The 144,179-nt window shown below is 42.7% G+C and overlaps 2 protein-coding genes across 4 annotated transcripts; both read left to right on the forward strand.

Moving 5' to 3' along the window:
* Positions 1-16,948: 16,948 nt before the first annotated feature.
* LOC117551052 (kinase non-catalytic C-lobe domain-containing protein 1) lies at positions 16,949-118,900 on the forward strand. 3 transcript variants are annotated; one of them, XM_034223744.1, is made up of 31 exons: positions 16,949-17,174; positions 38,361-38,559; positions 43,135-43,193; positions 44,395-44,541; positions 48,585-48,702; positions 48,792-48,931; positions 61,625-62,239; positions 63,387-63,501; positions 64,018-64,089; positions 64,204-64,265; positions 65,024-65,182; positions 70,189-70,266; positions 71,146-71,230; positions 72,356-72,548; positions 73,201-73,892; positions 74,925-75,063; positions 77,364-77,623; positions 83,207-83,562; positions 85,174-85,267; positions 87,391-87,488; positions 87,589-87,773; positions 95,167-95,277; positions 99,436-99,583; positions 107,318-107,473; positions 108,132-108,338; positions 109,036-109,118; positions 109,651-109,804; positions 112,371-112,493; positions 112,837-112,896; positions 114,689-114,846; positions 116,214-118,900. In XM_034223744.1, exons 1-31 carry the CDS (start codon positions 16,992-16,994, stop codon positions 116,440-116,442), a joined length of 5,478 nt encoding a protein of 1,825 aa, XP_034079635.1. In that variant the 5' UTR covers positions 16,949-16,991; the 3' UTR covers positions 116,443-118,900. The 3 variants fall into 3 exon arrangements, with proteins under 3 accessions (XP_034079635.1, XP_034079626.1, XP_034079617.1); XM_034223735.1 differs by having other exon boundaries at positions 16,950-17,174; positions 109,648-109,804; XM_034223726.1 differs by having other exon boundaries at positions 16,951-17,174; positions 109,627-109,804.
* An 8,660-nt stretch (positions 118,901-127,560) lies between these two features.
* Positions 127,561-128,729, forward strand: LOC117551174 (homeobox protein pv.1-like). Its single transcript, XM_034223924.1, has 3 exons — positions 127,561-127,875; positions 127,986-128,218; positions 128,324-128,729. Exons 1-3 carry the CDS (start codon positions 127,635-127,637, stop codon positions 128,567-128,569), a joined length of 720 nt encoding a protein of 239 aa, XP_034079815.1. The 5' UTR covers positions 127,561-127,634; the 3' UTR covers positions 128,570-128,729.
* The last annotated feature ends 15,450 nt before the right edge of the window (positions 128,730-144,179 follow it).

The raw sequence follows: 144,179 nt of genomic DNA on the forward strand, positions 1-144,179 counted from the left end.
AATTGAAGTAACGTGATACAGCAAAAAGTTTAATACAGCTTATTTTTGGTATATTCATTTTAATGTCACCTGATATATAAGAAGTGTGGTTTTATATATTCCTCTGTGTAAAATTTGAAGGGACAAAGTACATTTTTTCCTCTTAATTATAGAGAGGTTTTTATATATTCCTGAAACAATGTCCCCTTTTTAGTAAAAGTAGATTAGCGCAATAGTCTTTTTCTTCCACTTTTATGTATAATCAAAAGGGTGGTTTTTTGGCTATTTGTAAGGTGCAGTATAACTTGTGATTTCTGTTTTGAGTGAAAAGATTACCGGTTGAGAAGTATTTTTCAGAAAGTCTTGTTGCAGTTTCCAGATGTCAGGAGAGGCCCATAAGTCTCTTTGTTAATCATCAATGGTTTTTGCAAATGAACAGGGGAACTCCAAGAGAAATCTTCCTCAGATATAATCCAGTTGAAGTCTTGTTGGTTAATGATTCATTTCCTGCAAGGCTCACAACGAGGGCCTGAGGGTATGGGAACCTTTAGCCTTTATTGGTTGACTGATCCTGGGGAGGTCATGGGAAAGGGACGGTTAAAACCTATCCAAGCATAGCTTTCAGAGAGGAAAGCAGGTGACATTTGTGTGGGGGGCTGCATAATGAAATGAGTGTGTGTTCTCTATATATGTTTATGTGAGAGTTCTACTTTTTCACTGCTTGAGAGCAGAGGTAATGTTTTCCTCGTTATTATTGATATTAAGGTAATTTACATGTATCGCTTGTATTGGCCAAATTATAAACCTACTGTGTGTGGGTTAAACTGATGGGGGAGGGGGAGCAGAGAGGGAAGTCTATGCAGAAAATATGTGTGTGCAGGAATGTGAGACAACGGACACCAGATGTGTTTGTTTTGCCCTCAAACTGAAGAGACTCTTTTTCCTTTCTGCCTCCTGGCTGGCTCGCGCTGATTCGCTACGACACGCCATCGTTTTGCATCTCCCAATGAGATGACCTGGAAGGAGGAGCATCTGACACAGCTCCTCCTGTTTTTTTTTTGTATGTAAGCCTGTTCTGTCTTTGGTTCGTTCTCTCTTCCTCCTGCTGACAAGACAAGTAAGTAAGATTTCCCAGCGGGAGGAACCAGAGCCGGGGTAATCCGGATTACTTCGTAATGTTGTGTTATTGTGTCTTTTGCCATTAAATCAGCATATTTGTTATAACCTTACCCTGGTTGCTTTGAATTCTTCCTCTGTTAATCTGACCCATTCACAAAAGGATGCGCAGAGGCAGAGGGGGGGGCCTCAGAGCCCCCGCCAGAGTGTGACTCCTGTGGCTTGCTCCTGCCCCAACATGATTGACATATCTTTTTAACCGTTAGAGCCAATAGAATTGAGGGAAAGTTCCTAAAATCCATCTAAACATTACCCATTGGTGAATAGAGTGATGCGTAGCCAGAATGCTCAAACCCGGAAGCTGTCATACAGTCTCGTAGCTATCATAATAGATATGAAAACTCAGTTTTTGCCATAAATATGACGATGGATTATCAGTAATCATTTCAAAGTGACAAAGACACATTGGATTAACCTATGGATTAACCTTCAGCAGGGTTTTTATCGTTTTAATGCCATTGAACACAACTTTAGATCAGAACAACAGCAAAGGTAAGACAATGTCCCGTTTTTGCTCCGTAATGCTACGTAGTGTGATGTCTGGGTTTGCTTCCCCTGCCGCGAGTTTTGATCGTTCAATGAATATACTTATACCCCTATAATCTTTGGAATCTCAGCTTGCTAGCTGATATCTTGTTTGTGCAGATCCGATAAGTAATAAGGTATCTCTACCGTGAGTTCTGTGCTAAGTGCGTTAGCATTTTTCCGCTCAGGGCTCATTTAGACGCTTCTTGTGAGACTTGTGTTTTGTTTCGGTAAAAATGGTTCGTATCGTCAGTTAGCTGAGTTTCCTCCCGTTACGACACATTAATAGGTTTTTAAATTTTAAGAAGCCCTGAGACCAGGCCCGGTTCCAGAACAAAATGACTCAGGGTACATCTGAGATTAGGCAAGGCAAGGCAAATTTATTTATATAGCACTTTTCTGTACGCAACAATTCAAAGTACTTAGATTAGAGAGGGGTGCAGTGGTAAAGTGCTTTTTGTTTAAGTTAAAAGCATCAACCTGGTGCACTTTGAGAGCAAAATGAAGAGATCTATGGATACATCCCAACACCCATATGAAACAGAACTGTAAACAGATTGACTTTTTCTTTATGGATATTTTACAAATCACAGACCGAAATGTCTACATGCATAGCAGAAGATGGCATCTTTTTTACAGGAATATTCCAGCCAATCTCTGTTTTGAAACCATGAGCTGCAAAATGAGCGCCTTGCCCCACTGTACAGGCGAGTTGGGTACTTTTTTAAATATACCTGGGCAGGCTCTGTTTTGCCGAGGTCCTCTGGCACTTGCGGGCCTCCAAGGGGTGGCGGTGTTTGGGGAAACGAAGACGGCTGCGGCTGCTCCGCCTCCGTGGGCGAGGCGGGAAAAGCCGGCGAGTCGGGCGGGAGGACGTTAGTGTCCATGACAGTGGCCGCGGGTAACGTAATGTCCCCATGATCTGAACTGTTATTACCTGCAGTCATGGGTGTGGGAAGGGGGGTGCTGAGGGTGCTGCAGCACCCCCTAGTGGCAGGCAGGCGGTGCGGAGCTCCCCTGTCTGAATTATCTGTAGCCCGGACAATTCTACCCTCATAATATAATACATTAACCGTGCTTTACGTGAACCTCATCATGACACTAGAGAGGACGGCAGGCCTGTAATTTCCCGTGTTCAGTGAATGCAACAGAGGCAAGACACAAGACCAATCAGAGAGTTGCATGGAAATAAAAGTGTGGTTGTGTCACTCAAGCTCGGCTCTGTGTGTGTATGTGTGTGTGTGTGTGTGTGTGTGTGTGTGTGTGTGTGTGTGTGTGTGTGTGTGTGTGTGTAGTGTGTGGTGTGTGTGTGTGTGTGTGTGTAGGTGTGTGTGTGTGTGTGTGTGTGTGTGTGTGTGTGTGTGTGTGTGTGTGTGGAAATAGCGCATTTAGTGTGTGAGGGAGAGAGAGGAAGAGAGCGAGAGGAAGAGAGAGAGAGGGACCGATGCCAGCAGGGGCCGTGTTGTTAGCATCTGGTTAGCTAGCTGCACTAATGGACATAAGGAGCTGTTTGTTCCACAACAAGCTGGAGGAGAGTCCTCTCCTCTCAGCCTGAGAGACTCAGGTGAGCTAAAGGACTCTCTGAGGGTTTAGTTAACTTTAGTCTAAGTTATTTCAGTGGGTCTCAAACGGTTTGGTCACAAATTATTCAAAAGATTATTTCCGCGGCACACCTTCATATGATCATTATCGTTATAACAAAACAAGAGAATAAAGGAAAAACAGTTATGAAATTCTATATGGCAGCAAAACAAGAATACAGTTTGAAAGGGGAGTGATTTGTTAAATATCCATAAAGAAAAAGAACATCTGATTACAGTTGTGTTTCATATGGATGTTGAGAGATGTATCCATAGATCTCTTAATGTTGCTCTCAAAGTGCACCAGATTGATGCTTTTAACTTTAAAAATCTTCCCGGGGGAACATCCCCCCGGACCCCCCTAGAGGAGGTGAGGTCCGCTCCCCTCTCGTAAAAAATAGCACTTTACCCCTGCCTATATGCCGTGAGCTGATTATCGAGCCTTCATTGTAACAGTCGCGGGTGTACTGTGTGTTTGCGTGTGGGGAGTGATGCAGTAGAACATTCCACTGTAGTGCCCCTGGTGCTCGCGCTTTTGTGCGTGCTCTAGTCCAGTGATTCTCAAATTGGGGTACGCGGACCCCTGGGGGTACGTTGGGGTACTGCAAGGGGTACGTGAGATTTAAAAAAAAAAAAAAAGAAAAAAAAAAAAGGTTAATAATCTTAGTAAAATAAGTTAAATAGAAAACACAATTGTATATAAAACATTCCTAGAACCACCAAGGGGGTCCTCATATAAACATGTCAAATGTGTGTATTGTATTTTATAGTTTTTCACAATAAAATATTAAAACTCCTTTTTTATAAAAGTTTTTATAAAATGTTTTTTTTCATGCATAAAATGAAAATATCCTTAGTTTGTTGTAATGCATACCACGAAGGAATTAATACATCACACACTGAGGGAACATCACTATATTGTAATCATTTATATAGGCTTTTTCAAACAAAAATGTTCGGGATCGGTCAGGGGGTACTTGGCTGAGAAAATTTTTCAAAGGGGGTACATTACTGAAAAAAGTTTGAGAAGCACTGCTCTAGTCTATACTATAGTGCCCATAATAGTGTTCACTGGAGTCCAGCACCTCAGCACCCCCACTCAAAATACCTTCCCGCGCCTCTGCCTGCAGTAGATGCAGTGTTACTGCTGATGATAACCCTTACGAAAAAACACTATAGTATTACTATTGAGAATTACTATAGAAATACCACAAAAAACTGCTTTAGTATTTCTATGGTGTTTTGGGACACACTATAGAGAATTACTTTAGTAATACTATAGTTGGCTATGGTGATCTTATAGTGAAGTTACAGTTATACTATAGTGTTTCCTGTAGTATTTCTATGGTTTTTCGGCCACTATAGGAAATTACTATAGCTATACTATTGAGTTTTATATAGTATCACTATAGTGCTTTATATATTATTTCTATGGTTTTTTGGAACACACTACAGAAAATTACTATAGTAATACTATAGAGTTGGCTATGGTGATCTTATAGTGAATCTATAGTTAATTAGCTTTAATAATGATGTATTCATCCCTATAGTAAGTATGGTATCAACAAATACAAGTTAGCAAGCAGAGCAGTTTCAATTTGAAAGATAGCGACTTTATTAACAAAATAAAATACATTGTTCACAGAATATGAATACGAATAACTTAAATGTAAAAAATGTACAAGAACAATTTCAGGCCGGAAACAGAAATGGTTGGGCAATGAAATTAAGGGAAAAGTGTCCCAACCCCTATATAAACATATTTCACATGTATACTTACAACCCATGCCTCTCCACCAAGTCAGAGATGCAAATTTTGACAAGTTTGAGGCTGGTCTTCTCGGTAAGAATGGCATTAGTTTGCAGTTCATCAAATACTTCTGGAATGTTCTTCTTAAGTAGATCAGTTAGGCCATTCAGAAGAACTGGTTCTTGGCTGAACAAAACAATAAGAGCAAGCACAGCACAAAGTAAAGTTCTGGCCTGTGTGATTTTTTGAAACACAATTTAACAAGCATGGTACATGTATACCTGAGTTTGACAGACTTCTCTTAGGACAGGCTGAAGATCCGGTGCTTCAGAAAAGTGCACTTGGAATCTGTCAAAGTTACTGATGTTCTCACTTCTATCAAGAGCTATAAACTCTTTGAAGTCTGTGTTGTATTTTAAAATCCTATCCAGGACAAATCCAAATTCACCTGTTACTTCCAGGAGATGGTTTGTGCTTTGGACACTGTAGATTTTTCTTTTAATTTCCTTTTTTCTAGGACTTTAACAGATTCCTGCAGCTCGTTCCCGCTTCCTGTAATTATAAGAAAAAGACAAATTCATCCTGATGTTGACTAATCATATTATGCCAGATTAAATTAAATGCCATCATCTATCATCTTCTAGTTAAACCCATTAACCTTATACAAATGATAAGCAGTATCGTAATTTTAAGTGAATTAACTTCATCCATAAAGACAACTTCTAGAGAAGCACAGGGGATATTCTGCTCAGCCTCCAGTGGCGTTTTCTCCTGGAGGCTGGGTATTTCTTCATATTTTTTATTTGTATTAAAAAACATCTCTCCGCTGTTGTCAGTGAGTATTTTACAAAGACTGAAACAGCGCCCCTCTAAATTAATGTGTGATGAAACACAGTATTGCACGCTACACTCACTCTATACTACACCCGCAGTCTGCTGTGTCAGGGACATGTCAAGGAAAGCCCGCCGGCCTTCCCTCCCAACGATTTGATTAGTCGGAAGGAAAGCGTGCGTGACGCTGCATCTCACATACACAAGTTGCCTTAGCGACAAGAGGCAGATATGAAATATCCCTTCTACACAATATAATACTTGCAAGTATAGAGTAGTGGCTTATGTTTTAGTCAGAAACAGGTCAACTGTAGTGTACACGTACTACTAATAACTTTAGTGCGAGTAAGTTACCTATTTGCACTGTAAGAGACTGTATATCAACGCAGCCTCTGTCGGTCTTCTCACTCGCACTTTCCCGCCACATCTGGCCGAACAATGAAACCTAGCCAAAGTAGCTAGATAGCATTAAACATATAGCTGCTAATGCTATCAATATAATGCCGATTGAAGAATCATGGTCACAGAAAAGAGTGTAAGCTACATTAAGTTAAGATAAAATAAATATAATAAAAAAGAAGAACGGCTTAAAGGAAAATAATTGTCATCCAGGCAGCTAAACTCAAACAATAGTTAGCTGTTCAACATTGGCAAAACATATTTATTTAAGTTTAAAAATATGTATTTAGACCCCTAGCTTGCTCACATTATGACAATATATCTGCTCACTTTGTTAAAAACGTTTTGTTTCTGTAACTTACCTAGAGTTAGACTCTCCTCCGCTGACATCCATCCTCCACAGCAGCCAGAGGTGAAATGGCAGTTGGGACATTTGATGGAAAGTTGGATAGTTGAAAAATGATACATTTGAAATAACTCACCAGTGATTGGGCAGGACAGTGCCCAATGACAGTGCCTAATGTTAGCCCAGTGTTAGTCAAAACTAATGTGTTGACTATGTGCATTTTTATTTTTTCAAGTACACACGTGTGTAAAATAGTTCAGAAATGACACTGAATGTGTTGAATTGCCTTTGACACAGCAGTGTGTTAAAACAAAAATGACACATTAATTCTAGGAGTGTAATACTTTTACAAACACTATGGTAATAATATGCATTCATTATGACAATATCATATTACTATAGGAGTGGTCTATAGTGTGTTCAAAAAACAACTAGAGAAACACTATATATTATACTATAGCTATAATATTGAAAATAATATAGGAATACTACAAAGATCTAGATACATAGTATTACTATTGAAATATTATAGGGCTACTATAGCTAGTAAAATGGCACTACAGAAAGGACTATAGTAATACGATAGCTGGTGAAAAATACTATAGAACTCTACAAACTTACTATAGGATACTATACAACTCTTATAGTATACTATAGTAATACTATAGTTCATTTTCGTAAGGGTAGGGCTGGTTGTTTTAACCATTTTCTGATGTCCATCATTGACTGCTGCAAATGACGAACAAGCAGGGGCACAGGTCACGCGCACCTGACATAATAACGTTACTTACCGTTTAAATTGACCAAATAAATGCAGCAGACAATGTTATTTAACCACAATTACAATTTATTTTATTTCAACTATATTGTTCTTCTTCTTATTACTACTATTATTATTGTTATTATATGTAATATTTTTCACTTAGAATTTTTGCTTCACTTTGAATTTTTCAAATGAGGGTGCATAACGACTCAACTGAGGGTGCAATGCACCCTTATGCACCCCCGTAGAACCGAGCCTGCCTGAGACACAGTTTTGTGAGAAAAAACCTGCAGCCCCCGGGTTTAACAGGTTAAACTAAATTCAGTTGAATTATATTAATACAAAAAATAGGCCATAGAAAATGTTTAATTGTGTATTTCAGTAGAGCAGGGTGTCATGGTGCTGCTGGACCTTGAGGTTCTGACCGGGGCTGAAGTCGAATAGTCCGTTTTGCTTAGGAACCTTCCTAACGGAGTGAAATTACCCGGAAGTCCCTCAGTGGCAGCCAAAGAACCGTTTAAATTCTCTAGATGATAGGAAAGGAGGTTTCAAACTTCCTTTATAACCTCCTTTAGCTTAGGAACTACTGGACCTTCCTTTACGAAAGAAAAGGAGACTGGGTTGGAGTCTGAGATCCTCAGCTATTGTGTGTGGTTTCTTGCACTTTGCAATTCTGTATGCAACTACTGTAAGTATGACGCCAATTGTGCTTTGCTGTTCACTGATGCAGCTTTTACCATGCGATTTCCTTGGTTATGGTATTCGCTTAATTTTGCCTTGAAGAAGTCGAGTGGCTTCTTGACGTGACTGGGGTGTGATGTCTCTGTGTCTTCTCAATTTGTTGGGTTTCATACTGTCCGTCGCAAGGGTTTTCAGACATAAAACACACATGGGTCTCTCCTCACCTCCCACCACATTCTTCGTGAAGCCAAGTGCAGCATAATCTTCGTCATATTTTCTCGACTTGGTTTTGGGTTGAGTAACGTTACCGTCACACGTGTTTGCATCGCCAGTTTTTCTTTTCGTCCCTGTCAAATATTTCTCCATTCTGTAGGTTCCTTTACATTTAACTTTATTCTTCTTTTACCTTCACCTTCCATCCTCAGCATGTACATTCCACACCTATGTCATACAGCGCCCTCATGCGCTTCGAAGTGTAACTACACGACAAAACAGTTTAGTGTTCATTTATTTATTTTTTTATCATAAAATGTTTTCCTCCTAGTCTCTCGCGCCCCCCCTGTCATGCCTCTGCACCCCACACTTTGAGAACCACTGGCCTAGCATAACATTTATTCAGCAGGCTACTTAGTGTGCTTTCGTAGTTCAATACACTGTTCTTGCTTTCTTTAAAATACAACACATCAAAGCCTGCATAACTCAGCATCCCAAAGCCTTGCTCAGTCAGATATTCTCCCAGGAGTTTCCCCCCCGCTGAGACACAACCCTGAGCTGCACTTTAAAATACTGGAACTGTCGACTCTAGGGACTTTTGACACATCACATGTTTTTTTGTGGGGGACATCTGCCAGTATTCTCTGTTCCCAAAGGGCTGTCAATGGTCCACATGCTTGACCTTCCAGCTTCTTCATTGTTCGGCCTTTTAACAATACTGTTCAGCCTGCATATGTCAGCCAGTCTGGAATAAACACAGGAATCCAATAGAGTGGTGCAGAGATCAGGGCCGTCCCTGGCCAACTTGTGGCCCCACGCAAAGTTAGGTGATGAGGCCCTCTGTGTCGCGATCGTCGTCGTCGGTGCTAGTGGAGCCCGCTTACAGTAGGTGCGCCACATATGCGCTTGGGATGAGGCTGCCTCTGCTAGATGAGGCCCTCTCCGCGAGGTGAGGCCCCACGCAGTCTGCGTGATCTGAGAGTAGGGAGGGGCGGCCCTGGCAGTGATGACTAATTTAGTTGGCGGACAAATAATTTAGCATTGCAAGGGCTCCCTTAACAAAAAGCCATGGGATTTTTTTGGAATATTGCAAACAATGATGTTTTAATGGCACATGTTATAATACTGGCATGTTTTATTGACTGATTAATCAATTGACTGATTGATTGCTTGACTTGAATTCAAAACCACTGAGCTAAAGGCGGACTTGTTTGGCATGATGATGTTTAGTAGTCTTGCTTAGCCAAAGAAACCACAGTTTTTAGGACACTTAGAAGCATTAAATTATTAACTGACATATTTTATCTCGTAGGACAAAATGTGAAAATCTCTTCAGCTTGTGTTAACCTCCAACCTTACTTCAGGCATCTAACTGAGGGGCTCCTCCCATCAGCTGTGAAAGACAAACCAAATGCTGAGACATCATTGATCGTGGGCTGTGGTATCAAGTCGAACACTGCTTACATTTTAAAAAAAATATGTATGACAACAGATTGAGTGGTCTTAATACAATCAGTTAACTTCAGATACTATTGGCGTCAGGGCATTCACCACTGCAACCCAGATGCAGGTCCATGAGTCAGGTTTGTGGCAGGATTGTTGGGGGCATCTCCAGATGGTCTGGTAGGGTCTTCCGCTGTGCTGGAGGTAAAGTGTCCCTACGGAGCCAGGGAAATGACAATTAGTGAAGCATTGCAAATCAAGGGCTTCTGTGTCAGTAAGGAAGGAGAAACATTCAGCCTGCGTGAGGAACATCCTTACTGGCCCCAAGTGCAAGGTCAGCTTCACCTCACTGCAAGATAGACTTGCTACTTTGTGGTCTGGACTACGAAAAGACAATGTCATCATTCCGATAGCCCGAGATGACAATTGGCAGCCTAACCTGTTGGCTCTTGAGGATTTTTTCAAGGCCCACATGCTTCCAAAGCTGGCACTGCCGAAATAATCACTGTTGTCATTGTTGTGGTTATTTTCTGAAAAAGACAGAAAAACAAAAAGGCATATTAATTTACTTGTTCTGAATTCAGAGAGCTCAGCTTCAGGATGTTATGGTTCCCCTTTGAAGATCTTTCTTGTAGCTGCTGCGATCCTTGTTTGAGTCGTTCATATGTTCGATGAAAAATATCATAAATCTATCATTTTCAAATATAGTACTTTTAAGAAATTGTGAATCGTTTTTAATTTACATTTACTCGCCTTTGCAATGTTGTGGTTGTTAGAGTGTTAGGTTTCCTGTCAGCTCGTCTGTTGGGAAGATATAAAATATTAGTTTCATGGAAGTCACACCGTCACATATAAGAGCATTAAGACATACAGTACATAGGCTAAAACAAAAACATCTAAATATATAACATTGCACTTTGTCTCGTGAACATTTTCACTATTTTGACATTTTTATAGATCAAAATTGAACTAAAGAAATAAATGGTAGATTAATCCATATTGAAAATAGGTGTCAGCTGCTACACTAATTATAATAGTTAGATTTTTTAATTAAGATAATATATTACTTTATTGATCCCAATTTGGGAAATGTTTTTGTTGCAGCAGCATAACAAGAAAAACTAAATATAAGTTATTATATATACAAAAGCATGTGAGGGATGGAATATTAAATATTAAATGTAATATAAATGTAAAATGTACATGTGATTTTACGTCCAAGAGAAGCTATGGAGCAGAGAGTTCTCTGCCAGCCAGAGGTGATTTGTTATTAGTTCAATATGTCAAACTGATTTCCCTGACTACAATCTTTAGTTACATGGTGAAACGTTATGTTACTTGTAGCCTACTAATTAGACTTATCATATAAGCCACACAGGTTTTAATTCATTATCTTTACTTATGTTGCAGTCTTTTCAGCAGCGCCATCTCTAAAACGGCGATACAGTCACTACCCATCATTTAAATTTCACCGTGACATGGACAAAAATGTAACGTCAGCTTACCTCATGGCACGAATCCAGACTCTCCTTTGGAAAACATTGACCGGGAAACGATAGAACGAGCACGTTTCATGCAAAGACCTGTGGCTGCAACCCGGAGCAAAGCAACAAACCATTGCGTAGCTAACTAGTAGCGCTAGCTTTAGCTAACGTTAGCTAACGAAACGAACTGCCCAGTAAAATTGGAGAACACTGGTAATTCATTATTCTATAATTTGTAAAACGGTGTTAAAAACGTCAATTCCAAAAATACAGATTCTAATGGTCAGATATAGATATACAGATACTAAAGATACTACAGATACTACAGATAGGCAGGTACTTGCTTTCAAGCAGAACACGGGGGGAAACAAACTTAGCGGGAGTGTTTACGTGTTCGGCGTAATGACGTACAACGGCCTCGACAACTTCTGTAGTCCTATTCAGCCACTTGTTAACAACCATCCTTTTTCAGACACGTAAACTCTTCAGAAATCACCAGTGGGGTCACTGCTGATGTATTTAATGTCGTAGAACAAAACGTGATCTATCTCTTCAATTTGTGTCAACCACAGACCTTATTTCGAGCTATTTTCCAAAACCCTATGGAGAAAATGCATTGGTTTTTGACGAAGGAACCGGAAGTGGTAAAAATGCTAACTTACTTCCGGGTTTTAGGATGCGTCACTGCGGTTCTCTATTGTGGTGTGGCAAGTAAACATTTTTCCCAAAAAACTGTCAAAGTAAATGTTCTAGATGTCAGCTGTCATGTCAAACCAAATAGGCTATCCAGGTTTAAAAACATGTATTGAATATGTTGATGTGTTGGCAGCGTATTAAACCATGTGAATCATTAAGCTAAAGATGACTCTGAATTGTTAAGCTAGGCAATTATTTCTAAAATGGTGGCTATGGGGTAAAGTGAACCATGGGCCTTGGGGTAAGTTGAGCCAGTTTTTCAATGGGGTAGCACAATGAAAGTAGGCCCAGTTGATAATAAGAGCTCATTGTAGGCTACAATCAAAGTTGAATTTACCCTGTGTTTGATTGGTAAGATGTATGAAATTGTATCACCATTTGTATGATTACTTTTCCTTTTAACATGTTAAAAAAAAATCAATCAATTCAATCGAAATTTATATTAAAATATTTGAAAAACTAAACTGGTATTTGGTTTGTTATTTATTGTTTAAAGTTACCTTTAAGATTTTGTGTAGGTATGCCCAAGTTTAAACTGGAAAAAATGAAAAAGTGAAGTGGTTCAATGTACCCCCTGACCTGGATCAACTTACCCCTACACTGGGGCAAGTTGACCCACAAGACCACTTTTTTTTAGAAGTAATATTTTCACTGCCCTTCATCAAATATGAATTATTATCATTGCCATTGATAGGAGACATCCTGAATTATAGGTGTGTGCTTTCATTTTTACTATGTGTAATTTCTCCTTGCTTAGAGGACAGCATAACAAAAAAAATGGCTCAACTTACTTACCTCACTCTCCCAGTAAATGACAGTAAAACAAGAATACAGTTTAAAAAGGGGAGTGATTTGTAAAATATCCATAAAGAAAAAGAAAATCTGTTCACAGTTCTGTTTCATATGGGTGTTGAGAGATGTATCAAGATCTCTTCATTTTGCTCTCAAAGTGCGCAGATTGATGCTTTTAACTTCAATATTTAAAAAAAAATCTTCCCGGGTGAGCTTGCCCCCGGACCCCCCTAGAGGAGGTGAAGTCCGCCCTCCAATTATAAAAAATAGTACTTTACCCCTGCTTACACCCGGGGCGGACTGGGGGGGAAAAGTGGCCCGGGATTAATTGACAGACAGGCCCACTTAATGCGCGGCATGTATCGGCCGGCCGGCGACGAAAGTATGTTACTTAACAAAAAACCCTATGCATTTTATGTTATTTTGGACAATTATTCATATAGTAATCACATTACCTGAGCCCTTGAGTTGCCTAGAGCAAAATAGTTACGGCATATATTTAGTGATTTTAATGTTAACAGATCATTGATGCAATAACATTTTGACCCAATTTGCCTGACTTGACACATGGAGGAAGGAAGGAAGGAAGCATCCAGCTGTTTTATAGAAGGAAAACCTCCTTCACTTCATGAAATCTCTGCAGCACCAGGAGGCAGCGGGAGGGTTAACTCAGCCTCTGAGAAGAGGAGCGCGCAGTGCCTTTCACGCACCGCCTTCACTGTGTTTACCTTCAGAATCATTAGAAAGGCCTAAAGAGCGGTGTGTCTGATGTGTTTTAACCACACCCACCTCTACACACACACACACACACACACACACACACACACACACACACACACACCACACACACACACACACACACACACACACACGATTTAAACGCAGACTTTTGTTCCTCCATGTTACGTTGTTATTGTTTCACTGAGCGGACCCGCACATTTTTTTCAAACGCTCCCCTTTTTGGTCCATCTGTGCGGTTTTGTGCGCTGTGATGATTCGGCTGTACCTTTAGTAATGAATATTAAATGTTGTGAGGAAATCTTTCCACCAATAATTTCAATAAGTAATCCAAAATGTATTCACTTCAGGTTTACGAAAGTAACTGTAATCAGATTACTCGTTTTTCAAATGTAACGCGAGCTGAATACAGTTACTTGATTTTTGTATTCTGATTACGTAACACCGTTACATGTATTCCGTTACAACCCAACCCTGGCCACACCCCACTGGGCTGGGCTGGGCCGGAACACTTACAAATGTGGGCCGGTAGGATTTAGGTAAGCAAAAAAAAAAAGGGAGTGGCCGGAACACTTACAAATGTGGGTCGGTAGGATTTAGGCAGGATTTTTTTTTGGCCCTCCGGCCCACACACAGCACCGGTGTTACCGAACAAGATGTGGGCCGAACAACTGGTGATATTCTATAACGGTATAGGCAGATGTATCTGGGGCGTGGCCTTTGTCGAATAACCAGGAAATACACATTTCGATCGCTTCTTCTGTCGTTTACATAAATCTTTTGGTATATTTAGCTCCATAGGAACACTTTGATGCACTTTCAGTACCAGTGTGTGAGGTTTGTGGTTGCGATGCCGATATGCGGACGCGTACAGCGAGGACTACAAAAGACACATGAGGTGAACTGGGGATGTGTGTTCAATACATTGCAAGTTGAATAAATAATTTAAACCATTTATTTTTGCCAGACTTATTACTGAATATCATGCTTAATGTGATACCAAGTCCATCTGAGACCTGTGTACACCTTCAGACAGCCTCCAAGTGAAGCACACATTGTTTACTCACAGTTTGAAAGCAGCGTGGAGAAGTCTTCAGCTGTGGAGAGCTCCGCCCAGGATAAACTGTGATACGACTTCTGTGGTTTGTACTTGTTGTCAGTCTTATATTTGTATCATGTATCAGATTCATTATTAATATGATGTCGAGTTGATTTGAGACCCGTTTATACTTTCATACCATCTGTTAGTGAAACATACAGTCTGTCTGAGCTGTTTACACGCAGCGTGGAGAGCTGTGGTAAACAGTGATCCGCTCAGATTAAACTGTGATACGACTTCTGTGGCTATCAACCAGCGATCATGTTTAATATTAAAGACTGCACACATGTATCCCTTATCAAAACGGTATTCTCCACTTTGCCGCACTTATCCAGATGAGATGTGACTGTTTACTCTGTTAAATTTCGATACAGCGACACCCAATGACGAGGGTACTCACATAGGCTACGTTGAGAACTAGAAACACATATATTCATACTTTTTCACACTGTTGTTAACATGTTTTCATTTCTAACTTAACGTCTATGCGGTCTTTGTTCTCATGTGTTTTATCTATTTCTGTGTAACTTGGTAATATTAATATGAATTCCTTGTTATTGTTGTATTTCCATGACAGGTGATGATTATAGCTACTACATAACGAAACACATGGCCTGATTTGCATATGTGAACTTAATGTGTGCACTAGAATCTGACTAGAATACATAATACGTAAAATGACCACTTATCACAACGTAATGTAGGCTCGCAGGCTGATGAACTAGGATATCTGATCTCGGTGGGTCTCAATGATGCTCAGTCAGTATACTATTTCAAAGCAAATGCCTATGACTATAATATTTATATTATATGGCTTAAAGTGTAGGCCCTACATACATTTGCTCACATTATAAAAGATGGTCGGGTTGAATTGCTCTGACTCTTTTAACAATGTTAATGTGAGAAAATAACCTGTGATGATAAAATTCATCGTATTGATCCGTGGCTCACTCATATGGCACGAAGGATTTTTGCTATTGGGACTCGGGTTTGAGTCCAGCATGAACTTTTTTGTTATTTTCATGTCGATGGACACTGAATAATATTTTTGAATAGAGGATTCATAATATTGTTTGCCTAGAACAAAATTAACGATCAAGCAGCATTTTAAATTCTAAATATCCCTGCAAATGTAGCAATGACATTTCTGCTTCTATCTTTGCAAAACGAGTAAACAGTCAAATTTGATCTGGATAAGTGCGGCAAAGTGCAGAATACCGTTTTGATAAGGGATACATGTGTGTAGTCTTTAATATTAAACATGATCGCTGGTTGATAGCCACAGAACTCCTATCACAGTTTAATCTGAGCGGATCACTGTTTACCACAGCTCTCCACGCTGCGTTGGAGATGGGTGCAAACAACTCAGACAGACTGTATGTTTCAGATGGTATGAAAGTATAAACGGGTCTCAAATCAACTCGACATCATATTAATAACGATACATGATACAAATATAAGACTGACAACAAGAACAAGCCACATAAGTCGTATCACAGCTGGGCGGAGCTCTCCACAGCTGAAGACTTCTCCACGCTGCTTTCAAACTGTGAGTAAACACTGTGTGCTTCACTTGGAGGCTGTCTGAAGGTGTGCACAGGTCTCAGATGGACTTGGTATCACATTAAGCATGATATTCAGTAATAAGTCTGGCAACAATAAATGGTTTAAATTATTTATTCAAGCTTGCAATGTATTGAACACACATCCCCAGTCACCTCGTGTGTCTTTTTGTAGTCCTCGCTGTACGCGTGCGCATATCGGCATCGCAACCACAACCTCACACACTGGTACTGAAAGTGCATCAAAGTGTTCCTATGGAGCCAAATATACCAAAATATTTATATATGAAGAAGCGATCGAAATGTGTATTTCCTGGTTATTCGACAAAGGCCACGCCCCTGATACATCTGCCTATACCGTTATAGAATATCACCAGTTGTTCGGCCCACATCTTGTTCGGTAACACCGGCACACCGGGGAAACTCCCGGTATTCCCAATGGCCAGTCCGCCCCTGCTTACACCTATATGCCGTGAGCTGATCACGAGCCTTCAAGTCGCGGGTACACTGTGCGTGTGGGGAGTGTGGCAATAGAAAATTAAACTGTAGCACCCGGTACCTTAATGGGAAACCCTACATGTTTGAGCACCCTAGCTATGAAACGTCAAGCTACCCCTCAGCACCCCCAAAAGAAAATCTCTGGCGACACAACTGTGGGCTAAGCCCCTAATGTTTCCAGGTCCAGGAAACGCCCCTGAAGAATCACACATTTGTAGCTGAGGATCGCCTTCTGTCTGTTTCTGTTTCTGTGTAGCAGCTACTATGACAGCCACCAACCGCGGCCAGAAACCCCCCCCCCCCCAGCCTGCGGTAGACTCGGCGCATTGCTGCGAGCCCGCCTGTTTATCCGGTGTTGTTTTGGACCCGCAGTGACCATCAGCTGCAGGAAGTAGTCGGGCCCCGCTTGTCCTCGGGCTGCAGGGAGATTACAGGCATGCCATCCGATCCGTATCCACTGGAAACACCGCTGCCTGCTCCCACACTGTGCTCAGCTCCTGAAGGAACCACAGCTGCTGCAATGGACACTTCGGGGAGCGATGCTGCGTTCACATACTTCGGGAAAGCTGAGGAAAGGTTTTATGATCTGGAGCATCTGCCTCCACTGCTGGAGGACGAGGTGAGGCGAGGCTGTTTGAGATAATAGCGTATAGAAAATTGTTTCTTGTGTTTTATGTTTAAAAGGTAACTCAACAGGTGTTATTGTAGAATAGGCTACACCTTAAATACACACCTTATGTTTCTATGCTATTCAGAGGAGGAAGTATAGGTCTACTCAGATCTGTATTTAAAGTAGAACTAGCCTCGACTTAAAATACTCTTATTACAGGAAAAATGCTGAATTAAAATGTTACCTAAATAGAAGTACAGTTCGTATTATCAACAAAAAGGGAAGTAGAACGGCTCTGTTATGGCATTTATTTGGTCTCTTTTTATCATAACAAACACTGGATGTCATTTATTGTTGTTGAATTCATTATAAAAAAAAAAATAATGTCAACAAATGTAAGCATTGTATGTCAATGTGGATTACATTTTACAACGCTTGGTAGATTGTTAGTACTGTTTCTTATGATATGCATGTGTTTTACATTTTTATATGTAAATAGTAACTATGAGTGTTATCTAAACTAAAGTAAATTATTGGCATCTGAAATGTGGTGCAGTAGACGTGTAGCATTTAACGAAAAATAATGTAGCCTACTAGAAGTTTGTCAAAATAGTACTAAGTAGTACTCGGTAAATGTACTATGTTATGCACAACTGGTGGTAGGCATATTACATCACTGTAACTAAGTTTAAGTTAGATAATGTGAGGCCACTGAGGATTGTTTTCCTCTTTCAGGAACAAGGATTCAAACTGCAAAGTGATTCTTTCAGTTTGAATTATTCAAATGTTAGATTTTAGGACTAAATGATCAAGACTGGAGAAATTGTGTTCATGTCTGCACCAAATCTGGAGAGACTCCAAGATGATTATTTAAGTAGAGCAGAAGAAAGATTCTGCTACATGTCTTTGCTTTTTTTGGTGAAATAGTCGATAATTAAACAGCTATCTTGATACCATCTGAGATGTTTAAAGAGGACAATATGATACTCCTTTTCAGTTTCACATTTGTTTTTAGTATCTATACTGTCACATGTCTCCATGCACACAGGGATTTTAGCCTTTGCAGACCATTTACATGCACACAAACCTATAGAACACACTACAGGAGAGGGAAAACCATGAATTAAAAGAATAATAGGGCCTCTTTAAGTCCTTCTTTATTGTGACTTCTTACAACTCGTAGAGGTCTAACATGTTGAAATTCAATTAATATTTGTATTATATTTTAAGACAGTCACAACAAGAAAAACAGCAGCATACTACTAGGACAATGTTTACGCACAAACAAGAAAAGTGGGGTGGGGGAGGGATTGCAGTGTTTATTTTATTCATGTGTTTCGATTTAACAAACAGTGTAGCCATAGAAACACACTCCAAAATATAAATCGACTTCCATCTTATTACACTTTTTCCCTTACCCCTGATCGATGGATCTGAAATGTAACTTCAGATAACCATAGTCAAGTTAAACGCACAATATATCCCTATATAAAGTAACTTAGAAAGTACATATTTAAGTGTAGGGAAATGCACTAAAATATAAACACATTGACTACTGACACTTAATTTTACTGTCCTCGTATCAGAACCTTGGAGCTCAGAGGCAAACTTATGTAGGACAGCATTTTTAACTTTGGTGGGGGGGGGGAAGGGGGGGGGACTTCCAGCTTTCCTCTGCACCGTTCTCGGGGGAAGCTTTCTATTTATGGGGCTGCTGCTGCTTGAAGTGGCATTTTCTCCCCTATAATTGTGCTCTACCCAGAAGATCCCATCGATACGCTTTGTTCACAATCTGCTGCAACTGAAAAGAGCAGTGCAGCACTCACAATGTTTTGGCTTATTGATAACTAATTTACCGGCAGGAGTTTTAGCTTTTTTTGTTTGTTTTGTAATTTTTGAAAGCACTCAGAGTAAGTCACTTTGGATAAAAGCATCAGCATTACGAATCATTTGAAATGGCCACTTTTTTCCCCACCAATGTTCCGGAAAAGAGTGTGCCCAAGGAGATGTAATACATGAGAACAATTTGGAAAAGGTTTATTTGCACAAGATGTACCATCTACTGTAGACAGTTTGTTTGTTCACATTTGGTGGGAGTATTTCTGGGAACTCAAGTTGGTGTAATTTGGACATGTGACACTTTTTACATTAGTTTACTTTGAAAAGAAAACTAAACTAAATTAAACGTAAAAAAATTAAAGAAATCAAAAGATAGGTGGAATGACCCCCAGCCTACGGAAGAGGATTAGGGCCACATGTAAACACTTTTTTCAAGATCTGCCAAAAACTTTTTTTTTAAAGAGATTAAGAGTCAGAACTCTGAGACAAAAGTCCAAATTTTTGAGAAAAGTAATCTAAATTTTCACTTAAATCTCAGAATTCTGAGAAATAGGGACACTTTATTTTACTGTCCTCGTATTAGAACCTTGGAGCTCAGAGGCAAACTTATGTAGGACAGCATTTTTAACTTTGGTGGGGGTGGATAGTGTGCTGGACTTCAAATCAAGGGATAGCAAGTTCAAGTCCCACTGCAGTCAGCATGTCGTTGTGTCCCTGGACAAGACACTTCACCCCAAATTGCTCCTGTGGGGATTGTCCACAGTACTGAATGTATGTAAGTCACTTTGGATAAAAGCGTCTAACAATGACATGTAATGTAGAAATAAATCACAAAATGCAGAATTATTCTAAGAATTCAGAGATTAAACTGAGAATTCTGACTCTAATCTCATAATGTTGACTTCAATCTAAAAAATAAAAAATAACTTTTGGTCAGATCATGCAAAAAAATCACATGGGGCCTTAATCTTCTTCCGTACCAGCCCCTGCAGTCAACATGTTGATGTTCGGAAAGACACCTATCCCCAAGTTTCACCCAATGGTACAGCTAACGGTGTGTGAATGTGTGTCTGCCTCTAAAACACTTGAAGGGGTCGGAAAAACTGGAGAAGGTCTATAATGCATTCCATTTACTTTGTGGTAAAAATGATGTAATGGAAGAGAAAGAAGTTCATGGTAATGGAAGAACTGGACATAGTGTTTGACAGATGCTGCTTTGTGATGCCTCTCACTCCCCACTTGTCTAATTTAGGGCAGGCTTTTGTGTCCTTGTAGAGCGAACAGAGGATCCTGTAATGATCCGAGCGCAGCATTAGACTGTGTGGAATCTCTGAGATCACTGCATCTGACACCAGACTTGCCAACCTTGAGACCTCAGAAACCGGGAGAATCACCGCGGGGGGGGGGGGGGGGGGGGGTTCACCGGAGCTGTATTAGATTAACATCTGCACATGCTTATTGTAGTTGTAAGAAGTGCACTGTCTTGAAGCCTGTAGCGTGTGGGCTGGACCTGTATTTTTCAGGAAAGGAGTGAGCAGAGGGCAGGGCCGCCTTAATGCACGGGCTGACTTGGGCTGAAGCCCAGGGGCCTACGGAGATCAGGGGCCTATCATGAGCCAATAAAAAAGTAAAAAAAAAAAAAAAAGTAAATTAAAAAAAAAAAGTTTTTTATTTCGGATGTTTTTAAAAAACATTTAAATAAACAACGTCTTGGCTTTCAGAATATGAAACTTTTCTTTTCAAAATCACACGATAAATACATTTTTGAAGCTTGTAAAGGGAAGATGACAGCTCTCACTCGCCACTCACTCCCCCTCCCTCCGGCTGAAATTATGAATGTAAGGCGTATAGTAATCATAGATAACACGACAGGGTCCGTTACAGTTTGTTTTCATCTGGTTTCAAATAAACAAAGTCTTGGCTTTCAGAATATTAAACTTCTTTCGGAAAATTCAGATGATAAATACAACTTTGAAGCTTCGGCATAATTACAAGCGGAGAACGGAGTAACTTGACGTCACAGCAGGCATAACAACAGCCGGTGTTTCTCGTGAGTGTTTTCCCCGGGAAACAAACACAATACACACAAACGCAAAAACACACACACACACACACAACACACACACAACACACACACACACACACAACACACACACACACACACACACACCACACACACACACACACACACACACACACACACACACACACACACACACACACACACACCACACACACACACACACACACACACACACACACACGTGAGCTTCCCCCAGACCAGTAATCCAAAAGAAAATATCTTCCCTCCGTAGTATTTTGATCATTTGCTCCGCTAATCAATCAGATCGATGGATTCCAGAGATTTTTCTCAAAAATGATGACTCCGAAACAGTCAGTGGGCACCACTTAACAGCCAATCAGAATGAGAATATGTTTCACATGTGACTTATTCAAATTGCGAGTGATTGAGTGACAGATGAAGGTTGTTTAGGAGAAAAAGTTTGAGAAGAAAAAGTTTGAGAGTGGCGCTCGGAAAAGGAAATTGTTGAGGGAAAAGTAGTTTCGAGACAAGCAGCTATTACAAAAAATGCCGAAGCTTACAGGTTATTTTAAACCTGTAGGCCAGGATGAGGAGGAAGGACAGATTAGTTCTGTACCGAGCGGTAGCGGTGCCGGCCGCGGGGCTTCGGAGCCAAGTAGGCCATCTGGTTCTGATAGCGATGGAGTAGCGGGAGAGGAAAAACAGACAGGAGGGATGTTGGAGGAGATGGAGAGGACGACGAGGACTTGCTACGTGGAGGGGAGCCAACGGCAACCGGACAAATACATGAGGGAGGCCCGATACGTCACTCATCTGGAGGAGAGGACCAGGCGCGCATAGAGCAGAGTGGAGAAGTGCGATCACAGAGCCTGCCGAGGCTATAAATGACTTTGATTTGTTGTTTAAATAGGGGGCCTACAAAACCATCAGCCCCAGGGCCTGATGGCAGGTTAAGGCGGGCCTGGCAGAGGGTATAGTTGTCGATTCTTGTTCTGTTTTCTGTGACTATCAGCTCACCCTCTCAGACTCTCAGTTGCGCGCGCTACTAAAGAGACGCGCTACCACGGAAACCAAACAATGGTGTAGCTGTATTAAAGTCCGAGTGGAAACAGTCCTGAGTAAATCTGATTTTGTCAGAAATCGGGAGAAATGCGGGAGAAATATAACCCCGGGAGGAAACCGGGAGAGGGCAATGAAATCGGGAGTCTCCCGCGAAAATCGGGAGGGTTGGCAAGTATGTCTGACACAGTAAACAGGGCCACTTCGTACGCTGTACTATGTGTTCCAAATACCCTTGCAACTAAGGAGAACTCAGGGTTTTCTGCAACTTTGTGAAAATTAGGTCACTTTTCAAGGTGATTTATTTAAAACAGTTTACCCAGGCAGCTGTTTTCACAGTTTCTAAAATTAAGATTTATATAATAACTTAGCTCTCAAGCTGTCATGTTCCTCTGAAGAAATGATTTTCACCAAGATAAGACCTCTAGCAGTGATGCTGTGCTTTTGATAAGATAAGATAAAACAAGACTAGGGCTGCACGATTTGGAGAAATAATCTAATTGCGATTTTCTGACAGATATTGCGATTGCGATTCAATTTGCGATATTATTTTTTTAAAAGCGTCCCTACGGAAGTTTATTGTAAAATGCGGCCATATGTCCGGCTAGGAAGGTCGTATCAACGTGCAGTTTGTCTGTGCGTGTTCATGGGACGTTGGAGCACAGATTGGCTCCCGTCTCTAGAACCCCCACAGCCCGAGCTACGAGTGAAAGAACCAAACTTACATGAAACTTCCATTGGGTTGCTTCAAAGTCGAGCTTCAGTTTAAGATTCACCCTGTAATAGATGTAAAACATGTGATGGAGCTAACCTGACTCAGATGGTTTGTTTCACCAAACCATCTAGGAAAGCTCCATTGGAAGCTATTTGGAAAAGGGCAGGCACTTTAAAAAATACTTGGCAGGTGATTGGATGAATCTGTCTATCACCTTCTATCATGGGCTAATTTCAGAGAGCCTTACCACATGATACCATCAAACTATTATCTGCTCTAATTCTAATGCAAGGATGAGAACGTACAACATATTTATTGGAAACATATTTGGAACAACATATGTATTTATATATTTTTTTAAACAGCTTCCATTTTGTTTCTCTCAACAAGTCTTAAACACAACTTTAAATTCACAAAAATGGAACAATTCCAATATAAAAATAAAATAGGACCTTTCTGCAAACAAGGTTATTCAAGTATGGCTCAGGAGCAGCATCTACATATTGCAAATACTGCAATCAAGTTAAGTAAAGTGATAATACAAATTGAATTGAAATAGATAAAGTGCAGAACAAATAAAATAGTAATTGCCACTTCCCTGAAATCTACTTCTCAAAACTAATTTTTCCAGATTTTTTGTCAAGAAAACCAGCATGTCAACCTTTGCTGGTTTCACACATGAACGCTGACATGTGACCACGTTGCCTCCAGCACTAAACACTCTTTTGATGGGGAACTTGTGGCTGGTATACACAAGAATTTGCGAGCCAGCTTGCTCAGCATCGGAAAGTTAACACGGTGTACCTTCCACCAGGCCAGGGGATCCTCCTCTCCATCGATGGTGGGAGTCATTAGGTAGGTGTTCACCTCAGCTTCTATGGTACCCTCCAACTGCACAGCGGTTGAAGCAGGGGGCACAACAGCGCTGCTCTTAAAGAAGCTGCCCAATGACCGCTTTGCCTTCTTCGAAGTGGATGGCTCTACCTCTCCTGCACTCAGAAGCAGTCTGTGGTGCTGGCATGAGCCCTCTTCTCCTGCAAAACACAGATTTGCGTAGAGATGAGAACTGTTAAGTGTTGCATCAATGTAATTCTGAGCAATTGGGCCTTTTATATAAACATAAAAAAAATTGCCAATCAATTAAATCAAAATACATTATCATTGCATGTGCAATGAACTGCACATAAATACAAGTTACCTTTCGTGCCACCTGTTCCATTTTGATCTTCACCCTTGCTTTGATGTCTGGGACATTCTCTGCGCTCATGTAGTCTGTGTTGAATCTTGGATCAACGAACTAAGTGATGTCCAAAAGCTCCTGTGTGTAGAATTATGAGAGAATAGTTAACTCAGAGAATCTACATTGTATGCCTCCAAGCTTATCGATTCCTTTCATCAATGCAGGCATGTTTTTCCTATTTGCAAAACAATGATCTCAGATACAATAAAACAGAAACCTTATCAATTCTCATCCCTACCTGTGTGGCTGGGTCGCTGTATTTATTCTCCATGTAGCCAAGGACCAGTGACTTTATTTCCTTGGTAAGGGCAGTGTCCTCGTCCTTTGCAGCCAGAGTTGATGTTTTCAGGAGATGCAGGACTGGCTTCAGGTACGATACGCTTACATAAGCTTCACCAGATCTGTGAACTCCTGGAGAGGACGCAGGGCGTTGTTGATGGATTCAAGGACTTCTATCTCCTGCCAACTGGGGACCAGGTGACGCGTCTTCCTGTCTTCAGAGAGAACCTGAGACAAGGCCTTTCACTGCTCCAACACCCTCCCGACCATTTTCTGCCTTGAGCCCCATCTTGTTGGACACTCTGTGATCAACGAGTGCTCTGGCAGATGCAACTCTCGCTGGGTCTCACTCAGTGCGGCCTTCTTTTTCCAACTGTGCGAGAAATGGCAAACCAAAGACTTACAAACTCCTGTTGCCCGATTTATACGGTCTTTCATGGTCTTCTCTTTCAGAGCATTTTCTGAAAAAGAAAATTATGAATTCATTAATTAATTAATGGTTTGGTTTATTTTCGGTCATAGTCATACAAATGTGTGTAAAAGTAAGAAAAAAATCGAACACATCAAAAACCATTTCACACAATAAAACTCTATGTGCTGAAGCCAAGGCTTGTTTTTGCCTATCCCTTACAATACAATCTCAAAGTAAGAAAGAAAGAAAGAAAAAAAAGACAAACCAAGTATTTACGCTAAATTATAATGTTGCATTATTTTACTCCTTAAGAATTTTAAGAACTACACAATTTCAAATCATCACTAAGATTATTCCATATTTTTACTCCCAAAACTGAAACACAACAAGACTTAACATGGATTCTTGCTTTACATGCTTTAAAAACACATAACCCTCTTAAATTATAATGTCCTTCTCTTAATTTAAACATATTTAGAATACAAACAAGCAGGCTTTTGCTCCCAACACGAAAAACAATTTATAAAGTTTTAATATAAACCATATCTGCAAATGTTAAGGTGCAAGACTTTATGAATAATGGATTGGTCGATTGATTGGTCGATTCAATTCAATGTTCAATCAAAACATTATTTGTGTAAGGTACAGTATTGCATTTTTCAGATAGAAAATGTAATAACAATAATTATGAAACTGAGAGGGGTGTGAGAGGGAGAGAGGGGGAGAGCGAGAGGGAGACACACTTACCAATCGCAAGATGCAGCCTGTGTCCAAAGCACTGAAGCCTTGTCCAGTGATTCAGTTCCACAGCTTTTACAACATTGGATCCGTTATCAGTGGTGATGCACGTCTGATCCTCTTCCTTCAGACCCCAGTTGGACAAGGACTCTCTTAGTCCATGCGCAATATTCTCTCCCGTGTGGTCAGCAGCAGGAAAGTATACCGTTTGCAGGCAATGACTCTTCAACTAAAAGTCGTAATTTATGAAGTGCACGGTGAGACTGAGATATGTCTCGGTCGTCCGGCTCGACCACAGATCGGTTGTTGTTGCATAGTACTCAACATTTTTCAGCTCCGTCTCAAGTTTATTCCTACATTCCGTGTACATTTCTGGGATGACTAAAGTACGTGCGGGAGGGAATCGCATATCTTTTATCCAGCGTTTGGATGAGTTTTTTAAACCCTTCGTTGCTCACAGTGTTAATAGACACCATGTCTTTTAGTTGGGTCATCTACAGCAATTCCGTGACCGTGGAGAGCGGAGGTTCGTTTCTCAGTGGATATGTCATCTATGAAGGGTTTAAAAAAAAAAATGAGCCCCCATGCCCCTCGCAAAAATGCGGGCAACATTTTTTAGAGTCCTAAATCCAAAATGGCTGCCATCACCGGAGGTTGAAAATGAGCTTTTCAATTATTTGGTCTACAATGTTGTTCAATACATGGTTTCTGGTACTTTTTGGGTCAAGGAATTCATATTTGATGTTGTTTTGATGATTTGACCTATTGTTGACCTTCAAATCCAAGATGGCCACCAATTTTCCCCAAATGTCGATTTTTCAACGTTGTCGTAGAGCCTTCATATTAGGCTCTAATGAAAGATATGCTCATGCTGAGTTGAGTTATAAACAGTAACACTAGAGTTATTTATTCTATTTATAAAAATGTTTGCATTTTTAAGCGGTGCAGCCGCTTCTATAAGTGACACGTGTGTGTCCCCGTGTGTCCGTCCGTTTGTTCGTAGCATGAGATTTAAATCAATCAGGACTTGCCTGTGCATCACATGACCGGTAAGGCAATACTGGCTTGAGAGAAGCATGCCCAGCTATATCTGTGTACCTTAAAAACTGTTTTCACAAGTTAGAAAATCGGTTTGAAATTCTAATTACCAACTGCCGCTTAGAGCGAACATTCCGCAACAACTCTATAAATGTCACAGCTTACCGTTACACCGTACAAATGAAAATGTTAATGTGTAGAAGGTTAGCTAGCTAAATCTGGATCACTCTCAGAGCTAAGGCTAACTTAGCTCAACAGTTTCTCACCTTCCAAAAACAAGACTACAATTCCATTGAAAGGATTCAAAGGAGTAAAGTTGGGTGAGCATAAACTTTCACTCATGTATTTTTTCATGTTTTTAATCATTTTGTCACACTCTTAAAGTTAGTCCGATCAAAAATATTTAAAACACATATTTGATATAGTTATACAAGTTCTGTTTAAGTGCAGAGGGTTAGCTAGCTTACTCATAGAGCTAAGGCTCAGCAATGTCCACCCTTTAAGCTTAATTTCCTTTTTATATAGCACATGTATATAGTAGGGTGGGCATAAACATCATATTTTTTTTATGTTTCATGATGTTAATTTGATTGTTACACTCTTAAAGTACAGTACATCAAAAAGATGTAAAAACATATTTTGATATAGTTATAAAAGTTCTGTCAGGATCACTGACAGAGCTACGGCAAACAGCATTTTCCTCCCTGCATTTTTTGTATGACAGGTGCTTTATAAATAAAGTTTATTATTATTATCCACATATTTTAACTGAGTTTTGTATTTTTTTCCCAGGTCTACGTGTGCACTGCTCCATAGTTCTACAGCATCAACAAGACAAAGCATGTCTTATGAATGTGTATTACAATGTGGAAAGCCTTGCAAGTCCTTTGATAGTATCAACCAAGGAAAATGGGAGAGTTTACAATCAAAAGCCAAAAACTGGTCCGGACTTGACACATTTGGTAATGTTTATACCACCACTTCATGGCAAGATGGGCAGGGAGGTCATTACATGCATCAGTCATGTTATATCTCAATGTCATCTTCAGACAAGCTTGAAAAAGCCAGACAGCGCAAAAACAAAGAAAGTGCTCAGTGTTGGAGTCAAACATCAAGTTCTGAAATGCAAGCGCATAAATCTATGTGTGATGATAAGACAGAGGGACCATTGCCACCTAAGCGCCTGCATTCATCAGTGGGTGGGACTCTCCATGACAGAACTAAATGTGTATGGTGCATGCAGGGTGTGGACATGAAACACCCGAATAGAGTGCGGGGTACACTTTTCAGACTCAACACGCTCTTTCAAGCGCCACCCAGTCCTAATAGAAGATGTGGACCTGAGGGATCGCCTCACACGGCTCATCGAGTCAACGTCTGATCCTTTTGCAAATGATATAATGTACCACCATGCTTGTTGGAGGGAGTACGTCAACCACACACACTTCAAGCCAGATGATGCAATGCATCTTCAGAATGTGTCTCTCTCAGAGGCAAGAAATGTGTTCTTTAGACACGTGGATTCCATCATCTTCACTGAGCGAGAGATCCGTTCACTGCAGTCTCTTTTAGCAGAATACAAACGCATTGTCGGTGACTATGGCTATGAAGTGGGTGATGTCAAATCGTCGTATGTCAAGGGCCTGCTCATTAATGAGTATCAAGAGACAATTGGCTTCAAAGAGAGAAATCAAATGAACATGAGCCAGTGGGTCTATGATGTTGGGGGAGGAGGTGACTACATTGAGGCTGCCATCTCATCCCTTGGCATCAGTGATGAGCAGCTGCTCCAGAACCTGGCACAGCAGTTATCTAAGAAGATCAAAGACACAACTACTGTCCCCTGGCCACCTCACATTGATCATCTCGAGGAAGGCGAAGAGGTATGTGAGTTGCTGTTGAAGCTTTTGACCTGGCTAAAACAGCCTGAGAGAAAAACTGCTGACATTAGCCCTGCCACACTCAGTCTGACCTACCACATTACAGGACAGCGCACTACCACTGCTATTAACATGGGCGTCAATGTCCATGGCATGACGAGGAGTAAAGATCTGGTAGAAACTCTGCACAAGAGTGGTATCAGCATCAGCTATGCAGACACACTTCTCCTCTATGATCACTGGGCTCTGATGGATCTTGATGCATCAGCAACCTGCCCACAGGAGATTGCAGACAGCAAGCCAGCCGTTGTGATCGTCGACAACGATGACTTCAAGATTGATACCTTGACAGGCAACTCAACTGGAGCCCATCGAACAAATGTTATGTTCGTGCAGCCAGAGAGCTATGAAAAGAAGCCAGATGAAGAGCCTGCTGTAAGGCTCTTCAAGAAGAAATAAATCTCTGCACAGCTGAAGCAAAAGTGTATGGAGCTGACAAATGTTCACCAGTACAGATGCCCCCCTGGCAGCAAGAGTGAGCCAGTGAACGGCACAGTTCTGCAGCGTGCTCGCTGTGTGATACATGCACTGTCTCGCGTAGACAATAATGGTACAAGACCACCACCTCATGAGCAGAAAGTTCCGGCATACAGTGGTGCCCAGTCCTGCCGTCATACACCGCCCAACAAGAGCAAGCCTTACTACCACACAACCTACAATGAACCTCCAAGCAAGTCAGTGGTGTATGACATCATGGTGAAACTAGTGGAAGCCATGCGCAAGAAGAATATTCCATTCTCTTTTCTCGTTGGTGACTTGCTCACCTACAAGACAATCGTTCAGCTGAAGGCGGAGAATTCGGAAATGTACAAGGACCTCATCCCAATTCTTGGCGCTTTCCATCAGCAGATGTCCTACATCTATGCTATCTACAAGAGATTCAAGGGATCTGGCATGGCAGACACTCTGGTCACAGCAGGGGTAATAATGGAGGGGTCTGTTGAACAAGCACTACGAGGGAAGCACTACTGCTCTGGAGAGAGGTTCTGATCCAGCAACGACTGACAAATATTCTGGAGCATGAGGAATTATCAGAGAACCTAAAGGAGAACCTCAACACTCTGCGCAATGCACTCACTGACACTCGGGAGGCTCTACAGGCAGCTCACAGTAATCTTGAGGATGATGATGGCATGAAGGAGCTGATCACCAGAGTTTATGAGAAACCTGGCACAGACATGGGAGACTTCTGGATCTCATTCATGGAGATGTCTGACCCTCTTGTACAAAATATTGATGCATGTCATGCAAGAAATGGCTCAGAGTACCTGTCATCAACATATAACATGTTGCCTGGACTGATGGCCTATGACAACCATGACTATGGGAGGTGGTTGCCAGATTATTGGGCAATGCTCTCTTCGCCGACAGATGAGAAAATGGCCTTCTTCAACGATCATTTCACCCAGTCATTGACAGGGCTACCCTACTCCTGTCAGCCGATGGACCTTTGGATAGAAACGACTATGAATCTGAACTCAAAGCTACAGCAAGGATGGCTTCAGCTTCTACAGAATGAGAAGCAACTGTTCTCAACAACAAGGAATGCAAACAATGTCTGCTTTGAAGCGGAACCTCAAGTGCCAGCGTCGCCATAGGAAGCATGTTGAATGCCAGCCAGCGAGGATGAGGAAGGATGAGCAGGCAGTTCAGGACCTGCAGGCATGCATGAAGGATTTTGACGCTGAGCCCTTTGACATCTCCTCACCTAAACTGAGGTCACTACAGTCTGGCCTGGTTGCCTCACCGGAGTTAGTGCATGACCTCGACTCCGCACTTCCACATGGCCAAGATCAAGCTGGAACCCTCATGCAAGAGCGAGTGTTCACCAAGATCAAGCCTCTCACTGCAATTATCCACAGGAACAAGAAGCTGAATTTCGCTCGTGAAAGGATCTGTGCACCAACTGGTGCACTGATGAAGGTGGCCCAGATGGAGAGATCAGGGCTGGCAGCCCTGGTGGACCTTGCAGAGGGATCAGGTCTGATCCAACTTGAGTCAGCCCTTGAGGGGAGAGTGACTGAGGAGTGCCTTTCACTCTACAACGTAGATGGTTCAATGCGCAAGACTGTTAAGAGCAAGTTGTTAGAGCTCTTCAACCTAGACCCAGTTATTGAGGATCCACAAGACCACTGCAGCCTTGTGGACATGGGGCTGATCTGGCGGCTAGCCACCCCCACACCTGAAGACCGTGAGGTCAGGAAGCGTGACGGCTCAGAGTACCTCTGGAGTGACTACTTTGAAAAAATCTGTGCAATCATCTTCTCACGCCACGCTAATGCAAGCCACATCATCCTTGTCAACGATAAGTATGACCTTCCCTTCAGCATCAAGGATGATGAGCACGATCGTCGGGCAGCAACACATCCACACATCCAAAATGTTTTCCCCAAGCCTGAAGACAAGTTCCCAGGAGCTGCTGAGTTCAATGAGCTCATGGTCAACTCAGGAAACAAAGTCAGACTGCAGAAGCTCCTGAAGGAACAATTGAAAACACAAGTTTGTCGGGTGCAGGGTGAAATAATATACTGTGAGGGAGAAAGGTCAACCAACCTGGGCACTGGTGTGGCAAGCAGGGACTATGTCTTCAAGCATCCAGAAGCAGATACAATCCTGCTCTCTGCCTATGCTAAGCTGAGGTCCAGGAACTACACTGGAACAGTTGTTCTAGACTGTGAGGACACGGACGTGTTTGTCCAAGCGGCTTATATCTCGCAACAACTCCAAGGTGATTTACTTATGTTAGAAATTAAAATCAATGTTTTGATAGCATAATGTACCTTAAACATACCTTCAGTTTAAATGCTGTTTTATACTGAAAAACCAGAAGTTCTTGTGCACAACCAGTTGTTAAGCTTTTATTCTGAAAATCCTTCATCTCCGGTTAGCATGAGGTGAATTTAGCAGCGATATGATATGATGTTGCACACCGAAACCTACTGATTTCGACACTACAACTATAGACGTTGAGATATTATTATTGTTGAATATTAAATAAAGGTACAGTTTATTTGAGTACGTGATTGTTTACAGATGTGGGTAGCATGTGACAACATCAGGAACGACCGGGAACCAATCTGCCGTGGAGTATTTCCTGTATTTTTTGGAGTATTGATTACAGCGTTTAGAATGTGTTAAATGAAAAGTCATGAAATAGTTAAGGAAGAGAAAAGGCATGTTTAGATATATATTGATTGTACAATGTCTGTATCCTCTGATATGCGAAACAACGGACATTAAAACGTCGAGAGCCGGCCCGCAGGGAGGAGCCAGCAGAGGATATATTACAAGCTTGACCTGAGGGGTTCGGCCTCTTTTTCTCTGCTAGCGAGAGCGAGAGGACAGCTGCTTTTCTGACCGAACAATATTCTGTTTGTGAACATAACCGTGCCATTATTTTTTAATTAAAGTACCAATTTGAAACCATCTCAGAGACTCCATTTAGTCTCATTTTTAAGCTTCTCTCCTGGACGCGAGAATAACTAACACAGATAACACACGCAAGCATGCGTTTATCAACTGTCAAGAGATGCTCTCAGAAGAGGTTGCAAAGATCATCATACCTCTCCATGTCATCACTGGCAGGGACCACACCTCAGGGTTTTATGGGCATGGAAAAAAGAAGGTGATGGAGAAGGTGATGACTAATCCTGAGACAAGACAGCTACTGGGACGAGTGGGTGAGAATCTGGTGTTGGAAGACAGAGTCAGAGCTGAAGGCATTTGTCCTCTCCATTGTCTATGCCGAGAGTGCAGATGTTACCTGTGGGCAGGCCAGAGCTTCCAAGTGGCACAAACTGAAAAAAAAGAGCACAGTCCGTCTGCCACCTGATGATGACTCATTGGACCATCATGTAGAAAGGACAACTTATATTGCATACTGCCAGCTGCATTACAATCTGCTTGAGCACCCCTCTCCCATTGGTCATGGCTGGGAACTTGCCCCAGCAGCTCACACGTACTGACTTTTCTGATGAGAGTAGCGATGATGAGATGAGTGAGTGTGGAGAATCAACAGATTCAGATGAAGAGTAGCGGTCTATTGTAATGTTGGAAATTCAATTGAAATGCCTTGTTAAATTACTTGTGTAATGCCTTGTATTCTATTAAACACATTTGTCATCCAATTCAACTGAATTCATTCATAAATTAGTGACCATAATGAGACATTTGTGACCCGCTCTATCGAAATCAGTCGGAAGTCGCAACGGCTCATTTAAAAATAAACGTCGATTTGCGTAAAAAAATTTATTTCCAAAATCACACGATAAATACATGTTTGAAGGTTGTAAAGGGAAGATGACAGGCACCTCTCACTCGCCACTCTGCTCTTCCTTAGCGCCGCCCCCCTCCCTCCGGCTGAAATTATGAATGTAAGCGTATAGTAATCATAGATAACACGGCAGGGTCCGTTACAGTTTGTTTTCATCTGATTTCAATTAAACAAAGTCTTGGCTTTCAGAATATTAAACTTGTTTCGGCAAATTCAGATGATAAATACAACTTTGAAGCTTGTAACGGCATAATTACAAGCGGAGAACGGAGTAACTTAACGTCACAGCAGGCATAACAACAGCCGGTGTTTCTCGTGAGTGTTTTCCCCGGGAAACAAACACAATACACACAAACACAAACACAACAAACACAAACACACACACACACACACACACACACACACACACACACACACACACACACACACACACACACACACCACACACACACACACACACACATACATACACTCGCGAGCTTCCCCCAGACCAGTAATCCAAACGAAAATATTTTCCCTCTGTACTACTTTGATTTATTGCTCCACTAATAATCAATCAGATCGATTCCAGAGAAGAGGAAACTTTGAAGGCCTTTTTCTCAAAATGATGACTGTGATAGTCATTATATAATTTGACATATTTCGCTTAATATTTGGAGTACAACAACAATCCTGATATCATTGGAAAGCTAGGAATCTCCTCTTTCAAACAGTGTATACAACTCAAAATGTGTCTTTTGAGTCAATGCAACTGATTTCGATGGAGCAGGTCACATTTGTGAGCATAGAGAGCTACGGTTTATTTCTCATCAGCCACAAATGTTGACCTTTTTGACCTCTGAGATTACCTCTGTGTACTTACTTGTTGTTTTACTGTTTATAACTAAACTCAGCATGAGCATAGCTTTCATTAGAGCCTAATAAGAAGGCTCTACGACAACGTTGAAAAATCAACATTTGGGGAAAATTGGCGGCCATCTTAGATTTGAAGGTCAACAATAGGTCAAATCATTAAAACAACATCAAATATGAATTCCTTGACCCAAAAAGTACCAGAAACCATGTATTGAACAACATTGTAGGCCAAATAATTGAAAAGCTCATTTTCAACCTACGGTGATGGCAGCCATTTTGGATTTAGGGCTCTAAAAAATGTTGCCCGCATTTTTGCGAGGGGCATGGGGGCTCATTTTTTTTTAAAACCCTTCATAGATGACAAATCCACTGAGAAACGAACCTCCGCTCTCCACGGTCACGGAATTGCTGGAGATGACCCCAACTATTTAGCGAGGTTATGCGTTATTGGTTATCTCACGGTGCCTTCGTGAGCCCTTTTCATACGGCGTAACAGCCGCAAACGACTCTAAAACACTAGTTTGCTTAACGTTAGATTCGGCTACGGGACTTTCATTTAAAGGTGGGGTAGGTAAGTTTGAGAAACCGGCTCGAGCTACACTTTTTGTTATATTCCATGGAATGCTCTTAACATCCCGATAGCAATGAATATCTTAAGTGCTTTGACAAAAAATCCATAAAAAAATGTCATCTGTGGAACCCGTGGCGCTGTAAAAAGCACGACCAATCAGTTTAGCCGGCCCGGCTAAAATAACTGGATGGCCTACCTGCCTGTCAGCCTTCCATCTGTGCACAAACTTATCTCGTGCCCTCATTGGTCATGTGCGCGTTCGTGTGTGTTGGAGGAGGGGCTCTGGAAGGAAGTGGCAGATTTTTTCCGGTTGTGTATTTTCAAATTCTAGCGCAATCGAGCTGGTTTCTCCAAAATTACCTACCCCACCTTTAACACTTAGTTTCTGACCGTATTCAATTCAATTCAATTCAAAACCTTTATTTATCCAGGTGAAATCCCATTGAGATCAATGATCTCTTTTTCAAGGGAGACCTGCAGCAGTAGGTTCCACATGAAGACATAAAAACATAAAAAACAGAACAACAAAAGGACATCATACAGCAAAATGTGCAGGGATTACAATTTACATATCTATCCACATGTACAGGTAGCAACAGCATCTGATTGTGTAGCATCCAACCGAGCTTTAAAACGTAGTGGTAGGCCTACCACATTGGTAATTTTCCATTTTTTTTGCAGACTGTTCCAAGTTAGTGAAGCTGCACATCTAAAAGCTTTCTTCCCTATACTCGTCATAGAGCTGCCTGTGGTGCTTTTTCAAGTGCTCATACAGGTTTGTGCTGTTGCCTTGGGATGTAGTGACTTTTCCACGACAGGTCATGCACAACACCTGCTTTTGTTGCACATCTGTCGTCCTAAACCTGAAATATTTCCATACAACCGAAGTGTTGCTTTTCTTCGGGACTAAATTGTCCAACATTGCTTCTGGCTCGGCTGAAGCCATTTACCCACAGCATGAATATTGCTAGAATCGTCCTCACACATGGGCGTTTCCCGTGCAATGTTGTTGTTGGGCGTATGCGTTGTTACCTTGGGCCACATCTGATTGGTTAACAATGGCTGGTACATGTGGAGCACAGCACTTCTGATTGGTGTGGATGACTGTGTGACACACAAGAAAAACATTGAATCCCACGCGCTGTATAACGTGTATCCCAAATAGCAGGCTTTGCTAATTGCATCATTTAAAATCGCAATTTCAATTTAAAATCGATTAATCGTGCAGCCCTAAACAAGACAAGATTAGCTAATTCATTAATCCTTGGAAGAAAATACCTTGTTCCTTCCTGACTAAATAAAGGTTTAAATAGTGGCTGTTCGGCTGTTTTAATGGGTCCATTTCAATTTGTGACATACCTTATCTTTCTTTCCCAGGGTACGTTGGAATCTCCGATTTTAGGGAATAGAGAAATGTGAAAACAACTCTATATTGACGAACCCTTCCCAGAGGAGACATAAACATCATAAAAACACAATTCTGATTAGAGCTGTTTTATGATTATGGAAATTGGGGCTACACGCAATGCTTTTTTGGTGACACCAAATTATCATGCAGTTTATTTCCAAAAAATCTTCATAGGGCACCTTCAACTTGATGGATTAGTAAAGCAATTGCAATTTTGGTTACTTTTATCTCTTTGCAAGAAGGCACTTTAAATAAGTTGCTACACTGCTGCTGCTGCTGCTGCTGCTGATAACATTGCATTATCAGAGTGTTATGTATCCCAGAATCCAACTGTAGGAGTGTAACTCCAGGCTTTAGGGAGAATTGTATCTCTCGCCAATGTCACGCCAAACTGTCACTTTGCACACTCTGTATTTACATTTTAATGAAGCCGTTCCACACGAGTTGTCTGCCTGAAGTTAAGAGCAGGGACTGTTTGGAAACCTCTTGTTTGGTGGTGCGTTTAGGTGCTGGTGTGAAGGGAAACGTGAGCGCTTTGCTTCTCTCCTCTATTGCTCTGCATTAACATGTATGATATGCTCTGCAGAGATTCCATACAACACTAAAAGCAGTTATTAAAAGCAAAGTAGTTTTAAAGCCTTTTTTCCACAGGATAAAAAAACCCACTAATAACATCTGGCCTTTTTTGTGTAAGAAATGTTAAAATAGGCACTCATTTCCAGGAATTAATATTCTTCCTTAAAGCAACCACATTCCATTGCCAGAAACAGTCATCATAACATTTCAACATAAAACACAAATTTGACGAGAAAAAAAAAACTCAGAAAAAATGTCTTTCCACTGTTCCAGAGAAACTGAATAAGTCAAACAACCACCGTAAAAATGTTCACTGTTTACTAAATACCAAGTACAAGTAAAAGACCTAGGCCGCCATATAGCTCAACTGGTAGAGCTGGTCCATGAATAGGGACTCAGTTCCCATGCGGAGGACCCAGGTACGAATCCAGCCTGACCATGTCATCCCTTCTATCTCCCCTTTTCAACACTGTCATCTCCAATAAAGGCTAATCTGGTGCAAAAAAAACAAACAAGTAAAAGTCCTACATTCAAAATTTGACCCAAGTAAAAGTACAAAAGTATTAGCATCAAAATATACTTAAAGTAAAAGTAGTCATTGTGCAGATTGGTCCATTTCAGAATAATATATATGATATGTTTTATAATGATTGATCATTAAAGTGTTCTCAAAGCTGGTAAAGGAGCAGCTAGTTTGAATGACTTTGTATACTGCAGGGTAGCTTGTGAATTTACTCCAGATGTAACTAAAGCCTGATTTAAGGAGGTGAACTGGCACCTCTCCAGCTACCAGCTCATTCCATATTCTTGGTCTGATAGGGACTTGAATCGGTGACCTTTCGGTTCCAAGACCAAGTCCCTACAGACTAGTATATAAATTAGAAAGGTATAGTATCAGGGGTATAGTTTTAGACTGGATTAAAAGCTATTTAACCAATAGACAGCAGTATGTAAAGATGGGAAATGACTGTTCTTCATGTTTGGACATTGCTTGTGGTGTCCCCCAGGGGTCAGTGTTGGGTCCTAAATGGTTTATACTGTACATCAATGACATCTGTAGAGTATCCAATGTACTGAGGCTAGTTTTGTTTGCTGATGATACAAATATATTCTGTTCTGGGGAGAATTTAGAACAGCTAGTGGAGAACATAGAAAATGAAATACACAAATTAAAAACATGGTTTGACAAAAATAAACAATCATTAAACTTGAGTAAAACAAAATGAATGCTGTTCGGTAAACATAGAACAAAAACACAAATGCAAATAAAAATAGATGGGGTTGAAATTCAAAGAGTCCATGAAATTACATTTCTTGGGGTAATAATAGATGATGCAATAAGTTGGAAATTACACATAAAACATGTACAATCAAAGCTGTCAAGAAGCATTTCCATACTAAACAAAGTAAAACAAGTTCTAGATCAGAAATCACTTCACATTCTCTACTGTTCACTAGTCTTACCATATCTGAATTACTGTGCTGAAATCTGAGGCAATAACTACAAATGTTCTATACATGCAGTATCTATTCTACAAAAAAAAGCCATACGAATCATTCACAATGCCAAATACCTTGATCACACTAACAAATTATTCCTTCAGTCAAAATTGTTAAAATTCACAGACCTGGTAGAATTCCAAACGGCACAAATCATGTTTAAGGCAAATCATAACGTTTTACCAGGAAACATCCAAAAGGTATTCACTCAACGAGTGGGGGGATATAGTTCAAGGAGACAATTTCAATTTGAAATTCATAGGGTCCGTACAACCAGAATAACTTTTTGTATCTCAGCCTGTGGAGTGAGACTTTGGAACAGTGTGAACGTGGAGCTAAAGCAATGTCCAGACATTAACCAGTTCAAGAGGAAATACAGAGAAATTATTTTCTCGAGGTACAGGGATGGGGAAGGTGTTTGACTATGAAGACTGTATGATTTCCTCCTGCATTAAAGCTAATCTCTCAAAACCGTCTTAATTCAATGGAATTTACATTATCTTGTATTTTCTAAACACAAACTAGTTGTAGCCTACTTATATTGTTTTTGTTTTTTATGCTAAACATAGCTTATATTTTCTCTACCAATATGATTTATTCAGATTATTACATCTCGTCATTTCACTTCACCTGACTGTACTGCAAACCATGTATGTGTGTATGCTAACCTGGACCTTCTTGTACGTGTGTGTGTGTGTGTGTCCACAGGAGAATGTGTCTCTAGCGGACATCCTATCTCTGCAGGACAGCTGTCTGTGTGAGGATGAGGTGTGGGGAGTGTGTGCGGAGTGTGTCCTGGCGCTGCAGAGTATCCAACCCTCCCACCTCTTCCACACACTGTGCATCACCCCGGACACTCTGGCCTTCAACGCTCATGGGAATGTTTGCTTCATGGAGCAGCTGAGCGGTGAGTACACAGCTCTGACACCCTGCCATTCATCTGCAGGAACGAAACCCCTTTCAGGACTTTGTAAACCCCTTAGTTTGCACTTTCTGCCTGATACTTTTATCTATGACACTTAACAGTTTTATTTGTATCTTCGCCAAGGACATTACTTTTTCATTGCAGTTTGTTTGTGCACATTTTTGTCAGCAGGACCACAGAAGAAACTACACTGGCCATGTTTTTTATGAAGCATGGGCCAATGAATCTAATTTTGGAATGGATCAGAATCCCAGGGCGGATACATAAGGATTTGTAACTTTTTTGATATTTTCCAGACAGAGAATTTGGGTTTAGCGAAGGTCCATGATCTCAAAGTACTAAAGTTATTCATATGTTTTGTCACAGATCAAGATTAAATGTTTGGTTGTCTGTAACTGCAGTTTTGTCTGGAAGACAAAGGCATTGTTATCTTTCTTGCTCTGAACTGTATCAGTCTCAATGTGCAAGTCCTTGCTCGAAAACACATCAGTGTCTCATTGGATCAATCAGGCTTTCCCCAGGTCGGTTCTGATTTGCACGGACGACATCTTCCTTGAGGCTTTTTCCAACTAATGAAAAGCATCCAACCTAGCAATTATCCGTCACCTCTTCTGTTTTCCGAATTGTTTCATTCCTTTTGCCATTTCTTTCCTTTTCTCATACCCTCTCTATCATTATAAGCATTGATTGCCAGTGGCGTACGAGTTGCTAGGGGGGTCGTTGTTGTGGTAACTGCTTGGTAAGTCTATGATCAGTCAACCTAGACTCAAACACACATGATCAAATTACTACATTACATGACCAGAATGGCAGTGTTTTAACCGTTTTCTTATCCAGGCACAAATCTCCCACCAGAGACCCTTTAAAGAGATGCTTTGATTACTCTGTCAGCTAAAGTCCTTCGTGGCTTCATCTCTTGTCACGCTGCTTTATCGGATCAGGTTCAGTCCTACGGCTGTGATTCATCCTGTGGATAGAAACACAAGCCGCAGTGCCCACATTTACCCTTCTCATGTTCATGGTGAACAAACAGCACCTAAATAATTAATCACAACACTTTGCTCTCACAGTTTCCGTTCCATTTAATTGAGCTCTTTGTGCGATTTCGATGACATTTCAGTCTCACGTACTACTCTCCCATGCTCACATAATACAGTGACATTGAGAGCTGTGGTGATTTATCTCAGTGAGAATAGCCTGTTGCTTAATCAATAGGGTTCATTTCAGATGATTCATTATTGCAGTAGTAGCAGAATGGTAGTTTACTGAGGGGCAGTGAACACATCACCATCGACCAATTAGTGCAACATTATGTCTTCTGATGGTTTTCACTTAAGCCCCTGTCACACTGTCCCGAAATTGACACCCAATGGACAGATGAATATTGAATTGTGAATTTCGCACGAAGATGGCCCCGAACCACACACGAAGGCAACATTTACATTACATTTAAGACATACAACTGCAATGAAAGTACCAAAAACAATTATGTTACAGTACTATGATACTGTACTGATATCTTCAGACTTTGTTCTTTACTTTATCCGTCGTTATATGTAGAAAATATTACGTTTTCTCCGTAATGTTGTTTCCATAACAACAACAACTTCCTGTTAACTGTCCTTCAAAATAATATATTATATCCTTTTTAGTTTCACAGAACACAAATTGGGTTATTTACATAATATATTTACATGATTTTGTTGTGCGATAAAACAACCCGATGGACACACGATAAAGGAAATGTTCAAATTCGGCTCTGATCGTAGCAACATCGGGCCATTGGTGAGGGCATCTTAAGCCATCGTATGACCGTCAGTGGAGTTTCTCAGGCTCCGGCAGCAACTTCGTGAGCGGTGGCAAAATCTTTGGCATGCCAACAAATTGCCGAAGGACCTTGCGAAGGTTCATTTTCGTGTGTCAATTTTGCCCTTCGTAAGGCCATCGTGAGGGCATCTTGTTATCATCGGTGCCATCGGGCATTCGCCCTGATCAGAGTGAGGGTGAATGCACCGATGATAACACGAAGATGACACGATTTGACAAGATGCCCTCACGAGTGCCTTACGAAGTTGCCGCTCACGAAGTTGCTGCCGGAGCCTGAGAAACTCCACCGGCGGTCATACGATGGCTTAAGATGCCCTCACGAATGGCCCGATGTTGCTACGATCACAGCCGAATTTGAACATTTCCTTTATCGTGTGTCCATCGGGTGTCAATTTCGGGACAGTGTGACAGGGGCTTTAATGATGACCAAGACAATCCCAAGCTGATCAATTTCTGATAAAAACTGGACTTTTTGATCGGCATATTTGCAGTGTGTTGAATCTGTAATATGGCTCAGCTCGTACTACCTGTTGTGCTGAATTGTGGAGGCATGCATCAACACGCTCTCACCCCACCATCACCCCGAAGGCTAATGCGTCACTCACAGCGGCTGTCTTCTTTTCCCTCTTATTCAATGTGGCGAAGGTCGTACTCGTTACATATGGTGGAAAATGTTTCAGCATCTTTGAGAGGAGATACAAAGCATTGGAGGTGGGAAGAATAGATGTGAATAAAAGAAAGGGAAGTAGGAAGGTTTGAAAGGAATTGAGAGGAGGTGAATGGGGAAAAGGAAGGAAAGGTGTGGACACTAGAATAAAGCATATAAGGAAAATGGGAATTTAAGGAGATGTGGTGAAGGAAAGGAAGGGAACGTAAAGGAAAAAGAGCTAAGGAGGAAAGGACGTTAGAGACTCTGGAAGAATAATTGAAATGTTGAGGAGGTAAATGAAATGTTAAGGAAAGATGGTAAAGGACAAGTGAAAGGCAGGGAGAGGAAAAGAAAGGGAAAAAGAAGAGAGTATGATCTCTTCTACTGATGATTCTTCCTCACACACACACTCGGCAGGACGTTGCGAGGCTCGCTGCTGCGAGGAGCGGACAGTGTGAGCTGGCTCGCTGGTGTGGGGTCGGCGAGACAGCGAGACACCGCGGAACTCAGCCTGAGCACACACACAAACTCCCAGCCAGGCTGCGGGTGTGTGTGTGTTTCGGGCTGGGTTTAGCTGTGTCTTGCTGGGTTTCGCTGTGTCTTGCTGGGTTTCGCTGTGTCTTGCTGTCTCGCAGACGGCCACTGGGCTCACAGGGAGGGGGGGGGGGGCAGGAGCTCCAACAAGCCGTGTAGGACAGAGAGTGAATACACATACCATACAGAGATGCTGTATGAGAAACCAATGGGAGTTTGGAAAATTGCACACTATAAATCTATTCCAGTAGACCTCAACAATGGAATTATGATCAGTAGAAATGACATTAAGAAGCTGGAATCATATAATTTTGACTTTTTGTTTTTTTATTTAAAAAGATTAACTAATAACACCTTTCAGAAACTATTGTTTCAATAGTTGACAAATTATCATTTTATTCTTAGAAGCTTAAGAGGAGAGCTAAATAAGAGAAGGAAAGGGGAATAAAATATGTGACAAAAGGACAAGAGAGCAAGAAAAAGAAGGGAATGGAAGGACCAGAGGAAAATAAGAGAAGTGAAAAGATCAGGGAAGAGGAAAGGTAAAAGGGAAGGATAGAAGAAGAAAGAAGTTGAGATAATAAGGCTAAGGAGGAGAGGAGAAACAGAGATATGCTGGCCTCAGTACACCTGGGTGGGGAGATCATAAATCCAAAGACACCCAGATCTGTCATGACCCACTTTACCCCCCTCCTCCTATAACTCTCAGTACAACCTCTCGCTCCTTAGGGCTTCACTAGAACTGTTCCTATACCAGTATGAGAAGTGCATCTGATACACAGCAAAGACCTGGTATCTGCAAACTGCAAGTCTATGCCCTTATCTGATATCAAGTTATCCATGATTAGCACATTAACGCTACCTAGAACACATGGTACTTGCTGGTACTTGTTAGATACATCCACCATCAGTTCAGAAAAACAATCACTGCATGAAGGAATCGATGATGGAAGGGTTAGGGTTAGTAATACACAGCTATTGTGGGGCTAAGTATCTTTTCAAATGAAATAACGATATGTTGAGTGCATTGGCTGGGGATTGTACCTAGCAATTGGAGAAACACCATCTAACCCCTGAGCCACAGCGCCCCACAAACTCAAATCAATATGTCTCGGTATTGGCCGATACAAAAGGTCAGGTATCGGAATCGGTACCAGGAAGTAAAAAACCCGATCAGCACATTTAACGTGCCTCTCCACCTTTCTTGTTCTGAATCCAGTTAAGGGGGTGCATGTTTTGGTTTTCATGTGTCTCCTGCTCGGAGCCAGTCTTAGAATTTGGCCTATTTGAGGAGGATGAGGATGCCTCACTACTCCAGTCTGTCAGGGATTATCATTGACACACGAATTATGCCAATGAAGGAAAACAGCTGCTCTTGCCCACTAGACCGTTGTTCTTTCGAATATTCCTCTGATTTGTATCTCATATCTCAGCACAGAGCTGACATGGCTATACATTGTAGTGTTCACATCAAACGGCAAACGCAGTGCCTGCTTCCTTTTGATGACTTTTCAGTGCGGTTAATTGGCCTGTTTTCAACCTTGCAGATGATCCCGAAGGTTCCTTCGTGCCTCCTGAGTTTGACCACACGGGAAGCACGTTTGAGGTGAGAGATGCTAAGTCTTCCTCTAGACTTTATTCTGGTCACAGTGTCACACATCCACCCCTGGGATAGTACATCACACAGTCACAGGCACCTTGGTGAGGTTTGCTAAGGTCCTTTGTCCTCTAACCTCACCTGCAATCCTCCATATAGCCAGCCATTATTCAGCTACAAACTAACCACTGTCACCTCTACCTGATAATACGAAACTGAAAGGCAGTATGGTTACATGCAAGAACTCTACTTCTAGCAACATTTTCTTTGTTCTGATACTGTAATTAATATAGTTGTAATAGTTAGGTGACTTCTAATGTTCCTTGCCCATCAGTAATGCATAATATTCATTTACAAATTGCTAACTATAAGTACATTACACCATATGGATACAACCCGAAAAGTACAATAACATCAACTTCATGTATTTAACAAGCAGACATGCAGGACTCCTTCAAGTGCTATATTTAAAAATAAAAAATCATGCAGTAATAATTGTGTATGTGCCTGTGAAAGTCTGTGCATTTAACCTTTACATTCATCTTTTAAATACTGCTGTTATTTTAGTCTTGAAAGCAGTCTTTCTGCTTACAATAATGGGACATGATTATAGATTATTATGATTGTAGAAATGATTATGATTGTAGAAATGTACCATACAAATAAATAAATCCAAAATGTAAATATATTTGAAGTGAGCTTATGTTGCCGGATTTCAAAACAAAACTTTCAGTTAAAATTCAGCTTTCTGTCCAAATCCCCAATACTTCTAAAAAACAACAACCCTCTTCTTCTTCCCATGTTTTTCTGAAATGTGTTTTTCCCAAGGGAGGTATAACGGATTGGCGTGGTAATGGCGAAAGCAAAACAGAGGTTTAGGCCTTCAGCTGAGTGTTTACTCTTCTATTTCGGTGACCCACACTGGGATCCGCCTTGCAAATGAGTTTACCACATACGTATGGGTGCAGTCCACTTCAAATGTAGGGAGTGATGGTTATGTGAACTCAGAAGCACCTGGTTCAAATCCGCTGCTGCCTCAGAGCAGACCATAATGTCCCCTGTGGGTGTAGCAAAGGCTTTGCTGCAAAGCAAAACAAAAGCTCTGTCATGACAATTACTACCCAGAATGGACCCTGTGCTTTCCAAGCCTCTGCATGGATTCAGATCTCTGTACTTGACTGTGTTTTCTCCTCTATATCCCCGGCTGCAGCGCCATGTTTACTCTCTGGGCTCCACGCTCACTGCCGCTCTGAACTTTGTCATCGAGCCAGAGCTGGAGGCGGAGCTGGGGGAAGAGATTCAGAGGCTGCTGGAGCAGATGCAGGAGGAGAAGCCGGAGGACAGGCCTCTCCTGCAGGTATAACAAACCCTGCTGACTGTTCTTAACTGCCATAATGCTGTATAGAAAGGTGTGGAAATGTGTGTGGAATAACCAGAGATCTCTCTTGAACTATTTGGTTGTCATGGTAACAAGAAAAAGAGGAATTAATTTTATGAAATATAATCGTTACAAGTGTTTAGTTGTACTGTTGGCTTCTCACAAACAGCCTTTTGTTAAGAATCTTGTTTTTTTACAGGTCCTTAACATGTCTTAAACACGCTTAGTTCAGTTGTCAGAGGTAGCTTTTCTCAGTTAAAGCAGAAACGGGAAGCTCTTCAACTCCCGAGCATTTCAAATTGGGATAGTGGTTGGTGTCGCTGTCAGGACGCTTTCTGTTTTCGAATTTGAACAACCTTCTGTTTCCAATCAAACTGCGCAACGGAGACGTTGGCACATTGTCTGTCCGTTGATTTTTATATAAGGAAGTGGATCCATCTGCCTGTTCATGTTCCGTTAGCAACATGGCTAACGCTAGCTGCCTGGCTAACCTTACTGTCCAAAGCAAGAAACAGCATAAGAATCCGAGAGAAATTAACGGGGGGCGGGGCGCACGCTTGTGAACTGTTACGGCCCGTCCACACAGCGGCGTGCGTTGAAGCTTCCAACGCTTCTGCCCATGAATGCACTTTGAATGGGGTGACGTCACTTTTAGCCGAACTGCATTTTGGGAAGCGACGTGGAGCGTTGCTGGCGTTGCTCGCTTCAAAAGTTGAGCAATGTTCAACTTTTGGCTCCTCGGCAGAAGCGTCAGCCAATGAAATCCCGTTTATGCAAATCTGCCAGTACAAGCGCTAGCCAATCAAACCGCGTGTATGCTGGGAGAGACTACGCAGGTCATTTCCTCATATTCCAAAAAATGGAGGGAAAATTCATTATAGCGGTAGTGAATCACCCGGTGCTGTATGATCAGTCTCTGTTCATCTACCGGGATACAAACCGGAGGAGCGAAGCATGGAGGGAGGTGGCAGAGACAGTGGGTGAAACTGGTAGGTTTTCGCCTGTTTGGGGATTTTATATCCAGTTTACTTCGTTTTAACATTGCTATTGCTTTGTGTAAGTGCAGCCTTTACATGTTCATAATTTAACTGTAATGTGTATTTTCTAAGTGTACTAATTATTAATGTTGTAATGTTTCATGCGTGCAATATTTCGTCTTTTATTTTGAAGTCCAAGCTCACGTCTCGTTATGCTGTTCTCTCGTGAGTTACGGCCCCTACAGACGGTGGCGTGCGTTGCCGCTTCAACGCTTCTGCCCATTCACTTTGAATGGGGTGACGTCACGATTCGCCGAACTGCATTGTGGGAGCAAAGCGTAGCTTCTCTCGCGGTGCTCGCTGCAAAAGTAGAGCAATGTTCTACTTTTGCCGCCTCGACGGAGGCGTCAGCCAATCAAATCCCGCGTATGCAAATCTGACAGTACAAGCGCTAGCCAATCAAACCGTGTGTATGTTGGGAGAGCCAGACCGCAGTTATTTCCCATATGTAAAAAAATGGAGGAGAAAATGATCGTGGCGGTAGGGAATCACCCGGTACTATATGACCAGTCCCTCTTACATACAGGATACAAACCGGAGGAGCCAGGCATGGGGGGAGGTGGCAGAGACAGTGGGTGAAACTGGTAGGTTTTCGCCTGTTTGGGGAGTTTATATCCAGTGTACTTCGTTTGAATGGACAGCTAGCAAGCATAGACAGTATATTTAGCCAGCATGGATGTAGCATGAATGCTTTGCTTTGTATGTCCGGGGCGGGACATTCATGTGATTGGTTGTTGGTCGCGTTGCTCGCGTTAACTCCCCAAGCTCAAGACACGCCCACCACCAAGCGGCAACGCACGCCGCCGTGTGTAGGCTCCGTTAGAGAGCGAGAACATGAGAAGCACCCTCAGAGTAAGATGCACGGATACTTACAGCTCCGTTAGTTTTGTATTCTTATACATATAAGTTGTTTTTTTTGTTTGTTTTTTTTTGTTTTTTTTTGATAAAACTTATAGTTAGGGCTGATTAGATCCAGCCCCTAGTTTTGCTGATATAGGCTTAGTTTGTCGGGGGACATCTTACTTCTTCCTTCTCTCTGTCTATACCTGTGTACTCTCATGTTCCGATTAACCCAGCTTCCCCAAATGTCTTTCTTTTTGGTGTCTATATACGCCGGGATCCGGAGTCATGGATGATCCTGCGCTCCTCTGTCCTGGATCGCGAGCCCTGGATCTTGAGTCGTGGCTGTGGTCCTGGATCATAGGTCCTGGATGGATATCCTCGTGGATTAATCTTCCTATTATACACACATGCATTTCCAAACATTTGGACTACCTATGTTGCAAATGTATTATCTTTTCAATTTACACACGGCATCTATTGCACGTCTGTCCGTCCTGGGAGAGGGATCCCTCCTCTGTTGCTCTCCCTGAGGTTTCTCCCATTTTTCCCTTTAAACTGTGGGTTTTCTCCGGAAGTTTTTCCTTGTACGATGTGAGGGCCTAAGGACAGAGGGTGTCGTATTGTCATACTGATATTTTGTACAAACTGTAAAGTCCACTGAGACAAATGTAACATTTGTGATATTGGGCTATATAAATAAACATTGATTGATTGATTGATTGATAATGAGAAAGCCACTTGTGTCTGCCTGTGCTTCGACGGAATTACACTTTGTATGTCGGGGGCGGGAGATTCATGTGATTGGTTGTTGGTCGCGTTGCTCCCCAAGCTTCAGACACGCCCACCGCCAAGCGTCAACGCACGCTGCTGTGTGGACGCTCCGTTAGCGCCTTGTTATGCATGCCCACTGCACCTCGCGGGAGTGCGCACAGCGTAAAGCCAAAACTCAAAGACATTTCAATGATTTGTAGGGCAAAGTTGGGTTTGGAAATGGTATCATTTCCTTTTTGGCAGACATGCTTAACACCGGAGCCTCGCTGCGGGGAAACTTTGGCGCTGTTCCGAGTTTGTTCTAATCCGTCAAAATGACGGACTGCGTTCAGATTTTTCCGTCATTGTTAAAAAAAATCCGTCATAGACGGAAAATATTCGGTTAACGTGACCTCTGGGCTGGATCCACCTTAGCAGAACTCTTGCATCTTCATACATCAATTAGAGGTCGACGAACCAGCTGCTTGTGGATGTTCCGAAATCCATATGCAAAAAAAAAAGGGATGGATCCTTTGTGAAGGCTGCCCACAATCCTTGGACTAGCTTATCTATTCATTTAAAGCTGCCTAGACACTGATTTTCCCTTTTTATTGCCATGTGAATTTAGCTTCGAACCTTGACTTTAGCTTTTGTTGAGCCGCAATTATTGTATGAAAAGTAAATTATTTTAAATTAATTTGGTCAGCTGTTATTGTTTTGAATGTGCTACGTAACAAATGTGACCATGATCAAGGTCAAGATGCAATTTAAGTTGATGATAAATGAGAGAATAAGGTTTAAAATGAAGTCAATTGAAATGTAAGTATTAGTGGTTATTGCAGCTTTGGTTCAATCTTTTTTTTTAAATAGTAACAATACACTTTATTTTAACAACCACAAAGGAATTCCAAAATACCTTAAAAAAAACTAACATGGGCAAAAATGATCCACCTTAGCGGGTCACCATAAGCAAGAGGGTGTGCTCAGCCCTGGTAGGTAATTATGTGACAGATATGTGAAACGCTCACGTATATATGTGTGAAATGCTCTTGCGTACACATATTAAAGGCTGTAGTATACACATTAAACACAATGATGTCTTTAGCTTTGATTTAATTCCATTTTTCTCTCATGACTATTAAGTGATCTCATTGGCACTGTGTTCAGTGAGTCAGCGCTCTTTAGCAGTATCGAGTGGGAATGCTGTGTCAGTGCAAATCACTCAGTCCTACACTCTGTCACAGTTACAGTGAGAACATTTAAGTTGCAATTACTTAAAAATAAGAATAACAACAAAAAACATACATCCGTCCAAATATGGAACATTTGCGTTATAATGCTGTTGTTTTTATTTTTTAAATATTACAAACGTGCAAGTTAATACTCCCACAGGACATCCTCTGTCTGGCTGAAGCAAGGCTGTCTCATACCTCCTCTGCAGCTGTGTGCCGGAAACTGTCTTCTGTTGGCCGACGCGTGCTCTCCATAGAATCAGTGTCAACCTTTCAAGGTGCTTTTCATCATCTGTATCACCACGTCACTGTTTGGCCTCTGCTGCGATCCCTCCTGGTATTAATTGATCTGTTTGCACATCCGCAGACGGACAGGAAGGCTCCTGGGAGGCGAGGTGGCAGCATCCAAAACCCAGAGGTCTGCTTAAGAGACTGAGCTCTGACGATCACACCAAAGACCAGTGTGTCGAGAGTTCTGTTAAAGCTAACGGTCTGTCCAGGCAGCAGGTAGGTGTCAATGTGTAGCTGTAGCCATTTTTAGGAAGCTGCTGCTATGTGGAATAAAGGATTTTAGTATTTGCAGCAAAAAGAAAGGACTAATAAAAGAGTTTGTCTGGAGCCTACAGTACAATATGTTCTCTTTTTCCTGTTTTAAGTTGTACATTAATGAAATATATACTAGGAATTGATAAAGAATCAGATAAGATAATACTTTAAAGGTCCCATGTCATGGCCATTTCTACTGATCATAATTCCATTGTTGAGGTCTACTAAAAGAGATTTATATTGTGCAATTTTCCAATTTTTTGGTTTCTCATACAACATCTCTGTATAGTATGTCAATCAATCAATGTTTATTTATATAGCCCAATATCACAAATGTTACATTTGTCTCAGTGGACTTCACAGTTTCACAATTTTGAGCAGAGCAGGTTGGACCAAAGTGCAGGACAGACAAATGTTTCAAACTGAAAATTCCCTTCATTTTAAGGCTCACTCCCTTGTCAAAGACTCAAGAATCCCACTGCTACCAACAGAAAACGATAGTTACGTATGTAACTAAGGTTCTATGAATACTGGATATCTTCCGTCTCGCGCATGCGTAGGTCGAATATGTATATCAACAAAGTCACGTGTGACCTCGTATGACCCCGGATGGCATAAGTTCCGGTGTTGTCAACGAGTTCAGTCCTATGGAATCTTCTCGCGGAAACACGAGATTCCGAGTGACCAAGAAACTCCAATATTCATAGAACCGTAGTTACATACGTAACTATTGTTCTATTTCATCCTTACTGACCGCCAGAGGCGGTGCTTTAGCACTGGATGACCTATACCAACAGAGTCACGAGGAAGTCTGAATACTCCCCCTGCTATAAGGATGGCCTAGGCTGACTCTGCAGGAGGACCACACCCAGCGGGTGAGGGGCGGCAACATTCACCCTGTAGTATCTGGCGAATGTGCTCTGGGATGCCCATGTGGCCCCAGCACATATGTCCTTGCACCTTAGGGAGGAACGCTGTGTTCGGCCATAAGGTGACACCTGAGCCATCTGAGTTCCACCTCAGACACGAGCTGTTCACGGACAAGGCCCGAAGCTCGCTTACACGCTTTGCTGAGGTGATGGCAAGAAGGAAAGCAGTCTTAGCTGAGAGCCACTCCAGTTCTGCCTGTAACAAAGGTTCAACAGGAGGCGAGCATAGGGCATCCAGCACCAAGGGCAGGTCCCATCCAGGGGCCCTTGGGATATTCGGGGGGCGAAGCCTCAGAGCTCCCCCTTAAAAAGAGGGATACCAACTGTTGGAGATTTGGAGGAATATCTGATCCGCTTTTCAAATCTCCGCGCGTTCCTATGAAGCTGGTTATAATACAGGAAGGAATCCATATCTACAAAGTAACAGTTAATCTACTTTAATGGCAATATGACAATGCAATACAATCATTACAATACAACATGATATATTACAGTTATATTGTAATGCTTAAGGAGTAATGCCGGCTTACTCCTGCCCTGGTCCGCATACTGCAGAGCTACTTTCACCCGAGGGCAGCATGTGAAGAAGAGGCCGAACGCCAGGGATCCACCGGATATATACCAGAGTAAGAAGGAGGGGTTTGGTGTTAGGTCAGCTGGTCATCTTTTCAGGTCATCTCATTGGGAGACGCAACGCAGCAGGAAACGCAGCAGGAAACCAAACAGGCTCACTTTCCAACAAAAGGTCTCAAGGCCTGCATACCTACACCTCCCCCAAAGAGCAATAAAACCCTGTTTACTCCAACCAGCCCAGAATGTTTATAGCCATTTGTAGTCCTTACATTTATGAAAGGATAAAACAGAGAAATCAATATAAAACACAAACACAGGTATTGTTTGAACAGTATTCACTTAACTGCTACTGTTGATAACCACCAGAGAAACCCAAGGGACCTCTCTTAACATCACAAACACTGCAGCTAGATCTAAGTTGAATGCAAATCAGGACATGCTCTCACCTTCCCCCATCTTCCTTTGTCCTCAAAAACACATGTCAACAGGCCCCAAATGCAGCTCACAGTTTTACCCAAATTATTCTCATTTTAAGCTTATCCATAGTTTGCTAACATGAATAAATACAAATATAACTCTACAAATCCCCCTTTTTATCTCCTTCTCCAGAGATAAACTTAGACAAGGCATTTTGAAATATACCCACTGTCATTATTTTCTACTGTGTCTGTAAATCCATCCGAAGCTGGTATTTAGAGTACTTGAAACCTTCATGGAGACAGAACACCACTTTCCATGGCAGTGAAGGAACCATGAGGGGGTAGCTGAGTGCTAGAATCATCAGCCCCCCCCCCCCCTCGGAGGAATAGCCCACAAGGACAGCTAATAGGGAGGGGGAGATGCAGCTTGCCCTTCACGGGTGGAACTGATCAGAGCGAAGTAGACTCCTCTGCTGCCTCGACAAGTTCCCTGTGCCGTCCTGGCTTGCCGTGTCTTTGTCCCCCAATCCGCTGACGGCAGCTTCTGGGCTGCCTGCTAGAGAGATGTCTTCCTCCTCCTCGTCCTCCGGCCCGCTGATGGCGGCTTCCGGGTCGATGCTGTAGAGATGTCTCCAGGGTCCTCCTTCTCCGGCCCGCTGATGATGCCTCCCGGGTCGTCTGCTGTAAGGATGTCTCCAGGGTCCTGCTCCTCCAGTCTGCTGCTTCCGAGTAGTCCACGTCTGCCAGGGCCACGTCCGTCCTGATGTCGTCCCCTGGTCCTAGCAGGTGGTTTCCCCGCCGCACACTGGCTCCCGTGGTACGAGCTGTCCCCCTTTTCTCCCAGGCAGACGGCATAAGAGGTCCGCTGGGTCACTCGGTCGGGGGTCGGAGAGCCTGGGGTTGAGCCACTTTGTCCTCGTGCTTCTCGGGTCCCCCTTTTGGCGCCAGTGACCTGTGTGGAGAAATCTGATACAACTCCCTCAAGCCTACGCTCAGCTGTTTTGACCCACTTGGAGCCTGTTGGTGGGGTGTTTTGAAACAACAGCCGTCTGTGAACAGGTTTTCCAAATTAATTGTAGACCTCCTATCTGCCAGTGCAGCTTCAGAATCTTAATACTTGGACTGTGCCAACTAAATAAGAACCTCAACATCTTTAGGTAAACTAAATAACATATTTCAATAGCTCTGAATTTCTGACAAGCATCCGTGTTTATTTTTAAATGAAATCCTATTTAAAATCCAAATCTAATATGAACTGCTAATGTTTCTGGTAAAGAAACACACTAATGTTATGGATTCAAAAACAACCAAAATCACGATACTAACAAAGTGAATGATTTCCTGGTGATACTGCTTCTACCTGTCAGTGCTTAGATATTATCACGCTGAAAAAATGAATACAGAATTCCAACAAACTGTCATCAAATGTCTTTCTATTATAAATTTAGATGAAATGTATATCCCCATAATGACCTAAGCAATAAAGTATATGGCTTTTACTTCTTTACCAGGCTAGTTACATGATGTTGTCTAAATTAAATTCTGTCTCATTACATTACTATGTTTTAGCTTAACTTAACTGTAATATGTTCTTTCTACATTTCAAACCTCAGTTACTCTAATGTCTGTTAAAATATTACAAAATTGTTTTAACTATCACAGGTCAACTTCTTCGGTTTCACAGTAGCCCCTTGGCCACTGCTTCTTTGTTACCTGCTATAATTCAAATCAATATTTAGAAACATCTCAACATTCATCAAACAGTATCTTATCCCCAGATATGGAGCAGGTTAATTACATTCAATGCTCAGTTTGAACATCTGGGTTGGGGCGGAAGGTTTCTGTCAATCCTTAAAAGAAAAATGTAAATTGTGAATTTTACAGCCATGTTGACATTTATACATTATACTCACTCCCCCCTTTTACACATGAAATCATGTGTAACAAAAGCCTGTAATGGGAGGGGAACAAAAACTGTCAGGTAATTGGTTAGGGACATAACGAACATTATTATCATTATTTCCACAGTGAACACTTCAGTGAAAATAAGTGTTCCTCTCCGTCCTTCAGGCCTAAAAGAAACAGAATCTTCAGATTGTAGTTTTACATTTGCAAACCGCCAACTCATGTGAGAGTAAAATATCACATGTGCGGTTTCCCCTTTTTGTGGAATTTTTAGGAAACCTCTCGTTTCCCTTGGAGCTCCAAAATAATATGTTAGTCCAAAAACATGCTTGGTTAGTTATTGTTTTAGAATCATGCAGTTACACTGATCACATGCCGGCATTCATTCACACTCACACTGTCTGGTTGTCATGTCAAGTTTGGTCAGGTTCACCCCAGAGTCAGTCATCCACAGTGCCTTGTCAAGTTACACTGTCGGTCAGGGTCAAAGGTCAGTTGGTCTCCGTCTTTTTTGGCCATGTGTCGTGCTCTGCAGAGACTTTGACATTTCAGCATAGGCCAGTATCCTTTGTCTACAAAAATATGTCACGATTTCAACTATAATTTTCAAGATGATTCTCACTTGTCATTGGGACTTCCGCCTCCCACTTTTCCTGAAACTTGGTACAAAACTCACTTCCTTCGAGTACCACTACTAATTAAAATGTCTAATGATCTATTTCAGAAACTTTTGTACAATAACTATTATCTTGAGTCAAAACATTACTAGGATCTGTGTCGCTCTGCATTTCATAGCTCATTATAATTCTGGTCTACTTAAAAAACGATGTTAAACTCTTTAGCAGTGTGTGGAACCTTGGGTGTCCGAACATGCAACAATTACTCCCTCCTTTATCAAGGATTTAAAACCGAAGTCTGGTAATAACTATGCCACAATGGTGAAATCAACACTTTAGATTGGAATTTAATATGTGGCTTGGCACTAGCCATTAATACAAACAAAGATTTGTCCTAGAGTGGTTCCTAAAACTATCCTTTTAATGGTGATCAATATTGTAACCAATGAGATCACTGCTTTATTCACACGTGAATAAAAATGTCTTAAAGAATGAATTGTTAACATAATGAAAATATTGAAGAATATGGTTATACTCTGTCAGTGTGTTTTAGGATGATTATCATTTTACTTTAATAGTTTCCTCTTTACTGCTATTTTTAATTTACCAAATGATTAATAAATCTTTCTGTCTTTACGTATTTATGAAGTTAATTCAAGTTATTTAAATGTGCGTTTCGTGAATAAGTGTGTTTATGTATAACTCACTCATTCCCGGTCTCCTTTCCTCCTCCCCTGGTTTTCTCAAGCCGTGACCCCGGCCTCCTCACTTCTAATCGACCATGCCAACTCCTCTGATTCTGTCTTCTCTTCAGTCCATCAGCTGTTGAATCCATCCACTGTAACTTTTGTAGGCAGCCATTGGCCCAGTCACATCTGCAGCCCCATCATGCCACTGTTGTTGCACTCCTCCTTTACAGTCTCTCTGCTGTTTTTATGGAGGGCGGATTCTGCTCTCATGTCTATTGTGCCAAATCTCGCGGCGCAGTTTGGAACTTCATGTCCTGTTTGAGGGACCGATGAGAGTTTCTCTCTGTATGTCAGCATGCTGGTTTGGTTCTGGATGCCACAGGTGGAGATAGTTCTGGCTGCAGTCTTGATGTAGTCTTGTTGTTGTTGTTGGTTCAGCTCTGGTTCTCCTGGAGGAGTCTCCTGTTGGGTTAGGTCTCGTTGTCTGCTTGGAGGGTCGGGATCAAAGCCTTTCTAACTCAGAGGGGGAGTCCAGGTCCCGGTACACATTACCTATAAGAAGTCTAGCACACTGATGTTAAATAAATCCAACCCTTTCCACTCTGTCTCTTTCTAATCATACTATCTGTCTTAGTTGTTAAATGCCATCTAAACAACATAATTAATGTCTACTTATGATATTACAAAAACTCACTCCAAAAATTGTTTCATCCATTGTTACATATTTACCCAACACAACTCTGAAATACTTACATGTTTCCAGCATCACATATTCCACACACTATGAAAGAACATCTCCATATCTTCTCTCATTTTAAATCCCACTGTTACTTCGAACAATAGTAAACCTGCAGAGCACACCAATCGGATCACAGTAATGAAATTTGAATCAAGTGTAGGCCTATGTCTTCTTTCTGAACATTTATTTATATTGTCTACATTTGCAAACAGTTCGAGTGTAAAATGTGTTTTGCACAATGTATTTACACTCTACAGATTCTTGAGTTTACTCATCTCCTGGTGCTGTCGTTGTAAAAAATGTTCAATCCCTTATTGTTTTGTACCAGTTTACCAAAATCAGTTATAATTAATATACTGGGAACGTGCTTCCCGTCTTCAATACCGGCCAGCAATGTAATGATTAAACTCTAAGCTCGCATAAGTTTCAAGGGTGTGATACCCCCTTTCAGCCACTAGATGGCAGCAGCAGAAGTTTCAAGGGTGTGATACCCCCTTTCAGCCACTAGATGGCAGCAGCAGAAGTTTCCAGACAAAGGGAAACGCTCTACCTTGGTTTAATATATAACAGACCTCTGGCTTTAAGCTTTTAGCATTGGTCTGTTATTTAAACCCCAGTTTTAAACGGCGACTCGATCTGATTTATCGAGTTTCCAGGTTTTGCCGTGCAGGATTCAAACCTCGCATTCACACAAACTGCACCATCTCTACGCCACTCAGGAATAAACTACCTGCAGATCCGCGCCAAACTGCTCTATTTTACGTCACGCAGGACTTTCGTCTACCTGTCGATCAACGTTTACGTTTTGTATATAACTTTCCTAACATAGTAAAATATGCATTGTATATTCCATTTAAACTATAAAAACACTGTGAAACGCCTACAGACAATCCTAAAGTTTTAGCGTATCCAATTACAGACAGGCGACTTTCATCGTCTGCTTACCTTATTTGCAAAGTTGCAGAGTCCTGCTGATTGTCTGAGATGTTTGAAAGCGTCTGAATTCTTCCTCAGCTTCGTTATCTCTAGACGTCGGGTCACCATTTTGTTGGAGATTTGGAGGGATATCTGATCCGCTTTTCAAATCTCCGCGCGTTCCTATGAAGCTGGTTATAATACAGGAAGGAATCCATATCTACAAAGTAACAGTTAATCTACTTTAATGGCAATATGACAATGCAATACAATCATTACAATACAACATGATATATTACAGTTATATTGTAATGCTTAAGGAGTAATGCCGGCTTACTCCTGCCCTGGTCCGCATACTGCAGAGCTACTTTCACCCGAGGGCAGCATGTGAAGAAGAGGCCGAACGCCAGGGATCCACCGGATATATACCAGAGTAAGAAGGAGGGGTTTGGTGTTAGGTCAGCTGGTCATCTTTTCAGGTCATCTCATTGGGAGACGCAACGCAGCAGGAAACGCAGCAGGAAACCAAACAGGCTCACTTTCCAACAAAAGGTCTCAAGGCCTGCATACCTACACCTCCCCCAAAGAGCAATAAAACCCTGTTTACTCCAACCAGCCCAGAATGTTTATAGCCATTTGTAGTCCTTACATTTATGAAAGGATAAAACAGAGAAATCAATATAAAACACAAACACAGGTATTGTTTGAACAGTATTCACTTAACTGCTACTGTTGATAACCACCAGAGAAACCCAAGGGACCTCTCTTAACATCACAAACACTGCAGCTAGATCTAAGTTGAATGCAATTCAGGACATGCTCTCACCTTCCCCCATCTTCCTTTGTCCTCAAAAACACATGTCAACAGGCCCCAAATGCAGCTCACAGTTTTACCCAAATTATTCTCATTTTAAGCTTATCCATAGTTTGCTAACATGAATAAATACAAATATAACTCTACACAACCTATGGCTCCCACTGTGCTGTTGTCAGCCCTTGTGTGTTGAGCTGATATAGCAGCCACATACACCCTGACGGTAGCGGGACACCGGCCGTCGTCCAGGAGGGACTGCAGGAACTCAAGGGTCGTAGGCACCGAGCAATATACTGGGTCCTCATTTCGCCCTAGGCACCAGTAAAAAAAACTAAAGTTTCCACCTGTTTTCGTACTGCCTACGAGTAGATGGTGCCCTGGCATTTGAGAATAGTCTTCCTGACAGACTCTATGCAGTCGCTCAGCAGTGGGTCGGGCCCTCCAGTGGCCAGACCCACAGCTGGAGGCGGCAGGGGTCGGGGTGCCACATCCGACCCTCCAACTGAGACAAGAGGTCCTTCCTGTTGGGGAGACGCCAAGGCGTCCCACAGCAGAGTCTCTGCAGCAGATGGACAGGCCTGCACCTAGCTGGGTTAAACAAGGAAGTTTAACAGGACAGCCAGGCGGCTCCTGCTAGAATCAAGCAACACGCCTACCAGGAGCGGGGGCGAGAACAATGCCTTCACTGGTTGAGTTGATAACGAATTCCAGATGCAGCGTAACCGGGAGCGGGTGCAAGAACATAGCCTCCACTAGCTACCTGCTGAACGTAAAGAGTAGAGCAATGCTCCTACACGCCGAACACAGAGAGGGATGTAAATGTCCTACACCACGTTACCAGCAGAGAGAGCGGGAGCGAGCACTGCATTCACCTAGGTGGATTAGATAAGGAAATGTAACAGGGCAGTTTAGCCAGGCAGCTGCTGCTAGAATGAAGCAGCGCGTCTACCAGGAGCGGGGGCGAGAACACCGCGCTCACTGGTTGAGTTAATAACGAATGCCAGATGCAGCGTAGGCGGGAGCGGGGTGCGAGAACACAGCCTTCACCAGCTACCTGCTGAACGGAAAGAGTAGAGCAACGCTCCTTCTCGCCGAACACAAAAGGGATGTAACTACACCCATGTTACCAGCAGAGGGAGCGGGAACGAGAGCACTGCCTTCACCTAGCTGGGAAAAAAAAGAAGTTTCAGCAGGACAGCCTATCCAGTCGGCTGCTGCTAGAATAAAGCATCACGTCTACCAGGAGTGGGGGCTAGAACACTGCTTTCGCTGGTTGAGTGACTGTGTCCAGAGCCACCCCAATGAAGGTTAGGCTCTGAGAGGGGTTCAGACAACTCTACTCCATGTTCACCATGAGGCCTAGCCGGGCGACATGAGAGAGAAGGAGAGCCGTGTCCTGGATCGTCTGTAACCGGGATGGTGCACAGATTAACCAGTCGTCTAAGGAGAGGGAGAGTCCGAATGGAACACCCTGAACTGGAAATGACGGCCTCTGAAGGCAAAGCGAAGAAACTGCCTGTGATGAGGCACAATAGGCACATGAAAATAAGCGTCCTTCAAGTCGACGGACGTGAACCATTCCCCCCTGGCCACGGTACGAAGAACGTCCGCTGTGCTCAGCACATGGAAAGGTAAAATTTGTAGGAACTTGTTGAGTCCCCTCAGATCGAGGATTGGGCGAAGTCCACCGCCTTTCTTCCTTACCAGGAATTAGGTCGAGTAGAAGCCGATTGCACCCTTAGCAAGGAGGACTGACAGCTCCTGGTTTAGGGCGATTTATTTTGCCAGGTCACTTATGGTGGTCATCTTGACCCGGCTGAAGACTGGGGGCCAGCGTCGGAACTGAAGCTTGTACCCTTGGGTTAGGTGTAAACCACCCAGGGGTCTGAAGCTTGAGCTACCCGGTAGTTGAGCTGCTGCTGGGAGAGATAACCAACAGCCGGCCCCAGACCCTCAGTACCTTGCCCCCCGGCCTCTGGCTCTGGGGGGGCGACGGTTAGGCACCGGATACCGAGACTGCCTTGGGGGCGAGTTATCAGGACCGTAGCCGGCCAGCCCCCTCGTGGGGCGCTGAGGCCCATGGCGGGTGACTGTGTCAGCCAAACCTGGCGACGAGTCTGGACGAGAGTGGACATCAGGAGCCCAAGCTCTCTAGACATCAGAGCAAACGCCTGTAATGAGGTGTCACTAAGGCTGGTAGAGGAAGCGCTAAGAGCATCCTGCTGCGGGGAAGCTGAGAGGGCGAGCATGAGGTGAGAGAGGAAATTGCCTATACGGCCCATGCGTGACCCGACATTGGAGTCGAGGGCACCTGGCCTCCGACCTCAGAGCTTCGTCAGGGGAAACTATGAGGGAAGCAATGGTAGGCTCAACAGCCGGCGTGTGGTCAAGGCCAACTCTTGCCGCATCCTGCATGGCTGCCTAGGGCTCGGCCATCGGACGTAAGACTGTAAAGAGCCTTAGTGTCCTCCAGCATGCATGTAACTCCCTCAGATACTCACAAGAGGGAGGAACAGTAAAGGTTGCAAAGAGTGCGCCTAAAGAACACACTGGCAGGCGCTGTTTCGGGCTGCTGCGCATCCAGCTGCTGGTGAGCCAGTGCCATGCGAATGACGGTACCCATGGAGCCGTCATCTGCCTCCTCCGAGGGACCATAAGCTGAGGTACAGGAGCCAGGCCCCGAAGCATGAGATGGGCTCTCCCCGTCATACTCATCAAATTGAGTGGCTTAAGCTGCCATCGAGAACACATTGTCATCTAGAACCAGCTCAGCCACGGGTGGGCAGCGGCGTGCTCTGCACGGGCACCAGAATGGAGAGCCAAGAGGAGTGACTTCATCTGGGCTAGCTCAGTAGTGAGTAGGTCCACCCTGGAGGACAGCCTATCAGGCTTAGTCCTCTTCTTGGGCGGTGCACCCGCAGCCTCTGCGGCCCAACGCCTAGGATGGGTAGGTTGGGCTGTGCAGAGTCGGTCAGTAGTTCAACCTCGGCTAGTCTAGCAGCTCCTACCGCACGAGGCATGATGGTGCAATTCATGCACGGGTCCTCCGAAAGGCCCTCCCTCAGATGCTCGAGGCCAAGACAAGAGAGGAAAAGGTCATGGCCATCCTCTGGTTAAAGAGGAGCCATACAGGTGTTAGAGCCGTTAGACCTAGCGATAGCTAGAGCACTCAGCTGACTGTAAATAACTGGGCCAGGAAACAAATATGCAGTGGAGGGGAGTGAGCACAATAGTAGTTAGCTTGAGCGTGAGCACTCTGCTAACTGGGGTTAGAACAATGAAGTCAGTTAATGGTTTTATGCCGTGAGAGGGGAGCGAGAATACTCTCTCCACTAGCGCCGTAGCAAGTTAGCCTAAGCGAGAGCACTCTGCTAACTGAAGGATGGAACGGGCATTAAACCAACTGTGTGCAGTGAGAGGGGAGCGGAAACACTCTTCACTAGCGCTGTAGCAAGTTAACTTTGAGCGACAGCACTCAGTTAACTGGAGGATAGAAGAGGAACCAACTGTGAGCAGGGAGAGGGGAGCGGAAACACTCTTCACTAGCGCTGTAGCAAGTTAACTTTGAGCGACAGCACTCAGTTAACTGGAGGATGGAACAGGAACCAACTGTGAGCAGGGAGAGGGGAGCGGAAACACTCTCTTCACTAGCGCTGTAGCAAGTTAAAGTGGACCTAACATGCTATATTTGAATAATATAGTGTAGGACCATACCTATATAAGGCATATTTATACTTTTTATTTTTCAAAATACCAAACCGATCATGCTGATGGACTGATTCTGTGAGAACACCACCATCTACAGGCCTGGCATATGTACTACAGCGTCTCCAGCGCTTTCGAACGGCAATGTCCGTGGCTGTCTCCTCCTGATTGGTGGAGTTGGCCCAATAGCCGTAGCGCCACTTCTGTGACGTCATAGAAGTGTTCAAATCTGGATCAGTCTGTATCAGATCCGTTGCAGCCCCTTTTTAAGGGATTTGGGTATAGAGGAAAATAGAGAGGGTTGTGTTTTCTGACACTTGGTGAGTTCCCTGGAACACCGGGGACACATATTCATGTATAAAAGATGTACAAAAGTGCATTTTGCATGATAGGTCACCTTTAACTTTGAGCGAGAGCACTCGGTTAACTGGAGGATGGAACAGGAACCAACTGTGTGCAGGGAGAGGGGAGCGGAAACACTCTCTTCACTAGCGCTGTAGCAAGTTAACTTTGAGCGAGAGCACTCAGTTAACTGGAGGATGGATGCACTTTATATGTTGTTGCCACTCCTTGCATGAACTCGTTGACAACACCGGAACTTATGCCTTCCGGGGTCATACGAGGTCACACGTGACTTTGTTGATATAAATATTCGACCTACGCATGCGCGAGACGGAAGATATCTAGTGCTAAAGCACCGCCTCTGGTGGTCAGTAAGGATGAAATAGAACCAGAACTTAAATACATTCAAAACTAATCAGGGGACAAGACCCAGCTGGCCAGGACAGGAAAAACACACCAGGTGAAGAGCATCAGTAATCAGACAGGAGGGCAAACACAGAGACAGGAAGCAGACAGAGACAAAAGACTGGGGGTGAACACCTTTCAAAATAAAACACAGAAAAACACAAACAGATCGTGACTAACAATGTAAGTGGTAGTAAAATCCTTAATTGGTTAATGTATTGAGGACGTGGTAGAAATAAATAAAGTCAAGATCTTTTAATATGTTCTCTTTTTCTACCCAATCATTTGAATCAATAAATGAATCCACAAAGAATCAGATCCATAGAAGGAATCAATTGATAAAATCATATTAATTCCAATCCCTAAACAATCCCTAATAAATCATTTCAGAACATTGGTGAAATAATAGTTTGTCTTGAGCCTCAATAGGTTATACTTCTATAACCAACAATTCATCAGGAATTTATAAATTAATCAATAAAGATTCATATTGACAAGAGGAACCAATAATGGAATCAATAATTAAATCTTATACATTTGCATTCCTAGTAATCAGGATTGTTTTTGCCCTCAGTTGAAACACTCTACCTGTCAATGTGCAGGTGTGCCGGGGCTGGGACTCCTCTCTGTGGGCGGAGGACATGGAAGGTGATGGAGACTGCGCCACCTTGGCAGATGAGTTGGACTGCAGGTCCCAGAACAGCTCCCCGGTGCGGTGGAGGGTCCATCAGAGGCTGAACAGGGGGAGGGGGGCTCTGAACCGCTCCTGCTCGGTCCCAGACTCCAACAACCCCCCCTGTCTCTCCCCTCCAACTCACGGAGATATCAGCGTACCCGTATCCGACCTCACAGAGATCGGAACGGATGAACACTCGAGCTGCGAATCCATGTGGAGCAACAGAGTGCCGAGACTGGACCGGGGCATTTCCTGTGAGTCGTACCCCCGCAGCTACACCGAGGATTATAGGGAGGAGTCCAGAGGGAGCGAGGACACTGCAGAGACATTCTGCAGCGGGGAAACAAAGGTCCAGGGGGGCAGTGATTGTGATTCTAAGGACTGCACCCAGGATTCAGCGTCTTCCTGTACTTCCTGTCAGGAGCTGGACATGGAGCAGGACTCTTCTGAGGACCAGAGCTCGTTCAACCACACCCTCTACATTCCCAACAACTACATGACCAAAAGCATGCTGTGCCTCAATGAAGAGTCCCAGGATGAGGTGAGACAGTGCCTGCTGATTCTCAGACCACGTGGGCAGATTTTTTCTGCACTCTTGTCTTGTGATTTAATACAGTGGTGCAGAAATTAGTCCTAGAACCCTACACAAATATGTAATCACTGCACAGCTCTGCAAAACGTCTATCTGTAAATAAGTGTAGCCGTGAAAGAGAAACATAAAAACACTAAGCAGTCTTTAAGGTGGTGGTCAAACTCAGTTCAGAAATGTGAAAAGTGTTTTTTATAAAGGTGTCTTCGTTAAAATTCCATAAGTAGTAGCTTGAGTTTAGCTAAATAAAAAGCTGTTAGTCCATGTTTGGAGTCCTTTGTCATCATGTGACCTAAATACAAAAGTTTGGTTATGTGCTAACAGATGGCCACACTGTTGAATAAGGGGTAGGTGAGCCTATTAAGTCCCTCAGGGCTGGGAAATATATCAACACTAAACTGATGAAGATAAATAAGGCTTATTATCACTTAGATTTTGGATAACTTAATATCATACAATTGTGTCTTTTCCTGGTTTTAAAGCTCTATTACAATGGATGCATATACTTTTTAAATGTGTTTTTATGTGATTGTAGTATTTATTACATGTACAGCACTTTGGCCCGACCAAAAATCGCTTTTAAATGTGCTTTATAAATAAACTTTGATTTGATTAGATTTTTCAAGGTCAAGACGGACATTCAACCAATTGTTTTAACTTACAAAATGTAACTATTCCCTTTGTCATAGTCACCTGGAAGAAAACTATTTATAACATGGGTTGGTGTTTCACTTCAGCCCCTTGTGGCCAAAACATGCATTACACCATGGCAACACCTTTCTTATTGTTTCCACAGGTGAAAAAAAGCAACCTTTTGAGGGAATCTCCGATAACATTGGCAAACACCTCAATTTAATCTGTTCTTAAGTCATAAACACAGTAGAGAAATCAATTAAGATCAGAATCAGACTTAGAAAATGTATCACCAGGTTATTTTTCTCAATTGCCTTTTTAGAAAAACTTCCATAAGACAAATCACTGTTGAAGAGAACTCAGAAAAATGAATTTGGAGTTACAGTTACAATAAGGCACATTTAGGGATCAGCTCCAAAGCCTGTCCCTTAATCTCCTTTGAAACTGTTCTTTATTCTCTCCCCAGTGGATCTCTCTGAGGGAGCTTCTGACTCGGTGTGGACGGCGGTTGACCGTTAACGAGCTCTGGGCTCTCTGTTTCTCCTGCCTCTCCTCTCTGCAGACCTACATCGATTTTCCAGGTGATTAAATCATTTCATGCATGAAATCAGTACCCAATATTAACTACTCCTTTTAGAACAATTTAGAACTCAACATATAAAGTAAGAGCACACATCCTTTTGCATATGTCTCTAAAGGGCTCTCAACCCCAGCTCATTAACGCTCGCAATTCATCTGGAAACCTCTAGCGATAAATAGAAAATTACTTCCTAATTCCAACGGGAACCTTGTGCAATTTCTTGAAGTTGCATAGGAGTGTCAAAATTGTCAGACTTTATGACAATGAATCAGAAATCATGTTGTGTTAAAGTAAAAATACATCTGATTTCTCTAGTCATGCATTTTTTATTACAACATAACACGTGTATTGGTTTTGTGTTTAATATTGTGAACACGTTAAAAATGTTTTAATCGTTGACAACACTAGTATCTACTGTATTTATTTCTGTACCAGTGTTCAATTTTCTTCCGTTCATCATGTGCAAGGCTTAAATTGTGTTGGCAATGTCTGTTCTGATTTCTCTCTTTACCATTAGCCTATCTATGCCTGGACACGATGCACGTGGGCTGTGAGGGAGAAGTACTTTTCTTGAAACCTAAAAACATAGGTTGGTTTACTTTTGTGTCCTACGGTGAAGTCTTCGGAGCTGTCTTTTGAAATGTTACAAAAGTAAATCCTGTTTTTGGAGACTGTTGTAAACTTAAATTAGTGTTCTTTGCAGGATCCAGAGACGAGTTCTATCTTGCTCCAGAGTATCAAGAACATGGGATTGTGACCGAGAAGGTTTGTCTTACCAAATTGGTTTATCAAATCAAATCAAATCAAATTTTATTTCTATAGCACATTTAAAAACGATTTTCGGTCGAGCCAAAGTGCTGCACATGCAGATAATAAATAACACATTCCTACCGATGTAAACAGAAGACAATAAATTACAACATCAAATATAAAAATCAAACACAGGGAAGTATCATGAGTCGTGCTCTGCTCGGATTAGAAGGCCAGGGTGAAGAAGTGAGTTTTTAGTTTAGATTTAAAAACCCCTAGGGTCTGGGCCGACCTCACATGGAGGGGCAGAGTGTTCCAGAGCCTAGGGCCAGCTGCCGCGAAGGCTCGGTGCCCTCTGGTTTTTAGCCTGGTTTTAGGCACTACCAGTAGCAGTTGGTCAGCAGACCTTAACGCTCTGGCTGGGGTGTAGCGCTGGAGAAGTTCAGCTATATAGGCAGGAGCCAGCCCATTTAGTGCTTTAAAAACAAATAAAAGGATTTTAAAATCAATTCGGAACAGAATTGGAAGCCAGTGTAGTGAGGCCAGAATTGGGGTGATGTGGTCACGCTTTTTGTGGCCAGTGAAGAGACGTGCCGCTGCGTTCTGCACTAGCTGCAGGCGTTTAATTGAGGCCTGGTCCATACCCACGTATAGAGCGTTGCAATAATCGAGTCTCGAGGTCACAAAGGCGTTTATGTGACAAACTAACTTTCTCTGATCATTTGCTTTGGTTATACGTTTTCCCTCTTCTATTCTCTTCTGTCTTGGCTCAGGTTTGTGTGTATGGGGTTGCTGCTATTCTGTGGGCTGCAGCCAAGTTCAGTTTATCACCTCATCAAAAGCTGGCGATGCCTCGCAAACTGAAGAGACTGCTGCTGGAGATGGCAAAGAGGACGCCCATTGAGAGACCTTCCATCGCCATGGCTAAGAGGGTATTATTTTTAATTTAACATTTTCTTTCAAAATCATTCGTTGTTCCCAGGCTGCAACTTCCTGTTCGAAAAAGTGAAGACTGCCCTAAAGTTGCATTACATTTAATATACAGCAGAGGGCGACTCCATTGATTGCGGTAAGAGTAAGATTGTGTAGAAGTCCAGGGCCGGTTCTAGCCAATTTGATGCCCGAGGCGAGATTTTAGATGCCCCCCCCCAGCCAGAGAATCGTACAGTAGAAAAGATAAAGATCAATAGAGTATCTAAGGAATACACAATAGAATATGTAAAGAATAAAGGAAACATCTCTACAAAAGACAAATACACTACAAAAACTCGAAACTTATTGACATAGGTTATATACATCAAAAAGGCTTCAAATGTATTCAGTATTGTATGATGTACATGTTTGATTTGGGGGGTGGACATCACATCTTCTAGGGGGGTTCGGGGGTATGCTCCCCCACGACGATTTTTTTGAACATTTAAAGTAAAATGCTTCAATCTGGTGCACTTTGAGCACACAATTACTAGAAACTAGATCTAGGGGGTACAACTCTAAAACAGCTATATGAAAAAGATCTGTTTACATTTTAATAATCAAATAAGTATGTGAACATAAACAATAACCTACCATAGCCAATAACAAATAAATGTAACTTATTGTATTTTTGTTGTTCATTCATATCTTATTTTACCTAGTTAACATTTATTTTAGGGCTGTCAAGTTAACGTGTTAATAACACGTTAACGCAAAATTAACGCCACTAATTATTTTAACGCGATTAACGCATGTGTATTTTTTGTCCTCGGTCGCCCCGTAGTTTCAGAGCGCATCGAGTTTAAAATACCATCTACAAGCTGATACAGCCCCGCTCCTGCCGACCACACTTCCATGCTCACCGGCAGGCACCGACTGGCCATCGGGAGGACCGGGAGGGTGTATATGTGTGGCGCGAGTGAGAGAGAGAGACCTTACGTGTATTGTTGTTGTTAGCATCTGGTGCTAGCTAGCTGCGCTAACGGATATAAGGAGCTGTTTCAGTGAAAATAGAGGAGCGACATTTCACCGACAACTGCGCAGAGCACTTGACTTTATGCAGGCAGCCAGACAGTGGGACATTGTACGAAAAGTCAGCACACTCAGCACGGATAGTGCGCGCAACATGATTGCAACGTCCAGGCAGCTCCCGTTCGAGCATATGCCTTGAGTAGCACATAGCTCCAACGATACAACACACACACACACACACACACACACACACACACACACACACACACACACACACACACACACACACACACACACACACACACACACACACACACACACACACACACACACACACAGTTCGGAGGTTGTTGTGTTTAATATTCATGAGTTTTTCAATAATGTACCCATTTGGAAAAACAAATGCAGCCAAATACCCCCTGATCAGCGCAAACACAATTTGTTAGGGAAGAAATGCCTATTTAAAGAGGTACAGCACTGCACCATCAGTGTCTGATTTATTAAAACAGCAACATTGTAACTGAGAAACACTTAAATGCTACATTTCAAATGTTTACAATCCATCACTAAATTCATGGCAAACCAATGTTAACATCATGCAATAACACTAAGACGACATTAGTTGCATTTAACTGATCTTTTTAATAAGTTGTACTTACAATGTAGTGAGAAACATGGGCTTGTGCTTCACGGAGGATCTTTGTCATTCTGACAGGGAGGCAAACTGCAGTTATTACACTTCTCGTTTTGAAATATGTGTAACTCTGTTAATATAAAACCCACACTGATCAAACTTCGTTACTTTTCCTAAAATTGGTATTTTTATCTATTTTTTTTTAATTAACATAAAATGAATCTCACGTACCCCCTGCAGTACTCCAACGTACCCCTAGGGGTCCGTGTACCCCCATTTGAGAACCACTGATCTAAACCCTTAACAGCGCCGGTACCGGTGCACCCTCTCTCTCTCTCTCTCTCTCTCTCTCTCTCTCCCTCGCTCACTCGCACTTTGGCTGTGAGCTGCGGGCGCCTGATAAGCCAACATCCCCCACTTTCATCACTTACAGCGCCCATCGTACAGGGCAAATGAAACGTGTAACCGGGGTGAAAAGGGTGTTACATTTACTTACTTATGAATGTTGTTACATCAAGGCCGAAAATTAGGATGAGCCCCAACGGTCAAAAATGTTTTTTTTCCCTCCCAGAGCTACCAGCGCAGCACCCCCCCAGATCTGGCGCCCTAGGCGACCGCCACATTTAATTTGCATAAACGTAGCCGGCCAATCAGGGCGAGCCTACCTGAATGCGCGCGCAGGCCGCACAGTATATAAGGCAGCTACACCTCCTGACTGTCATCCGACACCCTCTTCAGCGAGCGGCAACGGAAACTCTCTGGTAACACTGTGGTACTCTCTGGTGGCCCTCTCCGCCGCCAAACATTCCATGGAAGGAAGATTGGCCAATGGGGAACTGACATGGGAAGGGCCGAGCCTCCACGGAGGTCCTTGAACGCACCGCGGCCACTCTCGCGGGGCCGCACGCCTTCGTATTAACGCTGTGTTTCACATTAACAGTGAAATGCATTTAATCGGAGCCACTATACCATGTGAGGTGTGTTTTCTGACAGCAACACGCCGGCTATAGTGTCCCTGAACGCGCACAGTACTTAGGCAGCACTTCCTGCAGTTTATTACACTCATGTGAGCGCGCCCAACCGCTGCCTCATTTACTGGGGTTACAGCAGGGGTGGCTCGAGTGTGGACAGTGTTTCACAATGGCGCTGCATTCTCCGCTTTGAGAATGAGCAAGAAGCAGCATACGGCTAAGCTGCAAACCAATTGTAACATCATGCAATAACACTAAGACGACATTAGTTGCATTTAACTGATCTTTTTAATAAGTTGTACTTACAATGTAGTGAGAAACATGGGCTTGTGCTTCACGGAGGATCTTTGTCATTCTGACAGGGAGGAAAACTGCAGTTATTACACTTCTCGTTTTGAAATATGTGTAACTCTGTTAATATAAAACCCACACTACTCAAACTTCGTTACTTTTCCTAAAAAATAAATAAAAATGTTTTGTATTTTTATCTATTTTTTTTAATTAACATAAAATACATCTCACGTACCCCCTGCAGTACTCCAACGTACCCCTAGGGGTCCATGTACCCCCATTTGAGAACCACTGATCTAAACCCTTAACAGCGCCGGTACCGGTGCACCCTCTCTCTCTCTCTCTCTCTCTCTCTCTCTCTCTCCCTCGCTCACTCGCACTTTGGCTGTGAGCTGCGGGCGCCTGATAAGCCAACATCCCCCACTTTCATCACTTACAGCGCCCATCGTACAGGGCAAATGAAACGTGTAACCGGGGTGAAAAGGGTGTTACATTTACTAGCAGGGGTGGCTCGAGTGTGGACAGTGTTTCACAATGGCGCTGCATTCTCCGCTTTGAGGATGAGCAAGAAGCAGCATACGGCTAAGCTGCGACTTCTCCTCATCCACGTGACCGAGGAAATCGATCCAAAGAGCCCTTCCGTAGACACGGGGTGTTGGTGTCAGATGTGTTGCCAGGCTCTCATCGATGGGGGGCACGCCGGGATATGAGGTCTCCGTGCGGCCCCGCACCCTCAGAATACCTACCTTTCCTGCCACCGGAGCTCTCGCTTTCAGTGGCTCTTGCCAGGACGCCTCCATACACTGCCAGATATCTGGCAACGGGGGCGAGACGAAAGCCGGTTGCGCCGGGCAGGCCGGACCGTAAACGGCTTACCGGCTTCGGCGGCAGTGGTAGTCCGACACGTTCCGCCGCCATGGCCATCACCAGGGGGAAGTCCTGGCTGGCAGACATGTGCGGTGGACTTCCGTGGATTCCGGACCCGGAAGTGTCAGACACCGATGAGGCGAAGTCATCTTCTTCCTCCTCAGCAATTGCTGAGATAGCGAACGTTGGTGGCGTCGCCTCGGCCATCTCCTGGTCTCCCACGTCCACCACCTCGAGCTCGTCTTCGGCGTGGTCTGGTCCCAGGCACAACAGAGCTGGTGGGGATCGGCGCCCGCTATTAAGCCGGGCATGAGAAACAGGCCCGGGTTTCCTGCAGTGGCGACTCCATTTGCTTGCCTGGAGGTAAGATACTTTTTACTTGTTTCGAATGCTTTTCTCAGGTGTTGTCCCGCTCGCTGAAGGGAAAAGGATGACTTATATACTGTGCAGCCTGCGTGCGCATTCAGGTAGGCTCGCCCTGATTGGCCGGCTACATTTATGCAAATTCAGTGTGTGAACTCTTTCGTATCATTGATGAAGAGTAGTACCCATAGAGTCCAGTAGAGGGCGGAGCCTGTGTGAGATAGAACAGGCTGGAAGTACGGGAGCTACTTTGCGTCAAACTTTCTAAGGAGATTAATCTGCGTCCATTTTCTTTTTACACAGTACGATTTCCAGAGTTATCGCACGTGTTACCTAGGACAGCCCTAGTTTTGGTTTTAAGATCCCTGTTATAATGCAGACAAAACAGCAAGCTTAACTGAAATTTGCTTTAGAAAAAAAGTTATTGCAAAAACACATTTTATTTGTATTTGATCTTGCCCTTTTATGTTTTGCTCTTGAAAGCACTTGCAATTGCATCTCATTATAGAAAATGTTCCCTATAAATAAAGCTTTATTTTATTTTTGCATAACAATCGGCACAACTTTAAGAGGAGCCATTTTTAAATACACATACACTTTTCAGAACATCACTTGCAATTTAAATAAAGAGAATCCGATTTGTGAAAGTGCTTTTGTAAATAGAGACTCGCTTAAGAAGTCCAATATGTACCTATTGTTATGCTGCCACTCATTTTGTAAGAGAAGACATTCATTATTCAAATACGAGATGTTTAATTATTCCAACAGTTATTTCAGGGCACAATTTATTCTAACATTTTTAGTGTCTGTGTGTGTGAAGTGTGTTCTGTACTGTTATCACTATTGTTTTCCTGTGGATCTGTTTCAGAGCTGTCGTGACTACTTATCCTATCAAGGGATAAATGCTGAGACTGTATGGAACAACCTCATCCGCAGAGTTCCCCCGGTAAACATTCCCTTTTCTCCGCTAAAGATACATTTACACATTTCTGTTTATTTATTGTAGAGTACTTCTATTTGAGTTTGATTATTTGTAATCATCCTCTTACGGTGGCCGACAGGTGCAAACACCCTACAACGGCCCAAAACATTTCCATTAGGAAAAACGCACTCCAGCTACAAAAACAATGCGCATACACATATGTGCCAAAACAAATGCAAATAAAGAAACATCTTCACCAACTTGAAAACACATGTACGGCATTTAGAAAACATTCAACAACTTGACCAAAAATGCGCTGCATAAACGAAACACTGCAAATACAAAACGATCGGCAAGAAGATCTAAACGCAGCGGAAACAGGGACAATAAAAAGTGACGCACACAGCTGGGACTGAAGTCACCTAAAATGTCTGCTAAAAATCTGCTTATTTTAACAATGTGATCACATGATTCCTTCCTTCCAATATTATTGCAGATCTGCTGTAGGCTAGGTATTAGTCATTTTCAATATACCGGCAAAACCCCTTAAAACTATGAAACAGACTAACGATCAGTAACAGTTGGCCAACTTTACAATCCCCGAACATCAACAAGCGCTTCAGTCCCAGCTGTGTGTCACCTGGTTTCTGTTTTGTTTTGAGCTTTGTAATTGCAGGATTTTGAGTTTGCAGGGTTTTGTATATGCAGCACTTTTAGTAAACACTGCACTTGTCAAGTTTTGGCACAACAAGGTTTTATAATTGCGTCGTTTCTGAAGCTGCAGCGTGTTTTCGGGCGGTGCAGCACATTTGCATCTGTCGGCCACCGTATACTCTTAACGCCCTTACTGATTGAACAATAATATCTCCCTATATTGTAATAACCAATTCAATTTTCTTTTAGACAGCCTCAAAATCCATTGCTGCAGAGGATTTGAGTTTATCTGAAACTCAACAAAGCTCACTTGAAGAGTCTTCACAAAACAGCGGTAGGACATATTTACTTTAGTATCGATGACCCTCATGCAATATAGTTTACCTTTTAAATGTATAGTATATTTCACACTAAATGTGTTACATTTTTGGAAGATGTTATAATTTAGTTATTAATAGGCTTCAAGAGGCGAAATCCTAGCCCTGCGTAATTATTTTCTCTTAAAAATGTAATTTCTAACCTTGATCATGCCAGAGAAGCAGTACGGAAGCCCATAGGGGACTTGATTAAATGATGATGTAAAATAAAAATGATATTCCACAATAGCAATTTATTTTTCCACGTATGTTAGTTTTTATGAGTAAAATTAAAATGTTACTTTCCAGTTTGCATTTTCATTTGACTTTATTGTACAGCAGTTTCTGTCTTTAATTACATTATTACTTTAATACGGCTTGGGCTCTTTTTATGTTAAATTATTATTTATGTTTTCGTTTTTTTCAAATTTGATTTTAACATTTAAATATTGTCCACCGTACAGAAAGATAAGTCTTTGAAAATGAAATGTGAAATGCCATTTTCATTTTGAAATGGTCGTAAAATTGCAGTTCCATTTTGATTTTGACTTAAATATTGCTTGCATAAATGGTAACAGTGTTACATTCTAATCTCCAAATAAAAAAATACATTTAAACCTTGTCCTCTGTGACCTTGAAAATAAAATGTACAACTGCTTTAAAAGTCATACAAGCTTGACATTGCATTTATATTTAAAATAGAATAACATTTACATATATGGGAAAGTGTAATACTATTGTGGATATTTTTCGGACGTGTAATTAGCTAAAAAAATGTTTTTAATTATTGTTATCAGACAATGATACTACAGATTATTCAATTATTATTTAAATATTTCGTTTTGTTATTGCATTCATTTGTATAGTACTGTATCATGTCTGTATCATCTTTTGTTTCATTTGTATTTTCTTTGGTTTTACATGCTCGAAAAAAGAAAAAAAAAAGAAAATAAATATATTAGAGTTAAAATATTCTATTTAATAAAGTCCTTATGGGCTTCTATAGTCTTCCTAATACTTCCATATCTTTGTGTAGTTTACTGAGGTGCATTGCATGAGACAATATCACTGATATTGTATGGCATTGTTGTGACTGTGTGTAGGATTTGTTCCCATGGCCACTGAGAGCCGTCTGGCTCCTGTGCCTGGCCCTGTTCCCCACAGCTATCCAGTGGACAAGGAAATCCAACTCCCAGAAGCCTTCACTTCGCCTGCCACACACTTCAGCCCCATCATCCTGACTGATGAAGGGTTTTCAGAGGCGGAGAGACAACACCTTGGGGCTTCCATTGGAGGGTATATATTACTGAGAAGTATATCCATTACAACTATACCACTCTTAGAATGATAATAATCTGTTTAAAAAAGCTATTTTCTGGGTAAAATAATGTAATGTTAAAATGAGACTGCAAGTCATTAGCAGACCACGGGAATATGGCTGCACCCCATTTATTTTCAACGGGACCCAGAACCAAAGCCGGATTTGTAAGTTCATTGATTCTGGCCGATGGTTAGGGCCCCAACACTTTGACAAATTTCAACAACATTTTTGAAAAAATCAACAGAAGGCCCTTTGTAAGTTTGGGGTATTTGGCCAACCCTAATCCCTAACTTTTGCCAGGAACATCCATATTTGTTCGGCGGGTATAGGGTTTTGTTGGATAGAGTAAGGCTAGCTGCTTTTTCATGCATTAGGTCTTTATGACAGCTGTTTGGCTGTTGACTGTTACCAGTGTTCTTTAAGACGTTTCAGCCCATTTTTATTTGATGAAAAGTCATTACATTTTTGTTTTAGTAAAAATGTTTTCTCTCAACTTTGTCAGATATCTCTTTATTTAGTCCTTTGGAAAAGTCCTTTTTAGTCATCAAACTAGATGTTAGAATTAGAAATTACATTTAATCTAGTCCTGGAAAAAAAAGAAGCTTAATAGGGTTGTTTATTTTTCAGGTTTGCAGATGAGTTCACAACCAACAGTGAGGAAACAGGCCCTGATTTGACTTCACAGTTCCCAACTTGTACACAGACTGAACTAAATCTACATACACAGGAGTCGCCTGTTAATCACGCCAGTGTAACTAAAACTTCCAGCCAAGAGATGCTGGTCAACTCTTCTTCTACTCTCCCTGATATTTCCTGTCTTGAAGTCTCTCTTCCCCCGCAGCTATCCGATCACCTCAGTGGTTGTGGTGTTTTCAACAACTATCTCTTCTGTCAGGATCCCATAACAGGACATCTTTCCTTAGTACCTGTGCAGGTTAGGGCTCCAGAGTCTCTCCTCGGGTTGGATATAAATCTCTCCATGGTTCCACAGCCTTTACAGGGACTAATCACACTTCCAAAAGGCAAAGATTGTGAATTTATGAACTGTGTTAATATGCCTTTGAGGCCTGGACCCCTGGATTATGGCCCACCGTCATCCTATTTCAATGGAAGCTCCATTATTTCTGACAGCCCACTGGAGCAAAGTATTCGTAGAGTTTACAATGGACAAACAAATCCAGAAAGTGAGAAGCAGTCTCCTTTAAACTCTGCCCCCCCTAAAGTCCACCCCGCCCTACAGGAAGTGATTGACCTCCTCAAGGGAGAGTTTTCAATTGATGGGGATTTGGACAATGGACAAGAAGAGGATGTCACTATGGGTATGTATCTTTAGACATGTCATATCATTTAATTATTGTTTCATTAAGTGTATGTGTCATTAAAATGGCGGCTGCCAGCAAGTGACTAATAAACTACTAAATGTCATAATGCCAACAAAAGTCTGCCTTTAGATTAGTGGTGGTGATGCGCAGCCTAGCGACCCTCATAAAGTTTGTTTATAGCATTATGTTGACTTTTTATTGCTGCTGATGGCATTAAGGCTTCAAAAGTCACAAGGTAGTGTTAATATGTGGAAATTATCCTGCTGAACAAAACTTGTTTCATAAGTCAAGTTTCATAGTTTTCACGGGATGCTTTCTTCAAGGATGACCTACAAAAATACATTGTCACTGCACTACTTTAAAACCATTGTGTTTGGTAGTGTGGAGCATATGTGAGAACAGCTTGTTCCTTCTCTCTCATTGATTGACCTTTTGATTCCCTGTTGTTTACCTTAGGTCTGGAGATTGCTTAAATTGGTGATAGAATTACTGCAGAAACCACAAAAAGCTGGCAGACACAGATACCCTGTCTGTCTGTCTGTCTGTCTGTCTGTCTGTCTGTCTGTCTGTCTGTCTGTCTGTCTGTCTGTCTGTCTGTCTGTCTGTCTGTCTGTCTGTCTGTCTGTCTGTCTGTCTGTCTGTCTGTCTGAGCACCTTACATTAAGCAAACAGCTGTGTCCAGCTTTGCTAAATAAAGCTTGAACCGAGGGCGATCAATGAGCAAAAAAACAACAGCCAAAAAGATAATAATTTGACGATCAGTCAGTTATAGGCATGACTTGACCAGTATGATTCAATCATGTAAGTCAGGGTCACCACTTATATGTTAATCATCAGCAGTGACGTCAAACTAGAATGACTTGTACAGCAGTCAACTAAAAGCTGCAGAGAATGCTCTACATCTCAAGGTTTAAAAGATGACTGCTTTTCTTTTCTTCAGTGATACAACAAAACAAAGACTCACTCGATTATCCTGCTTTGACCTGTTAACACATTCATTTAGAAAATCGACTGTTTCTCTTTTCCGAGGGGAGTATATCTTCTCGTTGAAGGACCTCCAGTACCAGATGTTTGCCGGTGTTGTGAAGGAGAGGTTCAAGGATCTGTACTGGGAAGAAGACTTGCTGGGTGTACTGCACTGCCTGGTGAACTACAACCCGTCCACACTGTGAGTAGGACCTCAGACACTTTCTTCCTTCATTTTGAACACTCATAGGAAGGTGGCAATGGCAGTTGTTGTTTTCGTCCAAGGCTCTCTTCAAAAACTGTTTACTCAGACCCTTTCCCCGCTAGACAAAAATCCAAGAATAGCAATAGCACCTGGCTTTTCTTTGGAGAAAGGTTACAATTGTGAAAATGTTCATTCTCTGAAAATGACGCTCATGGGAATTTGTTCTATTTTGCTCCTGAACTGAATATGTATTTCAATCAGTAGAGTGAAACGAATAAGGAAAGGTTGATGTTTGTGAGAACAGAGTGTTACGTCTTGACAGAAATGATTTTGCACTTAGACTTACCAGGAGATTTGTTATTGAGGAGCAGCTGCTCTGAAAGTGAAATCCACTCCATAAGCAAAGTGATTGATTCAAATAGGGACAAGACAAGACTTCATATGTAAGTTTTTACTCTGATGAATCGAAATGACACAGTTATCCTGCATTATGTGTTGTACACATTTCCTGGTGAATATTTACCTTTAGATAGTCCCTTTCCTTTAGTGTGTTACATAGGTTTTAGTGCATGTAAATGTTGTTAAATTGGACTCCTTTGTTTACTTCTGTAACATAGTGACATTACATTACATGTCACTTGTTAGTCGCTTTTATTCAAAGCGACTTACATACTCAATACTGTGGGTAATCCCCACAGGAGCCATTTGGGGGGAAGTGTCTCAGGGACACAACGACATGCTGACTGCAGTGGGGTTTGAACCTGTGACCTCCTGATCCGAACACATACGCACCACCCACTGCGCCACACGCCTCCATCACTATGTAACACTCACACTATTGTCTAGTGCTCCAACACATTGAACATGATTCGCTAACGGGCGGGACATCTCTAAGCGGTTGACCAATCACAACAGAGCAGGCCAGCTAACCAATCAGAGCAGACTGGGCTCTGGTTTCAGACGGAGGGTGAAAAGAGGTGCCGCAGCACAGGTAGTATGAGAAAAATAAAGGGCTTTTTGAACCTAAAAGCATGGAGACATGTCACAGTAGAGACACAAAACACTAATATGAACCTGAGAATTAACATATATGTCCTCTTTATATCTCATAAGTTATAAACCCCCCCAACACCCTACTCCTCCTCTTCTCACCCATACACAGCATTCACTTCACACACACTTAAGCCTGCATCTGAAACGGTCCCTATGGTAACTGATAGTGCCGGGTAGGATGTCCGACAATAGTGAAGATACATGTAAGGCCTCTAATACATTGTTACCGAGCAGCACTAAAGTGTGTGTGTGTGTGTGGGGGGGGGGTTCAATGGGTTCCACAGACATCTATTCATCTATCCGTTTCCATGCTCTTGTGCTCAGGAGCCATATGTGGAGAGAGCCTTTAATCTGCTGGAGCAGGAGGACATCACAGCCTTTTATACATGGACACTCTTCCTTGAGAATTGCAGGGCTTGTTCACGGGGCTCAGCTGTCCACAGTTCTTGTTCCTCTAATAGAAGGAGGGCTGTAGCCTCTCCTTTATGATGTATAGAGAGGACTGAATGTGTGCTGGATGGATCCATCGGTGTGACTGCAAAAGCAACGTATCTGCAGGATGTGAGCTGCAATATTTTTTAAATCAGGCTTCGAAGGCTTTTTGTTTGTGATTGTTGCTATGGGCAATCTTTATTTTTTTAAGCTGTCGTGTTGTCAATGTCTAATGTGTGTTGTGTTTCACGATGATTATATGTTGTTATAGGGCTGCCAATGCACCATTTTCAAAAATTGTGATTATTATGACCGGTCTTGAAATTGCGATATGATTGATTTAATACAGAGAATTATCATTTTTATTATCTCTCAAAAAATTGTAGGTTTTTATATATTTACTTTATTATGTATATTTAAAGATCAAAGTGTGATTTCTTTATTTGTTTTAATTATTTTAGATTTTTGTAACAAATAATTGTTTTAATAATTATTAATATTATTTTATTATTGCAATACTTCATTTAGAAATGTTCACATATTTTGCCATTCTGCGATTTAAATATCCCTATTTAGATATCGATCCATTTCAAATGATGGTGCTGCCCAATGTAATTGAAATGCTGTTTTTATGTAAAGCAATGGGTTGTTGCACAAGACACATTTTTTCTTAGGTTTAATCAAATCTGTCCGTCTATCTCCCAGTTGTCTTCTTTATTACGTGCTGAAATGCATATGATTGTCATTGTCCTTTACTTAGGTGCTAATTGTGGCTGGCTTTGAACTGACCGTGTGTTTCCTCCCTCCTGCAGCGGCTCTAATGAGCAGCCTCCATCAAAGGCTGTGAAAAGGGCAAACCTTACCCCACCCTTGATATCTGCTGCCTGGGGAGGGAAGAGAGAACTTTGTCTGCACGGTTGTCTGGACCTGAATGGAAACGTACACACAGCCAGCCCCTCTGATGTGGATCCATGGGAAGGACCTGAGGCCAGGCCCGCTCATGGAGAATATGAGGCTGCATGTAAAGGTTTAAAATCAGGATCAGAGGAGCGTCAACACAGCATCAGTCCAAGTAGGAGAAAGACTCAATGTTATTTATATTGTTTAGGACAATCCGGAGGAGGATTGGGTCACATGTACATTTGAATCTGACCAAAATAAATTGTTTTTCTTTTAAGTCAGAATTCAGATTTTTTTTAATTCTGACTTTCTCTCGGATTTCTGAGTTTAATCTTAAACTTTGAATCTAAAAATCTTGGTCCTACAGGAAACACATCTGATGTGTGAGTCATTATGGCGCATTTCCACTGCAGGGCCTCGCACGGCTTCTGCTGCGTTCACACCGGACGCGATGTGAATATTCGCTTCGCTCTAAACGCTCCTATCGCATCGCCAGTGGCGCCAGAGTATTTTTGTTGGGTAATCTATGGTAGGGCTAACCCATACAGTGGTGGGGCTCAAGTCAGTATTTGTAATGTAATTACATACACGCTATATCGCACCCCTTGACAGTGAAACGCCAAGCGTGAGGCTTTTATTAGCTTTTATTAGTCTCCTTTTATCAGCTAAATTACATCGAGAGCAACAGGTGTGAGTTAAACAATACAATAGCCTATTCTGCTAATTCCACATTGTTACAACATGCTACGCAGCGGCAGAAACAAGAAAAGTTGACATATAGAATTGACACAGAGAGGGAGAGAGAGAGGGAGAGTGAGGGAGAGAGACAGAGAGAGAGACACAGACACAGGTAAACAGAGAGAGACAGACACAGCACACAACAGGTGGCCTGTGTCTCTATTGTCATACAAAACACTTTTTCAAATGACTATTACAAAATATATTCAAAACTCACTATTCACTCTTCAGGTGGGTCGTGTGACTCTGGCACCTGTTCGACTTGTACCTCAATGTGAGGGCGTTTAAGAACAAATCTATCCATCCGAAATTTACAATTAATCCTAGAAGTTCTGCTGTCTGTCTGCAATTTACTCGGCGCGAGTTTGGGGACTTTTCACTATGAACGTGACGTATCGACGTATCAGTAATGCATGACGCAGCAGACCCAACGTTTCGTTGCTCTGATTGGCTGTAGGTCTGTTCAAATTGCATTCGGAGGCATTTTGATCTGACCGCGGCCGCGCTGATATTATAACGCGAGAGAATGTCCACACCTTTAGTGTATACAACTCCCCCACTACTTAGACTATTCCGTGCACCCCTCTAGCATAAGCCCGAATGGTCTCAACCATATTGCGTCAGTAACGTGCACTTGTTGTTACAGCAGGATCAGTTTGTGTGTTGTGGACACTACCGGTAGATTTTCGCAATCCGTGTTCTCAACATGCTTACTTGTTCATGGTCGGGCTAAGGTAGGGCTTAGCCATTTCTTGGTATGGCTGTAGCCTACCCCAGCCATACCCTGGCACCGCCACTGCGCATCGCTCTAGTCTAATGGTGCGTTCACACCGGACGCGATGCGAATATTTGCTTCACTCTAAACGCTCGAGTTTCACCGCAGCTACCAGCTGTGTTTACTCGCATCATTCAAACAAGACGCGCTGGCTCGGGAGCTGCAACTACAACAAAATGAACATATTTTACCGTGATTAAATTGTAATACACGTTTCTAAATTATGCCGAAGTAACAACATACTGATACCGGTTAGTAAAAACCATGAATTAATGCTTGACAAGTCTGCAGACAAGACGGCAGGCGAGAAACCTTTTTAAAATGCTTGTTTTCTGAATGAAGATCGGGTCGACCAGGCTAAACTAACGTTATATATGCTTACTCCACACTCATAACAACGGCCTACAGACATAAATAAACCAGCGACTGTATTCGCCATGACACAGACAGTCTGTGGTTTGTACTTGCTTAACTTTTGTCTAGTTTCTGAACAGATATGAGGAGCTGTGATCTCTGTGTGCTAACTGCTAACAGCTAACGGCTAACGGCTGATGTTTTCTGGTTGAACGTCAGTGACGGCAGGCTGAGATCCTCACCGCTGATTGGCTTCCGCGAGAACGCGTCACGTGAATTTAACGCTCGAGTTGAAAAAATGTAACTCTCGCGTTTGACGCGGCACCGCTCATCCGCGTGATTCGCGTCGCGTCCACCGGTTCATGCTCGCCTGCATTGACTTTACATGTAATCGCGCCGCCCCCAAACATCGCATCGCGTCCGATGTGAACGCAGCATTAGTACGGTATAGTTAGGCCTTGGTAGGCCAGGCTCACTTTATCCTGCGTTTCCATTACAATTTAGGAACTGGGGTAGTAACCATCGTAACGCAGTGTAGGCGGAGCCGTGACGTCATCTTCAATGCGAAACACAAAACCAACATCAGCCGTTAGTTGTTAGCACTCAGCTCACAGCTCTTCATATCTGTTCAGAAACTAGACAAAAGTTAAACAAGTACAAACCACAGACTGTCTGTGTCATGGCGAATACAGTCGCTGGTTTATTTATGTCTGTAGGCCGTTGTTGTGAGTGTGGACGGTCGGAGCATATACTGCGTTAGCTTAGCCAATCTCCATTCAGAAAACACGCATTTTCAAAGGTTCTTCGCCTGCCGTCTGTCTGCAGACTTGTCAAAGCATTAATTCATGGTTTTTACTAACCGGTATCAGTATGTTGTTACTTCGGCATCATTTAGAGACGTGTATTACAATTAAATCACGGTCAAATATGTTCATTTTGTTGTAGTTGCCAGCGATTCTCTCACTAGTTTAGCATACTCAGCCCGGTTGTTGGCCCGGAAAGAACCTCGATTTTGGAGAGCCAGAAAACTGTGAAAAAGTACCCGCTAGCCAGAACTACGCCTAGTGGAAACGCAACCAAAAACGGGCCGGGCATGGCACGGCACGCTTAAACCATGCTCCGCGCTGTAGTGGAAATGCGCCATAATAGCCAGGTCAATGTTGGATCCAGTTCCATATTAATAACATATTTGTTCATAACAGTGTAGATCAAGCTAAATATGGATATATGAGGCCAATTTTGAGTTTATTTTTAATGTATAGCCATCCATCCATCCATCTTCTCCCGCTTATCCGTGGTCGGGTCGCGGGGGTAGCAGTTCCAGCAGAGAGCCCCAAACTTTCTTTTCCCTGGCGACATCAACCAGCTCTGATTGGGGGATCCCAAGGCGCTCCCAGGCCAGCAAAGAGATATAATCCCTCCAACTGGTCCTAGGTCTACCCCTTGGTCTCTTCCCAGCTGGACGTGCCTGGAACACCTCCCTAGGGAGGCGCCCAGGTGGCATCCTAACTAGGTGCCCGAACCACCTCAACTGGCTCCTTTCAACGCGAAGGAGGAGCGGCTCAACTCCGAGTCCCTCCCTGATGACCGAACTTCTCACCTTATCCCTAAGGGAGACACCAGCCACCCTGCGGAGAAAACCCATCTCGGCCGCTTGTATCCGCGATCTCGTTCTTTCGGTCATGACCCATCCTTCATGACCATAGGTGAGGATAGGAACGAAAATGGCCCGGTAGACAGAGAGCTTTGCCTTCTGGCTCAGCTCCCTTTTCGTCACAACGGTGCGGTAAAGCGACTGCAGTACCGCTCCCGCTGCTCCGATTCTCCGGCCCATCTCACGCTCCATTGTTCCCTCACTCGAGAACAAGACCCCGAGATACTTGAACTCCTTCACTTGGGGTAAGGACTCATTCCCTACTTGAAGTGGACAGTCCATCGGTTTCCTGCTGGGAACCATGGCCTCAGATTTGGAGGTGCTGATCCTCATCCCAGCCGCTTCACACTCGGTTGCGAACCGATCCAGTGAGTGCTGAAGGTCGCAGACCGATGAAGCCATTAGAACCACATCATCTGCAAAAAGCAGTGGTGCAATCCTTAGTCCACCGAACTGCAGACCCCCTCCCCCATGACTACGCCTCGAAATCCGATCCATGTATATTACAAACAGGATTGGTGACAAAGCGCAGCCCTGGCGGCGGCCAACCCTCACCGGAAATGGGTCCGACTTACTGCCGAGGACCCGGACACAGCTCTCGCTTTGGGAGTACAGAGATTGGATGGCCCTGAGTAGAGACCCCCTCACCCCATACTCCCGCAGCACCTCCCACAGTAACTCCCTGGGAACTCGGTCATACGCCTTCTCCAAGTCTACAAAACACATGTAGACCGGATAAGCGTACTCCCAGGCCCCCTCCAGGATCCTTGCGAGAGTAAAAAGCTGATCCGTTGTTCCACGACCAGGACGAAATCCGCATTGTTCCTCCTCAATCTGAGGTTCGACAATAATGTATAGCCTTTGATTTGAATTAAAATGTATTTGTAACTGCACTATTAAATCCAAATGTATTTGGATTTTGGAGCATAAATGCAATTGCAAGAAGTAAAAAGCTAACTTAATGCTGTAAACAAACTACACCATTTCCCTTTTCTTTTCTTGTATGCCTCTACTCAAAGTACAAGTGTTGGAGATGTACCCATAAACACACTCAAAGCATGTGACGGGTTTGAAGCAAGGAATATAATGCATATTACATTTTCTAGATATATTAACCACTCAACAGATTATAGAAGTTGTTTTTTTATTTATGCTTACCGCACATATCCCTACAAAGATGGTTGTTTATGTGGCCTTAGGTTCGTCACTAACTGATATGATTGTGGCCCATGTTGCATACTCAGCATTATATCACATGATTGTATGAGGTCGTTGTACAAAACACTTCATTTCAGCCTTTGGTAAATCAATGCCTGCTTGCTCTTCAATATAGTGGTTGTCCCATTGTGTTTGGCTGATAAGATTATTTTGAAATCAAAGTCCACCACACCAGAGGTGATGTCATATAGTCTATACAAGTATAAATGCTAATGAAAAATTGCTTTTGCTTATACCTTAAATGGGTACTTACTTTTTTGTTATGAAATTGAAGTGAGAATGTTGAGATTAAAGTCAGAATTCTGAGAAAAAGATCTGGATTCTGAGATGAAAGTCGGACATTTTAGGAAAGAGGGCAGATTCTGAGGGAAATTAAAATCAGAACTTTGAGATTTAAATTGTAATTACTTTTAAGGAAAGGAGGAAAAAACAATCACTTCACACTTCACATGTGACCCTTATCCTCTTCTGTATGTACAAAATACAATCAAAACCTTTTTGTTTTTAATAAATTAGCCCCCTTTAAACAATCCTTTTGATGATTAGAATTGTATAAACAGATTTGAAACTGTATTTCAGCCCAATCTATTTGCAATGTTTTGATATATTTCACTGAACTTGGCTGCTGCCTGGAGTCATGAGGGCTGTAACTGGCTGTTGGATGCTGTTCTTAAGAACTGAACCACATTCATACGAGTCCAAGGCCTGCTAGCTGACTCTAAAGATGTTCTCCCTCTCTTCTGGGACTCATTCCTGGCCAATGACATGCACAAACACACCCTTTGCATATGTGCTGGTTGTGCAATTCAATCTTAGTAGTGATGATTACAAACAGGCTAATGCAAGATACTTGAGATGAAGGGATAGCGGTATTAGGAGTCTGTTAGACAGTGGGTGTATTGTGCACCCATGACAGGGTTAGCAATAAATACCCTCAGCACCATCCCTGGATCTCTTTACATTTTCATGTGATTCTGTCCCTCTCTTTATTTTTCTCTGTGCTTCCCTGTTTACTGGTCGAGGTGTGAGCACTGACAGTCTGGACACAGGGCTCATGGAGGGAGGGGATCATTCGGCGGGGGGCAGCGATGAAAGCCCCTCTGAAGCTGAGTTTCCCTCAGGGAGAGAGGAAGGGCTGACCCAGGAGGAGCAGATGAGCCCGGACTGGCTGCAGAACATGGAGGACAGTGACTCTCTGGCATCGGAGCGACTCCTCTCGCCCCGGTCCAGAGCCGAGGGGCCGGGCCCCCGCTGCAGCCCGGCCTGGGCCCTGGCTCTCTACGGACCAGAGGGTTTCAGTGCAGAAGTAATGGAGTACGCAGTGAATCTGGGGCAACACACAGGATCGCCATGTCTGGATGTGAAAACACAGGTGGGTAGTAGATGTCAGATTTGACCTTTACCAGGCTTGTGGAGTAACAGATTACATGCTGTGATGGAATGTAATTGAGTACTCAAGAATATTACTTAAGTGTAATTTTGATGTACTAAAAGTAAAGTATTTTTTACATTTATTATTATTATTATTATTATTATTATTATTATTGTTGTTGTTGTTGTTGTTGTTGTTGTTGTTGTTGTTATTATTATTAGTATTATTAATGTATATAGTTATAATAATAATAATATATTTGTATTTATTGTCTACAGATTCAGATTATTAGCTAATACAAAATATTACCAGCGAATACAAAAATAAATGAACTAATAAATAAAAATGTACATGTAATTTTAGACTAAGATATCCAGCAGAAGCATTAACATTAGCTCTACCTTTACTAGCTGTGAGTAAAACGCATCAATGCATCAATAATCATAATCCAGTCATTTAACATATATAATATTAGTTAGTAATTAGTAAGTAAAGTTTTCCATTACTGTTAATGAAAAAAATATGTAATCAGATTTCTGGTAAATCTTTGAAAAACAAGGATTACTGGCAGAATTAGAAGTTTACAATACATTTTAAAATAAAGAAGGATATATTAGGAAGCAACACTCTGTGGGTGCATATTTATTTAAAGTGGCACTATTGTGTAGTTTTCATTTCCTGTAGTGTGTTCTATAGGTTCTAAGGGGCGGGACATCTCTAAGTGCTTGACTAATCACAACAGTCGGCCAGCTAACCAATCAGAGCAGACTGGGCTCTGGTTTCAGACAGAGGGTGAAAAGAGGTGCTGCAGCACAGGCAGTATGAGGAAAATAAAGAGCTTTTTGAACATTAAAGTATGGAGACATATCACAGGAGAGACACTACATACTGATATGAACCTGAACATTAGCACAATAAGGCCCCTTTAATAGGAGAGAGAAGAGGTTTTCTGCACAAAAAAGATCTTGAAATATATCCATCAAAATATCCTCATATTTGTGTTTTATTACTTTATGGTGATAAACTGCAGCTTGTGTTTTAGTGTTTTTTCATTTCCATTCTTGCAATGTAGGCTATCTATTGTGTTATATCTAACTTCTTATTAAATGCAGTTTCACTCCCTAGTTTTATTCTCGTGCTGGGTTATCGGAGCAGGATTTATGTTCCTATCTGCAATAAAGTGGGTCAGCTTTGGGGTAAATAGGACGAGAACATGTGGGGCACTTTAAGATAATTGACATATTATTCTCTCCAAACTGGATCTGAATATGAATATGTGAACTTGGCCCTCGGCAAAGAAAGTTAATATCATTTGCAGAAGAATATTAATGAATAGTCTTTGTGTTAGCACGCTTTGATGGCAGCGCTGCTTCTTCTGAAGGTTTGTGTAACCACTAAGTGTAACCACTAAGGACACACCTTAAGAGCCATGCTGCTACGACTCCTCGATCACTTCACTACAAAAGAGCTGTTGCCTTCTGTTGCCACGGTGAAGAGAGAGAAATAAAGTGCTGCCACATATTTATTTATAACAAAGCTCTTTCTGTGAAAAGCATGTGGTGTTATCTTTGGGCCGTGTGTGTGATTTTGAGCCTTTTTTCTTTTTTACAGGAACTGCAGCAACAGCTGATGATTGAAACAAGGAATCTTAAGAAAACAAGAAATTTCTACCAGAAGCTGCTGCAGCAAGAGAGAAAAAACAAAGGTACCCATATCAAAACTGTCTGGGAATCATTTCGCCCTACATGTTTACCTTTTGCCCTCTGACGCAGCTGACCAACCTTGAGCAGCCGTTATCTCCCATAAGGAGGGGCTGCCCTAGCATATTGTTGATGTTGCCAGTTTATGACCGGGCAACTCTCGGTCAGAGATAGTTATTGTTGTGGGACACCTGGAACACATCCTTCTCGGGGTGTAGATGACCCCGAGCCATAAGCGACAACAAATGTGATTCAGTGTCCTCAGCTGTTTAGTCTATCTATTGAAGAATGTTGATTATTACACTCTGAACTAGTTAAAACCTTGAGCTACAGGAGGGCTCTTCAGAATTGATTGTGGCATCTCAACCGTGTGGTTAGACCACATGGCCCTGTGACATGTCTCGTCAATTTTCCGGCCGTAGCTCCAAATAAACCGTCAGTGTTTGCCATCAAAGCTCCAGCTCTCCATCGTGTCTCTCTTTGAGTCCTGACTCCAATTGCATTCAGCAATCTGCTCTTTTACGATAGCAGACTGTTGCTAAGGATGCTCTGATCAAGACTTTTCCTGATCCATTTATCCCCAATTGGATATCCAGTTGTTCATTCTGTTAGTATACACAGAACAGGTCACAGGACATAAGCCCATTAGGTCTGAATACATAAATACATATACAAACACATGCATATTTACTATGGAGAGGTGTCGGAGCAAATAGGCTGCCAGGTTTCCCAGGGCCAGGGAGCAGTCTGGGTTTGGTGCCTTGCTCAAGGACACTGTGGCAGTCCCGATGAGATACAATGGCAAATCTCCAGCTACCAGTCCACACAACGTATTGTAGCTCCAATCGGGAGTTCAATCGGCAATCATTCGGTTCCCAAGCCAAGTCCCACTGAGCTACTGTTGCCTAAATAGATCATTTGCTGTCACATCAATCTGCAGAAGGAAGTCTGGTCAATTGATACCGGCTGTGGTATAAACACATTAAAGTAAAAGTCAACTTTAATGTCAATCTTCCAGTTTGTGTGTACAGACAGAGATCAAAACATTGTTTCCCACAATCCAGAATATAAAAACAATGTCTATAGAATATAAAATATAAAAATATTTGTGCAAATATGTATGTACACAGTCAAAGACACATTTTTACATGTGAACACATTAAGACCTAAATAAAAACACAACAATCAATATATACAAAATAACAGTCACTTCAATATTTTGAGAATGTACATTAGTGCAGATTGTTCATCGAATGTGCATTATTGCAATATTGTCCATAGCAGTGTGAAAATTGTCTGGTGCTGGATTTGAGTGTCTGAGTGAAAAAAACAAAACATGGACTTCTTTCTTAATATTCATTTCAATATTTGTGATAAGCACGAAAACGCGCCAAAAAGAACACCTAAACAGGAAAACTGTTAAAGAGAAGGAAATGTATTCAAGGCCACAGAAGGCAGCATTAAACACTAAAGGGAACGGCGGAAGAAGACAGACAGGAAGTAAACACTAAAGGCAACAGCATAGGAGACAGACAGGAAGTAAACACTAAAGGCAACAGCATAGGAGACAGACAGGAAGTAAACACCAAAGGGAACAGCATAGGAGACAGACAGGAAGTAAACACTGAAGGGAACAGCATATGAGATATACAGGAAGTAAACGCTGAAGGGAACATCATAGGAGACAGACAGGAAGTAAACACCAAAGGGAACAGCATAGGAGACAGACAGGAAGTAAACACCAAAGGGAACAGCATAGGAGACAGACAGGAAGTAAACACCAAAGAGAACAGCATAGGAGACAGATAGGAAGTAAACGCTGAAGGGAACAGCATAGGAGACAGATAGGAAGTAAACGCTGAAGGGAACAGCATAGGAGACAGACAGGAAGTAAACACTGAAGGGAACAGCAGAAGAAAAGAGACCGGAAGTAAACATTAAAGGGAACATCAGAAGAAGACAGACAGGAAGTAAACACTAACAGGAACACAGTAGGCCTATGGGCTCTGGCAGTGTCTAAAGACTGGTTAATGGAATATAAAATGTGAACAGACTTGGATAGTTACAGAAAAACTCGATCAGTGCTGTATCAGTATCATTGTATCCAATTATTCTTATTCAACCAAAGGTTCTGACAACAAACTGATGCTGTCCAAACTCAAGTCCCAGCTTGCGGAACTCCGATCCAAAGTTGTCTTCTTGGATACGGTGAAGAAATATCTTGAGGTACTTTCAAAGTTTCACAAATCCAAACAATGCTTTTTCTTATTTATTATCTAACAACTTGGCTCTTCTGTCCTTGACATTATTTATTATATTTCTGCAGATTCTGAGTGTGGACCAGTGGGGTTTGGAGGTTTCATTACTTCCTTCTTTGGCCTCCTGTGGACCCGGCTCTTTGGACTTCCATTCCTCTGAGGATCCGTCAGCTCTGAGCTTCGGCAACAGCAAAGGGAAGAGCATTCTGCAGGTCGGGTCTCCTCTAGGCCTCATGGCTTACCTCTACGCCAGGTACTACTGATGAGGGTTTATTTTTGAAGGCCTCGGTCCGTCACAATGACTACTTTTGTTGGACAATGAATATTTTCCTGAAAATTAACTATTCTTGTCAAATTAGGACATTATGCCACTGATATAATAATAATAGCTTAATAACGGAACTAGAAAAAAATAAGATAGCGAGTTGGTGCAGGATGTCCCCTGTTGTATATGTCTAGTAAAGATGGAACCAAAAAAGGTACCGGCTACTATCAACCACTTTTGATATCGGAAAATAAATGGTTCTAAGGAAGTTGAGCCGTGCCATAGCATGCAGTGGAAATGCAGCATGTTAGCATGTTGACATTAGCATTTAGCACTCCTGTCGAGCTAGCCTGTCATGCAGTAGGGAAATTATTAATAATGCAAATGTTTGAACAGCACTGTTGTATAGCCTACTGAGAGGCTATACAACAGTGCTGTTCAATCATTTGTTTTAAATCAGTTTTAGACAACCAACCAGACTTTGGCTACACAGTAGGGGTGTAACGGTATCCGTATTCGTCCCGTACCGTCACGGTTCGGACGTCACGGTTCGGCACATGCAGTCACACGGCGAATACGCCTTTTTTTACGAGTGGGAAAAAAGTCTGTCATTCCGGGCAGTATTACACTATATATAATACAGGGGGCGGTATTGCGCCTAAAAGCCAGCCGCCCGTAAATAACAAATGAAGAACAAGAACAAAACACAACAAAACGAACACAATACATGAAGAAGAAAAGTTAGCTATGGCGAGTTCACACAACACACAGGAGCTAGAAGACCCACCTGCTTCTTTTAAATCAAGTGTGTGGGAACATTTCGGGTTCCCTGTGGATTACAACAATGATGGGGTGCGAGTTGTGGATCGGACGAGGACGGTGTGTCGGCGTTGTTCGACAGCGGTGCGGTATGCTAGTGGTAACACGTCAAACATGCTCAGTCACATCCGAGTCAGTCTTAGTCCCCAGCGAGAGGGTTTTCTCGGCGGCAGGTGACATAGTTACCGCCAACAGATCTGCCCTCACTACTGACAACGTAGACAAACTCATCTTTTTGAAGAAAAACTTGAAAATAGAGTAAAGCTTGAATACCTTTATTTAGGCATAATGGCCTCACACACTCACAAGTTAATTACACATGTTAGACATTGCTCCTAAAGGTACAGATTTTATTTTGTTTTATATTTATCATTGTATTTATTTTATATTTTGACATCAGGAGATGTTATACAGTTCTGTATTGCCTTTTATTGATTGTGATTGAAACACTTTCTTATTATTTATTTTAATATTTTCAAGACATTATTTTTAGTTGTACAGCTTATTTAACCTTTTTGTTTGACATCAGCCAATATAAATAATATGGCCATCTGAGTGTTACTGTTTGTGGTTTGTTTTTAACTGTGTAATACAGTTAATGATTCCAAATGTTAGAGTTCCTTATTTTCATACCAAAACTTTCACTACTGTTACAAATAAATAACAACAAAAAAAAGTATGCATTTGTAACTTTTTTTTGTTTTTCCTTGTTGTACCGAACCCGTACCGAACCGTGACCCCCAAACCGAGGTATGAACCGAACCGTGACTTCTGTGAACCGTTACACCTCTACTACACAGACAATAGAGTGGTGTAAGAGTTTTTAACCCCGGAAATTAGTTAGCATTTTAGCACTTTAGCCCCCTTGCCTTGAAGTGACTGGTTTTTCGAACCTGTTTTTGGTTTCGATTCCCAAAATAAGTTCTATGGTTATTACAAGCTTGTGAGTTTTTCACTATTTGTTCTACATGTGTATTTGTACACCTGTATCTGTTCAGGGGACAAATTATTGTCAGTGTTTTTGATGTAGTCTGTTAGTAGGGGAAGTTTTGTTATGTTGCTAGCAGCAGATAGAAGTGTCCTAAACAGTGGTTGCGTTAGACTTTTTCGTTGTCCGTCATTTTGACGGACAGGATCGTAACATTTCCGTCATAATCCATTATTACCCGTCATTTTATTTTTCATGTTTTAATGATGAGATGAGACATATTTAATATGTATGTTTGGGTACTGAGCAGCAAATGTTCATTCATTCATTTTTTTTTAATGATTCATACAGAACTTTTAAGGGCATGGAGAAAAGAAAAGATGAACAGGGACACCGACCGTGTGGTCACTTTTCATGTCAACATGAACATGAATGATTTATTTTTTCCTGCACTGACAGCACAGGAGAGGGGGGCAGAGGCCGCTAAAAACGCCGCGACCATTGTGCCTAAACAGGCAAATATGAACAATGCCATCGTTTTAAATGAGACAATTACAATCAAAATATGAACAAAACATGTACAAGAACAACTCAATTGACCTGCTGTAGCCAAGCCTGAACGCTGATTTCTGCATCGTCGTGCACCCTCGGACAAATCCGTTACTCATTTGAGCTTTTCTACAGATGTCGCAGAACATTTTGCCATCTTCCCTCCTCAGCCACTTAAACTCTTGCTCCCACTGAACCCGGTACTCCCGCTTGAACTCCTTGCCACTTGCTTGCTCCTCTGCCATCTTACTGGCTTGTCCTTCATCCTCCACCGCATCAATCCCTCTTTTTTCACCTTGTTTATCCTCACCATCACAATTATTGGGCTTATTAAAAAAGCTTCGGATTATCAGCTGCCGTGACATTTTGCAATTGCTAAAGCCGGTTAAACAACGAGGTAATCAACGAGGTCAAAAACAAGACTAGACAATAGCTACTTAATATACACAACCTCGCCACCAGGGGTGGGGGGACAGGGGTGTGAATGACTAAATAATAGTTACAGACTACAGTAGAGTACAGTAGAGTACAGTAGATCGCCCTCAGTCTACCTGGCCACTAAGGATGTAATATAATGTGGGCCGCTGGTGGACATTTTGGCGCTGTTCCGAGTTGTGTTCTAATCTGTCAAAATGACGGACTGCTTTCAGATTTTTCCGTCATTGTTAGAAAAAATCCGTCATTGACGGAAAATATTCGGTTAACGCGACCTCTGGTCCTAAATCAACATGTATGTAATGTATGTTGTGGTGACACGTTATGATACATAATTCACCGTGTGATTAGTGTGTGTTGCAACCCGGACCCGTTAGTGAGGGTACCGGGGTTTGTTGTCATTCATGCTGGCTTATCATACAGAGCAGCACATGTACTTACCTCTTGTCGATTAATGGATAATAAAGTGTGGAAGTCCATTCTGAATACACCGCCTCTGACTCCCGTTCATTGGCTCTACACTGGTGACCCTGACGTTTTCTTGAAAGTTTCCGAAGACTCAATGAACATGGCTGATCGCGATGTTTTTGTAAAGCTGCTGAAGTTTTGGGAGCATGCCGCTGCGGCGTGGTTCGCACATGTGGAGGCACACTTTGCCTGCCGACAAGTCCGTGACAGGGATTTGAAATATTTCCACGTGGTAGCAGCGATGGGAAGCTCCACGTCATCCAAGTTGGTGGGATTTATCACAGACCCCCCACACCATGGTAAATATGAGGCGATTAAGGCCCTTCTCCTTAAGACATTTAGCTTATCTGCTAAGGAGAGGGCCCGCCAGATACTTGACATTCAAGGCCTAGGAGACAGCAAGCCATCTCAGCTGATGGAGAAAATGCAAAATCTGCTAGGGGGGGACGATCCCGGGATTTTGTTCATGGAGACGTTCCTGCGCAACTTGCCTTCCCGGGTTCAGACGGCGCTAGCCAACACGTCCATTAAGGAGCCCCGTGCCTTGGCTGAAGAGGCCGACCGTTTTTTCCTGGCTACCCAGCAGTCCGGTGCAGAGGCGCTAGCTGTGACGCTCGGCCCCCCCTCTACAGTTAAGAAGGCTTGGGGGAGGCTGGACGTGACGGTACCAAGCCGGCGTGGGGACACAGGAGAGTGTCTTTACCACGCGCGGTTCAGGGCCAGGGCGAAGAAGTGTGTTGCTCCCTGCAGTTACAAGCCTCCGGAAAACGGAGGAGCCGGCGCTCAGTAGTGGCCCTGAGCATTGGCGGCACGAGCAGGCTTCTCTTCGTCAGCGACAGAGTCTCAGGAAGCTTGTTTCTGTGTGACACAGGAGCTCAACGGAGTGTTGTTCCTGCGTCGAGGGAAGACGTCACTCATGGGGGACATGGACCGCGGTTGACGACGGCTAATAGCGGCCCCATTCACACGTACGGCGTGAGGCCTATGTGTTTGTGTATTGGAGGACAGCGGTTCGACTGGGATTTTGTGACGGCAGACATTTATTTTCCCCTCCTCGGGGCAGAGTTTTTATGTGCTCGCGGACTCCTGGTGGACGTTAAAAATAAACGCTTGGTTGATGCCATGACGTTTTCCTCCCTCGTGTGTACACTTGGCAAGGCGGCTTACGACGGACTGTCGGGCTCGCTGTCGGGAGCGGACATTTTTCTCAGGTTGTTGGCTGAATTTCCAGACCTGACGCTACCCACCTTCTCCGCGCTCACCACCAAGCATGGGGTGGAGCACCACGTCACCGCCGATGGTCCCCCAGTCTACGCCAGGGCCCTGCGGTTGAACCCTTCTAAGCTTGCAGTAGCGAGGGCGGAGTTTTCAACCATGGAACGCCTGGGTATCGTCCGCCGTTCTGACAGTCTTTGGGCCTCTCCTCTACACGTCGTTCCCAAGCTGAACGGCGGTTGGCGCCCGTGCGGGGATTACCGCCGCCTCAACGACGCCACGACACCTGACGGGTAGCGACCCGGTGCCGCACATTCAGGACTTTTCAGCACATCTGGCCGGTACGTTAGTGTTTTCTAAAGTGGACCTGGTGCGCGGATACCACCAGGTGCCCATGCATCTCCTGGACGTTCCTAAGACGGCAGTGATAACGCCGTTTGGACTTTTCGAGTTCCTGCGGATGCCTTTTGGGCTCAAGAACGCCGCTCCAGCGCCTGATGGATTCGGTGCTGTGGGACCTGCCGTTTGTGTTCGTCTACCTGGACGACATACTCGTCGCCAGCGCTTCGGTGGAAGAGCACCTGTCACACCTCCGAGCCCTTTTCACGAGGCTCAGCCAACACAGGTTGATAATCAATCCTGCAAAGTGCCAGTTCGGGGTGTTTGACATTGACTTCCTCGGACACCGCGTCACCAAAGGCGGTGCAGCACCCCTGCCGGCGAAGTTTGAGGCTGTCGCGGTGTTTCCTCGCCCGCTAACACAGGGGATGGTGACTTTCTACCACCGTTTCATCGCCCGGGCCGCCCACATTATGCGGCCGCTGTATGAAGCTTTGAAGGGTACCACCCCCATCCAGGCGATCGACTGGACGGCGGAAGCTGAGTCTGCTTTTACGGAGGTCAAGACCGCGTTGGCTCAGGCGGCCTTGTTGGCGCACCCATCATCCACGGCTCCCATCTCCATTACCACAGACGCATCGGACTACGCAGTTGGTGTGGTGCACGAGCAGTGGGTGGAGGGCGCTTGGCAGCCACTCGCCTTTTTCAGCCGTCAGCTGATGCCCAGAGAACACAGGTACAGCGCCTTTGACCGAGAGCCCCTTGGACTCTGGCTGGCCGTGCGGCACTTCCATTTTTTGCTGGAAGGCCGTGAATTTACGGCGTTTGTCGACCACAAGCCGCTCACGTTCGCCATGTCAAAAGTGGCTGAGCCTTGGTCTGCACGTCAGCAGCGGCAGCTGTCTTACATCTCAGAGTTCACCACGGACATTAAGCACGTGGCTGGCAAATCAAACCTGGTCGCAGATTGTCTCTCCAGGGTTGTCATGGGGGCCGTCCAGTTGGGCCTGGACTATACCCGCATGGCGACGGACCAGGTCACGGACCCCGGCGTACAGGCCCTGAAGGAGGACAGCTTGGGAATGCGCTTGGAAGACGTGGTTTTCGGTGACGCAGGCGTTACTCTCCTGTGCGACGTCTCCACAGGCCTGCCGCGGCCGGTCGTTCCCGCCAGTTGGAGGCGCTCCGTTTTCGAGGCGGTGCACGACCTGTCTCACCCCGGCGGTAAACCTTTGTTGCGCTTGGTGGCCGCAATGTTCGTCTGGCGGGGACTTAAAAGGGACGTGAGGACTTGGGCTGGTGAGTGCGTGGCTTGTCAGCACGCTAAGGTGCATCGCCCCACGAAAGCTCCTTTGGAACGTTTCATGGTGAGGAGGTTTGACCACGTCAACATCGACCTAGTGGGTCCATTGCCCTCTTCTCAGGGTTTTTCCTACCTCCTCACCATGGTGGACAGGACGTTCCCGTCGGCCGGAGGCGGTTCCTCTCGTGTCGACGTCGGCGGCTGACATAGCCCGGGCTTTCATTGCGACGTGGGTGTGTCGGTTTGGCACCACGTCGGACATTTCCTCTGACCGGGGTTCGCAGTTCACGTCTGAGCTCTGGAACGCCGTGGCGTGTGGTCTGGGGGTTAAGCTTCACAGGACAACCGCTTATCACCCTCAGGCTAACGGCCTCTGTGAACGTTTCCATCGCTCCATGAAGGCAGCACTCAGAGCCGGCCTGAAGGACGGAAATTAGGTCGACAAGCTGCCTTGGGTAATGCTGGGACTGCGGACCGCGCCCAAGGAAGACCTGCAGTGTTCCACGGCTGAGATGGTCTACGGTCAGCCGCTGAGAGTTCCAGGGGATTTCCTCCCTAACACATCGGTTCCCTGGTCGGCGTCAGCACAGCGGGTTTGCCTGCAGGACACCGCCGAGACTTTTGCTCTGATTCCCATTGCCCAACATGGTACTCAGGTGTCCCGGGTTCCCGCGGATCTCCGCTCGGCAGAGCACGTTTTCATACGGCACGACGTGCACAGGGGTCCTCTACGGCCTCCTTACGACGGACCTTTCCGTGTTTTGGAGCACAGGGACAAACACCTTGTGGTCGACCTGGGTGGTAAGGCCGAGCGCGTTTCTGTGGACCGGGTGAAGGCGGCCCATTTGGATTTGGCTCAGCCGGTGGTGCTGGCACGACCTCCGCGACGGGGGCGCCCCCCGGCCTTGATCCCTGTCACTGACTTGAGACCGGTTGTTCCGGTCTCGCCTCTTCCGGAGGCCGCATATTATCTATATGCTGTAAAATGTATTATCTCTTCGATTTACACACGGCATCTATTGCACGTCTGTCCGTCCTGGGAGAGGGATCCCTCCTCTGTTGCTCTCCCTGAGGTTTCTCCCATTTTTTCCCCTTAAACTGTGGGTTTTTTCCGGAAGTTTTTCCTTGTACGATGTGAGGGTCTAAGGATAGAGGGTGTCGTTTTTCTCACACTGATATTCTGAACAATTTGTGCTGTTGTATTTGCTGTAAAGTGTCTCTACTGTAGGCTATTTTTATTATATGTACAGCACTTTGGCTCGACCAAAAATCGTTTATAAATGTGCTAAATAAAACTTGATTTGATATTCTCATTTTCATCGCAGAAATGCAGCTTTGGAGGGCTACATCCAGCAGTTCCTGTATACCTATCGTTTCCTCTGCACTCCTGAGCAGTTACTGCAGTTCATTATGGATAAATTCATCGCTGCTGCAAGGTACAGTATATCCAGCAATCTCCACTAAAGCTTTTCCTGTAAATCTTAAAATGTCATCAGAATACTTTATTTATCGTGGGGTAAATTGGGTTTTGTGACTGTTTTGAATGAAATAACTTAAGATAATTAAGATATATAAAATAAATAGAATAAAATAAATTAATGAAGGAATGTGCAATAAAAAGGTCATAGAAAATGAAAATATGGATATAAACATATTAGTTAAAATAAAATGTTGTATAAAAGTTTAAATAGAAAAAATATTTATGTTAACATAGGATGTTGAATTAGATTTGCTATTTCTCTTCTTAACCTGTTAAGCCTGATGCCCCTGCGCACTTCATATCATATGAAAGCTGATATTCCACAGATTCCAATGGTATTAGTATCATCACTGTGTGACAAGAACTCACGGCAGCGAAAGCCAGGAAAGACAACTAACAACTACGGCAAATACGTTTTACCTTTGCTGTTTTCTGATCAAAAGTTGTGTTCAAGGGCATTAAAATGCATATAAACGCTGCTGAAGGTTAATCCAATGTCTCTGTGTCACTTTGAAATTATTACTAGGGGTGTAACGGTACACGTACCCGTACCGAAATTATTCGGTACGGGCCCTTCGGTTCGGTACAGGTGTGTACCGAAGTGTACCGAACGAATATAACGTTAAACGTAAAAAATTGAGAACGTGAATAACTTTTTGGAAGTAATCTCAGGTGCTGCGTCGCAGCATTCAGAGTAATTTGCTCACATTGGGTTCAACGCGTCATAGAGCGAGCAAGTCATTTCATTGGATGAGAGGCATACTATGAGAGCTGGTCAGAGGGATGCGTTCAAATGTAGTCAGTAATTTGAGGAACTGTCGAAATGGCGAACGCAGATACAGTTGAGCTCGAAAATCCTCCAGCATCATTGAAGTCTCCGGTTTGGGAACATTTTGGTTTCGCAGTTACGCACAAGGATGACGGACAAAGACAGGTGGACTGAACCAAAGCTGTTTGTCGGCATTGTTCAACTAAAATTGGTTACGCGGCTGGCAATACATCAAACTTGCACACTCTTGAAAAGGCATCACCCGAACGTGAATATCACCGGTACCAAAAGAAAAAATGACTGAAGTGCAAACCCAACTCCCACTAGCATTTAAGCCTCCATCACTCGCAGAAAGTTCAGACCGAGCCAAAGCTATTACAAACGCCAAATATCCTTATGTTGCCATGTTAGCAAAGCGCTACCTGGCTGTATCTGCTACCTCTGTCCCTAGAGAGGGTGTTCTCCACAGCAGGAGACATTGGTAGTGCCAGCAGATCTGCCCTTTCGGCAGCAATGTGGACAAGTTAATTTTTCTTTAAACAACATGAAAATACAATGACAAGCAAGTCCTAATGTCAAACTGGCTGCTTAGGTGCTAGTACAGTTCAGTTCAAATACAGATTATTTCAGTTCATCGACATGCTGCACCTTAATGTTCATTTTATTATATGTTGTATTTATTTGAGTGAATATTCACAGTTTAAATATAATTAAAAACCCAAAACTAATAGTTTATGTTTTGTGAGTACTAGTACAGTAAAGTTCAAATACAGATTATTTCAGTTCATCGAAATGCTGCACCTTAATGTTTATTTTATTATATTTTGTATTTATTTGAGTGAAGATTCACAGTTTAATAATAATTAAAAACCCAAAACTAATAGTTTATGTTTTGTGAGTACTAGTACAGTAAAGTTCAAATACAGATTATTTCAGTTCATCAAAATGCTGCACCTTAATGTTTATTTTATTATATTTTGTATTTATTTGAGTGAATACATTATTCACAGTTTAATAATAATAATAAAAATATATATATATATGTTTTGTTTTGTGAAAAAAAATTCTGCTGTACCGAAAACATACCGAACCGAACCGTGACCAAAAAACCGAGGTACGTACCGAACCGAAATGTTTGTGAACCGTTACACCCCTAATTATTACTGATAATCCATCATAACATTTATGTCAATAAACGGAGTTTTCATATAGAATGTATGAGAGCTTCCGATTTTGGGCATGCTGGCTGTGCATCACTCTCATTCACCAATAGTAATGTTTAGATGGGGTTAGGAACCCTCCTATTCTATTGGCTCTAACGGTTCAAAAGTAGTGTCAATCATCAAAATCGACCGATGGGTTCCAGAGCTATGGCACCCAAATGACCCTAGAGGTGGGTTTTTTTTCTAAACCTCTCTAAAAAGGTCAGGTTTCACTTGTTTTGCATCAATCTTGATACAGGGTACTTATTATATGTTATAGTTTGGATTCCTAAAGCTTTTAGTCTACTATCCCATCATTCAAGGGTGGTTTTCACTATAAGTAATGGGCAGTGGCGGCTGGTGGATAATATTTTTGGTGGGGCTATGGAAATAGGGACCAAACCATACTAAGGCGGTCCGGGGGGATCCTCCCCCGGAAGACATTTTTGAGAAATGACCCCTTAAATTATCTGGTGATGTTAGAGGAGGGGGGACAAATTGAGGCTTAAAAATATGAGATAATCCATAATCTTCAGTGTGGTTAGCTATGAATCTTCCAAAACTGTGCAACAGTACAGTAGGCCCACACAAACTGCAGAACACTGGTGCTTTGGGAACACTCAAATTATTTAATTCCCATTTAAAATCAGGAGACTAAATACGAATATTGTGTGTGTGTGTGTGTGTGTGTGTGTGTGTGTGTGTGTGTGTGTGTGTGTGTGTGTGTGTGTGTGTGTGTGTGTGTGTGTGTGTGTGTGTGTGTGTGTGTGTGTGTGTGTGTGTGTGTGTGTGTGTGTGTGTGTGTGTGTGTGTGTGTGTGTGTGTGTGTGTGTGTGACTTGTCAACCCTCCCGATTTTCGCGGGAGACTCCCGATTTCATTGCCCTCTCCCCGGTTTCTTCCCGGGGTCATATTTCTCCCGATTTCTGACAAAATCAGATTACTCACGACTGTTTCCACTAGGACTTTAATACAGCTACACCATTGTTTGGTTTCCATGGTAGCGCGTCTCTTTAGCAGCGCGCACAATTCAAAGTTTGAGAGGGTGAGGAAGATGAAAACTGAACAAGAATCGACAACTCCACCCTCTGCTCACTCCTTTCCTGTAAAATACAGGTCCAGCCCATGCTCCATGGCGCTACAGGCATTGCCCTTACAACTACAATAAGCATGTAAATGTTAATCTACAGCTCCGGCGATCCACTAGCACTGTAGTCTCCACCTGCAGACAACTACTGTAGCGTCACCTTGGATACGAGTCCAAACAACTCACAGACATACAGGCCAGGGCGCTGACACGGCGCCCTTTGAGCATCAGATCTGACGACGCTGATTGGCTGAAATTATGTTTCGGCAGCATAGTATACAGATAGCAACAGTCAGCTTGTTGGCTGCTGCTGCTCTGGCTGAAGGCTCTTTCCTACCGCCCGGACGAGAGAGGGTAATGATCAGGTAATGATGCACGCTGCGGCCAGGCAGGAAACATGTGACTTATCAGTAACTTTAGACATCGTAAAACAATTTTAAACGAGATTTTATTGTAGATTATACATTTTACTGATACCAATTATATAATATTTAGCTTGTTCATTAAAAATAAAAATAATTTTTAATTTTTAATGACAATCAAACATGTGGGAAGAGGGTGGGCGGTGGGCCGGCCGCCACTGGTAATGGGTTTTCTTTGGACGGAAACTATAATTTACATTTTTTTACCATGTTCAATCTGAATTTACTTTCAAATAAAAACATCTATATTGATTCTGACTTTTCTACATCCAACTCATAGGTTTATCATTGCTTTGAGAAAAAAGATTATTAATTTGCCCCTTTTAGAAGTGAAGATATAGTAATTTGTTCTGGGCATGTCATCTTCGAGCCTGAGACCTGAAAAACAGGCTCAGGGCTTAACAGGTTAAGAACCCTACTTATCTTACTTCTTGGAAATACACAGAAATGTAAAAAAATTGGAAATATTTAAAGAAATACAAGGAGTTTAACTAATAATGTCCACTAAAAAGATAAAATACTATTAAATAAAAATTAACATAAGTCAAGTATGTATAATGAAATGCCAAACAGCTCACAGAATGAAAGATTTTGCACTGATAGTATGAGCATTCTGTTTTTCTTTTCAATTCAAGGCAAGGTCCCGACATGTCAGGAGAAGCTGAGAAGATCTTCCATCGCAGTTTGGATCTGCTCCAGTTCTGGATCACAGACTGTAGACAGGTGGACTTCACCCCTAAATCCAGCCTCCTCGATACGTTCGAAAGCTTCCTTAACACTGAGGTTAAAGTTATACTTTTTTGCAGCTTTTCTAAAATGCCAATACTTAATAAATACATGCAATTCTGACCCCCTGGTCTCCCTCTCGCATAATCTTCACTTCAAAGTACCCAGTAATAAAGAATATTAATAACAAAGAAAATTGAATGTATATACTGTAGTGCTGAGAGATAGGGAGTCGGAGGCGGTGCAATGGAGGTACAAAGCTTGCTTTAATGAGCAGCAGAAATGTAGATGTTGTTGGGTCGCAGCCCGGGACGACAAGAGAAAGAGCCAGGAGGGCACACAACATATAAAGGTAACCACATATATGTCCGTGTGGAAACAACACCCCCAACTCTAGTTCCATGTGTGGATTATGTAACCCAGTGTATTAAAGGTGGTCACCACAATACAATGTTTATTTAATGGTAACGATAAGTTGAATACCAATACGTACCAAAGCTGCTATAAGACTTTCATCCTACTAACATATATGTAGAAATCCCACACCATCTTTTACTGGGCTGATTTTATCAGGCATGGGCAAACTAAGGCCCGCGGGCCATATACGGTCCGTTGGGTTTTTTAATCCGGCCCGCCGAATATTGGTACAAAATTGTCCAAATTATAGTAAAGACCGCATTCATTTAGCCTTTTTCCTGCAATACCCAGCATTTCAGTTGATCCCACTAGATGGCGCACTCTAGACACAATTTACCTTTGCTGGAGTCGGCAACCCGGCAAGATCTAAGAACCAAATACGTCACGCTTACATTGGAGGAGGTCGAGATTAACCTGAGCAATAACAGTTCATGGCGAGTACGGCGAATACAAGTTGTAACAATCAGTAGCGCTGAGCAAAGTGACTAGAACGCAACCACACACACTTATTAAAAACACGTATATAAAGTCAGGCAACACTAACCAGGCTTAGTGTGATTCTGTTTATTTTACCTTACTTTAATGACCATCCGTTCACTGTTATTGACCATTGTGAAGCGGCAGACGTTTTCCTGTTGTTTTGTATTATTGCAGCTGTCGGATGGAATCAATACATGGGCTACATGTGGCCATCACAAGTAAAATCATGACGAAAACTACGCCGGTAAAATATGCAGAAAACGGCTTATGCCACAATATGATAGCAACAAGTAGTCAAGATAGTCTGATTAGCTTCGGTTGCTATGCTAACTTCACCTGTAGAATGCCAGAGAAACTTTCATAACAGCGTGTGATGCCAAACAGCATCGATTTAGACTGAAACACATTCACTGATGGGGACGGGGGATATTTATCAGCTGCTTGTGTGACAGTCAGACAGTGAATACTTTACAGCGGCCGCTGCCACGAGTTAACAGTAGACTAAACTCCGGTGGAAGAGCAGCGGTCGGTAATGCCGTTGAATCACATTAATAAACAATGAACCACTCTGGATAAAGTTATCAGGTTGGAGAAGTAGTTATTTAATTTAATCTGGCTTCGTATGATTAAAAACTACCCAACGCAGTCCTCTATTGATGTTGTTGTGAGCGGTGTTAAACGCTGTGTGGGTCATAAGAAGGCACGTAAACGGTTACGTCATGACGCAATAATTCACCTTTGAACCTGCATCTGTAACAATGAGTGGACCAAAGAAAAGAAAAGTCGACATTGAGTGCAGAGTGTATAATAAGGAGTTGACAGCTAAATATTTGTTCACCGATCTGCTACTGGCCCGGCCCGTCTGTCAAATTTTAAAACTCATAGTGGCCCCCGGGCAAAACAGTTTGCCCACCCCTGACCGTTAACAAGTTCGCCAAACTATCTTAAAGTTTGTTCTTGTTTATTTTGGTTGTATTTGGCAGCCAATAACTTATATATGGAATACAAAGAAAGACTCTGAGCAGGCACAACAGTAGTGATGGCAAAATGAAGCTTTGAATGAAGCGTCGAACCACTTGGACAATTGTGTCGGAAATAGGTTCATTTCTCGAAGCTTCAGTTACAGCGACCTCTCCTGGCGAAGTGCAAGGCTGCAGTGGGTTTAACGTATCTTTGCCTTGAAAAATATTCGATGCACACACTCACACTAAGACTGAATATCATGTTCTATTTGCAATTAAAGATTGATAATTGTGTGTATTGGGTTATTGAGAAGAGACTAAGTGCTGGAAAAAATGTTGGGAGGAGGGGGCCTTTTAACAGTTATTAAAGTATTAAAGTTGAAAAGCAATGATTAAAATACATCCATTCCGGGCTTTGAACCAGCTGCGCGGAGGAAATCGCCGCATGCGGGCCGCCGGCTCTATCCACTGGGCTATCTATTCCTTAAAATATTGAACTGTTTTTATATTACTGATAATTGTCTTTTTGTTCACAACTTCTCCACATTTCGAAGTGTTTCCCGAGCCAGAACGACCTATCTTTCTTCCTGGCTTGCTCTATAATGATACTACAATTCAAATGCAATGCCAACAACAACTCAACAGCAACAACGCAAACTACGACAACAACCCACACATTGCGCATTGTTTAGAGCGGTCATAAAGTGTTGAAGCGCTCAAATTCGAAACTGTTTCAACCTGTCACCTGTCAGAATCGAGACGAGGCAGTGCATTGAATCGCGTGAATGGACCGCGAACCAGTCAAGTGATTCATTCAGGAAATGAAGCAGTTGCTGGTTCGGACGTCACATGTCACGTGATTTGAAGCAGTTGCTGCTTCTGACGTCATATGTCACGTGATTTGAAGAAAGCTTCGTAGCACTGCTTCTATGAAATAGGAAGTCCAGGGTTGAAGCTCCGTTCGAAGCTTCAGTGTCAAACTGTCATCACTACACAACAGCGCCAGAGAAATGATCAACTCGGCGAACTGAGATCCCAAAAGATGGCAAGCTAAAGCTGTTAGCGGATTTATTATTACAGCTTGTAACTGCTAACACACCTGAACATGTTTCAACATGTTGTGAACGAAAAACCATCTCCATATTTGTACACAATTGTTGGTATAGTTTTTAGGCATACAGCCTCAAACTCAACAGTTTGAACTGGATAGTGTTAGCTAGCAACTTAGCCGAGGCTAGCGCTGTGTTTGCAGCTCAACTTTCACATCAGCTCCACACTTAAACTCCCAGGAGTAGCTACATTGTTTGTTTCAAACATAACAAATCTTCAAGTATTAAAGTTTACTTTGTGGTGCCGAGAGACGGGAGTCGGAGGCGGGGTATCAAAGTTACAAGCTCTACTTTTATTTAGCATCGGAACACACATGTAAACAACTTCATGCCCGGGAAGCGAAGACCGGCGGAAACAGGAAGTCCGGCTCACTCAAATGTCCGTGCGGAACAATACCCCAACCCATAGATCCGTGGGTGAATAATGTCAATCACCACACAAGCCCCCCCAGTATTCACCCATAGTCAAAATCCTCGTGCCTGGGAGGAAGTACCACCCGACCCCGGCGCGTACGGACCACAGGGGCCGAGGAGGGCGGGGCCGCAGGCGAGGGCAGGGGCGCCAACGAGGGCATCCCCACAGGGGGCGGGCCATGGGAGGGCGGCCCCGACGTGGGGGCAGAGCCAACTCCAACGGCCTGGAAATGTCCACGTGAGCAGGCTTAATCCGATCAACGGACACAGTCTCAGGCCTGCCACCAACGTCCACCACCAGGCTCTTGACCCTGAACGGACCGTCGTAAGGGGGCCGCAGGGGACCGCGGTGGGCGTCGTGGCGAATAAAAACGAAATCGGCCGACCGTAATCCGGGGGACACCCGGAAAGCTGGGTTGCTGTGCTGTGACGTGGGGACGGGCGTGAATGTCCCGGCGGTCTCCAGCAGGGAGGAGCGCTGCCCGGCTGCAGACCAGGGCACAGTGGCGGTGGGAATGAATTCCCCAGTGACCCGTAGCGTCTGACCATAGACGAGCTCCGCCGACGAGGACTGCAGGTCTTCTTTGGGGGCACACCTGAGGCCGAGCATAACCCACGGGAGTTTATCCACCCAGTTGCCGTCTATCAAGCCGGCACGCAGTGACGCCTTCATGGACCGGTGAAACCGCTCACACAATCCGTTAGCCTGGGGGTGATATGCAGTGGTGCGGTGCAGCTTGACCCCCAAACCCACAGCAACAGCGTTCCACAGCTCCGAGGTGAACTGAGAACCGCGGTCAGAGGAGAGGTCAGACGGGGTCCCGAATCGCACCACCCACGTGCCGATGAAAGCGCGGGCGACGTCGGAAGCTGATGTCGACGCGAGGGGAACGGCCTCGGGCCAGCGGGTCGTCCTGTCCACCATCGTAAACAGGTAAGTGAAACCGTGAGAGGGGGGAAGCGGACCTACGAGGTCGACATTGACATGGTCAAACCTCCTCTCAGGAACCGCAAAAAGTTCAAAAGGGGCCCTAGTATGGCGGTGGACTTTGGCCCGTTGACAGGCCACGCACGAGTCGACCCAGGACCTCACGTCCTTCTTAAGCCCCTGCCACACGAACTTCTGTGACAACAACTTCACGGACGGCTTCCTACCGGGGTGGCAAAGATTGTGAACCGCCTCAAAAACTGGTCGACGCCAGTCCGCAGGGACCAGCGGTCGAGGCTGGCCCGTGGAGACGTCACACCACAGCTTTGCGCCAGAGTCACCGACCGTGACCTCCTCCAGGCGTAATCCCGTGACCGAGGCCTTGAGGGTCTGGACCCCGTGGTCAGAGGCCTGGTCAGCGCCCATGCGGAGGTAATCGAGGCCCAGCTGCACAGCTCCGATGACCGCTCTGGAGAGGCAGTCCGCGACCACGTTAGCCTTGCCAGCGATGTGTCGTATGTCCGTGGTGTACTCAGAGATGTACGAAAGCTGGCGTTGCTGTCGGGCGGACCACGGCTCGGCCACCTTGGACATGCAGAAGGTCAGTGGCTTGTGATCCACGAACGCCGCAAACTCCCGGCCTTCCAGCAGGAAACGGAAGTGGCGAACCGCCAAATAGAGACCAAGGAGTTCTCTGTCGAAAGCGCTATACTTGCGCTCCCTGGGAGTCAACTGGCGACTGAAAAAGGCGAGCGGTTGCCAGGCGCCGTCGACCCATTGTTCATGCACCGCGCCCACTGCGTAGTCAGACGCGTCGGTAGTGATAGCGATGGGGGCCCTGTGTGACGGGTGAGCCAACATGGCGGCTTCGCTCAGGGCGGCTTTGGTGGCGTTGAAAGCGACCTCCCTTTCAGCCGTCCAGTCTATGGCCTGGCCGGGGGATTTGTCCCTGAGGGCCTCGTACAGCGGGCGCATGGTGTGGGCCGCCCGGCGGATGAACCGGTGATAAAACGTCACCATCCCGAGGAACTCTCGGAGCGCCCGAGCTGTAGGCGGTCGTGGAAAGGCAGACACGGCCTCCACTTTCGACGGGAGGGGGGCGGCCCCGTCCTTGCTGATGAGGTGCCCGAGGAAATGGATGGAGGACAACCCGAACTGACACTTCGCCGGGTTGATAATCAGGCCGTGTTGGTTGAGCCTCGCGAAAAGGACCCGGAGATGTGCCTGGTGCTCTTCGGAGGAGGAGCTGGCGACCAGGATGTCGTCTAAATAGACGAAGATGAATGGCATGTCTCTGAGCGCTGAATCCATCAGCCGCTGAAAGGACTGAGCTGCGTTCTTAAGTCCAAACGGCATACGCAGGAACTTGAAAAGCCCAAACGGCGTAATTACCGCAGTTTTGGGGACGTCCGAGGGGTGCACCGGAACCTGGTGGTAGCCCCGCACCAGATCCACCTTGGAGAAAACCAGCTTGCCCGCCAGGTGTGCAGAGAAGTCCTGGATGTGAGGGACCGGGTAGCGGTCTGGCGTAGTGGTGTCGTTAAGGCGGCGGTAGTCACCACACGGTCGCCAGCCACCGGCTGATTTAGGGACCATGTGAAGCGGCGAAGCCCAAGGGCTGTCTGAGCGGCGGATGATGCCCAGACGCTCCATGTTGACGAACTCTGACTTGGTGACTGCCAGCATGTCAGGGTTGAGCCGCCGGGCCCTAGCGTAGACAGGGAGGCCTTCAGTGTCAATGTGGTGCTCTACCCCATGTTTGGTAGTGGCAGCGGAAAAGGTGGGCTGCGTCAAGTCGGGAAACTCACTGAGAAGGTGCTGGAACTTGTCGCCCTGTGAGAGTGAGCTGGAGAGCCCGCTGAATGACGCCTCGCCGCGGGTACACGTGAACGAGGCAAACGTCAGTGCGTCCACCAGGCGGCTGTTCTTGACGTCCACCAGCAGTCCGTGAGCGCACAGGAAGGAGATGTCAGCCGTGACGAAATCCCACTTAAACCGCTGACCCTCGAAGCACAGGTCCACTGTCTTTGTGCCATAGGTGCGAATAGGGGTGTCGTTAGCGGACGTTAAAGGTGGGCCGTGGCCTCCACCGGCAGCGTCCTCCACGGTAGCCGGCAGGACGCTCCGCTGGGCTCCTGTGTCACAAAGGAGTCTGCGACCAGAGAGGGTGTCCCTGATGAACAGGAGCCGGTTGGATGTGCCCACGCTCGCGGCCACTACCGAGCGCAGGCCTTGGCGTTTCCCGTTACCTTGTAGGTGCAGGGAGGACGGCACATCTTCGCTTTCGCCCCATAGCGTGCATGGTAATGGCACAGGCCAGGGCTGGAGTTGCTGACGTCGGCCCCGGAGCTTCTGCTAGGTGGCATGCCTGTACCAGGGAAGGTGCCGCTGCGTGTCGGGGCCAGCACCTCCGGGGCAAAACGCTGGGTTGCCAGGAAGAACCGGTCAGCTTCTTCCGCCAAAGCGCGGGGCTCAGTAATAGCCGTGTTAACGAGCGCTATCTGTACATGCGGCGGCATGTGCCGAAGAAACAGTTCTATGAACAAAAAATTAGGTTCTTCCGTACCCAGCAGGCTGAGCATCATCTCCATGTGGTCAGAAGGCTTGTTGTCCCCCAGGCTATGAATAGCGAGCAGGCGTCGGGCCCGTTCCGACCGTGACAGCTAGAAAGTCTTTAGCAGGAAAGCCTTGAACGCTGCATATTTATCCTGGGCAGGAGGAGATGTAATAAAGCCCACCGTCCGGGTCGCAGTGGAGCTCCCCAGCGCCGAAACGACGTGAAAATAGCGTGCTGCGTCGTCAGCCACTCCGCGGAGGGCGAACTGAGCCTCCGCCTGAGCGAACCATGCAGCTGCAGATGTCTCCCAAAACTCCGGCAGTTTGAAAAAAACGGCGTTACTTGCCATGCTCGGTTCAGTCTCGGATCCTTCAACAAGACTTATGTCGGGGTCACCAATGTGGTGCCGAGAGACGGGAGTCGGAGGCGGGGTATCAAAGTTACAAGCTCTACTTTTATTTAGCATCGGAACACACATGTAAACAACTTCATGGCCGGGAAGCGAAGACCGGCGGAAACAGGAAGTCAGGCTCACTCAAATGTCCGTGCGGAACAATACCCCAACCCATAGATCCGTGGGTGAATAATGTCAATCACCACAACTTGAAGGTTATGATATCAAACTTACAATATAAACATTTTATAATAACAAGTACAGTTTTATAATATTTACCTGTTCTGTTATACAGCACCTTATAATTTCCTTACGCTTTGTATGCATGTAGGACCCGAAATACAAATTTCAAATGAATAAAAGCTAAAAAAACAAAACTTTAAGACTACTTAATAGGTAAACAAAAACCCATACATCCGCGCTACATATTGTAAACAGCTTGAAAGACTTATATTAAATAAAGACAGAAATAGTTATTTTAGATTGTACCCCTAATATAAGTCGTTTTCACATGTATTCTTTTTCCTCAGGTGATTCCTGTAGACAGTCGGGGTGAGTTCCTTCTTGCTGCTCTCCACACCCCTGCTTACACGACGTGGAGCCACAGAAGTGAAAGCCTCCTCAGCCTCCAGGAAGATGATGACTCTGTGTGTGTGCATTCATCCACTGAGGATCTTGGAAGAAAGGTCAGTATCTCTATCATCAATTCCACCAAACAATAACTCTGTCCTTCTGTGTCTTTTGAGGTTTTCAATTGTGGTCAACCACATTACAGTGTGATGCAGCAGGGGGATAAGTCCATGATTTCTTTTTTAACGGTATTTAATCAAACCAAACGTTCAATGCTGAATAAGTATTCAAGATTTAAAGACACATCTGATGAATGAGGCAAAGACTGCAATGTCTCTCCACACCTGTGTTATTAAAATGGCAGAAATAACTTTTTACATGACAAAATAAAACATTTTGGGCATTTTACTCCTCTCTGTTTCATCTTTAATTTTCAGTTTGATCCAAACCTAAATTTCATGAGTGCCAACTGGTGCATGATGCTTTCATGATTAGCATATACTCATTGGATGAAATGAGTACAATTTAACAGATGTAATAACCTATATTTGAACCTTAAGGTGTGGAAAGATCCTCAAAGACATCACCTTGAACAAGAATGGACATTTGTCGCTATTTTCTGACATGATCCTAGATCAAATGGTTATTGTATTACTCTAAAATGATTGTTAGTTGCTGCCCTGTCAGACAGATTTGTATAGTTTGCTACATATCTGTTCATGTGATTCAGAGCAATGCATCCTCTCTTGTCAAATCTCTCTCTTGATTCTTTAGTGGACATTCTCCCGGGTGGTAGAGCCCTCTGCAGCCATGTCTAAAGACAAGGCCTTCTCCGTGGCTACGGCCCTGCCCATGCCCTGCTACGGCTCCCTGGCGGATGACCTCTCCACCGTGTGCCTGCAGAGCAAGGAGCGGATCCCCTTCAGCCAGAATGAGTGCAGCGCTCAGCACGTCGCCCAGCAGCTCACCGTCCTGCAGCAGGTACACAGCTCCACATCCCCCTCCCTTACTTCTTTAACACATACAATACAGTCTGCGTATGTATTTATTATTGCATTAAGCAGTATTCGAATATCACTGTACAGTATCACATTTTACATTCAATTAATTGTCCATGTAGATTACTTATTTCTGCATTTACTCTTTCACTATTAAATTGTTATTTTTACTTTTACTGTATTTGTTTGTATGTTATTCTATTTCTATTCTATTTATTCTTGCACTATTTTATTTTTATTATTTTATTTTGTATTACTGTTATTAGTATTGTATGTATATTTCTTCTTGCACTATTTCATCTATTTCATTTTATATCTGTTTTTATTATGTGTTATTTATTTTTCATCTTGCATGAATTTACATTTACTTTAACTTTCAATATATATAGCTGTAATTCAATATCATTTAGATGTTTTATTGAATTCTTATGTGTATTTTTATTTATATTTCCTCTTGCACTATTTTGTATTTGTCCCAATTATATTGAATGTTGCATGATTGGAGAAGTCTGGGACTTTTCATAGCCAAATGATGCTTTAGCTATTGTGCATTTAAAGCCTTAAAATCTTGAACATATCAATCTTTAAGTTGTTGTTGTTGCCTCTTTTCACCACTAGAGGGAGACATGCCTTTATGCATACAATCACCTCCTGGTCCAAAACTGAACTTTGTTTTGTAGGAAATGTTCCAGGGATGTCATCCAGTTCATTTCCTCAACTCCAGAATTCAAGGAGTCCGGGACAAAGTCTCCGCCCCAAACAAGTGAGTATAATGTTCCAGCCTTACACATTATATTTCATTTGTCCTTTCATCCAAAGTGACAAACAAAAAGTGCGATCAACCTCCAAGCTTTTTATTATATAACAAATCTCAAGTGCAACACAGAACACACAATGTCATACAGTATAGGAATCATTCTTTGCTTTTACATCCATTTTATTATATACTTTGTAAATAAAATAAGACAAAGTATCCTAAGTATTTCATTTTTTTTAGGTAAAGGGAAAAAAGTGAATAGAAATATATATATATATATAAGATAATGCAAAAAACTAAATTGTCATTTACTAATGGGTTGGACAATAGAACATTTACCCTCGGATTTACTCTTCAAATAAATAAATCGTATTGTTAAATAAATCAAAAGAAATACATGTGGTAGAAAAGAGAGTATTCTGTTTTATATGCCAGTTAATTGAATCTATTTCTACTTTTACTTGAGTTAAATATCTTCTTCCACCATTGATCATTTCTAGTAAACAGTTCCCAGATCACTGTCCCCCCTCTCCAGCAGGAATGTGTCTCAGCACGGTCCCCCAGCAGAGGGCGGTGGTCCCCCTGTGTGTGAGGAGCCCCCCTCAGACAGCTTCCTGCAGCAGCTGCTCTCATATGCTGACAGTGTGGCTAACTGGATCTCTGCTGAAATAGTCATCTGTGACTCGGCTAAGGTGAGAGGAGAGAGAACGCAGGGAAGTGATGGTCGCTGGGAAATAAAAACAGACAGCAGCCAGACGTTCAACATGTGTCTGTAGTCTCATGGTTGAATAGTTCATACACAAAGAACTGATCACATGGTTATGAAACCCGGAACAATTCTCTTGTATGTTATATATTGCAGTAACATGTGCAGATTTGTACTTGTGTTTATATAAATACTGTCTTTTACTGTATCATTTTCTTTATGTAATTATCTTCTATTGGACATTTTAATTAACTTAAGTTTAAATATGTGTCTTCTATCTTATTTTTTATTTATCTTGGAAATGTTACCTTCCTATGATTTGATGTTTATTTAAATATTATTTTTCTCTTTTTTTTTAATTTTGTTTAATGTTTGTATCCATATTTTTCTTCAATTTTATTTTATATTGGTATGCACATTTTTACTTTTACTTCTTTAGTTTATATAAATGTTTTTATTCCACTTTTTATTTTAGTATTTACTTTTAAGGTATTTTCTTCTAATATGGAGCAACTGTCTCCAAACCCATTTCCCATAACATCATGCTTATAGAATATCTTCCATATGATTTATCACTGCATATACTTTATGTTGTGATGTCATAGAGAGCCAACACTAACCAGACTAAATGACTAAATGATACTATTAAACGTCTCCGCTAAACATTAGCTGTTTTTAGCTTAGCGGTGGTGACACAGGGTGTTTCTCAATGTCGAGTACGCTTGCTTGGTAGCACATGTCTTCCGAGCGTCTTGCTTCAGAAGCGAGGCAAGAATCCTTCCTAGCATTCGGAAAAAGAAGAGTGGAACAGGCGAGCAAGTGTGCAGGTGTGCGTCATATGAGAGGCCCCGCCTTACATTTTCCGCCACAGATTTGGGGAAATTGGTCCGTGCGCAAAGCATTGTGGGGATTTTAAGACTGCAGAGTCTACACATGTGCAGCCTCAACATTTCTCGCTACGAAGTACGCCGGGCTCGGTAGAATTCCAAGTATGCTGGACATTGGAACAGTCCTTCGGCACTCAATGACGTAGTATGCTTGAAATAGTGGCTCTGGAGCATCCTTTACTCGAGAACACCCAGAGATGTAGTTAGCCTAACTTTAGCTTTTTACTTCTGCTGATTGTCATTAAGCTTCAACCGTTATAAAAGTGGTTTTAATTAGGGCCGGGACTTTAACGCGTTAATTAAGATTAATTAATTACACAAAAATTAACGCGTTAAAAAAATTAACGCATTTTAATCGCACTTATTTTTGCACCGCGGAACGTTTCTCACTGGATGAGTTTCAGGCGTACCGATTATACTGGAGCACCAACTAACGTTCATGACTTCAGACAACAACCAACCACAGTGAACAACAGTGGGAAATGTTGTTTTAAAAAACGGACGGATGGAAGCGTCGATAAGAGCACGGTTGTGTGCAAATTATGCAAAAAACCGCAGCACATCAAGCCTCAAGTATCACCTCAATGCAAAACATATAGCAGCTAGCGTGGACGTTAGCCTCTTTTATCGCGTTCACACCAAAAAGAGCCGGTACTAAAATTAGTTCATGAGAACCTTTTTACCCCCACGAAAGTCCCTGCTAGAGAGCAGGGAGCTGCTAGAGAGCAGGGACTTTCGTACGGCTCTCTTGTGAGAAAAGAGCTATATTTCTGATTGGCTGGGCGGATTGCAAACCACGCCCCGTAAAACTCCCAAAAAGTTTTGTGAAGCCGCCATTTTATTATCCTCGCATTAGCATTATTAGCATTAGCCCAGCACAGAAACGCAGAGAGACTAACTTATGGCAACACAAAATAAAACATGGGAGCGGTGGAGATGAGGAGGTGTCGGCGTTCTGGCGATTTACTCGGAAGGCTGCTGGGACTCCCAGCAACTTCTACTGAAGCCAGTCCCCAACTCCGGGGACTTCCGGCCGGGGACTTTGGGCGGCAGTATACGCCGTGAAGTGGTTTGCGGCCTGCCAGTAAACCCAAAGCAGAAGAAGAAGAAGTGACGTCGGCGGCTTCATTTGCCTAATCCTCCCCCAGGTTCAAAGAGTTCTCATGAATTAAGTTCTCATGAACCTTTGTGGGAAAAGTACTGCGGTGTGAATGCGCCTAATGGTATACTAAAATCCATGTGAAAAAAATTGCTTCTCACTGTTCTTAGGTCAAATATTTATATGTGATTAAAAATGCGATTAATTTCGATTAATTAATTACAAAGCATCTAATTAATTAGATTAATTTTTTTAATCGAGTCCCGGCCCTAGTTTTAATATGTTAAAATTATCCTGCTGAAGCAAAGCTATAAGTATCATAAATGTGTGTTTGCCACAGATCTTATTGTATTGCTTTCAGTAGAGGGAGCCCTTGCAATGCTAACATCCCGGTCAGCCAAAAAATACGTTATCCCTGCACCAATCTGAACTTGATTGTTCCCAATGTATTTTCTGAGCCCCCCTTTTAGGTCCCATTTCGTGTCCTACGATAGTTAGTCTTTCGGCACACTACTGTTGTACTTTGCCTTGTTTAGTCGTTTTATCGCAGCTCTCCTCTCTCGCAGACACAGGTGGCTCTACTCACCAAGTTCCTGTGGATAGGAAAACACTGCTACGAGTCGAGGAACTTCGCCACAGCCATGCAGGTCCTCGGAGGTCTGGAGAATGTGACTGTCAGGCAATTACCAGTAAGGCTGCTTCTCATAAATTCCTCCTCACCAGAACTCTGCGATGCTGCAATAAGTCACGTGCCCTGCAGCTCAATGTTTTTCTTCTGCCGTGATAGAATTGGGTGGATTTTAATTAGTTCCACAAATGAGAAATTTGCATTAATGCATTCAAATTAGATGTAGAAAGTGTGAGCGCAGCGAGGAGGAACGCTGAATAGGAGTGATGTACACACACAAAAGGCACCAGTGTTGAGAATATATGATATTTCCATGGGTTACATTCATTGACTCATGTGTTGTGTTGAATCCAGCTTATAAGTGTTTCTTTTAGAAATAAAACTTTCTCCTCTCTTGCCAACAGGCTTGGAAACATCTGTCTTCCAAGGTGTGTGAGATCCTGGAGGAGCTACGAGCTGTGCAGGTGTGTGTGTGTAGGTGTGTTTCGGCAAGCACACACATATGTTGTTTGTAACCGAAGGCTGGGCTGGTCACATATTGTGAAACTTGGCTGCAGGGCAAACAAATCAATAGAAAAACAGCTCCTCCTACAGCTGCTCTGCTGCTGAAAGTTAGCCCCAACAGAACCTGATGCATCAAACTACCAGTGGTGGAGGAAGAACTCAGGTTTGATATGAATATATATTCTGCTCATTTTCAGGTTCATATTTTTTCATATTATTTTGTTGTGTCTCTCCTGTGACATGTCTCCGTGCTTTCATGTTCAAAAAGCTCTTTATTGTTCTCATACTGCCTGTGCTGCAGCACCTCTTTTCACCCTCTGTCTGAAACCAGAGCCCAGTCTGCTGTGATTGGTTAGCTGGCTGGCTCTGTTGTGATTGGTCAACTGCTTGGAGATGTCCCAACCCTTAAACTCTTATCACATACAATGTTGGAGCGCTAGCCAATATAAGCGTGAGTGTTACATCTCTAAGCGGCTGACCAATCACAACAGAGCCGGTCAGCTAACCAATCAAAGTCTGGTTTCAGACAGAGGGTGAAAAGAGGTGCTGCAGCACAGGCAGTATGAGAAAAATAAAGAGCTTTTTGAACATTAAAGCATGGAGACATGTCACAGTAGAGGCACTACATACTGATATACACCTGAACATCAGCAGAACAGGGCCCCTTTAACCACTCCTATGGGCAAAATCAACAATATTCTCCAAGACATTGCAAGTTCTGTCCCGTGCGAGTCAAACTGTCCTGTTATTGTCTGAGTAAAACATTGTTTTATAGTCATATCTAGACACAGCTGTGGTTGATGCCCAAGCACCGAGAAAGGGTCTGTCTTATCATACTGGAAAGATAAAAAGCTCTCCCAAGGCCGTTTGTCTCGGCTTGGGAAGAGAGGGCAGCGAGGAGAGGTAAAAGCTCAAAGGATCAGAACGTAAACTAAAGGACTAAATGTAGTGGAGTAAATAGTACAATATTGGCCCCTCACTATAGAGTGTAACTTTGTGTTTGCCACTATAGATGAGAGCAACACATCTGGGTACTTTCCCTCTACGCAAGGCCACGCCCCTTTTTTTTTTTGCTGAAAACACTTGCTGTCATTTGACTGACGGTCAATACAGATTCTGCAGTTTTTTTAAAAACATTTTATAATACGACGCCTTTTTTTATCTACAAGAACCCCAATTATGATGGTCGGACAGGCAAACTATTAGACAATGTTATTGGAGATCGATGATCGGCTTCGATTAATGGTTTAATTTCAATCAATAGAGGACATCGATCCCCTATTGCAGACTAACACTTAAACTGGGATTTCTGAATGACATTGTTTCGATTACTGCCCTTTTTCTGTAGAGGAAGTCAATAAATCGATTTACTTGTTGTTTGATGTGCAATATACAACACAGCAGCTTTTAGGCGTGCTGAAACTATTGTTTACCGCTTGGCCCAGATACCTTGTTTTCACCGGAAAGTGGACAGTGGAGACGCTGCTCTCATCTATGTCCACAAGCTTCTCAAAGCATTGAAGAAAACAATAGATTCACTAAAAGGGAATCATTTTAAATATTATCTTAGGCTCCTCAAATACTTAGCTACGGCCCTGCACCAAGCGTCCAGTCACACTGCAGCCGGCAGAGAGCGGAGCGACTCAGCTGAACCTACACTTACACAGGGATTGTTGATCTGTTCAGACAAATGATATTGGGATAAATCTATCGCCATATATTAACTGTGCAGATAAATGTCTCTGTCCTCAGGTGTTCCTGAAGAGCGACGACCTGTGTCTGATGGGGGAGGAGCACACAAGGAGGAGGCCCACCCTGCCGTCAGCGCACATCCTGGCCATGCATGTGCAGCAGCAGGAGATCGGAGCCTTCACCCTCACTACTGGGGCCTACAAGTGGACCAAGCTCAGGTGAGGGGGATCAGCCTCTTGAGCACATCTGCTATTGGCCCTACTAAATCAGGTGTTCAACTACTTTCAAAGATACAGCTCTGGAAAAAAATAAGAGACCACCCCAAATTGTTTTTTAATCTCAATCCCCACATGTATGGCAGCCATTCCATTCCAGTGTCTGTTGAATTCCTACACAGAGAAATGTTATCAGTGGTTTATACAATTAAATCAAAGAAAATTCATTTACTTAAAAAAGTGGTCACTTAATGTTTTCCAGAGCTGTATTTAAAATAAAGAAGATTGAAATTAGCCTCAATAAAAAACAAAAATAAAATTCAGGCAGGAGGTCTATCTATAATATATTGAGCTTTAATTTAAGATGTATTGTAACATTGTAATTCTACTAGCAATCTCCCTTTTCTTTTTTAAATGTACCAGTAATCTGATTACACTTTTTTTTACTGTCACTCTTAAGGGAATAGTTTGGTAACCTGATTAAGTCATCTTGTTACTGTAAGCCTGACTACATTCTGTTAAATTGGAAAACACATATATGGACATATAATACATATAATATAATACTATTGAATACATTATATATTTATAGCGCTTTTGTAGGACTCAAAGTCGCTTTACAACATAATATAAATGGACACATTTACACACAGCAGAATTTCTCGTGCACTGTGAGGACATTAACATGCATTTCATTTGCACTGTAGTCCCTCTGATTAGGCTGATAACAGAAGTGTTTACAGAATACAACTGTAATACTGACACAGAGAATACAAATGAACCTCTCATCAAACAGCAATGCAAAACATTTAGTTTGAAATGATCTGCTCCACATGAATCCTGATATACAGTACCTCTCAGTGATGCACTATATTAACAGTTAACTGGAAAGGTAGCTCTCTTCCCACGATCCAAAAATCCATCTCTCTCGAAGTCGGCTAGCTCACTGTATGAGGACACATTTTCCTGTGTCCTTCTCCTTCAATCCAATATGGCCGACCAGATGCTGAGGTCACAACAAGTGGCGGATGGATGGAAATGGCACAGCTGTTGGATTGGGGTTGTTGGTAGGGGTGCCAGTGTTGCACCAGATGGCGCCCGTGGGATGGGGTTTGATGGGAAAAGTGGTTTGGGTCCAGATGCTGAGAGGAGATGGGCTGCAGCCAGATGCTGGGGTCAGGGGGTCCGAGCAGGGGGGGGGGCAGGAACACAGCTGGCTCCTGTGGACCAAGGGTTGGCTCCAAATCAGGTCACAGAGAAAGCAGATGATGCTGCCAGGAGGGAAACTTGAGTGTAATTTGCACCTAGATAAAATCCCATTTCACATTTCTGTTCTTTATTCCCTCTTCATCCACCGTCCTTGGCTGAAGGAGCATAGCTAAGGTTGTGAGCCAGGTCCACGCCTTCCAGGAGGCGGTGTACCCCTACAGCCCGGACCTGGACCTGCAGGCCTACCTTCGGAGCCGCATGGCCCGCCTCTCCACCTCTGACCTCCACCTCTTGGCTGCCGACAACGACGCCGACATCCGGCAGTCCAGCGAGCGACAAGCGCGGAGGATCCAGAACACGCTGAGAAGGGTGAAGGCCACCTTCCAATGAGCCCTGCCCCAGGCCCAGTGCCAGGCACCAGGTCAACACCTCCTGACTGAGGCCCCAAGCCCGGGCCCCGACCCTCAGAGGCCTCTGTTGTCCTGGCAGCAGAACCTTGTGGACTTAGAAACTGCTGTCATATACACTATCTGTCAAAAGAACCTTAACGGTATGTAAAGGATAATGTGCAGCGGAGCAGTCATTCATGAAAAAGTATTACACAGCAACATACTTTATAAACCAACGTCTTAACCAGCAATTTTGATTTTAAATGGTTTTCTGGATTTAAAAATGATCATCCATGTCTGTTTTTTGAGAAGTTCTCTTTAGTGATTACTTCCTGTCTGTTGATTTCTCTGACGTCCAGGTCTCTTTTCTTCACTGGGGACAGTTCAGCCATCATGAATCCAAAGTGTTGTGCTCTCCACAAATATCAAAATGAATATTCAAAAAGTGTTCCATGGTGTTTCTCTGATGGAGAAAATGAATGTTGGTTGTCCACAGATGATTTCTGCGGAATGATTTGACTGCACAATGTGCACATAGTATCTCCCTTGATTCTCCTTAGCAATGGTCTGTCCCAATTGAATCAGAATCGAGGATACAACTTGGCTTTGTAATAAGTCAATATATCAGTTGAGACAACTTTATTTGTAAGACTACACATGTAAACCTTTAGAAATGTGTTTGGTTCTGATTCCAGCATTTGTTTTCTTTCTCAGCTAATATATTGTACCTTTTTAATCATTATTTGTGAAATGACCCTGTTTTTTTTTTTAGGTTTAAAGGCTTCATACACAGAGCATGGCGGCATTGCAAACTGCATGTCCAACATGGAGGCTCACTGTGTATCATGGTTATAATATCAATTGTTACTTTGTTTAGGAATATGCACCACTAAATGAAATAACTGACCCAAGAAGACACTTTGGTCCAGACTAAAATGTCTCAACTATTTGATAGATGTCTATGAAATGCTGTGCAAATATCAACAGTCCCTTGAGAATAATTCAAAACCCCCTGACTCTTCCAGCCCTGAGACTGGGTGTTTGACAGCGTTTCACCTTTGTGCTTTTCACCTGCATTGTTCCTTATGGAAAGCAGGCAAGAGTCTGATTGTATAGAAGTCTATGAAAATATGACTCCACTTCTCTCTATATTTTTTACCTCGTTGTCATTTTTCTTGAGGGTTGATGGTCTTCATGGCTAGCAAGCTTTCTAGCTGCATGATGTTCATTTTGTAAAGTATGATCTAATATAGGGTAAAATAGAGACGAGTCAAATATATAGCCTTAGGGTGGGGCTACCTTTTAAGTAACAGGTGTTGTCTGGTTTGGGTGTTTTGTTTCTTCTTCATCAGATAACCTTAACCCTTTTCAGTTTATTCCAGTTCATTGGAACATGATGGTTGCTTAAGAAGCATGGTAACAGCCAAAAGGCCAAACTGAAGACTTCAAAATGACACTTCCTAAACCGATGGACAAACAAGTCCCAGGGTTCATACACTTTTTCACCAATGATTTTCAATGACTTTTCCATGACTTCTCCATGACCTTTACCTAATTTTCCATGACCAAAAAAAATGACTCAGCGGTACCACTGAAAATGGTTTATTTGAACATGGAACAGGAAAATAAGGTCTGAAACATGTTGTGTCTATCTAAAACAAATCAAGTAGGCAGCTTCTACACGCTAAAGCAACTCAAATCTCTCACCAGCAAAACACCTCGACAGTTAAATGCCATTTTACGTTTCATTACTATATGATACAGTATTTATTATCATTATAGTATTACTATTTCAGAGATTAGATCAAATATAAATTATATTTGATGCAACTTTAGTTACATTTCCATGACTTTTCCAAAACTTTGGGAAAAATATTGTTTTCCATAACTTTTCCAGCACCTGGAACTAGCATTTTGAATTTCCATGACTTTTCCAGGTTTGTAATGAGCGTAAGAACCCTGAAGTCCACTTCTCTGTCTATGTTTAAATTGTGCCTTTGAGTTGCATATTCCTAAATGTGACTTTATATATGTAGCAGTTCTGGGAACGTGTTTTTCCAGCAGAGACATATATAAAGGGGACAGAATGGGAGGGGGGTTAATAATAAAATCAATTTGATGTTGCTCACATTCATTTTATTTGTAAAACTACTCTTAATATTGTATTAAATGTAATGAACGGTTTGTTGATCATTTATTTTTGCTTAACCTATGATGCATAGTTTGTTTACAAATCATTTATTAAATAAGATTTATATTGGTAAGTGAATCTGAGCACAATGTGAAATATTTGCATTTGAAAGTCACCGTAAAGGGCAGAAGCCAGATGTGTTGGACAGTATGGAACACCATGACAGAGAAACCTATGTGCAGAATGTAATGGGAGGAATGGTGTTCAGTCTGCTCTCTTTCTCTTTTTCAATGTGTTAATTTAGCCAAATAAAGGACATTTGATATTCCCTTTGTTGCCAAAGCGTATTATTGTCAGACGATATCCATGATAGAAGAGCAGTAATGACTTCATAGTGATATTTCTGGCCTTTCTTCCTCTAAATTATGCCTGGAGGATTTGTTTTGGTGAGATAGTCACATCATATTTTAAGCCAGAATACAACATCTGATGACAAGGACCCTTGTTAACATTAAGTTTTATTTTGCCTTTTGGCTTTGCTTTCTCAATGCCTCTCCTATGCCTTGCACATTAGATGCAAATGATTTGTAAAGGTGCCCTATTTAGCTCATTTCAGGTTAATACCTTTATTACTTAGTGCCTCTGTGAAATGTCTCCATGTTTTAATGTTCGAAAAGCTCTTTATTGTTATGCCTGTGCTGCAGCACCTCTTTTTACCCTCTGTCACAGGGACTTTATCCTTTGCAGACCGTTGCCATGCACACAAACCTATAACACACTACATGAAAGGGAAAACTCCAAGAAGCAGAACAGGGCCCGTTTAAGGACAATCTTTGTTTGTTTTCGAAATAGACAAATACATGTACACTGCTTTGTCATACTGTTCCTGTGATATTGCGTTCAATTTATGAAACCTCCTTGGAGCAAACTTTTTTTTTTAAAACTCCAATAACATAACTGAAAACAGGCTTCTTCGTGATATAGGAGGAGTAGTGCTGCCTACAAGACACATTTTGTAATTGCACTCAAGTACGAAAACCCAAGTTTTTGAGAAAAAAGTCCTGATGCTCTCTTCACCAATTTCAACCTGTATGTTTTTAATCCTGTCTTTATTTGTCTTTTCACCACTGCAAAGTATCTGTGGATGTCTCTCAGTAATGCATCATGAGTTCTTCAAGGTTTGCTCTTGTAACACGTTTGGATGCCGTTGATTGGTCGTATCGGGGAAGTTCCTTGTTGACTTGCTTGGGATGGCTATCGATAATTAGGGAAATTAAAGGAGATTCATTGGTTTGGGGCAAACTTTTTTAATGACTTTGATATTTGGGCGATGAGCAGGGTGGGTTACTTTAAAACAATTATTCTGTTACAATAACTAGTTTCCTGTAAAAAAGAAAATGTAATCAGTAACCTAATCTAAGTGTATTATGTAAGACAGAACAATGTAACCTTAGAAAAGAAGAAACCAAGTCATTTTAGAATGAGAAATGATTTTATTAATAGGAAAGCATGCCTTATAGATTCACGCTTAAAGTATTAGCCTATGAACAGCACCGTTTACAGAGAAGAGAGAACATCTGATCCTTTTACAACAAACAATATGCTCTTTTTAGTTTTAACATTGTAATCCGGCTAGTAATCCTCACATTTTAAAAATGTACCAGTAATCTGATTTCCTTTTTTGTGTGTGTTACTGTAGGGGGAATACTGTACGTGCAGTTAACAAAATGTGTATCCTGATTAATCCTGTTACATGTAATCTTTGGACTTCAAGTCAAAAGTCTGAACTACAGTGAGTCCACACCTCTGTTTCTGCCTACTGGCAAAGGCAACAGAAGAAATGCAACAGTATGAACATAATCAATTTGACCTGCAGCAGTATTGCACCTGCGCACATACTCAAATGATGATACGACTACATGCACTTTACTTGAAGATTTTGAGTTCATGCTTATTTATACATCTGTTTCACAAGGCGAAGAAAATACTGTACTTTTTTTCTCAATTGATCTGAAAGCTATTCGATTTTAGATATAAAAAAGCTCTAACCATGCCATTCAAGATGCACCATAACAGATCACTTTTTTTCAAAGGACACAAGATACGTAAAATGTGTTCCTCCCAAAATGTTAATTTCATGTGCATTGTAAATTAGAATCCACTATTTGATATTTAAAGCAGACAGGGGTTATTCTACATAACCAAATAAACTAATACAACTACTGATAAAAGTACAAGAGGTAAATCAAACTTATAAAAAGCATTGGGGATTCCAAAGACACATGATATTAATAGAGGAACATGTTTAATAAAGAGGCAAGCAAACATTAATAAAATAAAAAATAAAAATGCACACATCCAAGGTAGTAAAAATAATTAAATCTGAAATACGATTTCAGAAAACGTTTCATATTTACAATGGTAATATGTAGCCTACTGTAAACATTCCCAAGCCTGCTTGCAAACAGCACAAAACATATGGGATAATGTGTTGGATAATTGCCTTCACCCAGTGCTCTTGGGCAGCAGGAATTAGAATACAGTCCCTCAGTCTCTCCTGGACAGACAGAGCAGAGCGGAGGAAATGGGCACAGTGTGACGCTGTTATTATCTGAAGCATCGGGGCGCATCTTCAAAGCCCGCAGATGAAGAGCTCGAGGCCGGAGCACATGACACAGATCCCCGATAAAGAGACCAGCGGGCCGGCCCTTATCTGCTCTGTCATAACTAAACGATCAGTGTAGTGCCATTGTCACCGAGCTGCTGCATGGGGGGATCTCTCAGTGGGGGCGGGACAAAAACAGGTCCGACTCTGTCTGGTAGAAGGTGTCTGGGTTTATTGAGACCTAATCGATGAAAGTTTCAGATGTTTTTACTCTCTGGGGACTGATTATTGGTCTTGAAGCAGAGGGTCGCCGGTTCAGTCGCAGAATGGACCAACTGAGTGTTTAAGTCGCGTTGAGAGTTCACCTCCTGCATAGGCTACCACCCACATTCCCTTGAGCAATGCATCAGACTCCTATAGTAGCTGCCCACTGCTTATTATACAAGTTAAATTACTGTATTGCAATGTATGAGGTGATTAAAGATGAATTAATTATAATCCATGATTTAAATTTCCATTTGTATTATTGTGATGATCTCACGAATATAGAAATAATATTGAGTTTGAATGGAAGCCGGTTGACCCCTCATAAAGTACGAAATGAACACAGGGAGGACGTGGAAGTGACCAAATGTTATATGTTAGAATTAGTTATGGTATGTTTGTATATTAAAACTATTTAAATCTGACAATATAATGTTGGCATGTCAAAAAGTGTATGTAGGCTAGGCCTAGTTATAATAATATTGTTAGCCTCGCATTACTTTTTTTCAGGATGGGTTTAATCGTAAATAAATTATTACATTATTTTGGTGTGCAGACCCAAAAATAAAATCTGACTTTGGTAAAATGCAATTGAGAGCACGTTACGTCATTTATCTCATCCACGTTATGCGTGAGAAATTCTCGGAGGAAATCTCCTCGTTACTTTCGTCCCACGTTACTTTAACCCGGACCTCCCCTATACTGTCACTGCCATCGTAGGAATAGCAGCACTGTGCTTTTTACTTTTACTATGTAGCCTACCTAATTAATTCCTTATATCTGCAGCCTTTGGTGTTTGATGCAGTCAATTTAAGGATTACCAAATCCCTCTGGGCTTGTTTGCACCCCCCCCCCCTCACTCATCCAGCAGCTTCCTCGTGGCTTGTTTAGCATATATACATGTGAACAGCTCGCACAATCAGCAGTAATTGTGTTGCTCCTGTAATACCTTTGATCTTCAATGTTTGAAGCGCCTGTGCCAAACGCTGGCTCTCGGTTCGCCGGCGCCACCACTCACCGGGGGATCAGAGGACATGTCAATAGTCAATACCAACCACCAAGGACTGCCCCCCCCCCCCCCCCCCCCACACCCCTCAGAAGTATAGAGCTGCACACACTCTCCACAGATCCCACGTACTTGGATCACTATTATCAGGTGCTTAAACATAACGCTTTCAAGCCATGATAAAAACATTAACACAAGTGGCAATAATCAAAAGTCAAATTGCAGTGTCCATGTCTTTTGTTTTCTTCAATAAGTCATTGCGTGATTTCACTCTTTTACAATACTCAATTAAAGGTGGGGTATAGTCATTTTGGAGAAACCAGCTCGAATGAGCTAGAATTTGAAAATACACAGCCGGAACAAATCTGCCACTTCCTTACAGAGCCCCTCCTCCAACACACACAAACGCGCACATGACCAATGAGGGCACGAGATACATTTGTGCACAGATGGAAGGCTGACAGGCAGGTAGGCCATCCAGTTACTTTAGCCGGCTCAGATGATTGGTTGTGCTTTTTACAGCGCTACGGCTTCCACAGATTACATTTTTTAATGGATTTGTTGTCAAAGCACTTCAGATATTCATTGCTATCGGGATGTTAAGAGCATTCCATGGAATATAACAAAAAGTGTATGTCGAGCCGGTTTCTCTATACCCCACCTTTAAAAGTCCCTTATTTAATAAAAAGTACAGAAGTATTGGCAACACCATGCGCATCCAAAACGGAGTCTCCCGCGAAAATCGGGAGGGTTGACAAGTAACACACACACACACACACACACACACACACACACACACACACACACACACACACACACACACACACACACACACACACACACACACACACACACACACACACACACACACACACACACACACACACACACACACACACACACTATTCGTATTTAGTCTGCTGATTTTAAATGGGAATTAAATCATTTGAGTGTTCCCAAAGCACCAGTGTTCTGCAGTTTGTGTGGGCCTACTGTACTGTTGCACAGTTTTGGAAGATTCATAGCTAACCACACTGAAGATTATGGATTATCTCATATTTTTAAGCCTCAATTTGTCCCCCCCCTCTAACATCACCAGATCATTTCTCAAAAATGTCTTATGTCCGGACCGTCATAGTATGGTTTGGTCCCTATTTCCATAGCCCCACCAAAAATATTATCCACCAGCCGCCACTGTCCACTGGAGTACAAGTACCTCCAAATGTTATCCTATACTTAAAGTGGAACTATGCCGAGCGGCGCAACATCCCGCCAACACGTCACGCAGCATTCTCATCTGTTTGTCCTTACTGGTGTCATTGTCTGGTTGCTAACGCCATTAGGCGCTTTCACACCAAGTACTTTGCCCTACTTAGTTCATCAGAACTTAGTTCATCAGAACTTAGTTCATCAGAACTCTAAAGAGCAGATCGCGTTCACACCGGAATAAGTCCCTGAGGGAGGATTAGTCAAATGAAGCCGCTGACGTCACTTCTTCTTCTTCTGCTTTGGGTTTACTGGCAGGCCGCAAACCACTTCATGGCGTATACTGCCACCCGGAGTCCCCGGCCGGAAGTCCCCGGAGTTGGGGACTGGCTTCAGTAGAAGCTGCTGGGAGTCCCAGCAGCTTCTACTGAAGCCAGTCGACAAATGTCACTACCCGATCTGCAGCTCTGCCCGATCTGCAGTGCGCATGTGCGAGATGGTCCGCCATATTGGACAACTCCGGACGGCAACCCAAGTAGGACAACATTGACACAGTGGCTTTTGGCAAAGCTCAACATAAAACGAGAGAGAGAGAGAGAGATGAGTTATTGTTATTACAACGTGACTTCACTATTATTTAACAACTCTTTTTATGGGGTTCTTTTATTTGGGGTTAAGTACATTGTCAGAATAAGTGATAAATGGATTTAACTTCTGTTAGACAGCTATCATACTGAATACATATTTACTGTGAATGTGTGCAAACATGTATGGCATATGGCTGTCTACCAGAAGTTACATCCATTTCTCACTTATTCTGACAATGTACTTAACCCCAAATAAAAGAACCCAATAAAAAGAGTTAAATAATAATAGTGAAGTCACGTTGTAATAACAATAACTCATCTCTCTCGAGTTTTCCTTTTGAGCTTTGCCAAAAGCCACTGTGTCAATGTTGTCCTACTTGGGTTGCCGTCCCGGCGTTGTCCAATATGGCGGACCATCTCGCACATGCGCACTGCAGATCGGGCAGAGCTGCAGATCGGGTAGTGACAGTGACACCCAACTCCGGGGACTTCCGGCCGTAAATCAGAGTAAATCGCCAGAATGCCGACACCTCCTCATCACTCCACCGCTCCCATGTTTTCTTTTGTGTTTCCATAAATTAGTCTGTCTCCGTTGGTGCGCTGATGGGCTAATGCTAATAATGCTAATGCGAGGATAATAAAATGGCGGCTTCACAAAACTTTATGGGAGTTTTACGGGCCGTGGTTTGCAATCCGCCCAGCCAATCAGAAATCAGAACCTTTTCACCCCCTTTTCAGTCCCTGCTCTCTAGCAGGGGGGTGAAAAGGTTCTCATGAACTGAGTTCTAGTTCCGGATTTTTTTGGTGTGAACCAGTGTTAATTTTGGCAGTTGTTTTTGATTTAGTCTTTAGACGAAAATGGTTATTAGTTTTAGTCACATTTTAGTCATTCCTATCCTTCGTAGTTTTAGTCTAGTTTTAGTCGACGAAAACTCAAAATGTTTTAGTCAACTTTTAGTCGATGAAAAATTACATTTTAGTCAACTTTTAGTCAAAATGTTTTCTCTCTTTAAACTAATTCAGTTGGGAAAATACAGGTATCTGAAATTGGAATCAATGTGACAGCATCAAGTGTTGAAATTCGTAAAGCAACATTTCATTCTCTTAACACTTTACTTGTGTAATAGGGATGGGTATATCGCTAAGGTTTTTAACGGTACTACTACTCTTATCGAAACTGCTTATCGATCCGGTGCTTTAACGCTATTCTTGTATGTACTTTTTGTTATTTTTTAAAGGGAAAAACTAAACAAATTGTTAACCGAATTAACATTGCTTTATTTACATGTGAAATAAATAAATAAAATATGTATAATTAATTATGTTATTATATTGTACTGTACTTGAGTAAAATGTTGAGATACTTGTACTTTACATTTAAATGTTTTGCTACTTAGTAGGCCTACTTCTACTCCACTACAGTTCAGATGTAAATGATGTACTTTTACTCCACTACATGTATTTAATACCTTTAGTTACTTCACAGATGTGGATGAATGATGTGAAATATAATCAAGTGTTGAATCAGACTTTAGTTCCACCTGGAGTAAATCCACCAGCTACCCTGCAGTATACAAAGTCCTTCAAACTAGCTGCACCTTTACCAGCTTTGAGAACACTTTAATGATCAATCATTATAAAACATATCATATATATTATTCTGAAATGGACCAATCTGCACAATGACTACTTTTACTGTCGCTACTTTCACTATATTTTGACGAGAATAATTTTCTACTTTTACTTGAGGAACATTTTGAATGCAGGACTTTTACTGTAACAGAGTAACTATGGTGTGTTTTTTTACTTAGATCTGAGTAGGCTACTTCTCCCACCTCTGCGCACCTGATGTGATAACGTTACTCGTAGGCTAATTGGCGCAACAGAGCTACGAGTTAAGGAATCGAATTGTGCATTTCTCCGATTGAATATGACGCCTTTTGGCCGGCTGTTGGACAGACTACTCTACTCGTGTCAACGCGTTTACGCCATAACACTAATGGCAAATGAGCTTTTTCCACATTGAGCCTTGTATACTTCTGAACGCTGATTGGCTGTAGGTCTATTCACACACACACACACACACACACACACACACACACACACACACACACACACACACACACACACACACAGAGAGAGAGACACAGGGAGAGCGCTCTTCTGGAGTGGTGAGCGGAAATAATGATATTGCAAGTTAGAAACGTAAGATGCATTTTGACAGACAAGACGGACACTTGGGGGAACATATGCTGCATTTTGAATGTCTGATAGTCCACCATTAACACCTCAGTCTCGTCTCGTCAACGAAAACTAAATACATTTCACCATAGTTTTCTTTATCAATAATCTAGTTTTAGCTCGTCATCGTCTCGTCTTAGTCATGTAGAAAAGGTCGTTGACGAACATTTTTCGTCATAGTTCGACGAAATTAACACTGGTGTGAACGCACATTTTCGGAACTAAATTGGAACTATACTGGGAAAAGTACTCCAGTGTGAAAGTGCATATTGTAACACAAAATCACTGATGTTCCGCTGAGTGGGTGAGCTGACCACTCAGAGCACAGGGAGGGGGGGGGCAGGAGCTCCAACAAGCCGTTTAGGACAGAGAGTGAATACACATAGGCTACTTTACAGAGATGCTGTATGAGAAACCAATGTGAGTTTGGAAAATTGCACAATTTAAATCTATTTTAGTAGACCTCAACAATGGAATTATGATCAGTATAAATGGCCATGACATGGGACCTTTAATGTTATTACAATGATTGTTATGTTTTACAACTGGACACTATTTGGAGACTTACTGCTCAGATATTGGCTTTAAAAGAGATGTTCAAAACTATTGACTGAACTCTTCTTGGTCTCAGATAACATAAGGGATTGTTCCCATTAGATGTATACACTTTCCATCTAATATTTCTAAGATGCATTTCTTTCTCAAATGTTGCGCATAGGGGACACTAGATCAGTGAGGAAGAAATGCGGTTGTAGTGTTTCAAATGTTAGCAGTAACTGAGCCAGGCCTATGGCTTTGACACCTCTCCCGGGCTACTGTATGCAGCAGCAGGAACATGAAAGCGCGTCTCCACCTCTGCAGGAGCCAGCTGTTCCTCCCGCCGCTGGTTTCAGTCGCGGCGGACAAATGTATGAGCTCAGGAGGGTTCTCACAGACTCGGCGGCGCCAGGTCTTCACACTCACAGGATATGTAAAGACTTCAATAACGAGCCATTAAGCCTTAATCATCGGCATCGATCAGGCGTTAACAAGGGCCTCTACATATGCAAATGTTGGCGAGGGCCGGGGCCCTATAAAAGCTGCCTCTGGCCAGGAGCTGGCATCACACTGTCCCTTTGACATTCGGTGGATTAACAGGTCACTGAGCAGCAACATGGTGAAATACTTTTCAGTGGACTGGCTGGCCCAGAGCCACGAACACACCGCGGTGACGGAGGATGCTGCCCCGGCCTGCAGACCTCACATCCCCTGCATGGTACAGCCCTGTCCGCCGACTTTTGGCAAGAGTTACCTGCAGCCAAAACCCAGGGCCACTAAGCCCGTTGAATCAGAGAGCAGCGGGCAGGACGCCAGCCTGTGCTCACCTTTCCATACAACAAGTTGCACCTCACCAAGTAAGTTTACTACTCATGGCAGCCTGCATTTATTTGATTTCAAAGAAAAATAGGCCTATGTCAAGCTTTGCGCACTAGAATGGTGTATAACCAGCTGTTCCTTCCTTCAGTTTCAGAAACCAGCGGGTATTCCTCCGGGTATGAGAGCGAGGCGGCTTCCTCTGAGTGTCTCTCTGTGGATGATGGCAGCGATGCGGAGAAAGACGCAGCGCAGCGCCGAGTGCGCACCAAATTCACCCCCGAGCAGATCAACAAACTGGAGAAAATCTTCAACCAGCACAAATACCTTGATGCTGGAGAGAGGGTGAAAACATCACAGAAGCTCAACCTCACAGAAACTCAGGTAAGAAGAGAAACCAACAATAACACCAAAAGAATGCCATGTTCCTTATTTGTTTCCTTTATTGTTTTTTGTTTAGAGACTAACTTTATCATTGCCTTCTCTTAGGTACGAACCTGGTTTCAGAACAGGAGAATGAAGCTCAAGCGTGAGGTGCAGGACTACCTGGCTCCTCAAATCTCCCCGGTGATGTTCCAGCGTCTGCCCCCGGTTCAGTACCACAGCATGGCCGGACAGCGACCCCACTTCCCGGCCACCGGCCCGGCCTTCTACCCACTCACGGTCCCGCAGCTGGTCCTCCAGCAGCAGATGCGCCCTCCTCACGTCATGATCCACAACCCTCATTACTACTGAAGAACTTACAACCAGACTTTTCCAATCGAAACACTTACAATCCCGTGCAATCCAGAGTATTTGATGTGTGATTTTTATTATTATTACGTTATATCAAAGTTGTATATAATTTACATAAAAAGTATATTTATCATTGAATTAAAACAAGTGTATCTTCTAATCCCTGGCTCTGACTTTCTGTGCGTTGCATACATAACAAGAACAAATGTGGAGATAAAGCTGATGATATTATCTTTATTGCAGGATTAGTTCCCCATGAATAGATCATGCATTTCATCTTAAAGTAGGAGGAGGTTGGAAGAAAGGGATCTGATAACAAATGGGAGTTGTCCATTAAAGCTATCACAGCTCATTGTAAGGATCTCAGTATATCAAAGCCCAGTCAAACAAATCATTATCAATTAAATCACTAGAGTCCACATTAAATTGTCCTTGCGCGTCCCATACAGACATTGCGGTATCCCCGCCCCCCCCCCCCCCCCCTGTGCCTGTCAACAAAGGCTGACCAAATGCTCTCCTCAATGCGCCTTGTTTGCCGCAATATCTGCATTTCAAACGCCAGCTAACGGGAGATCATGGTCAACAATTAGTCCCAAATGAAGCTGTTCATTGGTGAGTTTACACTTACAGCAGGGACCCCCACCCACCCTTCGGCCTGGCTCCACTGAGTCTGGGTCTTTGTGTGGTTTGAAGTCTGAGGCCTGGGGTTAGAACTTGATTGTGTGATGAGGTTTGGAGACACTAGAGATAATAAAGGCAATATTCATGTATTTACACTCAGTGGCTGAAGGGGCATTGTCCCCCTTTTTACAGTCCAATCACATCCTGGGTGACCCATTTATTGCCAAGGAATTTGCTTTGTTGGATAATACTGCTACAACAAAAGGAACTAAGTTGTATATACAAATATTTAAAAAGTTTGAAGTTAATTTAAATGTGTATGTCTACTTTACGCATACCTCACACTTTATACTGCATATCATGTTTCTTTAATAGCAGGTAAGTTCATTAAAATGTAGTTGCTCTACGTTGATGGTGCGCACTAAAGCTAATCCTTCTATTGTTAATAATGCATTTACTGTTTGTTTATTCTTATTTTCAATTCATGAGAAAAGCTACGAACAATTTCCCAATTTGGGATCAGTAAAGTATAACATCTCTTTTAATTTGCTTAAGTGCATACTGGTGCATTAACATAGTCAAAAGAATGAAATTGTAAAAAGTGAGAACATATAAATATGTTAAAGAATAAATTATAAGCAATACACCAAAAAAGAAATAAAATATGTGGAGTAAATCAGATTTTAAACGGGCAAGAGTATAGCAGCAAATACTAAAGTTTAAAAAAAATGTCTCTGAAAAACAAAATATGTTTAAAAGGGGAAGTTTAATTCTGCAGACAAGTGCACCATTTTGGTCTAATAGTGCATATTCACTCATTTACATTGCCTATTAATTACAGGTAATGTTTCTGCTGTTGATGTATTTATCCTCCAGAGACCCACCCATTCATGGTCCTCTGTGGAGGACATTTGGTTTTGGTCCATTGAGGTTATACATGCCACAGCATTAAGTCCAATTGCACTCCACAGAGGACATCCTGGGCTTTTCAGACATGTGACATATGTGGGGGTGTGGCTTTGAAAAAGATAATCTCATTGTATTTCAAAATGGCGTCCATCAACACAAGCACTATTTATAGAAAGATAAATGGTAAGTTTGTAATTTTGTAATTACCAGTCTTGTGAGTTCAATATTTTTATTAATTATAGTAAGGTTACATCTTAGGAGTTAGTGTAGTGAGTTTCAGAGCAGTGTAATAATTATTTGACCTAAAACTAAATGTTTTTATGAATGTCCTCTGAGGAGGACATGGGGATTTGCTTATTTTGTATTTACCCCAATTTTACACAACACAAATGGAGTCCACTATGGGACTTTAAAACTAACACGTAGGTTTCTGTAGGGTTCATGGCAGACGGATGCACGGGGAAAACATACATCAAGTGCCTCAAGTGTCAGATGTATCTCTGCATTTCAGAAAAGGATGGAGTACTACAAATGAGGGCTCAGTATTTGTTGCATTGAGTTGTTGTGCTCTAATGTTGTCTAAATGTACTTGTATGTTAATGTTGTTTGTATACTATGCTTCACATAACTAAAACCCGATGTACTCTACAGAGGACACACATAAAACAAAAATATATTTTTATTTTTGTTAGTCATTATGTTAATAACACCCTAAAGACTAGTGTGATCTAAAAAAAAAAAAAGGACATTTGAAACCTTTTTCTTTCGGGGTCTCATGAGCAATTGTTTTTTCTATTTTATTTTAAAGGTTTAATTTGAAACCATGTGCAATTTACATGCTACTGTAACAAAAACAAGCTGAGGAGTGTGCATGGTTCACAGTCTGGAATATGAGGAGGGTTTTATAGTGTCTTTGGGATGAGGGTCATAGTCTGACATATTGCATTGATGCAGTTTTGCTGTAAATGATTGATTTGATAACAATATAATCCTCATTGTTCTCACAGGTTACCTGTTGTGTGGGGGCTGAAGGGGCCCCGGGGCCTTTCAGCAAATGTGTCATTGTCAACAGGTCAACACAGATCAAACGGAACCTTCTCACTTTCTGATGCAGTCACACATAACAAAAGCTTCATCACCATCCTGCCTCTCCTCAGACAGACAGCTGTCTGCGGCTGGGAGACTCATCACTGATTGGACAGCCAGCATGTCAATCACACACACAGATGTGGACAGTAATATAGAGGTACCTGATGCATCAAGATTATAGGCATTAGTAAATATTACTAATGCTTTTTATTATCATAAGACATTTAAAAAGGATTAATGAGTTCAAGACTCATAATACTTTATTGATTGTGTGTGACTTCATGACAATTGTATCATGCTGTACCATAACTCCCATAGAGGTCATTACTGTTACTCTGTTACAGATCATTTGAATGTTATACTGCTTTATAATGATTATAATTTAGTTATTTTAATTAAAGCAATGCATGACCTATCATAGTGACTTATAACCAGCTTTATGACAGTGATTGTTGCATTATTGTAATGTAATTAATGTTGTCAAAATTAGAGAGACAGCAAGCGCATTTCGTGGCATCTGCAGGCAGTGGCAAGTACTTCCGGCATCTGCCACAGAGGCCAATACTCTGTGGCATCTGTGGCTGTACTTCCGACAGATGCCACAACTTGCCGAGGCATCTGCCGCTGCTCAACGGGAGTTGCCACAAGATGTGTGTGCTATTTAAACCCGTATTTATCGTGTAAAATGTCGCTGTTTAGGCATGACTTTATCGAACTGATCTGTACACAGGACTGATGATCTGTACACAGGGTTGGGTTGTAACGGAATACATGTAACGGCGTTACCCGCCCCCGCACGCAGATGAGAGAGAGATCTCTACATATATTGAAAGTTAGAAACGGAGATGGTTCGATAAAACGTGCAAGATAACGTTTATGTAGCATTTATTTATTGTCGAAATGATGACATTTCATAACTGGATCAAATCAAAGTGAATGGCCTGCTGCTGCTGAAGGCATGGGGCAAATATAAGTCCTTTGCCTAATTTATAAAGTAAACCTTAGCATCTCACTAGCAGTGGCAACTGCAATCAGTTACAGCTGCCCTAAGTCTGTAGCCAAGTCTAATAAGACCAGTGTACACGTTGCTGTGTCAATACAGATATTTATTTGTTAATTATTTGTCTTTACTCGTAATAATACACCTGGTTTATCGTAGCAAGGAGTGGAAACTCCCCTCAAGAAGCGACAATTGGTCGTTGCAACCCTCACTCGCCAATATTTCATCATAAATAGCACGTTTGTTTATTTTAGCCAACCATGCTCCAAGTAAAATTGAATAGAAATGATAATGTATAATCTTTTTGAAAAATAGAGATCGCACATCAGTCCTGTGTACAGATCAGTTCGATAAAGTCATGCCTAAACAGCGACATTTTACACGATAAATACGGGTTTAAATAGCAGCATTTGCCACGGAAAGCGAGTGGCAGCTACCGTAAACCTTCCCTTACTCTGGCATCTTGTGGCAACTCCCGTTGAGCAGCGGCAGATGCCTCGGCAAGTTGTGGCATCTGTGGCATATGCCTGAAGTACTTGCCACAGATGCCACGGAGTAGTGGCCTATGTGGCAGATGCCGGAAGTACTTGCCACTGCCTGCAGATGCCACGAAAAGAGCCATGCCCTACTGCAAAATTATCGCGTTAACGGCGGTAATACATTTTTTGAATGAATTCCGTTAAAATATTTAACGCATTTAACGCATTCGTGCAGAATGGCCCGCCCCATACATCCCACCAGTGGCAGCGCTGGGGTAGGCTACAGCCATACGAAGAAATGGCTTAGCCCCACCATGAAAAATGATGTTACAAAGTAAGCAAAATAAAGTCCGCCAACTCGCGCGGAGTAAATTGCACAGACAGCAGTTAGTAGCCACTTGTCTGGAAATACCGAAGACTAGAAACGGTTTTGAAAACTTTTGTCACGTAGTGATCGTCTTCTCAATAGAACATCTTTGATAATGTCTTCTGGCCAATCAGAATCCCGATAACGGCGTGGTGTTGTTGCAGGAAGTCCCGACGGAGAATACTTTTGCGGTAGTACATCTCTATATACATCGATACAACATTACGTGTTGATAGAAATCAACACGTAATGAAATAAGACCCCACGGTTTGATGATTGATAGGTGTGTGGGCTGTCTTTCATTTTGACACACAAAACAATGTTATAATAAACATACATAGGCTACATAGGCTACTGTATGTTAAATGGATATATCCGCCTTCTTTCATTTATCTTTCCATTCCCACAACAATAGGCCTATACATAAATAAATGGCATATTTTGGACATAGTTCGAATGGTGATTAATCATGATTCATTAATTTTTAAACTGTGATTAATCTGATTACAATTTGTAATCGTTTGACAGCCCTAAATGTAATCATTAAATTATTCTTATATATTAAAACTATGGGAACTATAATACACTATGATCCTTGCAAACAGTGAATGGCAATAATGAAGTAGTGGTAAGGGGGGGGGGGGTGGGGGGGGGGGGGGGGGGGGCAGCGACTGATAAGGCTCTGTCTATATGTCATGTCTTGACAGTCTTGGTCACTACGGCTGATAAAACATGCAACAGGGAATATTTGAAAGTCTCAGTGTGATTGGCCAATGGCACAGCAGGACTGAAAGCCCACATGAAAGAGGTCTTAAATCGGGCTACAATCTGGTATTTTAGTTAACAGCCCTGTATTCATAGCGGATATCACCCGGCCTTACTTCATGCAGAGATCATTTCTGTCAGGTAACTGATACTCAGACTCAGTGGCGCCGGAGCCAGCCAGGGAGGTGCGAACTCCCACAGCCCGGCCTCCATTAACCCCAATTACACCCACCATCAAGTTCCTATCGTTCCGCTGAGAGGCCTTTGCAGATGCAAATAAATACGTGTGCCCCTTCTTTAAGTGAGTGACACAAGAGGCATCAACACAAACACACCGTGAGACCACAACATGGACAACTTCTCTGTGCAATGGCTCTCCAAAGGTTATTATGAGGATGCGGCGCTCCATTCAAAAGTCCATAGCGAAATTGTGCAATTTACGAAGAAGCAGTATTCCCCGACTTCTCCCAACAGTGAGACGCTGATCGACTGTGCACCGACATGTCTTTGTGTTTCGGTTGACTTCGGCTGAGTTATTGAAGCTCCATGTCCTTCCTACAGCTGACAGTTGCAGGTGCACTTCGGATGACAGCGAGGGGGAAGCCGCCCAGCAGCTGCGGAGCAGCGGAGGTGAGGACCAAGTTCAGCTGCGGGCAGATCAGCAGGGACAGGGGCCTGGGGTCTATGCAGAGGAGGGGGGTCAGGCAGCACATCCCCGAAACTCAGGTGGGTTTGACGCTGGGGGTGTCTTCGCCGAACAATTCGAACAGTTCCCTCAAAAGTATGTGGTCCCATGTGAAGGAACTTCAAAGTACAATCTGTGGCTCCTGGTGTGTTTTTGTCAGAAAAAGTAAATCAATCACAACCAGTCACTCTGGTATAAATAACACACGGCAGAAACAATTACATGTCCTGCATTACATATATTGTTTATGTATTGTATTGGCACAAAAACAGCCCATTGCAGAATAATACACATGTATTGAATATTATGAATAGCTTTATCACTTTATTGTGCAGCTTTCGTGATTTTCACTTATTACCTATAATAAGACATCAAATAATGCAATGAAATACATTCTCTTTGAAATGTTATAGCAGTGAAGTAAAGTTAATACAATGGAAATGCTCTATAAAGTGTAGTGTATGTGGGAAGTTATTAAGTATACTCAACTGTAGTAAATGTTTAACTTTTTAGTTACTGTACTTTACTTGAGTCTTTCAATGTAATATATATTACTATAATAATATACTTTGTGCTTTTACTCCACTGCAATTTGGAAGAAAATATGCTTTTTGCTCATCACATTTATTCAACAAGATTAGTTATTAGCAGTATTGGGCTAGTTACTTTTAAAAAGTAAAAAGTAAAAAGTAACTAGTAATAGTTATAGTTACTTCTCAAAAAAAAGTAACTAGTTACTTTATTAGTTACTAAATTCTAAAAGTAACTACACTGAACAAAAATATAAACGCAACACTTTTGTTTTTGCTCCCATTTTTCATGAGATGAACTCAAAGATCTAAAACATTTTCTATATACACAAAATAACCATTTCTCTCAAATATTGTTCACAAATCTGAAAAAATCTGTGATAGTGAGCACTTCTCCTTTGCCGAGATAATCCATCCCACTTCACAGGTGTGGCATATCAAGATGCTGATTAGACAGCATGATTATTGCACAGGTGTGCCTTAGGCTGGCCACAATAAAAGGCCACTCTGAAACGTGCAGTTTTGCTTTATTTGGGGGGTCTGGGGGGGTCCCAAAACCAGTCAGTATCTGGTGTGAGGGGTAGGATTAGGGTTAGGGGTAGGGTTAGGGTAATGTTGTGAATTGAGTGGCCTGTGTTCGTCATCCATAACATACGCCTGCCCATACCATAACCCCACCACCACCATGGGCCACTCAATTCACAACATTACCCTAACCCTACCCCTAACCCTAATCCTACCCCTCACACCAGATACTGACTGGTTTTGGGACCCCCCCCCAGACCCCCCAAATAAAGCAAAACTGCACGTTTCAGAGTGGCCTTTTATTGTGGCCAGCCTAAGGCACACCTGTGCAATAATCATGCTGTCTAATCAGCATCTTGATATGCCACACCTGTGAGGTGGGATGGATTATCTCGGCAAAGGAGAAGTGCTCACTATCACAGATTTTTTCAGATTTGTGAACAATATTTGAGAGAAATGGTTATTTTGTGTATATAGAAAATGTTTAGATCTTTGAGTTCATCTCATGAAAAATGGGAGCAAAAACAAAAGTGTTGCGTTTATATTTTTGTTCAGTGTAGTAACAAGTTACTTTACTTTAAAAATAATAACAAAGAAATACAAGTTTTTGTGTTGTTCTGTGGCACAGTAAGAGAAAAGACAACTCCCCATCATTGTAGCAATTATCATTTTGAAATGTAGTGGAACAATAAAACACAAAAGATATGTTTAGACATTTTGACAGGCATCTTTACTGTAAAGAGATTGGCATTGCTGTTATTCGATGTGGACAATGCTTTCTGTACTGCACACATCGTATTTGACCGTAATATTTGTTGCGTCCTTTATCCCCACAAATTGAAAATAGTGGTTATATTTCCAAGTTGTAAATGTGCTGCTGCTCTCGCTGATACTTGCATTCTGCCATAGTGTGTGTGTGTGTGTGTGTGTGTGCTGGTGGTGAGCGTTGCCGTGTGTGTGTGTGTGTGTGTGTGTGTTAGCAAGTGTTCGTGTGTGTGTATTTTCCCCATAAGACAAGACCCGCCCAACTCTGTCTCTGATTGGCTTACCCTGAAATGCGCGTTAACCAATCATCACTCCTCTCTCGTTACTTTAACTTTTCCATGGTACTGTGAGAGGACATCGCTGTATTCGCCTGTAAGCTACATCATGCCTGAGTGACACCCTGGACATCCTATGCAGGGTCGCTACAATACTTACACTTAACAGGCACCCCTGCCTATAGAATTAATCCGTAAGTAAAAGCTTGGCATCATATGTTATTTATATATTATACTCCCAGGGATTGTATCACATAATATTCATCATTCATTCATTTCAATCCAAACGAAAAATACCTGCAAAGTAACTAACAACCAGTGCTGGGTACAAACTAACGCGTTACTGTAAAGCCGTTATAGTTACTGTGATTTAAATGGGTGCGTTACTTCGTTACATTATGTGATGGGACTGAACCGAATCTCCCTGCGGATGTCTCTCTGCCAATCATAGAGCTGCACAGTGATGCTGGTTGAGGTGCGGGCCTGTGGTTGGGGGAGCGGACGGGGGAGGGTGGGGAGTTGTGACGTAGACACTGCTATATATATATATGTGTAGGGGTAGGAGTTAATTTAGTGTGAGGTAGAACCCACAAAGTGTACATGTACCTGTGATCATCTGTAAGAACAAGAGTTATTAAAGCCTAATAACGAGAAGCCTGTTTCCGACTCACCTTGTGAACGCTACAGTATTAATATGTCTGCATGTAACTGCACTGTAATGGCAATTTCCTTTTCCTATGTCCTATATATTTTTGCCGTTACTTTCACAGAAGGGTTGAAAAGTGATCCAGACGCAGACACAAACAGATGATTTTCCGGTCCTTAGTGGTGGTTTATGATGACGTGTATTCGTCTTTACATACCAGGGTTAATTTAGCGTTCTAGTGATTCTATGAGCATCTGCCGGGCTGGTGGAATCGGTATGCTCTTCTCCTACTGTGTCCTACCTCTCCCGTCACCTATGACCTCCTTATATACACCCGGTGCAGCTAAACCCCGCCACCCAGTGTTCATAAATAATATTGCACTATACATATAACTTAAATAAACTGACACACCAACATCACCCACAAAATGGCTCCTACACACCGGCCCCTAATTGGCTTTAGTATGAAAACAAAAACAATTACCAATAAATAATAAAGGAGCTATACAAATGGTGTGTATGTGTTAGCATGTAATTCTTAAATAATTTAGTTTATTTTCTTCTCCCTTATTTTAAGGGTCATCAGTCTTTGCTGTTCTTAGGTTGAAGCAGTAGTGTTGCCATCCCGTCCAGCGCTGAGAGAACCTGTGGGTTATATTTTCACCCAATTCCAAGCCTCTCCTTATAGGGCTCCTGCATTGATGAGTCAGTCACTTCTTCAGGTCTGTCACTTGGGTTCAGCCGGTGCCCTGCTACCATAGCAGCAAAATCGCAGATGAGCTGCTCGGTAACGTGTTTGTTGTTAGGCAAGCTGGGATTTTCTTGTCTGAATGGCAAGTCTAGGCAGTAGTGTCCATCTGACATTTTCACTTTCTCGGCCACAGGCTTGGCTTCTTCTTCAGGCACTGCGTCAGATTGGTGTAACTCGACATCTGCTGTGAAGTCAGGCATGCTGTGACAGGAGTCTGAAGTCGGCTGGCTTTCAAAAGGCTCGTCTTCTGCCTCTTCATAGTAATCACCTGTATCCCGACCCTCATCTTCTTCTTCTTGGGGGGCCTCAGTTTTGCCTTCAACATCCCTATCACTGTCTCCTTTGGCATCTGCTACAACATCGCCATCCTCTTTGGCATCTGCTACAACATCGCCATCCTCTTTGGCGTCTGCTACAACATCTCCATCCTCTTTGGCGTCTGCTACAACATCTCCATCCTCTTTGGCGTCCGCTACAACATCGCCATCCTCTTTGGCGTCTGACATGTTTGCAGAGTGATTCATAATGTTCAGGAATTGTTTGTCTTCTCTGGACATTTCCTCTGTTTCCTTGCTTGTATTTTCCTTGAAATCATGCTTGTATTGTTTGACCAATAGCTCCTCTAGGTGTACCATGGCTATCCGATTAACAGCAGCAGCAGGGTGGCCATTAGCATCTCTGCTGTCGTTGCTTCCTTTTAGGGGACCATAGAAGACCCACCCCAGTAGGGTCTTTGCAGCGTACGGTCCTTCTCCTTGGCTATTGATCAGCTCCCAAGGTTCCAATACCTTAGGAGAATTTGTCCCAATGAGTAGGTCAATGCCAGAAGCAATTTCATTAATTTTGATGTCCTTTAAGTAAGGCCATTTTTCCAGATCTTCTTGTAGAGGAATATTGTGCTTGGAAACAGGCATGGTTTTATGTGTAAACACATCGGATAGTTGAAGGAAATTGTTTTCGTCCAGACTCGATATTTCCAAACCTGAGATATGATGACTAGACACAATCTTTCTCTGATTCATTGTCTTTAGGAGAATGTTAGTCCTTTGTCCTGTAAGGTTTAGCCTCCTCATTACACTTTGAGCAAAAGGTGGATGAACTTCCATGGTCCAGAAATGCATAAGTTTGTAACACTTTGTCCCCTTTGTGGCTCTTTACTTGTACTGGTACAATGGAGAAGATGGAGTTTTCATCACCGGCCCCAATGTGACCACATGTATGAGGTGAGATGACACTATTACTTTCCATTGGCTTCCCATTCTGGTTTGTGTGTTCTGCTTCCTCTCTTTTGCCTTTTTGTTCAATGTGGAGTATTTCAGGATGACTTTGATTGCACACATAACATGTCAAACGACTGTGGCAGTGTTTGCTCATGTGTCCTATTTTTAGGCATCCAAAACACACCCCTTTTCCTTTCAAGAAGTCCATTCTTTCTCTGTGTGTTTTCTTCAGGATGTGTGGACACTGCTCCAATGAGTGACCACTTCTCCTGCAGAACAAACACAAATGTAGGGAGTTGTGGCTTGATGGAGGTATTTTCATTCCATTCGTTGTTACATGTTCTAGCACTGCTGTTCTTGGGCAGGTAATAATTGTTGCAAAACTACTTGCTCTTAGGCTTGGTTTTCCCTTTGAAAAGGTAGAGATAACAGTTTTGATAGCTGCAGTTGGTTTATCATCCTGGATGCTTCCAAACAGAGGATCCGACAGTATCTTCACTTGCCTCTCTATGAAGCTAACAAGGTCAGGAAATGTAGCTCGATGCCCACACTCTTCCTGTAGCTGACATGCTCTATTCCTCCACTTGTCTCTGAATTTGTAGGGTAGTTTCTGAAGTATGTGTTTCATGTTTGAAACAACATTCATTTCATCCATATAGGTGAGATGTTCCATTGCATTGCAACAACCTCTTAGGAACAAAGAGAAGGCTTGCAGTGCTTTCACATCTTCGGCTTTGATCATTGTCCAGGTAAATGCTTTGTTCATGTATGCAGTGGCGATCTTATGTTCATTACCAAAGTGCTCTTTAAGCAGCTGTTTTGCCCTTTGATAACCTTGAGCTGGAGGCAGATGTTGGCAGCTGCACACTAGGTCCTGTGGTTGTCCTCTAGTGTATTGCTCTAGGTAATGCAGGCAGTCACTTTCATCATTAGTTTTCCGCTCTACTCCTCTTTCAAATGCACGGATGAAAGCTTCAAACTGCAATGGGTCACCGTCATAAACAGGAATGTCTCTTGGAGGTAAAGTAGAAGTGAGATGTTGTTGAGCCAGCATAGCAGTGTTGTCATTTTGCCTCTGGATTAGGTTATAGATGTCACCTTGATTACCATTGTTGATTACAGGTGGTGTGATGTCAACATGTCCCTGCACATGTGTCTGTATACTTTGTCTGGGAATAGAGGTTTGGGCTTGATGAGGCAAGAATTCAGTGGCCTGTACGTTAAATCTTGCTGTAGGGTTTCTGTAGTAAGAGCTCATCCCATCTGATGCTCTAGAGGTGTGTCTTGATCCCATGCTGAGCACGTTTAGCCTGGCATTGGCTTCTGCCAGCTTAGTTTGTATATCCAGTTGTTCCTTTTTCCATTTCACCTGTTCTTCCTGTTGTTCCAACTGTTGTTTCTGTTGTTCCAACTGTTGTTCCTGTTGTTGTTTCTGTTGTTCCAACTGTTGTTTCTGGTGTTTTAATTGTTCCCCTTCTACATCAAGCTCATGTTGTTTGTTCAGTGCTGCCGCCCTTTCGATTAAAGCCGCCCTTTCTGCCTGGGCTTTAATTCGAGCAGAAGAGGTAGATGATGCGTGTGATGAACCAGGTTTGTATTTTGACTGAGGGTGTGATGCCTTTGAAATGCTGTCATCAGGTCCGATGTCATCTGAGCTGACACTTTGTTCTATTGCACTTCCCACAATAGAGTGTCTAATTGCCTGTCCACTCTCAGATAACCACACATTTGCATCTTGTATAAATCCATCAAATATATGCATCTTTTCTTGCAGCCACAGCCTTTGCTTTCCCATTTCTTCTTCAGGCAGTTGAAGGTCAGTTAATGATTTGTGATTTTCTTTTAGTTCATCACACAACTTCTAAAATTCAACCAGTTTCAACTGTATTTCCTTTGCATTGTCTTCTGAGCTCATAAGCTCTTTCAGTACTTCCATTAACTTCTTTACTTGTTTGTAACTGAAGTTTCTTGCTTTTTGGCAGTTTGCAATAAACAATTCCAATCCTTTGGCAGTGTGAGTGATAATCCTTTTTTCTCTCACAGATTGCAGTCCAACAGCGCCATCTTGTGACGTGACGTCAGATGTCACAGACATGATTAATGTTCACTGTCCCTTTAAGTTTCGTTCTCAGGAATTGTCCGTTAGCTGACAGCGCGCTGTTTCAAACAGCTGACAATGTTGCAGCACCACATCCATTTACTAAGCCATTGTCCAATACGGCTTAATATCTCTTTTACAATCTACTGATCACGCTGCACGGTGCACATACCCGGCCGCTTTCCCAGTCCTCTCTCAGCCTCTTCGGTCCTCGCAGGTGGGAACAATCTCCAGCTGATTGTGGCGTGTGCAGCTGATCCGTGATGAGAAGTCGATGGTGCAATAATCCAATTATTTGTTTTCCCCGAAAACGATCCTTAATCCAATTTGAAGTGAATCCAATTGTCCAGTTTCACTCAAAAGTACGATTCCACTTAATGTAATGGCAATTTCCTTTTCCTATGTCCTATATATTTTTGCCGTTACTTTCACAGAAGGGTTGAAAAGTGATCCAGACGCAGACACAAACAGATGATTTTCCGGTCCTTAGTGGTGGTTTATGATGATGTTTATTCGTCTTTACATACCAGAGTTAATTTAGCGTTCTAGTGATTCTATGAGCATCTGCCGGGCTGGTGGAATCGGTATGCTCTTCTCCTACTGTGTCCACACCTCTCCTGTCACCTATGACCTCCTTATATACACCCGGTGCAGCTAAACCCCGCCACCCAGTGTTCATAAATAATATTGCACTATACATATAACTTAAATAAACTGACACACCAACATCACCCACAAAATGGCTCCTACATGCACTATAACTGTTCCACAGTAAGAGGGCGCTATAGGCGTAAGGAGGCGCAGCTATTGTAGCTGACGTCAGTTATCAGGTATAAGGGATTGTTCCCTCCCCTTCTATCTCTCTCTCTCTAGCTCTCATGGAGAGCAGGTCAAGTGGTGCAATGCACATATGAAAATAAACCATGCCAGTTAAGGCTAAAGAAGACCTCGTCGTCATGACCAGTTTATTGCTATACATGTGACTCTGTCAACAGTGCCCACACTTTTTTGGCTGGTGAGCTACTTTTGAAATGACCAGCTCACCGAGGTCTACCAACCAAAAATAAAATCCCAAATTGCAAGGGTTGCTGAACAACACGTTTTATTTATACATGGGATAACTACAATAGGGCTGCAACAAACGACTCATTTGATAATCGATTAATCTATCGATTAATGAAACGACTAATCGACTATTCGGACTATTACTATATGCCTTGCACAATTTCTCAAACGCTCTTATTTAGCCATCAACTTTTAGATTTAGCTTGAGGTTGTTTTAGGCATGTGGAAACTAACAATGAAGACAATAAAGATGAATACTTGATTCAAAAATATATATATTATTAAATTAACTAAACACATTGTGAACAAAATTAACATTGCTTTTTATTTAAATAAAATAAATTGTTTGTTTGTTTGTAGCCTTTATTTAACCAGGTGAAAGCCCCTTGAGATCAAAAGATCTCTTTTTCAAGGGTGACCTGCAAAAAAATAAATAATATTTCACATAAAAAGAAACAACAATGTTTTAACAAATCATATTAAATAATCTGATGACAGAACTGTAAACAGAATAGCTGAAACTTTAACAAAATAAAGAGTAACTCTGTTACCTCATCATTAACCCATGTTTGTATAATTGAGTAAACTCCGTGTGTTGCTGCTAGCATACATAACACCTGACGTGGAAAAGTTACTCGTGGACAGAGCTGCAAGAAAGACAGTCGAACCCGGTGCATTCCTCCGTCTGAATGTGGTGCACTTTTGCTAAATGTTTAGACAAATTGCTCATGTCACCGCCCTTACATGCTAAACACAAGGAGCATTGTCCACATCGAGACGGGTAACATTTAACCACACATTGGAGCGCTTCTCTCCGCCATCTCCTCCGTGTGTGTGTTGCTGCCAACCCGGTATCACGGTAAGACGTGAACATGTAACGATTTACCATGCTGGGAGACGTGAACATGTCACGGTTTCGTCCCCTTCAAACGTGACAGCTACACGGTATTGTTAACCCATGTTAACCAGTGGAGAAATAACCGGAAATACCAAGCAAATGCTACCCCGACGTAATGATTTATTTTTTAATAGTCACACTCGATTACAGCGATTTTCTTGTTGCCCCAGCTGGTCGACACCTTTTTTTAGCATAAACAAAGGCTACATTAATGTATTAAATCGATGTTAATCCATGCGTGTGGATGTGGAATTAACGGACGTGACGTTGTGCGATTGAGTTGCCAAGCAACAGCTTCGGTTCATGTTAATTTACAAACTATTCAACTACAACCGTAGTTATATTTAAAAACATGTTAGAAGGCCTCACGAAATACTTTAATGCACATTAAAATGTAAATGTGAAGGAATGTGTGTATAACAAAATACATCGGTCATTAAACGAAACCGGAAACAGACGTAGGCAAGATCCTCAGCTCGATGATTGTTATCCGCAATGCATGCTGGGATTTGGTGTTTATGTGATGTGAAATCTGAAAACGTTTTTTAAAAATACAATAATACTTTATTCCGAGTGTGCTTGCTTTACTCTTTGAAAGTCATCACATAACGGCATTGTAATACACGGTTCGGCTGCATTAAATATTACATATCTGCCGTAGTTCTCTATTTATAGAGCCCTCAGATCTGCTGTGTCACCATCTGTTGCTGTACTGATGTTACCTGTTACAACACATGGTGCACTGTTCCTGTTTCAAAGGGACATCAAAGCCCAGTTAACTGCTAGATCATTGGGATCCATTGAGCTCTGTTGTCTCCCGATGGAACAGTTCACACCGAGTTGAGAGCAGTGGTGATTCTAGAGTCTGTGGGGGCCCCAGGCAAAATTCACTGGGGGCCCCTCAAACCAGCTTTCATCACCA

This window comes from Gymnodraco acuticeps, unplaced genomic scaffold, assembly GCF_902827175.1.
Source record: "Gymnodraco acuticeps unplaced genomic scaffold, fGymAcu1.1, whole genome shotgun sequence".
Lineage (NCBI taxonomy): Eukaryota > Metazoa > Chordata > Actinopteri > Perciformes > Bathydraconidae > Gymnodraco > Gymnodraco acuticeps.

What these genes read in the sequence shown, in the direction of transcription:
- LOC117551052 (XM_034223726.1), top strand. Translation starts at nt 16,992, where the DNA reads ATGCCATCCGATCCGTATCCACTGGAAACACCGCTGCCTGCTCCCACA. An exon ending in ATGGGATTGTGACCGAGAAG is followed by an intron (nt 64,266 to 65,023) that starts GTTTGTCTTACC and finishes GTCTTGGCTCAG; the next exon opens with GTTTGTGTGTATGGGGTTGC. An exon ending in CTGAGGATCTTGGAAGAAAG is followed by an intron (nt 107,474 to 108,131) that starts GTCAGTATCTCT and finishes TTGATTCTTTAG; the next exon opens with TGGACATTCTCCCGGGTGGT.
- LOC117551174 (XM_034223924.1), top strand. Translation starts at nt 127,635, where the DNA reads ATGGTGAAATACTTTTCAGTGGACTGGCTGGCCCAGAGCCACGAACAC. An exon ending in AACAAGTTGCACCTCACCAA is followed by an intron (nt 127,876 to 127,985) that starts GTAAGTTTACTA and finishes TCCTTCCTTCAG; the next exon opens with TTTCAGAAACCAGCGGGTAT. An exon ending in TCAACCTCACAGAAACTCAG is followed by an intron (nt 128,219 to 128,323) that starts GTAAGAAGAGAA and finishes GCCTTCTCTTAG; the next exon opens with GTACGAACCTGGTTTCAGAA.